The 144,179-nt window shown below is 42.0% G+C and overlaps 4 protein-coding genes across 6 annotated transcripts in view; 1 reads left to right on the top strand and 3 right to left on the bottom strand.

Moving 5' to 3' along the window:
- Positions 1-27,970: 27,970 nt before the first annotated feature.
- LOC128530464 (NLR family CARD domain-containing protein 3-like) lies at positions 27,971-72,177 on the bottom strand. The gene is made up of 7 exons (XM_053504428.1): positions 72,062-72,177; positions 71,596-71,650; positions 71,212-71,410; positions 50,011-51,784; positions 38,559-38,732; positions 28,907-29,080; positions 27,971-28,070 (listed from the first exon to the last, which is right to left on the bottom strand). Exons 1-7 carry the CDS (start codon positions 72,175-72,177, stop codon positions 27,971-27,973), a joined length of 2,592 nt encoding a protein of 863 aa, XP_053360403.1.
- Positions 72,178-76,801: 4,624 nt separating this feature from the next.
- LOC128530635 (uncharacterized) lies at positions 76,802-86,542 on the bottom strand. Its single transcript, XM_053504682.1, has 4 exons — positions 86,058-86,542; positions 83,977-84,075; positions 82,628-83,693; positions 76,802-76,902 (listed from the first exon to the last, which is right to left on the bottom strand). Exons 1-4 carry the CDS (start codon positions 86,436-86,438, stop codon positions 76,802-76,804), a joined length of 1,647 nt encoding a protein of 548 aa, XP_053360657.1. The 5' UTR covers positions 86,439-86,542.
- A 10-nt stretch (positions 86,543-86,552) lies between these two features.
- On the top strand, positions 86,553-92,167 carry LOC128529913 (uncharacterized). Its single transcript, XM_053503521.1, has 10 exons — positions 86,553-86,766; positions 87,210-87,297; positions 88,257-88,375; positions 88,485-88,904; positions 88,994-89,210; positions 89,386-89,541; positions 90,246-90,460; positions 90,551-90,704; positions 90,786-90,895; positions 91,412-92,167. The coding sequence occupies exons 2-10, from the start codon at positions 87,258-87,260 to the stop codon at positions 91,721-91,723; spliced, it is 1,743 nt and encodes a 580-aa protein (XP_053359496.1). The 5' UTR covers positions 86,553-86,766; positions 87,210-87,257; the 3' UTR covers positions 91,724-92,167.
- Positions 92,168-120,129: 27,962 nt separating this feature from the next.
- Positions 120,130-144,179, bottom strand: part of c7a (complement component 7a) — a 40,097-nt gene continuing 16,047 nt past the window's right edge. Inside the window, exons 2-19 of one of the 3 annotated variants that reach the window (XM_053503905.1) lie at positions 140,311-140,350; positions 140,166-140,203; positions 139,562-139,649; positions 139,248-139,389; positions 138,914-139,049; positions 131,023-131,161; positions 130,790-130,933; positions 130,306-130,549; positions 129,671-129,787; positions 128,775-128,941; positions 128,415-128,643; positions 128,159-128,330; positions 127,504-127,591; positions 127,072-127,204; positions 126,775-126,963; positions 125,997-126,087; positions 120,977-121,161; positions 120,130-120,783 (exon numbers count right to left, since the gene is read on the bottom strand). In XM_053503905.1, the coding sequence (XP_053359880.1) occupies positions 120,599-120,783; positions 120,977-121,161; positions 125,997-126,087; positions 126,775-126,963; positions 127,072-127,204; positions 127,504-127,591; positions 128,159-128,330; positions 128,415-128,643; positions 128,775-128,941; positions 129,671-129,787; positions 130,306-130,549; positions 130,790-130,933; positions 131,023-131,161; positions 138,914-139,049; positions 139,248-139,389; positions 139,562-139,649; positions 140,166-140,203; positions 140,311-140,319 (2,496 nt within the window). In that variant the 5' untranslated portion in view covers positions 140,320-140,350 and the 3' untranslated portion in view covers positions 120,130-120,598. Of the gene's footprint in view, positions 120,784-120,976; positions 121,162-125,996; positions 126,088-126,774; positions 126,964-127,071; positions 127,205-127,503; positions 127,592-128,158; positions 128,331-128,414; positions 128,644-128,774; positions 128,942-129,670; positions 129,788-130,305; positions 130,550-130,789; positions 130,934-131,022; positions 131,162-138,913; positions 139,050-139,247; positions 139,390-139,561; positions 139,650-140,165; positions 140,204-140,310; positions 140,371-144,179 lie in introns of those variants that run through there. The other 2 variants (XM_053503904.1, XM_053503906.1) reach the window with 2 other exon arrangements.

The raw sequence follows: 144,179 nt of genomic DNA, 5'->3' as shown, positions 1-144,179 counted from the left end.
TTAAGTGTGAGGCAGCTCGGGCATGCAAGACCAAGCACCTACAAAGAGGTACGGGCCAAGGAGGCCTGTTACGAAGGAGGCGAGAGGGAAAAGGAACCCCAGACTGAGCAGCAACGGTGAAGGAGGGGAACGAACAGTATCTGCATGTTTTGGGCTGAGCACAATGAGGAGCGCTTTCGAGGCCTGCGGGAGCAGGTAAAACAGCTCCAAAATCTGCTCATCCAAGTGCGTGAGAGCCACGCTGCAGGCCCGGATGTTCTCTCTCTCTCTTCTCCGTTCAACGCAGAGGACTACGCGCCGTCGCAGAGCAGCGAGGACAACGCGCGTCCTTCCACTGCCTGTAAGCGACAAGAACGTAGCAGCCTGGAGAGCATTGTTCTTCCTCCGCCACCTGGCTTTGAGGACATCGGCTCCGCAGACTCCAAGAGCCACGAGCATCGCTTTTGCTCTGCCGCCACCGAGCTCCGTTGGCGTCGCGTCAGCTCTGCCACCCCTGCCCGACGTAGAGGACTACGCACCACTGCTGCATGGCGATGAAGACGCGTTTCCTCCACCTCCGCCGCCTCTGTCCGACGTGGAGGACTCCACCTCTCAATCTGCTTGCTCAATCTGCACAGCAAGCGTCGCTTCAAATTTGCCGCCTCCAAGCTGCACAGCAAGCGTCGCTTTAGATCTGCCGCCTCCAAGCTGCACAGCTAGCGGCGTTTCAGCACTGCAGCCACTAAGCTCAGCATACGTCGCATCAGCTCCTCACCCGTCGAGATCCGCGGACATTGCCCCAGCCCTGCCTCCGCCTCCAGGCTTCGAAGAAATCAGCCCAGAGCCGGTTCAGCTCCAGCTGGGCTTTGGGGATTGTGTTATGCAGGCGTTGCGGCCCTGCTCGAGGGAGGGGATCGACTGCCTCTGTGTTGGGAGGCCAGACTGGGACCGCTGGGGTGGGAGTCCGGGACTTCCGGCAACGGTCCGGAGGGGCATTTTTAAGGGGGGGGTACTGTAAGGGTCAACCCCTAGAGGGCGCCAAGTTTGCGGTCACTTGCTAATTTTTTTGTTTTTGTTTGGTGCTTTCTTTTCTACATTCTACAACAATACTGGGGATTTCAAAACTATAAAATAACACGTATGGATTTAGGTAATTGCGTAACAACAGTAAGTTGTTATTTTAAGACACAGAGGTCAGCCTTTCTGTAATAGTTCTTGCAAGAACAGTATTGTCAAGTGCATTTGCAAAATCCGTCAAGCACCATAATGAAACTGGCTCTCATGAAGGCCATCCCAGGAGGGCGAGACCAAAACCTACCTCTGCCGCAGACGAGAAGTTCATTTAGAGTTATCAGCCTGAAAAATGACCAATTAACAGCACCTCAAATTAGAGGCGTTATGAATTTGTTTTGAATTTAATGCAGGCAGCTACAGGAAGCCAGTGCAGGGAAGGGGGAGTGGGGTGGTGTGGGAGAACTTGGGAAGGTTAAAAACGAGACGTGCTGCTGCATTCTGGATCAGTTGCAGAGGACGAATCATGGACAGAGGCAGGCCTGCCAGGAGTGAGTTGCAGTAGTTTTCAGTATTTCAGTGAACCATGAAGTGAATGTAATTTTGTTTAGTTCAATCAACATAACATTCATGATTTTGTATTAATCTATTCAATTAATCTAAAATTAATATTATGTTTGACCAAAGAAAAAAACTTTAATTTTCATTGAGTTTATTTAATAACATTGTTACAATTCAATTCAATTCAATTTTATTTGTATAGCGCTTTTAGCAATTATCATTGCCGCAAAGCAGCTTTACACAATCAAAAGTATTATTTAAGTTTTTTATGAAATGTAAATTTGTATGAATCAAAATGGTCAGTTTGTCCCTGGTGAGCAAGCCGAGGGCGACAGTGGCAAGGAAAAACTCCCTGAGATGGTAATAGGAAGAAACCTTGAGAGGAACCAGACTCAACAGGGAACCCATCCTCATCTGGGTAAAACAGAAAGCAGTAAATGATCTGCATTTTTACAGTGTGTAGGGTGGGAGGCAGTTCAGCTATAATAGCTGATGTTAATTGATGTTAATATGGAGTCCAGGTTGTTATTGAAGACCCAGGTAGTAAGAAGTTCCAGTCCTAAACTATCGAACTGTCAAGTCCCCAGAGAAACAGTTGCCAACACCAGTCAAGGCCAGAACCATTTTCTAGGTAGAGAGAATCATCCCAGAAAGAGTGAAAGGGGGAGACAGGAGGAGAGAGGAAAGAAAAAGAGGGGGGGAAAGAGAAGAAGAGGAGAGATGGCAGTTAGGTATGGTCACAGTCACACAATGAATAATGTGAATATATATTAACTGTAGAGTGCAAGCAGAGACTCCGGCAGGACTAACTATGACAGCATAAGTAAAAGGGAGAGCCAGAAGTAAACACGAACATGAGGGCTTGCTGAGATGTAAAGCAAACAATCACCTTACTGTCAGCAAACCTGAATGATCAATGAGAGTGAGGAAGACAGCATCCAAACATACCAGTTCACCATAATACTCTACGTCCATGAGTCCCCCAGATTTGCTCCTTTACCTATGGCAAATCTATTTATAAAAATGCTTGGCTAAATAAATAGGTTTTTAGCCTGGACTTAAACACTGAGACTGTGTCTAAGTCCCGAACACTATTTGAAAGACTATTCCATAATTTTGGGGCTTTGTAAGAAAAAGCTTTGCCCCCAGCTGTATTTTTCATAATACGCGGTACTGACAAGCAGCCTGCATCCTTTGATCGAAGTAGGCGCGGCTGATCGTAAGACACTAGCAGTTCGCTCAGGTACTGCGGCGCGAGACCATTTAATGCTTTGTATGTCAAGAGTAGTATTTTAAAATCAATGCGAAATTTCACAGGGAGCCAATGCAGTGAAGATAAGATAGGGGTGATGTGCTTATATCTTCTGGTTCTAGTGAGGACTCTCGCTGTTGCATTCTGGACTAGCTAAAGCTTATTTATGCATCTAGCTGAACAACCAGACAGTAGGGCATTACAATAGTCCAACCTAGAGGTGATAAAAGCATGAACTAGTTTTTCTGCATCATTTAGCGACAATAAATTCCTTATCCTGGCAGTATTTCTGAGGTGAAAGAATGCTATCCTGGTGATATTATCTACATGAACTTCAAATAAAAGGCTGGAATCAATAATCACACCAAGGTCTTTCACTGTTGCATTTGATGGAACAGAAAGGCCATCTAAAGTTACGGTGTGATGTAAAATTTTACTCCTAGCTGTATGCGGTCCTATGACTAGAACTTCTGTCTTATCCGGATTTAGCAGAAGGAAGTTAATTAGCATCCAATTTCTTATGTCCTGCACACATTGCTCAATTTTAGTAAGCTGTTTTTTCTCATCAGGTTTTGCTGAGACATATAACTGTGTATCGTCAGCATAACAATGAAAACTAATACCATGCTTACGGATTATGTTGCCCAGAGGAAGCATGTAAACGGAAAAAAGCAGTGGACCTAAAACTGAACCCTGCGGAACGCCAAACTCCACTAGAGAACATGCAGAATAATCACCATTTAAGTCTACATACTGATAACGATGGGTCAGATAGGATCTGAGCCAGGAGAGAGCTGTACCCTTAATTCCTACTACATTTTCTAATCTGTGAAGAAGAATAGCATGATCAATGGTGTCAAAAGCTGCACTGAGGTCGAGTAATACAAGCATAGTTACACAACCCTGATCAGAGGCCAATAGGATGTCATTTACTACTTTAACGAGTGCTGTCTCTGTACTGTGATGAGGCCTAAATCCTGACTGATACAGTTCATGTATGCCATTTCTATGTAGATATAAGCATAGCTGCTCCGCTACTATCTTTTCCAGAATCTTAGAGATAAAGGGGAGGTTTGATATTGGCCTGTAATTGGACAGCTGACAGGGGTCGAGGTCAGGTTTCTTAATTATTGGTTTGATAACTGCTAATTTAAAAGATTTTGGAACATAACCAATGCTAAGGAAAGCATTAATTATTCTTAACAGTGGTTCTGTTATTGCTGGTACTATCTGTTTAAGAAAATGTGTCGGTACAGGATCTAATATACAGGTTGATGAATTTGCAGAAGAGATGAGTGAAATTAGTTCATTCTCTTCAAGGGAAGAGACGCCTGCACCTTGCCGACCAACGTCCGGCAAAAAAAAGGGTTCACCAACACCCGGGAAAAAAAAAGGGGGACAAAATCCAAAAGATCCAAAAATGATCCAAAAATGACGCAATACTCGCAGTGGTGTTGAGTGAAAGGTAATAATTTATTTACAGTGCTTGAGAGGGGTCCCAGTGGAAAACAAAACAAAAAAAAAAAAGCTATATACAAAATAACAAAATAACACCATACAAAAAAAAAGAAAAAATGAAAACAAACAGATAAACGTACACACACTCCAATTGCGAAATATAGCTCACGGCACCACAGTTGCACTTTATAGTTCCCTTTATAGTTCAAACCCTGCCCATCTCAGAACAAACCAGGTGAAATTACCAGAAAAGGGAAGTATGACATGGTAAGTATATACATTTGTTTGTGCAACACACATAACATACATATAGTTAGGCATCCACTTCATGCTCTTTTGGTCTTAGTCATTATAGACTTAAATAACAGAAACAAATAACAGAAAAAAACATTACAAACCAAACACAAACATACATACTTCCTTTTATGACAAACAATGGATGAGTCGGCTTCCGGTTGCTTTGCGGCGGCGCGTAGTGACTCTGACACTATATCGCCAGGCTGCTAGTTGTCGCTCGGGTTAGCCGGCCGATGGTAGAAAGCAACGCGGAAGACCGACTAAAACACTGAACAAACGCTAACAAACACTGACCACCGGCAAATACACAAGATATACAAAACACAAAACAATAGAGAAATCAAATATGTGTCTGTTGGTATGCACAGCAAGGAATACTTTTGGGGAATGGAAATGGAGTGGATATGTTCGTGTGTATGTGAAACCAGTATACAAATGGTGTGCGTGTGCACCCGCATCGCCTCAGCATGGGGAGTACGGAGGAGGAGTGAGGTAAGACGTGATTGTGTGTGTGTGTGTGTGTGTGTGTATGTATGTAAACCGACAGGGACAGGTCATTTTGTGACATCACCTCTCCCCTCTCCAGGCCGCAAACTGACCGGGTACCGAGACAGGTAGTCGGCTATCTTGTTCTGGAGTCCAGGTCGATGTCGAATTTTAAATTGGTATGGCTGCAGGGAAAGATACCATCTGGTGACACGGGAGTTGTGATCCTTCATTGTATGGATCTATGTCAGGGCTCTGTGATCTCTCCAGTAGGAACTTCCTTCCCAGCAGGTAGTACCTGAGGCTCTCCAATGCCCACTTGATCGCCAGGCCTTCCTTCTCCACTGTGGAGTATCGCGTCTCTCTTGGTAACAACTTCCTGCTCAGGAAAGCAATAGGCCTTTCTTCACCTGCCTCTCCCTGGGCCAGGACTGCACCAATCCCCACAGCAGAAGCATCCACCTGCACAACAAACCCCTTAGTGAAATCTGGACTCTTGAAGACTGGACCTGAACACATCTGTTTTTTTAAGATATTAAAGGCTGCTTCACACTCCTCAGTCCAAGTAATAGGGTTCTTCACACTTTTGCCAAGCAGGTTGGTTAGTGGGAAATCAGTAGTGGAGAAGTCCGGAATGAAGCGTCGGTACCATCCTACCAACCCCAGGAAAGACCGGACGTCTTTCTTAGTCCTCGGTCTTGGACTACTTGGGGTCTCATCTCCCCATTTCCCAGGTGGTATCCAAGGTAATTGGTTTCTGATCTAGCCCACTCACATTTAGCCACATTTAAGGTCAGGCCAGCCTTTTGGATCTTGCTCAGGGTTTTTTTAAGGTGCAGAAGATGGTCTTCCCAGGTTGTACTGTATATGACGACATCATCCAGATAGGCGGCTGACCATTCTTCACAGCCCCTGAGGACTTGGTCCATCAGACATTGAAACATTGCGGGTGCCCCATGCAGTCTGAACGGTAGAACCGTGAAATGGAACAGCCCCAACGGGGTACGGAACGCTGTGTAGGGTCTCGACGCCTCCTCCAGGGGTACTTGCCAATAGCCATTGGTTGCCCAATTCTCTCCAGAAGATCGTCGATGTATGGCATAGGGTAAGCATCAAATCTTGACTGGGCATTCAGCTTTTAAAAATCAATGCAGACCCGTAAGGTGTTGCGGCTTTTTTTGGGACGATAACGATCAAGCTACTCCACTCACTCTTGGAGGGTTCAATAATTCCCAACTCCAGCATCATCTCAATCTCTGCCTTTAGGGGTGCCACCAGCCTTTCAGGCACTCTGTATGGCCTCTAACGAGTAGGTGTTGGATCAAGAAGGTGGATTTCATGTTGTACCAGGTTGGTCCGCCCAGGCCTCTGACGAAACAACGGAGGGTACTGATCCAGGAGATAATGCAGCTTAGCTTGCTTGGGCTCTTCCAGATGAAGCAGATCAACCCCTGCTGGCTGTGCTGGTTCTCTCACTGTCTGCTCTGGTTGGTCGTCCTCCTGATCCTCTTCTACTTCTCGGATTAGCAGAGGCGTTTCAGGTTTGTTGGGTGGCTCTTTCCACTCCTTCAGCAGGTTGATGTGGTAAGTCTGTGTTGCCTTGCCTTTGTCAGGGTGATGAATCTCATATGTTACTGGTCCCATCTTGCGAACAACAGAGTAGGGTCCTTGCCACTTCATCAGCAGTTTGTTTGCTGAGGTAGGGAGTAATAACAGTACCTTTTGTCCAGGTTGCAGCTCTCGGGTTCTGGCGTGCTGGTCATACCATTTCTTTTGGGCTTGTTGTGCCTGTCGGAGGTTCTCTTGGGCCATCTCTCTGTAGCGCTCCAGGCGGTCCCTCATCTCCAGGACGTATTGGATAATGCCCTTCTCAGACTTGTCCATCTTCTGAGACGAAGCGGCCTCCCAGCTCTTTCGCAGGAGATCCAGTGGTCCTTGGACCTGCCATCCATACAGGAGCTCAAATGGAGAAAAGCCTGTAGATGCTTGTGGTACCTCCCTGTAGGCAAACAACAAGAATGGTAGCCACTTGTCCCAGTCCCTTCCAGTGTCAGAGACGAATTTGCGGAGCATGTTCTTGAGCGTTTGGTTAAAACGTTCCACCAGTCCATCAGTCTGAGGGTGGTATGGGCTGGTCTTGATCGCGGTGATGCCTAGCTGTCGATCCAGTAGCTTTATCAGCCGTGACGTGAAGTCCCCTGGTCTGTGAGGATTTCCTCTTGTATCCCCACCCTGGAGAACAGCTGGACAAGAGCATTGATGATCTTGGACGTAGTCTTGAAGCGAAGAGGGAAAGCCTCAGGGTACCTTGTCGCATAATTGCTGACGACCAGGATGTATTGGTGCCCTGCACTGCTCTTTTCCAGAGGTCCCACAATGTCCATGGCGATACGCTGAAACGGGAGAGATCACAGGCAGAGGAAGTAAAGGTGCCTTATCCTGTCGGCGCACAGCACTTGTTTTTTGGCATGTGGGGCATGTGGTGCAGTAAGTCTGTACATCAGTGTACATGGAGGGCCAAACAAACCGTGAGCTTATGCGAGCATATGTTTTCTGATGTGCCATATGTCCTGCCCATGGGGTACTGTGTGCTAAGTGTAACACAATGGGATGACAACAAGTGGGGACAACCAAATGGGTGAACTTGGGTGTTTGCATATACAATATATCATTAATAACAACATATTTTTCCCCACACAAGTCAGTTTGTTTATCAACACACACTTTAGCAAACAGAGGTTTTAACGACACATCCGCTTTTTGCAGTTCTGCAATGTTTTCTGGAACCTTCCAGCTATGAACTTCAAGACCCTCAGTTTGGATCTCAGGGGCTGGGGTACCGAGACCTTTTTCTAGTCGTCGTTGACGACGTGTCTTTTTGGGGCCCTTAGTCCCGCCTTGCAACAGACTATGGTGTAAGTCTGGCAAAGGCTGCAGACCTGCCTTAACCTGGGCTCGTGTTACAACCGGACAAGCAACTTCAGCATGGTCAGAAGTAATTACAAAGTCTCTGGTAGAATGCAAATGGTCAGTGAGCACCAGCAAATCTCTTCCCAAAATCATATCAGCAGGTAGATCATCAACAACAGCCACATTCAACAGATAAGTTTAGTCTTGTATACACACATTAACTTCTGTTTGGGGGTACTGCTTTACATTCCCATGAACACATTGTACATTGACCAGCTTAGCAAATGTGACATGTGACATGTGACATCTTTTAAGCAATGTTAATGAGCTACCAGTGTCCAACAGAGCATTCAAACATTGTCCATTTACAATCACTGGAACATATTGTGTATTGTGTGAACTGTTCAACTCAATGTCCTCCTCCCTTGGGACATAACAAAACCCAGTCAATTTTGTTTTACGAACCGGACACACTGTTGCTTTGTGACCTGGTTGTTGGCAATAATAGCAAACAAGTCTTTTTTCTGGAGCTACCTTCTGTGTACGAGCAACATTTAAGTCAACATAAGGGCCATCAGGGCCACTGATAGAACTTTTAAAGTTACCTTTCGTGGGTTGAGTGCGCTGACTACCACGGTGAGCATTGATGTACTGCTGAGCTAGTTTAGCAGCTTCTAGTCCAGTTGTTGGCTCATGTTCCTTCACCCACACTCGGATGAAGGAACATGAGCCATAGGGAAGAACCCGAAGTAGCTGTTCCAGGACTACGATCTCGTCAATCTCCTCCTTGGTGTGCAGCTCAGGCCTCACCCAACGCCAGTACAAGTTCTGCAGCCGATGGTAAGTTTCAGTTGGTGACTCCCCAGCTGGAATGGAGACGGCACGGAACCGCTAATGGTAAGTCTCTGGAGAGATGTTAGACTTTTACAAGAGCGCCTCCTTCAAGTCCGCGTAGACCTCCGCTCGATCCTCGTCCATAGCCAGGTATGCCTCCAGTGTCTGCCCGGTTAACAGTGGAACAAGACGATAACTCCACTCGTCCTCTGGCCACCTCCAGGTCTTAGCCAGACGCTTGAAGCAACGCAAGAAGTTCTCAATGTCCTCCCCCTGTTGGAAGACTGGCAGCTTTGGCTCTGATCTTTGGCTTTTGGCTCTGATCTTTGGCTGCTGGGCGCTATGTCGGTCGGTGTGTCTCTGTCTCTCTGATAAGCTGTTCTCCTGTGCTGAGCTGGTGTTGGGAGCTCCATCCGTGGGCTCTCACCATCAACCGACCCCTCAGCTAATCGAACAGCTTGCAGAATCGACTCTCGTAGATTTTGTAGCTCTAGAAGATAACGCTGCTCTCTCCGCTCTTAAGCGTTTAGGAAGTCACCCATCACAGCATACATCTCACCTCCAGATGACGCTGCTGGAGAGACGGGTCTGTCTTGAGATGACGTGGACTTGGGACGAACAGGCACGAGATCCTCCTCTCTCTCTTTCTCCGTAGAATTGACAGTTTCCCAGGCCACATCCTTCTCAGTCACTGCTTTGGACTGGGAGCGAAGCCCCACTCTAGGCTTCCTGCCTCTCATCACTGTCTTGCGAGTAGCCATCCCACTTCTGACACCAATTGTAAAACGCCTGCACCTTGCCGACCAACGTCCGGCAAAAAAAGGGGTTACCAACACCCGGGAAAAAAAAAGGGGGAAAAAAAGATCCAAAAATGATCCAAAAATTACGGCAATACTCGCAGTGGTGTTGAGTGAAAGGTGATAATTTATTTACAGTGCTTGAGAGGGGTCCCAGTGGAAAACAAAAAAAAAAAAACCAAAGCTATATACAAAATAACAAAATAACATTATACAAAAAAAAAGGAAAAATGGAAACAAACAGATAAACGTACGCACACTCCAATTGCGAAATATAGCTCACGGCACCACAGTTGCATGCTCGCTGGCCAGGTAAACCGACCCTGTACACTGGTTTGGGGCTTCCCTTTATAGTTCAAACCCCGCCCATCTCAGAACAAACCAGGTGAAATTACCAGAAAAGGGAAGTATGACATGGTAAGTATATACATTTGTTTGTGCAACACACATAACATACATATAGTTAGGCATCCACTTCATGCTCTTTTGGTCTTAGTCATTATAGACTTAAATAACAGAAACAAATAACAGAAATAAACATTACAAACCAAACACAAACATACATACTTCCTTTTATGACAAACAATGGTTGAGTCGGCTTCCGGTTGCTTTGCGCCGGCGCGTAGTAACTCTGACACTATATCGCAAAGCTGCTAGGTGTCCCTCGGGTTAGCCGGCCGATGGTAGGAAGCAACGCGGAAGACCGACTAAAACACTGAACAAACGCTAACAAACACTGACCACCGGCAAATACACAAAATATACAAAACACAAAACAATAGACAAATCAAATATGTGTGTGTTGGTATGCACAGCGAGAATTACTTTTGGGGAATGGAAATGGAGTGGATATGTTCATGTGTATGTGAAACCAGTATACAAAATGGGGAGTACGGAGGAGGAGTGAGGTAAGACGTGATTGTGTGCGTGTGTGTGTATGTATGTGCTGTGCAAACCGACAGGGACAGGTCACTTTGTGACAGGGAGTAAAGTATTCTAGGTTCTGATCTGACATGGCTAGATTAACATCTGCATCAATTACATTGTTCGGTTTCAAAGCCTCAATTTTATGCCTAATATTTACAATTTTATTATTAAAAAAGTTTATGAAGTCCTCACTATAGTTGTGGAGATTTCTGCAGTGGTCTTATTTCTGGTTAATTTGGCTACAGCATTAAATAAAAATCTAGGATTATTTTTGTTATTTTCTATAAGAGTGGCGAGATATGTTGATCTAGCTACACTAAGAGCTTTTGTATAGTTTAGGATGCTCTCCTTCCATGCTTTTTGAAATACTAACAATTTAGTTTGACGCCATTTACGTTCTAATTTCCGAGCGGTCTGTTTTAAAGTGCGCGTGTGATCGTTATACCAGGGAGCAAGTTTCTTATCTTTAATAATTTTTCTTTTAACTGGAGCTACATTATCTAAGGTATAGCAAAATGTCGACTCTAAATATTCAATCGCCGGATCGAGTTCTGTGGGGTCAGACGGTGATCTAATCGAAGTTGGAAACTCTCGGAGATTACTAATAAAACTCTGTTTGGTAGTTGATGTGAATGTACGTTTCATACGGTAGTGCGGCGCTGTGCGTACATTATTACTGTGACACACTTGAATTGAGACATGATCTGAGATAACTTCAGATAGTGGAATTGTGAATAAATTTCTTATACTTAATCCGAATAATATTATTAAATCTAAAGTGTGACCTGCTTTATGAGTGGGTCCTACTACACACTGATTTACTCCTACCGAGTCCAGTATGGACATAAATGCTGTTCTCAGAGGGTCTTCTGGATTCTCAAAATGAATATTAAAATCTCCAGCAATTAACACTTTGTCTACAGAAACGACTAAGTTTGAGAGGAAATCTTCAAATTCACTAAGAAATTCAGAGTACGGCCCTGGAGGTCTGTAAATAACAATTAGTGGAATCGACTGAGCTGACTTAATATAGTTAAATACACTTATGTTACTATAAAGAATTTCAAATTAATTAAATTTGTGTTCGTGTTTTTGTACAATAGTCAGATTATCGTTGTGAATAACTGCGACGCCTCCTCCTCTACCAGTTAACCGAGGCTGGTCTATGTAGCTGTATCCAGGAGGACTAGCTTCATTTAGAGCTACATACTCGTCCTGTTTAATCCAGGTTTCTGTTAAACAGAGTATATCAAACTCCTGATCTGTGATAATTTCATTAACTATAACTGCTTTAGATGCAAGAGATCTAATATTTAACAGCCCTAGCTTCAGATCAGAGGTGCCGGCTGCGCATTTAGTATGATCTGAGTTTGTGGTCTTTATGTTAATTAAATTACTAAAACAGACTTTCTGAGTCTTTCTAAATTTGTTTTTAGCTCGGGGAACAGACACAGTCTCAATATGATAAACCCTGAGTGACGACTCTATACAGCTAGCAGACGGTTGGTTTAGCCTTTCTGTCTGCTCCCTGGCCTGGGTTCTGGATTGTGACCGATTAACTAGGCCTCTTCTGAGACTATGAGCTATACTACAAGAAATGAGAGCAGCACCTTCCCAAATGGGATGGACACCGTCCCGTCCTAACAGGCCAGCACCACCTGGACATCCAGCGGTTCAGCGACCATAACCTGCTGTAAGCTATGTTGCCACGTCTCATTGAGATGGGACCAGAGCTAATTACTTCATCGGACATCGCCTTCGCTAATTTAAACACCTCTATAAAGTTATTTTTACTAACCTCTGACTGACGAAGGCGTATATCATTAGCTCCAGCATGTACCACTATCTTAGAGAACCTGTGCTGTCCTAGAGCCCTAAGATTACCTGCTATGTCTGGTGCTCTGCCTCCCAGGATACACCTAACCACTGCCGCTGGCGCCCCTAAAGGCCTGGCTAATTTCACGTGCCTCATTATAGAGTCTCCTATAACCAGAGCTCTTTCAGGTTTCTCAGTGGGTGCATCACTGAGAAGAGCAAACCTGTTGGACACGTGAAGCGCAGAAGAGGTGTGCTCCGGTGGGATAGCCTTAGCGTTAGCTTTGGCTGATCGAGTATGCCGCTGAGTCGTCACCCACTCGCCCTGCTGTGAGGGCTCTAATGCCGGAGTCGGGGACTGGTTATCCCGCCTGTGGCACCCAGACTGTCCGTTATGGGAATAACACTGCTCTCGCACTCTCTAACCCTCTCTAAAGTCTGGATGCGCTCCTTTAACTTAACGCTGATATCTTCTCCGTCAGAGTGCTCACTAACACACACCTATCACAAATAAAATTACCACTAACGACGGAGGAAGAATTTCTAAACATCCTGCACTCCACACACTGAACAAGCTGAATATTAGACATGATATCATACCTGAGTCGGAGTTCAGTACTTTAAATCAAGTTTAGAATTATAACAACCTCCAAATAATTAATCAGCGGACATGGCATTAAAGACGTACCTCTCGCTCAGTAAAGAGTGAAGGCCATCTGTTCTTGAACTCAGCAATAAAAGGTGATTCTTCTACCACCTTGTGCTCTGCTGAGCAAATGTTCTGTCCATCAGTCCCTTAATAACCTGCTCATTGTTTCTATTAGTCACCTCCGATAGTAGTGTAATCCTCAGCGTTTCTTGGTTTCTTCACTTGGTTAGGACTGCCAACGAATCCTTTTCGCTTATGGGAATTGATGTTTAGCTCAGAACAACCTGTGTTTCTCAATTTTGTTCTGTAGTTTGCCATCTTATATTTTAAACTAATTTTCCAGCCGTAGTAGCCACTCACAGAGCCATTTTCTTTTAAGCATGGATGTATCAAAGCAGCAGCTATATCATCAAGATCTGCACCTGAAGGGTATGCCTTGAAATTTATTATTTCTGAGGCTAAAGCATTAAAAATATCAGATTTAAGCTTGGGATTAGGACTCAAAACAGTACCATCAGTTTGATAAGCAATTTGAGCGTTTTGCAGTTCTTTTTCTGCATCAAAACTAAACTGTGGTATTGGGAAAGTATCAGGCCAAGCTTAACTTCTGACAATGATACAGATTCTGGAGTCGATCGTACAGATGACTGTGAGGAAGTAAGTATGTCTGTATCACAGAAAGATACTGAAGAGGTCTCGTTTCATTCTGGCACAGAACAAGAAAAGGTACTTGTAGAAGATGGCAAAAAAAATATTTTTGCGTGTAGCTCTGTCTTGTGAGTCCGAGGTTAAACTGAGGTTGACAAATTCATTAAAATACAGATCTTAATTGGGAAATTTAACCTTTTGTGGTGAGAGGAAGTTTTGCACTTCCCTCCAGAGTTTCGGGTTTTTCACCTGATAATCATTGGTTGTAATTAAGGAGCGTATAAAAGGGCGCTGTGAGAATAGACAGGTGTGGCGCTAATTCACCCCAGGTTGCGTCTCCGGAAGTTCGTTGCCGTGTGCGAGAGGTATGTTTGGTGTGCTGTACTTTGGTTACTTGTACACCTAAGTCATTATTTAACTAATCGCAATTTTCTTTGGGAAGCCGGCAAGTTTTAGGATCTTTATGGGATCCGAGGGAACGGATGAGCAGCTCATTTTAAAGAGCTGCGCGCTTCGTGCTCGTGTACCACGGGAGATGAATGCTACTGTTTAGTGGATTGGCTGCCAGATAGATGTGGTCTGCATCGCGCGGTAGGTGAGAGTTATCTTTGTTGGCACCCGCCACACAGGTATGTGCTGTATCTTTACTTTTATGTTCTTTTACATTTTAGGTAAATTGATCGGCTGGCGAGCATGCTTTTCTCACCTGTCTTTGGCTTTGTCGCTCACAACTTGGCTTGCAGCTTCAGCACTGCTGTTTTGCTTCAGTTGATTGTTTTGGTTTATTTTGTTTTTGTCTTTGTGACAGTTATTTTTGTTTTCTTTTTCTGCTTTGCTTCTTTAACAGCTCTTTGCTTTGCTTGTGCTGCTGCCTTGGGCTGGCTTATTTCTATATTTGTTTTTTGCTGCTTTGCTTGGTGTTGTCTGCCATTGCTTTAATGTAATTCACTGACTCCAAGTTTGGAGGTTGCTTTGCAGCTGTATTTGTCTTTTTGTTTTTTTTTGTTTTTGTAATTAAATTTGTTTTTTTTTTCTTTTAGGAGCTGGGAATGGAGAGAAGGCAGGCTAGCTGCTTATAGAGTGGCGTGCTTGTTTACAAAGTGTGGAGTGGTACTACATTTTCACTAGTGTGAGGTTGGTGCACGTGTGGTTATTTATTGTCGGGAAGGAGTGAAGTCCTGTACCTAGCCTGCCTCTCTATGGTTAAGCTCCCAGCTCCAATTTCTTTTCTTTGCTGGGGATGTTTTAATCTGTTTTAACGGTCATTTTCATATTGCGTGATCTGGAAATTTCCTGTATAAATAAAAACTTGTATTTTTGTATCCATGTCCCTGTGTTCTTATTGAGGGATTCAAACCTGCGTGTCTTAAACTTTCCCAGGTAACCAATCCTGGGTGGCGTAATCGGTAATTCAGTCTTTTAATGTTGGTCTAAAGGAATTTTCTGTTTAAATTTCCCGACATAGAGAAAAGACACCCACCACACCGCCACACTTTCATAATCATTTTCTTCTAAGATTACTAGGAGTTTGGCTATTGTTGCTATTGTGTTAAACTTGTCTGAAAGAGAGAAGTGGGATGAATATTAGTAAAATGTCAACAGACCAATATTTTAAGTAATTACATTCAACAAAATAGAAATAAAAACTATTAAATGAAATTTGAGATTGAGAATTTTGAAACTTCATACAAAGATAAGACTATCACATTGAACCATTGTATGTAATGGTATGTGGGTGGCCACTCACTATTTAAGACCAGTGATATTGGACCTACTCACTTTTACCGTCTCTAATTTAGTGCGTACTGTATGTCTTTCAGTCAAATCCATTCCACTTGCAAACAAATAGTACACAAACGTGTAAATAAAAGGTATGAATTTGAGTAGTGTAGTTTTTTTTTTTTATGTTTCGTCGGCAATGTATTGTTTTGGTCATGAAAATGCTGCAGTGTCAAGTAAACATACTGTGTGTGCACAAAGCGCCGGTGCGATCATTTGAGCTTGCATGAATTCAATTCAATTAAATTTTATTTATATAGCGCTTTTAACAATGGTCATTGTCTCAAAGCAGCTTCACAAAAAATTAAAGAATTTATTTATTTATTTATTTTTAGAAAAGAAAATATTTGGAAGTGTGTATGTGTGAGAAAATGTGTCTAGATAATAATTAGATGAATTAATGATGAATGAAATGTCTCTGATGAGCAAGCCAAGGGTGACGGCGACAGTGGCAAGGAAAAACTCCCTGAGATGGCAATAGGAAGAAACCTTGAGAGGAACCAGACTCAACAGGGAACCCATCCTCATCTGGGTGATAACAGATAGAAATAACATCATGTGTGTTGTGCAGGTGAAAGTTCAATATAACAGAAGTTGTGCAGATTAACATGAAGTCCAGTTCAGCACAGGGAGTCAGTAGGTGCAGAGGGCAGATGGGGTCTGGATCACTGGGAGCACAGGAGCAGGATGTGTAGCTCCAGCCATCATAAAGCAGAATCCAGCTGAACTTCTCTGGATGCCTTAGAAACCTTGCAGGGTTGGCCTTTGTCTACTAAAGCTGGCACAGATGCCTCGGGATGGATAGAAAAATACAGAAAAGAAGAAGAGAATTAGCGTAGTTGCCATTCAGGATAGGTGTACCAGAGTATGAGGTTATGGGATGAGTTACGCGTATGCCGGATTAAAGAGATGCGTCTTGAGTCTACTTTTGAATTGGGAAACCGTGTCTGCTCCCCGAACACTGTCTGGAAGGCTATTCCAAAGTTTTGGAGCCAAATATGAGCCCTGCCCCCTTTTGTAAATTTTTAAATTCTGGGAATTACCAGAAGTCCGGAGTTTTGTGATCTTAAGGAACGTGGTGGATTATAGCGTATCAGAAGACTGGTTAGGTATGTGGGAGCTAAACCATTTAGAGCCTTGTATGTAAGTAGTACTATTTTGTAATTAATTTTAAATTGAACAGGTAGCCAGTGCAGGGATGATAATATAGGTGTTATATGATCATATTTTCTGGATCTAGTGAGAACCCTGGTGGCTGCATTTTGGACTAACTGAAGCTTGTTTATTGAGGATGCAGGACAACCACCTAGTAATGCATTACAATAGTCCAGTCTGGAGGTCATGAATGCAAGAACTAGCTTTTCTGCATCAGATACGGATAAGATGCTCCTAAGTTTGGCAATATTTCTAAGATGGAAAAAGACTGTTTTTGTGATATTGGAAATATAATTTTCAAAAGACAAGTTACTGTCTAATATTATGCCCAGGTCTTTTACTGTTGAGCTGGTAGTAACAATACATCCTTCTAAACGCAGGCTGAATTGTGAAAGCTGTTGTGTGCTGGTTTTTGTGCCGATGACCAAAATCTCTGTCTTATCTGAATTTAGTAAAAAAAAATTATTGGTCATCCAATCTTTACGTCCTGGACACACTCGGTTAATCTAGACAACTTGGGTATTTCATCTGGTTTTGTTGAGATGTATAATTGGGTATCATCAGCATAACAATGGAAACTAATCCCATGCCTTCTAATGATGTTTCCCAAGGGAAGCATGTATATTGAGAACTGCAGAGGTCCTAAAACTGACCCTTGTGGGACCCCATATTTCACTGGCATTACATCAGACGGTACTCCATTTAGATCTACAAAATGGTATCGATCAGACAGGTATGATCTAAACCATTTTAATGCCTGCCCCTGAATACCTATATGATTTTGTAGGCGATTTATGAGAATATTATGATCTATAGTGTCGAATGCAGCACTAAGACTAGTATTGAGATGCAGCCTTGGTCTGAAGCTAAAAACAAGTCGTTCGCAATCTTAACTAGTGCAGTTTCGGTACTATGATGGGGCCTGAAACCTGACTGAAATTCTTCTAGGATAATTGAAGAAAACAGACAGGATCCACCACTCATTACCATGAATTTGTTTGTGGTGGACAGTGTCACAAAAAAAGCAAAAACCCATCATACAGACTACTACATGTCCACAGTTTTTACCCTCTGATTTCGTTAATCTGTTACTTATTTGAGTTAAATATTTGCCGCATTTATTATTTTTATGTACTGTAGGTTATATGATTTTATTTTGCGCTCTGCATTTCACTTTAAAAATGTTTGGTTGCTTCAACCTGAAATTGGGTCAAATATGTTTGCAGACCTTTATTTCTTTATGTATTCTACTGAATATGAAATCTCTTGGTTATTACAGTTTTGTGTTATTTTATTATATTTTGTTAGATTGCCTATCTGCTTTTCTTCCTTCTTCTTTTTTTTCTTCTTCTTCATGTCCTGATTCTAGTTGTGTGAACTTGTTACGATTGTCATGACGGCTGGGCAAAGAGGTGGACACAAATGCAGGTTTAGCACACAAGTCTTTATTCTCGCTAAAGTAGCGTTGAACAGAAATAACAAAAACCAAATAAATACAAAAAACAGGTCCCAGTCCCCAGGCTGGGTCTGCAGGCGGGCGTACGGGTCGGGAATCAAAAGGAAAACAAGTAAACGAAAGACAGTCTTAACAAAAAAGGCTGAGATCCTCTCAGCTTTGACCTTAACTTAGTTCGGAAGAAGAAAAATCGTCCGGCACTGCAGACACAGTTTAGTCCTGGGGAAATAGCAAACAGAGTAACTAGTATCTCACAAACAAACAACATTGAGTAACACGACGGTGAACAGACAGGGAGCTACCGGTTCGACTGGCATAAATAGGGGAACAGATGGGGCAGGTGTGGCTAATTAAGTGACTAAGTGAAACACATACACACACAGACACACCAGAGGGAGACAGAGAGTCGGCTCAGTAATCCGGGGAGCCAGATGTTTTGCCTTGGGACTGGGATGGCACAGGTGTGACAACAATGGATGTTAATATTAGGTCAATTAAACCCCAATCTTTGAGGGTTTTGTTTTTTTTTAAATGTGTCCAAGTGTACTTCATTTTACCAAATGTACTTTAGTAACTGTACTGCAACAACAGCGTCCATGAAGACAAAAAAAAGTTAAAAAGCCTGTAGCAGTGCAGGATATGCATCTGTTTAGAGGAGTGATTCCGCTAGTGGTGTGTGTGTGTGTGTGTGTGTGTGTGTGTGAAAGTCTTCCTACACAGTAGCCCCCTCTGCTCCTTCTTCTTCCCTTGTCTAACACCCGTTATCACTATATTTTAGTTGAGAGTGAGTTGTGAGTCTGCAAAGAGGCACACGCAGATGCAAAGGCAACACTTGCTGATCTGCAAGCTACCCACAAAAAACTAATTGAAACCCTCTCTAGTGTTATAATAGAACTAAGAGAGGTGCAGGCGGCATTAACAGAAGCTTTCTATGTTTGAACTGTGCAGACCCCAACCCCAGATTGTCTTACTAGTGGGGATGCAGAGATCAGGGAAATAATGTATTCTTCGAAAGAATTATTTAAATCTGTATGGAATGTGAATGTGTATGAATCAAATTGGTCAGATTGTCCCTGATGAACAAGCCGAGGGCGACAGTGCTGAGGGAAAAGTCCCTGAGAATAATAGGAAATAGGAATGGGTAATAGAAAGAAACCTTGAGAGGAACCGGACTCAACAGGGTGATAACGGATAACAGAGATGGATCTGCAGTCATACTGTGATAGGCTATATAACAGTTCATTCTTTTTACAAATAAAATTGTCAGTTAGTGAACTTGATCATCTGTCTGAACAACATTGGTTTATGTTTTTTTTTCTTTTAGTTTTTTAAACCCATTGTACAGTAGTTCATCATTAAACAGATTTTTCATGTATGTTGTATAAAGTACTCAGATGTGAAAATCACCATCACTGTAAACATATTATGACTTGTTTATAATTTTAGCTCTTCTTATATAGCTCTTAAGTTAAGCTCTACGTAGAACCTTCCAGAAGAACAACCATCTCGCAGCACTCCACCAGTCAGGCTTGCATGGTAGAGCGGCCAGACGGAAGCCTTCCTCAGTAAAAGGCACATGACACGCACCTGGAGTTTGCCAAAAGGCACCTGAAGGACTCGTAGATCATGAGAAACTTTATTTTTTGAAGCACCTTTGGAACCAATTATAGCCTCAAGTCTTTTTGAGTATGATGTTACAAGATGGTGGTTCTTCTGGAAAGTTCTCCTCTCTTCCTAGAGAAACAATGGAACTCTTTCAGACTAACAGTACTAACAGTTTTAGTTTCTGTTCTCTTTTTCAGATATGTGCCTTGAAATAATCCTGTCTGAAAGGTCCACAGACAATTCCTTGGACTTCATGGCTTGGTGTGTGATCTGACATGCACTGTTAATTGTGGAATCTTATAGAGACAGATGTGTTTGTGTGTCCTTTAATGTCGCTAATGTCCAATCAACTGAATTTACCACTGGTGGACTCTAAAAACATCTAAAGGATGATCAGTAGAAACAGGAAGCACCCAAGCTAAATTTTCAGTGTCATTGCAAAGGGTGTGAATATGTGAGATTCTTTTTTTTTTCTTTTTTTTAAATATTGGAATATTGTTTGTAGAATTTAGAGGAATATAATGAATTAGATCCTGTTTGAAATAAGGCTGTAACAGAAGAATGTGGAAAAAGTGAAGAGCTGTGAATACTTTCCAGATGCTCTCTATGCACCACTGCATGTGCTTCCATCCATTACACAGGTTTATTCATTAAAATAAATAATAGATAAAACATTTAAACAATTATTAATTACAAAACACTATAGATACATATAAATTTATACAATACTGAGATGGTGCCACTCGCTGGTCTGGATCCCAGGAAAAGGTGACATCAGTAGATAGAGGTGAGGAAGTTCACTGATATAAACACGGTTACAATAAAATACAGAATAATGTATGGACAAAATATAATAATTTTATTCCTGTACCAAATCAAAAGATAACTTGTATGAAGATTTTTTTTATTATTCTCTTTTAATTCTCTTTTAGGGTCAATGGCAGTCGTATAAGCATTTCACTACATTTCGTACTGTGTATGACTGTGTATGTGACAAATAAAATTTGAATTTTGAATTTGAATTTGAAGATAAAATATAAACCTAAGGATCTGCTAATCACTGTAATTATATCTGTTCAGTGTTGCTGTTGTTACACTCCCACATCTGAATAGGAACAGTTCCAGGAAAAGAGGCCTGAGGTGAGACTCCTTCAGCCTCGGGGCTCCTGTTAGTCCACCCGACATCCTATGAGTCAATGCTGTAAGAGACAGAACAGGACAAAATGATTTATTTGTGTAAAAACCATGTAGAAATTGAATTTTTGAATTGAAATTAAACCTAAACAATGTCTGAGTCTGAGTCTGAGTGGAGTCAGTGCACATACTACAAAGTGTGGTTTTAATCTGATCTGTCAGCTGAAAGTCACGTGTGTAAAATTATGACCCCTGAAGAGTAGGCAACATACTGTATTAATGGAAGTTTTGCCAGTTAATTAAACTTCCATTTCCTAAGTCTTACTTTCTTAGATTAATAAAAAGTTTTGAGTTTTCTCAGGATGTCTCCTGCCCACTGAATGTGCTACTGCTAAAGTGAAATATCTACAGCGGTGTGAAAAACTTATTCTTTTGCATGTTTGTCACACTTAAATGTTTCTGCTCATCAAAAACCGTTAACTATTAGTCAAAGATAACATAATTGAACACAAAATGCCTGTTTACGTTATTAAGGGAGAAAAAAAACCTCCAAATCTACATGGCCCTGTGTGAAAAAGTGATTGCCCGCCTTGTTAAAAAATAACTTAACTCTCATTGATCACTCAGGTTTGTTGACGGTGAGGTGATTGGTTGCTTTACATCTCTGAAGGCCCTCATATCTGTGTTTCCTTCTGGCTCTTCCTTTTTAGTTATGCTGTCATAGTTATTCCTGCCGGAGTCTCTGCTTGCACTCTACACTAAATATACATTCACTTTTTACATTGTTCGACTGTGACCATACCTAACTGTTATTTCTCCATCTCTTTTGCTCTCTCCTCTTCTGCTCTCTCTCTCTCTCCCTCTCTCCTTTTTCCTCTACCTATCTCTCTGTCGAGCTATACATGTCTCTCCTGAGCTGCCAGTGATCCAGACCCCCTCTGCCCGCTGGACCTCTCTAACTCATCCTGGAGTCCTGCTTCTGGTTGGAGATCTCATCACATGGATGCCCCGTGTGGTCTGCCTGGAATGCGTGTGGTGACTGGGGTTGGTTCCACTTTTCCATAAAGGTGTTCCTGTCCTCGACTGATGCAGACAGCTGTTCTCTGAGGACCTGTGACTTCAGTCGCTCAATGTTTAAGGACTGGAATTTCTCACAGTCTACCTGAGCCTCCAGGAACAAACTGGACTTTAATCTTACACATCTCCTCTTATACTGAACTTCCAGTCTCACATATTATTATGCACATCAATCCCTGCTATCTGTTTTCACCCAGATGAGGATGGGTTCCCTGTTGTGTCTGGTTCCTCTCAAGGTTTCTTCCTATTACCATCTCAGGAAGTTTTTCCTTGCCACTGTCGCCGTCGTCCTAGGCTTGCTCATCAGGGACAATCATATAATTTTGATTCATACACATTCACATTTCATACAAACTTAATTCTTTTGATTGTGTAAAGCTGCTTTGTGATGATGTAAATTCTTAAAAGCATAAAATTGAAAAAATACAAATAAAATTGAATTGAATTGAATTGGTTTATCACACCTGAGTTCAATTTTTGTAGTCACCCCCAGGCCTGATTACTGCCACACCTGTTTCAATCAAGAAATCACTTAAATAGGAGCTACCTGACACAGAGAAGTAGACCAAAAGCACCTCAAAAGCTAGACATCATGCCAAGATCCAAAGAAATGAGAACAAAAGTAATTGAGATCTATCAGTCTGGTAAAGGTTATAAAGCCATTTCTAAAGCTTTGGGACTCCAGCGAACCACAGTGAGAGCCATTATCCACAAATGGCAAAAACATGGAACGGTGGTGAACCTTCCCAGGAGTGGCCAGGTCAGTGTTCACGACTCCACCATAAGAAAGAGACTGGGCAAAAACGGCCTGCATAGCAGATTTCCAAGGCGCAAACCACTTTTAAGCAAAAAGAACATTAAGGCTCATCTCAATTTTGCTAAAAAACATCACAATAATTGGCAAGACTTTTGGGAAAATACCTTGTGGACCGACGAGACAAAAGTTTCTTTTTGGAAGGTGCGTGTCCCGTTACATCTGGCGTAAAAGTAACACAGCATTTCAGAAAAATAACATCATACCAACAGTAAAATATGGTGGTGGTAGTGTGATGGTCTGGGGTTGTTTTGCTGCTTTAGTACCTGGAAGGCTTGCTGTGATAGATGGAACCATGAATTCTACTGTCTACCAAAAAATCCTGAAGGAGAATGTCCGGCCATCTGTTCGTCAACTCAAGCTGAAGAGGGTTCTGCAGCAGGACAATGACCCAAAACACACCAGCAAATCCACCTCTGAATGGCTGAAGAAAAACAAAATGAAGACTTTGGAGTGGCCTAGTCAAAGTCCTGACCTGAATCCTATTGAGATGTTGTGGCATGACCTTAAAAAGGCAGTTCATGCTAGTAAACCCTCAAATAAAGCTGAATTACAACAAGTCTGTGAAGATGAGTGGGCCAAAATTCCTCCAGAGCGCTGTAAAAGACTCGTTGCAAGTTATCGCAAACGCTTGATTGCAGTTATTGCTGCTAAGGGTGGCCCAACCAGTTATTAGGTTCAGGGGGCAATAACTTTTTCACACAGGGCCATGTAGGTTTGGATTTTTTTTCTCCCTAAATAATAAAAAACATCATTTAAAAACTGCATTTTGTGTTTACTTGTGTTATCTTTGACTAATAGTTAAATGTGTTTGATGATCAGAAACATTTTGTGTGACAAACATGCAAAAGAATAAGAAATCAGGAAGGGGGCAAATAGTTTTTCACACCACTGTAGTGCACATCTACGCTTCTGTTCTCCATCAGTGGTTTAGAAGGAGTTACGAATAAAAAAGTGTGACAATGACATGAGATGACAGAAGATCGTGATCGCTGAGTCACCTATACTTCACAGACCATATAAAAAACACGCAAAGTTAACTAAAACAATATATGTTTGCTGCTTAATAATAATTTAGCGACTTATTTTTACGACACCTGACTGGCTTTTATTTTGACAGGCTAACGGTCTGCACATCACTTCACTTTTCTCGTACATGACTATGAGCACCAGTACTTCCATTTGGGTTCATCTGATACCGAGTACAGATACTGGCGCTGTTCCAGAGTATTGCTTTACTAGTTCAATTCAATTCAATTTTATTTGTATAGCGCTTTTAGCAATTGTCATTGTCGCAAAGCAGCTTTACACAATCAAAAAAATTATTTAAGTTTGTATGAAATGTGAATGTGTATGAATCAAAATAGTCAGTTTGTTCCTGGTGAGCAAGCCGAGGGCGACAGTGGCAAGGAAAAACTCCCTGAGATGGTAATTGGAAGAAACCTTGAGAGAAACCAGACTCAACAGGGAACCCATCCTCATCTGGGTGAAACAGAAAGCAGGAAATGATCTGCATTTATACAGTGTGTAGGGTGGGAGGCAGTTCAGCTATAATAGCTGATGTTAATTGATATTAATATGGAGTCCAGGTAGTTATTGAAGACTCAGGTAGACTTGTAGGAAATTCCAGTCCTGAACTATTGAACTGTCAAGTCCTCAGAGAAACAGCTGCCAACACCAGTCGAGGCCAGAACCGTCTTCTAGGTAGAGAGAATCATCCCCAGACACCAGACGCATCCCAGAGAGACACACGGGGCATCCATGTGACAAGATCTTCAGCCAGAAGCGGGGCACCAGGATGGGTCAGACAGGTCCGGAGGGCAGAGGGAGTCTGGATCACTGGCAGCTAATAACGACATGTGCAGCTCGACAGAGAGAGAGAAAGAGTGAAAGGGGGAGACAGGAGGAGAGAGGAAAGAGAAAGAGGGGGAGAAAGAGAAGAAGAGGAGAGATGGCAGTTAGGTATGGTCACAGTCACACAATGTATAATGTGAATGTATATTAACTGTAGAGTGCAAGCAGAGACTCCGGCAGGACTAACTATGACAGCATAACTAAAAGGGAGAAGCCAGAAGGACATGAGGGGGAACTGAGATGTAAAGCAAACAATCACCTCACCGTCAGCAAACCTGAGTGATCAATGAGAGTGAGGAAGACAGCATCTAAACATACCAGTTCACCATAATACTCTACGTCCATGAGTTCCCCAGATCTGCTCCTTTACCTAAGGCTAATCTATTTATAAAAATGTTGATTAAATAAATAGGTTTTTAGCCTGGACCTCGGAGTCCCGAACACTATTTGGAAGACTATTCCATAATTTTGGGGCTTTGTAAGTGTTACGTGTTAGATGTTAATGGGGATGATCTGTAACATTTAAGTGAGATGTTTTGCCACAGGGGCAAACCATGAAGGAGAGTCGTGAGGCAAGTGAATAAAGATAAAAGCAATTTTATTTTAACCAATTTCAAAGATGTAAAACGAAAGAAATTAAAGAGAAAGGAGAAAACTGAGTGACACCAAAACAAAGAAATTATCAAAAGCAAAAGAAATTCTGATAACTAAACCCCAACCCAAATACTCTAACTACCAAACAAAAATGTAGAAAAGAAACCGGGAGCTTCGGCGCATGCGGCGCCCAAACTAAACTACTCTAACTAATAAAACAAAAATAAAAAGATGGTGGTCACTCCTTACCTGCTATTAACAAAGAACTAAATCCTAAGTTACCAGTTTACCTGTCTCCGTTCTCTTGGGTATTTTGGCCAGACTTAAAGAACAATAAAGCTGGATTAATCAAGGCAAAGCAGTGCTTAAGGTTCGTTACAAACGTCATTCAGTAGCAGGTGTTTCATACGTCTCGAGTGTTCGAAGGTTTAAACAAGCTAAAGCAAGATCAGGCTAACTGATAGCCACCGAAGACAGAATACAGACTAAACACGGCAGGCTTAAATTCACCACAAAACCAAAGCGCAGTCAACACAAAATGGACAGCCGCCCGCTGGCCGGAAAGCAGGACGACTGACGGCAAGTCAAGGGAGCCCCGCCTCTTTTATAACGACAGGTCTGGTTTCATTGGAGGATTGGCGAACCCCGGACAACCACTGTGCTGAACCTACAGTATACTTTAGAGAGAGGAGGCAAGAAACAGATACAAGAAAAAACAACAAATACACGAGGGAACGTAACAGTAAGAAAAAGCTCTGCCCCCTGCTGTATTTATCATAATACGCGGTACTGACAAGCAGCCTGCATCCTTTGATCGAAGTAGGCGTGGCGGATCGTAAGACACTAGCAGTTCACTCAGGTACTGCGGCGCGAGACCATTTAATGCTTTATATGTCAAGAGTAGTATTTTAAAATCAATGCAGGGAGCCAATGGAGTGAAGATAAGATAGGGGTGATGTGCTCATATCTTCTGGTTCTAGTGAGGACTCTCGCTGCTGCATTCTGGACTAGCTGAAGCTTATTTATGCATCTAGCTGAACAACCAGACAGTAAGGCATTACAATAGTCCAACCTAGAGGTGATAAAAGCATGAACTAGTTTTTCTGCATCGTTTAGCGACAATATATTCCTTATCTTGGCAATATTTCTGAGGTGAAAGAATGCTATCCTGGTAATATTATTTATATGAGCTTCAAATGAAAGGCTGAACTAGTGTGTGAACACTGAAATTACTCAGCATGTTTATTTCACATTTATTTTACTTAACCTTTTACTTAACTTTGTTCTGATATTATGAGAAGAATAAATAATATTTTATCACAAACAATTGTCTTATTAAAAAGGCCATATACTATTACATATCTGTTATAATTAACAGTAAATAAATATTATAGTGCAGGAAATCGCCTCCTCCCCATTCACAGACTCTTTGGAGTCTTTTAACATCATGGCAACCGCTCATAAACAACAACAGCATTACACATAAACAATACACAACTCCAACAATAACACTGTATAATGTTTAACATTCTATAAACACTTTATATTTAAAGGCCAAAACTCATGATATATTAAAACAATCTACAGGTCTATAAAGAAAGGCTTCAATTTTCCACCGTTATAAATAGTCGAAAGACAAAGATAAACATTTTATAAACTAAAACAGTATTTTGGCAGCACTGTTTCTGTCATGTCACAATCAACAGGAGTTCATGCAGATACGAATATGAGCACATTTTAACTCGGGACACTACTAAGGTTTATCAAACTGTTGTTTGTGTTTATCAAACATTAATGAACTATTTTAATAAAACACGCAACAGAAAAACAGCTGAAAGAGCAAAAGAAATGCTGCTAAGCTCAATTAGCAAAGACAGACTATAACATCAAATGCACTACTAAGCTAGAACACAATACATAACCTTACCATAACTGTCAATAAACTCACAAAGGAGAGAACACAGAAATTAGCTGAAAAAATGAAATATCTAATACACATTTATGCTTTCTAATAATGGTTTGGTCGAATTCCCATGAATGGCTTCAGAGAGGTTGCAGATAGAAGAAAAGTGTGTTCCCCATGTGTCGTCTACACATCAAGGGCAGGTGACAACCAATCTGTCCAAATATTACATGTTCCTCCCTATTACTCAAGTTTCTAAAGATAAAAGAACATAGTAAGTTAGAATTGTTTTTGTCTTACTCCTTCATGTCCACTAAACCTCCACCCCATTAATGTTTTAGTGACTGTGAGCTGTCGTTACTTGAATGATCACTTCCTGGTTCTCCTCAGGGCATGGTGTCCATGTTGGCAGTGTGTGCCGAAGTTTTCTTATGGTTTGTTTATTTTGTTCTTCTTAATTATAATGCTGCTGTATTAACTGACTTACTGTCGTCTTGTGTTTTTCTCCTTTTCTTATTGTTTGGTTGTAAGACTATATTTAATTGTCTACATACTTTGAATTGTTAATCTTTTTTTTTCTTTCCCCATTGTATGGACAGGAGCTGGGGAGCTGAAGCAGGCAGCAGTAGAAATTACTGGGATTGTTGTGTATCAGACCACCTGTCCCGGAGGATTTTGAAAGTGACCTTTGAGAGGTTACAGTTAATCCTCTAATAATTTCAGTTACAGTAGTCACTCCACATACAGTACCTGTAGTATCGCATTTAAATACTGTTCTCTCACTCTTCTCTAAAAGTTACATCATTTATACAATCTGAAACACAATGTATCCAATATCACAAGGGAATAAATCACATGACCTGGGTTTGTAGTAAATCAGGGTCTTACTGGGTCTTAATCCAGAAATTCAACTTCATTAAAACACACATGTAACTTACTGTAGTGTCTCCAGTTTACAGTGTGGTTTATTGTAGTTCAGCTCAGGTTCAGCTCTCTCAGGTGTGATGAGGAGTTTGACCTCAGAGCTGAAGCCAAAGCAGCACAACCTTCATCTGTAATCCTACAACCACGCAACCTTCAGAGAGAAAAACATCTCACAGTTACAGTGTACATCACAACTCTGTGTGTGTGTGTGTGTGTGTGTGTGTGTTACAACCTGCTGGGGGGGCAGGTTGTTTTTGTTGTGTATATATGTATTGTCTCATGTGTGCAGGTCAGTCCCTTCCTGATTCCAGTCCAGGACTTGCAACTCTCCTCCTCGGCTCGTGTGATTGTCTCCGCCCCGATGACATCATCATTGGCCGACAGTATTTAACCACCCCAGAAGCCAGTGCTGGGGTGGCTTTTGACTGCTCAGCATATTCTTTGTCTGTTGTATTTGCTATTTCTGGTGGTTGATGTGTGGATTTTTGGTTCATTTATTTGGTCTATGGGTTTAGTCAGTCTGTAAAACTTAGTATCTTTTGTATGTAAGTAAATGTCTAGTCTCTGTGTAAAGTGTTAGTGTTTTCATGTATATATTTCTTCTTTTTTTCACCGGTTGTAGGGGTGTGGCTGCCATTTTTTTGTTGGGTGTGGGAGGGTTTTTTTTCTTAACTGTTTATGGATAGGGAGTTAGGTTAGCAAATTGTGTTTTATTTCTGTTTTCTTTTGTAGGGAAGTTAGAGCTTTCCTTAATTAGTTCTTCTGTTTGTTGTTTTGGCCTTGGTCCACCCTGAAGTTCACACCGGTTATTTTGTATAGTACCTTTTTCAATATATAATTTTCAATCCATTACCTGTGTTTCGTTTTTGAATTGAAACAGTACCACACTCCTTCTTTAGCTTACCATTATTCATTCACCTTTAATATCGCTGTGCGGCCCAACCCTAGACTGGGTCGTAACAGTGTGTGTGCGGTGTGTGTGTGTACCTCAGTATCTCCAGTGTACAGTGTGGATTCTCCAGTCCAGCAGAGAGCAGCTTCCCTCCTGAATCTTGCAGGTTATTGTGACTCAGGTCCAGTTCTCTCAGTCTGCTGGAGTTTGAGCTGAGAACTGAGGACAGAACTCTACAGCTTACATCTGTCAGGTTACACTCACGCAGTCTGGAAGAGAAATGATAAAATATCAGAACACTGATCTTTCTCTCTGACACACACTAAACTTTACCACATAACAGAAACGTGTGTGTGTGTGTGTGTGTGTGCGCGCGCGTGTGTGTGTGTGTTTTGTAATCAGAGGTGAAAAGTAATGAATTGCATTTACTTGCATTACTGTAATTGAGTAGATTTTTTGTGTACATCTACTTTTTAAAGTAGTTTTTAAAATCTGTAATTTTACATATTCGCTACTGAGTAAAAAATGAATGAATTAAAATGAAAAATAATACAAATAATACAACGGGGGAGGAAAAAAATGCACCCTGGAAACCACTGCATTGATTGCTTGATGGAGAACAAACGAGCTAAATTCACAAGAACGATGGAGACGGACTAAACAGATGCCAGTGATGCAGACACAGCTGAAAGTGAAATGCCAACAAATTCTTATGCCTTACCCCTGGTCATATTTAAGCGACCACTTTGATTTCGAGCACAACAAAGGGAACAGATTTATTATGCAATGGTGTTCCATTCCCCATCCCACCCCCGCTGTTAAAAAAAAAGTAACTCAGTACCTTTTACTTTTTAATGAGCTACTTTTTACTTTTACTTGAGTAGATTTTTATAAGGGTAACTTTACTTGTACTTCAGTAAAAGTTCACTAAAGTAACATTACTTTTACTTGAGTAAAACATTTTATTACTCTTTTTACTTCTGGTTGTAATGATTTTGATTATTTATCCTTATTGTGCCTTGAAAAAAAACAGACAACTGAGTCAGACTTGGAGAAAACGCTGCTGTCTTTTGTTTATTCACTGGAGACTCTATAGTTCACTGTTAGTTAACAGGCTTAACATTTGTCGGGTTCTTGAGGAGTCTTATAAGGGCAATGTAGCTTATTACTAAAAGCGCCGAGCAGCGGTCATTTGACCGCTATGGAAAAAAAAAATACTGCACACTCGATCAAATTCCAGTACCCTCCTTTCATGACTTTTCCTAGATCTGTGAGCTTAATCACCTGCATGCTTGCATTTTTAAAATCGCACCGGTAAAAGCCAGTATAAAGCTATTTTGCTCTTATTTACGTGAAATTCCTGACAGCTGCCCGGCGATCATGCTGTTTCCTGCCTTTTCCAACCTTCAATTCTTATTTTTCTCAGCAGATGGCGCAAGGGATGGCGCATACTATCTATGCTTCATTCAGTGCGTATATCTAACTATCTCAGGTTTCATTCCATATACTGTATGCAGTTTATATATATCCGTGAAATATCGACAATTCACCATTCATTCCCGCGTTGATAATCAGCGATATTTTATAAGGAGATTTAGGGATTTAGCTCTAATTATTTTTATAACATTTTAAGAAATTTCATTAGTTCGTTTATTCTATTTGAAGCTTCTGAACTTCTCATATGTATTTTTAGTGTGACAGTGCTTTAGATGGAGCAGGAGCAGCAATTTAGTTCTGAACTCGCTTCCGTGAAATTATCGCTAAAACAATGTAATGACCCCTCCTGAGGATATAAAGCTTTATTATTGTGTTTGAATAAATCAGATATACCACAGCAGACAATAAACTATGCTATGTCAAACACCACGATTATGCCTTGTTTCGTTCAGTGTTGCTAGGTAACGGACCACGCTCCTAATCGGCGGGAACGCGGTGCACTTGGCCACGGTGTATTATAAACCTGTGGAATGTTTCACAGTTTATGCTCACATAAGATTCATGTAATAAAAGTGAGGAAAATGTGGAAGTGATGTGTGGCCACTTAATGAGAACTAATCCAAGGATTTCGGTAACTACACTGAGTTTAACATCTGCATAGTGACACTAAACAGCTAAACAACTTCACTTTTCTGTTTACCTCTGAGAAAAAAAGCTGTAAGTCACACACACCTCCACACACAAACAGGGCTGAAGCCACTAACCCAAACACGAAGGGTGAACAGCAACCCCTCCCGCAAGGCATGATGGTCGCCAGCCGAAGCCCCGCCTACGCCACACTGCCCCCACCCGAGCTGTGACCGTCCCCGATCGTCCCCGACCGTCCCCGATCACCATGACGTCCCCGATCACAAAGACTCAGTCTTTGAGGCGTGAAGGCTATCAGCGCTGGCGTATGAATGCCTGAGTCCTTTTGCGGAGGAGGGAGGAGCGCAAACATTGTCCTGAGGCGGCCTCCTCGATGTTTTGCCAGCAAGCGGCTGATAGGGAGCGAGACGGTCTCTGTGAAGCACAACCACTCGCGCCCGCCCCGCCAACCGCACCCGGTAGACGACATCAGAGAGCTGGGCAAATCACCGTACAGGGTCCCACCCAGTGGGACGTAAGCTTGGGCGAGAGCCCCCTTTTCCTTACGGGGAAATACACCCATACCCGCTCTCCAGCAGCAAAGTCTCGGCCCCGGCTGTGAGTGTCATAGACCCGTTGCTGCTTAAACCCGGCGTCCGCCTAGTGTTTACGCGCCAACTCATGGACCCGGAACAGTTTGTCCTTCAGGGAACAAAATTAATCCAGCCCAGGCTTCATGGGTAAATCCGGTTTTGGAGGTGGCCCGAACACCAGGTACACGGGGGGTGCGGAGCTTACGTCCGAACATTAAAGCAGCTGGCGTTAGCTGCGATCACTCCTGTACTGCTGTGCGGTATGCCCAGAGCACGAAGGGCAAATGTTCGTCCCAGTCCCGTTGCCGATCGCTGCTAAGCACGGCGAGTTGTGTGGTGAGAGTCCGATTAAACCATTCCACGAGGCCGTCACTTTGAGGATGAAGGGGCGTGGTGCGGGTCTTTTTCACCCCGAGGTGCTCGCACACTGCTGCAAACACCTCCACCTCAAAATTTTGCCCCTGATCGCTGTGCAGCTGCTCCGGGGTGCCGAGTCGGCTGAACACCTTATCCACCAGCACTCGAGCTGTGGTAGAAGCGCTCTGATCAGGAACAGCAAATGCCTCCGGCCATTTCGTGAAGTAATCTACGATTACCAGCACATAACGGTTACCGCGATCGGAAACAGGAAACGGGCAGAGAATGTCCATGCCCATACGCTATATAGGTGCACCCACCCCAAAGTCCTGCAGAGCGCTGGTCGGGGCCCTTCTTTGCCGGGCAGAGGTCGCATTGGTGGACAAAGAATTCACTGTCCGTATGACAGCTCGGCCAGTAGAACCGAGCACACAACCGCCGCAGCGTTTTAGTCACCCCAAAGTGTCCAGAACCGGCATGTCCATGCACCATCCCTAGCACACATGCCCGCAAAGTCCTCGGTACTAGCAGCTGAAAACATTCGCCAGCGCCGCACGGCTGTTTCCAGTGGCGGTAGAGTAACCCTTTCCGCAACGCTAGGCGGGTAAACTGCGAGTAGAGCTTTTACCTCTAGCCCTAAATGAGCGACCGCGGTATAATCCGGTCACAGGGCCGCTTTAACCCAACCTAGTACCTGCTGCAGAACCGGGTCATTCTCCTGCTCGGCAACGAGCTGATCACTGTCCAGCTGTGGCACAGGCGAAGCGACTGTGGACGCTGCCCTAGACGAGGCAGTAACTCGGCTGCATGCCAGCCTGGTCGGCTGATCACCCCCGGCGGGTCCGAAGGATTGAGCGGGGGGGATGTTGCGGATCGGTGGTTTTGGAGGTTGAGCTACGGCACAACCGCACATGTGCTCTTCAATCTGCTCGCAGTACCGACAACGCTCTTTTCTGTACGGCCGGCGGGATAAAGCGTTTGCGTTAGCGTGTAGTTTCCCGGCTCGGTGCTGAATGGTGAAGCTGCCCCTCGGGCTCTTTAAAACTGAGCAGCCAAACTAGCGAAGCGTGATCAGTCTGCAGCAAGAAGGGTTTTAAAGATGCGACGGCTGCTAACAGCTCACGCCGCGTGACGCAATAATTCCTCTCACCCAGACAACGCGCAGCTGAAATAAGTAACAACACGCTCTTGGTTACCGGAAACTTGAGACAGTACAGCCCCCAGTCCTACATCGCTCGCATCGATGGCACTTTTTGGGATTGAGCTGCAAATTTGCCCGCCGGATAGCCAAAAATACCTCCCGTAGGTTAGCTAGCACGACCTCAAACTCCTTGCCGTGCACCAGTAAATCGTCCAGGTAGACGACTCAACAGTTGCGAGGAATATCTGCCACCACTTTCTCCATCAACCGTTCAAACCTAGATGGAGCGTTACATAGGCCAAAAGGCATGCGCCGAAATTGCCATAGCCCTTGCCTGATCGAGAACACGGTTTTAGGTCGTGCTTCTGGGGCGAGCTCTACTTGCCAGTACCCGCTACGCAGATCCAGTGAGCTAAACCAAGCCCGCAACATGTTCCAGCGCATCATCTATCCGCGGCAACAGATAAGAGTCCTACCCAGTTACCTCGTTCGACCGCCGGTAAACGACACAAAACCGCCAAGAATAATTTTTATGCACGAGCACAACCGGTGAAGACCACGGTCCAGACGCCGGCTCAATGATGCCCGAGTTGGCCATCTCACGCAGCTTCTGTTCGGCGACAGCCCGTTTAGATGCAAACGAACAGGGGCTGCGTTTCCCGAATCGATCGTGGGCTGCACCAAATTGGTATGGGTGCATTCGCGCTCGAAAATATCCACGAACTCGTGAAGGAACGACCTCAAAGTATCGGCCTGTATTGGATTCAACCCCGCGCTGCTACGCTGCAGAAGATCGCCCATTATACTCGCTCGGTCTGGTACCGAATGTTCCGTCCCCTGGGTGTGCCGCAGTGGTTTAGGTACTAGCAACCTGGCTACCCCAAAATTACCACGCAGAGTCCCGTCAGTTAGATTCAGCACCGCACCCCACTTTTTAATGTCCAACCCCAAAATGCACTCATCCTCAATGTCTCCCACAAAGAATTCATGTGAATGAACACACTCACCTACTTTTACTCGCACCGCGCAACAAGCCCGTATCTTCATGTAGGCCGGTGCCGCTTACCGGATGTGCTTGCAGAGCCGCGGCGGTTGGAGTCCCCGAAGAACCGCATGACGAGCTAGCTCTTCCGGCTTGTCGTGCTCGAATTCCGGGTAGCCCGCGAATCGCTAGCTCCTTGCACGCTGCCTCGCACGCTGGTGTAAAAACCTTCTTACGGTCGCCCGCGCTGAACAGGAAGTGGAGCAACTCCCGCAGCTTTGCCCAGTCCTTCCGCTTATCGGCCCGGAGATCTTCCAGCGCCTGGAGCGCGTCACCCTCCAGCGAGAGAGTGGCTAGCTCTACTTGGGCGAGGAATGCGTGGGGTTCAATGGCGCCGTTGTAGGAAGAAAGGCGTAGCTGCAGATCGCTTCCCTGGCAGACAGAGCTGTAGCTTGCTCCGGCGCTTGCGCAGCGTCGACGTAGGGCTCTGCCCCGAGATCCAGTGCCAGGACTTTTTGTAGGTCGCTCGTGGTGCGCTTCAACTCAGGGGCCAGGGGTAGCTCAGTGGTTAAGGCATTGGACTATGGTTCGGAAAATCCCAGGTTCAAACCCCACAACCACCAAGTTGCCACTGTTGGGCCCTTGAGCAAGGCCCTTAACACTAGAACTACCAGGTTTTTCTGACCCCTCCAGCCCTACCAGAGGTAGGCCAAATGGCCCCTTGGTTTTAAACTAACAACTTAATTACTGACAATTGACTCCCATTCATTTGTTAAAGGGTGGCCGATTGGAATGTGTCACTCCCCTTCCCCCCACAAATGGAAGGGCAGAGTAAGAAAAGCTTTGAAGGACACTGGGAAACCATATTTAAATCGAAGAGGAGAACAAAAACCAGGGAAAAATCCACCTAAAGAGTTGAGTGGAAGAAGCGTATGTGTGATGTGATCTCTCTCTCTCTGAACACGCTAAGGAGCACTAAACGCCACAAAAACAGTTAACCTATCAAAATAAACCACATACCATATATAATAATTTAAATGTACATAATTAAGGTCAAAAACACACACATATATATATATATATATATATATATATATATATATATATATATATATGTAAATATCAGGATTACATCATAATTCTTTCTCATTGATTTGACTATTTTGCAAGTTGTCTGAGACGTACACACAAACTAATTAGACTTTTTTTTTATAAAAAGAAAGCCTTTCAGGTAACAAATTAAGTATAAAATAAAGTAAAGAGCAGAATGAGCAAAGATAAAAATCTTTGTCAATTTATCTTTGTTATTCGAATAGATACACATTACAAATAAACATAATATGAATATAAAACAAAGTTTTTATTTTTCGGGAAGATTAGGTGTATTCAGCAGTATTCAATTAACAAACATGAAAGGTGAAACACTATATGCTTACACACTTCATCCATCATTTCATTCTATTTTATCTTAAATATGTGTGAAGAATAAAGTGAACTTTATAGTTACTTACACTATGTGTATCTGTTATGAATAAAACACATGAGCAAATTAGATTTGAATGGGTTGTTATTGTTGCTTCCATAGACATCTTTGTGTATTTTACAAGCTCAACATGTGTTGTTTTACCAGTACATATGTTTAAATGTCTGAAACCTAAAATATGCCTTATGTGGTTAACCCCCTAGGGCCTGAGGTGATTTTGGGGCCCTTGAGATGTTTGGACATGTAATGTGTCACTCTCCTTCCCCCCAAGAAGTGTACTCTAAAGCACCTCACACATGGCTGTGATTTGGATGACTGTGGGCAGGGCTGTTTACTGATGACAAGCTAAACTTGGGAATAAAAGGGATAGTTTACTACATGCATTCACAATCTTCAAGAACTTATCGGTACGAACAAGCTGCAAAGATGCCAAGACATTACACTGCTGCTGAGGCTTTGGCTCTGCTGCAAAACAATGGGTGGCCCATTGTAATGTGTCACTCCCCTTCCACCCAAGAAGTGTACTCTAAAGTACCTCACACGTGGCTGTGGTTTGGATGACTGTGGGCAGGGCTGTTTACTGATGACAAGCTAAACTTGGGAATAAAAGGGATAGTTTACTACATGCATTCACAATCTTCAAGAACTTATCGGTACGAACAAGCTGCAAAGATGCCAAGACATTACACTGCTGCTGAGGCTTTGGCTCTGCTGCAAAACATGGACTCTTGTGACTTGGATGGTGGGGAAGTATCCATTCACTTGCAAGAGAGTTCGGACTCTGACATGTCTTCAGGTAATGAGATATGTTCCAGGTTAGAAAGTAGAACTCCTCTTAAGAAGAAAAGTCGGCTGGAGACACAGACCACACAGAAGAATTCCAGCTATGAGACGGCAAAAGATGGCACAGTGTGGGTTGAGGAAGAAGTAGGGAGGCCGCTCCCTCACGGCCAACTAGAAACATATACATGTGATGGAGAGCCAACAGGAGAAGTCAGAAGAACCATCAAAAATCGCTTGCAGAGCTTCTTGTTTTTGGTTAGTTGGGACATCCTTCACACTATAAGAAAATGTACAGTTGAGTATGGCCGCAGGATGGAAGCAGATTGGGACATGTCTGTCCATGAACTGATGGCGTTCATCTCCATCCTTCTCTGGAGGGGGGTGATCAGAATTCCGTCGCTGGCTGATGCATGGTCGGCAACATTGGGGATCTCGCACGTCAAGAGCACGATGGCCCGAAACCGCTTCCAGGACATCATGAGACACCTACGCTTCGATGACAAGGACACACGCACTCAACGCGTAGCAACGGACAAGTTCGCGGCAATCTTAAACGTTTGGCAGATGTTTGTTACTAACTGCATCAAGTCTTACAACCCGGGCCAGCACATCACTGTCGACGAGCAACTTTTTCCAACCAAGTCTCGCTGTCCTTTCCAGCAGTACATTGCCACAAAACCTGACAAGTTTGGAATCAAGTTTTGGGTTGCATGTGACTTGAAGTCAAAATACATGTGCAACGCTATCCCTTATCTTATATCTATATCTTATCTTATAGCCAGATATGTGCCAACAGACAATTGAACTGCTAAAATACTGGTCACTCACACACACACACACACACATACACAAACACCAGATGTTGCACACTTATATAAATATATATTTTTCTATTAGTGGTAGTAGTTTTTATGCTGGGAGAAGGCTACGTGGAGATAAATGAGTGGAATTTACATACCATTTGTCTTCAGTATGCCTCTTCTATGCTTTTCTTTTTATTCTATTTTATTGTGTTTTCTTATTGTGTCAATTTGTTGGGCAGTCATGCCGTACCGTGTATGTATGTGAATGTGACAAATAAAATTTGAATTTGAATTTATGTTGTATGTTTTTTGTTTAAGAAAATAAACGCTTTGAACTTTGGAATCTTTGAATAAATTTTTTCTACACCAATTGTACCCATGGTATGGCCCCTTACATATTGCTCCTAGATGACTGTGATCCCTGATTGTAAAGTCAATAGCACCTTGTACGTCGCTCTGTAAGTAATTGCCACATTTACAGAACAAAGGCAACTGTTCACACGTGATTAAGGATATTAGGTAAAAACAACCGGGCCAAGTGGCCCCTCTCTGGTAGAGCTAGGGGGATAGGGCCAAATGGCCCCTCTCTCGTAGTTCTAGTGTTAACCCTCAACTGCTCAGATGTATAATGAGATAAAAAAAAAAATGTAAGTCGCTCTGGATAAGAGCGTCTGCCAAATGCCTAAATGTAAATGTAATGTAACTCATTACTCTCCATCCCACTTCTGACACCAATGTAGCATTTTACCACCGGAAAGGACGTTGGAGAGACGAGTGAGCTTAATTGCTGCCCAATGCAATGGCTGGGACTTTATTCTGCACACAGCATGTATAGCACGAGCAGCACACTCACACGAGAACCTACATCCAATTCAGCCTAAGCATAAACCAGCGCACATTCAACACGTCACATACACCTCCACACACGAACAGGGCCGAAACCACTGACCCAAACACCCTTCCCCAACAGGGTGAACACACAGCAACCCCTCCCGCAAGGCATGATGGTCGCCAGCCGAAGCCCCGCCTATGCCACAATATTTATAATTTTTATAACAAGAAGATAAAAGTTTGGTCTGTGCAGTTAGTGCCCTTGTAGAGAATCAATAAGTATTGGATAAAAGATTTCCTTAATGAAATATGAATCAGACAGGCTCTGACGGACAAGTAGCCAACAATTAACACCTCCCAACCCCCTCTTAAAAGAGTGCCATAGTCGATTGTTAGTTTTAATGATTTGACTAAAACTAATTACACCGTCAGTCTATTGTTATATAGCGGCACTCAGGTGTAAAAACCAGCTAACACACAAACACAAATGCTGCCACTGTGAGACATGGCGGTAAAACCAAAATACAGCTTGAGTACCATCTGTATCACTAAAATAGCTATTACACTAACAAGGTGTATTAGCGTTGGGGGAGGGGGGGCTTTGGGGGCGGGGTGTGGATGGAGGGAAGGAGGCAACAACCTGATAGGGCGATCTTTACAGTGCGTGTATATGTATGTGTGTGTGTGTGTGTGTGTGTGTGTGTGTGTACCGCAGTATCTCCAGTGTACAGTGTGGATTCTGTAGTCCAGCAGAGAGCAGCTTCACTCCTGCATCCTGCAGGTTATTGTGACTCAGGTTCAGTTCTCTCAGCCTGGAGGAGTTTGAGCTGAGAACTGAGGACAGAACTCTACAGCTTTCATCTGTCAGGTTACACAAACACAGACTGAAAGAGAAATGAACACACACGCAGACACACATGTAATCATTACTGCATGACCCCATTACACACATCTACCCTGTAGAGGAACCAGCTGCTATGGCCTTTCAGTCATCCTCTGGATACGGATCAACATTTTACTGCTAATCATTTACAGATGTTTATGTTGTTGTCTCATGTTCACACACACACACACACACACACACTGTTAATAAAGTTGCCTGGTTTACTTTCCATCAGGTTTATGTCACGAGCCAGCCACCTCCTGCTAACACCTCACAATCCTAACTCCACCCCAGAGTTTTCAGCACGCCCAGCGTTCATCACAGCACACCTGAATCTGATTACGGATCACCCCTAGGCTTTAAAAGCAAGCTGAGCGCCCCTGTTGGTGCCGCAGTATCTCGCTCGTGTGCCTTACGTCTTTGTGAATATTATTGATTCCTTGGATTTTGTCTCGTTGCCGACCCAGCTCCCCTTTGGACTCCTCTTTCGTCTCGTCCCTTCTGCTTACCTTGCCTGATTCTCGGACTGATTCCCGTGTATGACCCTGCCTGTATTAGTTTCCTGACTTCAGTCTCGCCCTTTGGATTTGTTTTGTTCACGCGGCTGGATCTACTGGTTATCGACTCTTACCTGGTTAAAGACGCCGATTGTGTTCTTCGGTCCACGGCCAGTGACGCACCCCGCCGCGGCGCAAGAAGACTTCCGCTTCTTTGGAGGACCTCCCTCGACGCGCGCCGTGCTCATACTTCTCACGGACGTAAGTCGGAAACCCCTGCACCTCTATCCTCGACCGCAACGCGAACCCACGTCAGGAATCCGCATAGCGCTTGGCCGCTCTCTGCGCTACATCCGAGGATAATTTGTGCGCTCCCACTTCCGGGTTCACGGAGGATCCCCTGACGTCGTTGCCCGGACTCCCGCTACGTCACAAGGTATTCCCCAAAGCACCCTGTGCACGCCTTGACTGACTCTCTCACACACACACACACACACACGCGCCGCCCCCTGCTGCGCGTTTACTCTCTCACACACACACATACTCGTGCCGCCCCCTGCTGCGCGCTGACTCTCACAAACACACACACACACTCACACACACACACACACACTCCCCCTGTGGCTGTAACTTAACCCTTTAATCCCCTAATTAATTCCCTTGAGAGTATCTGTGTCTGCTATTGGGTCTTTTTCCTCTCCTGCCTTTTCCCCCTCCGTGACAGTATACTGCGGCCATGGCAGACCCAGCAGACACTTCTTCCCCCAGGGCGGGCCTCCGCACCAGACTCCAGTCCAGGACGAGTAACCAAACCGAGGCTAGGCTTCGCCAGACCGTCGCCCAACAGGGTGCTCTTATTAATTCTCAGCAGCAAAGCCTCCAACAGATGTCACAAAGTCTGTCACAGTTGTCAGCCCAGTTTCAGCAGGTCTGTTCGGTTCTCCCAGCTACACTCGCACCCCTGGCTCAGCATGACCGCCCAGCACGGCACGAACCTCGCCTACCGAACCCTCAACCCTACGGCGGAGACCCTGGCACCTGCCGCTCATTTTTATCACAATGCTCTCTGCTACTTGAACTCCAACCCTCGGCTTTTCCTACGGAGCGCTCTAAGGTGGCATACATAATCACCCTGCTTACGGAGAGAGCCCGGGAGTGGGAAACGGCCGTCTGGGACGCTAACGACCCTTGCTGCGCCACCTTCAGCGCCTTCACAGAGGAGATGAAGAGAGTGTTCGACCGCTCCCATGTGGGAAGGGAGGCCGCTAGGCAGCTCTTGGAGCTCCGTCAGGGTCCCCGATCTGCTTATGACTACGCCATTGAGTTCCGAACCCTGGCAGCCGCCGCTCAGTGGGACACTCAGGCGCTTTACGATACCTTCCTGAATGGGCTCTCTGAACCAGTTAAGGACCAGCTGGTCTCTCAGCAACTTCCTGGAGACCTAAATGGGTTAATGGACCTAGCAGGGCGAGTGGACTCACGCCTCCGACGTAGGCACCGCACTTTTAGCCAGACCGGGCAACGGGTTGGAACTTCTTCCTCACTGACCATGCCAGTTGCCGCCCCTGCTGAGCCCATGCAGATCGGACGAACCCGGATCTCACCAGAGGAACGGCAAAGCCGGATGCAGGCTGGAGCATGCCTCTACTGTGGTCAGGTTGGGCACTTGCGTCTGCAATGCCCGGTAAAAGCCAGGACCCCCAGTGAACCTAGGCACACTGGAGGGGCGCACCCAAGAGCAGCTGCCTAGAGGCCGTCCAGTCCTTCCCGTTACGCTCTTCCTGGGCAATCAGCCCCACGTAGCCCATGCCCTCGTCGACTCCGGTTCCGACCAGAATATGATCAGCGCCACAAGGGTCAAGGAACTATGCATTCCTACTCTTCCCCTGAACATCCCATTGTGCGTCCACGCTCTTGATGGAACGCCACTCCCTCCTATTACCCGACGCACCACTCCGGTAACCCTAAGGACCTCTGGGAATCACTCGGAAGAGATTTCCTTTCTCGTTATGGACAGAGCTCAGTGCCAGTTGGTGCTTGGTCGTCCGTGGCTTGTTCGTCACAACCCGCGCGTGGACTGGAGGAACAATACCATACTCGAATGGAGCCCTCTCTGCCTGGCCTCTTGCCTGAAATCTGCTCTTTGCCCCACCGTAACATCAGGACCCCCTGAGGATTTTCCCGACCTTTCCGTGCTCCCTCATGACTACATCGACCTCAAGGCTGTGTTCAGTAAATCCCGGGCCGTCTCTCTTCCACCTCATCGTCCGTACGACTGCGCAATTGACCTCCTGCCTGGCACTACCCCGCCTCGGGGCTGTCTCTTCTCACTTTCACATACTGAAAGGAGGGCCATGGACCAATACATCTCTGAGTCATTAGCCGCCGGCATCATTAGACCATCTTCATCACCCGCTGGGGCGGGGTTTTTCTTTGTGGCCAAAAAAGATGGTACCCTCCGTCCTTGCATAGACTACAGGGGGCTGAATGACATCACCGTAAAGAATCGGTACCCCCTGCCACCGATGTCCACAGCCTTCGACCTCCTGCAGGGGGCCCAATTCTTCACGAAATTGGATCTTCGCAGCGCCTATCACCTGGTCAGGATAAGAGAAGGGGATGAGTGGAAGACCACCTTTAACACCCCGTCGGGTCATTACGACTATCTGGTCATGCCGTTTGGGTTAGCCAACGCCCCGGCCGTGTTCCAAGCTCTAGTCAATGACGTCCTCAGGGATTTTATAAACGTCTTTGTCTTTGTATATCTAGACGACATCCTCATCTTCTCGCGTTCCCTGGAGGAACACAAGATACATGTCTGTCAGGTTCTCCAGAGGCTGCTTGAGAATCAGCTGTTCGTCAAGGTCGAAAAATGCAAGTTCCATAGTAGCACAGTCTCCTTCCTGGGCTTGATTGTTGCCCCGTCTAGGATACAAATGGACCCTGCCAAGCTGAAGGCAGTCACGGGCTGGCCTGCCCCAACAACACGCAAGGAACTTCAGCGCTTCCTGGGGTTCGCTAATTTTTATAGGCGGTTCATCCACAATTATAGCTCAGTAGCCGCTCCACTCATCTCGCTAACTTCAGCCAAGACCCCATTCATCTGGTCGGAGGAAGCGGCTAGGTCCTTTCAGGATCTGAAGAGGCGATTCACTTCGGCTCCTGTTCTACTTCAACCGGACCCACGCCTTCAGTTTGTGGTTGAAGTGGATGCCTCCGACTCGGGTGTTGGAGCAGCCCTGTCTCAGAGGTCGCCCAAGGATAATAAACTGCATCTGTGCTGCTTTCTCTCCCACCGACTTTCTCCGACCGAGAGAAACTACAGTATTGGCGACCGGGAGCTGCTGGCAGTGAAACTCGCTCTGGAAGAATGGAGGCACTGGCTAGAGGGCAGTGAAGTCCCATTCCTGGTTTGGACGGATCATAGGAATTTGGAATATCTCCGTACCGCCAAACGCCTAAACTCTCGTCAAGCAAGGTGGTCCTTGTTTTTTTCACGTTTTAACTTCTCCCTATCCTACCGTCCGGGATCTAAGAACACGAAGCCGGATGCCCTCTCTCGCCAGTTCTCTCCTGCCAACGTTAAGGCACCTGAAGCCACCGTCCTGCCCCCTCATTGCCTCGTGGGAGCGGTGCTACTGGAGGTTGAATCGCGGGTCAAGAACGCGCTTTATCAACAGCCGGGCCCCTCACAGACACCAGAAGGCAAACTCTTCGTTCCAGAGGCAGAACGGTCCCACGTCCTGGAGTGGGGACATAGCTCGAGACTGGCCTGCCACCCCGGCGCGGCACGCACGCTGGCCCTGGTTCAGCAACGATTTTGGTGGCCCACCATGAGAGAGGACACTCGTCAATTCGTTAACGCCTGCGACTCTTGCGCCAGAAGCAAGACCAGCAATAAACCCCCCGCTGGCTTCCTTAGACCCCTTCCGATTCCTCGCAGGCCCTGGTCCCATATCGCCCTCGATTTCGTCACGGGACTCCCTGACTCGGAGGGTAACACCTGCGTGCTCACGGTGGTGGATCGCTTTTCCAAGGCAGCCCATTTCATCCCACTATCTGGACTCCCTACAGCCAAGGAGACAGACGAGCTCCTAATCATGCACGTTTTCCGGCTTCATGGACTCCCCACAGACATCACGTCGGATCGGGGCTCCCAGTTCACCGCCCGGTTTTGGTCTGCTTTCTGCAAATTAATTGGCGCTACCCCCAGTCTATCTTCGGGCTATCACCCACAGACCAACGGCCAGGTGGAGCGAGCTAACCAGGATCTCGAAACAGCCATTCGGTGCATGGTCACAAAGGAACCCCATTCCTGGAGCCGGATGTTACCATGGATCGAGTACGCCCACAACTCCCTACCCACATCAGCCACGGGTCTCTCCCCCTTTCAGTGCTGCCTCGGTTATCAGCCTCCTCTGTTCCCGTCCCAGGAGGTGGAGGTCCCTTCAGCCCAAGCCTTTATTCGTCGGTGTCGGAGAACGTGGCTAAAGGCGAGATCTAGGATTCGCCGGACCGTTTCAGCCTTCAAACAACAGGCCGACCGGCGCCGCTCCAGGGCACCGTTATACCGCGTGGGTCAAAGAGTGATGCTGTCATCCCACTACATTCCACTTAAGACGACCTCACGCAAACTGTCTCCCCGATTCATCGGCCCATTCACCATCACCAGAATCATCAACCCCTGCACCGTCAGACTTCATCTGCCTTCCACCATGCGTCGGATAAACCCTTCCTTTCATGTATCCCAGATAAAACCCCTGGCCTCATGCCCACTGAATCCACCCACCCGCCCGGCTCCTCCTCCCCGTCTTATCGATGGTAGCGAGGCCTTTACTGTGAGCAAGCTTATGAAGGCCAGACGACGAGGCAGAGGCCTCCAGTACCTGGTAGATTGGGAGGGGTATGGCCCTGAGGAGAGGAGCTGGATTCCTTCCAGATTCATCTTGGATCAGTCCCTTATTGATGACTTCCACCGCCAACACCCCAACGCACCGGCCATTCCGCCAGGTGGCATCCGTAGGAGGGGGGGTACTGTCACAAGCCAGCCACCTCCTGCTAACACCTCACAATCCTAACTCCACCCCGGAGTTTTCAGCACGCCCAGCGTTCATCACAGCACACCTGGATCTGATTACGGATCACCCCTAGGCTTTAAAAGCAAGCTGAGCGCACCTGTTGGTGCCGCAGTATCTCGCTCGCGTGCCTTACGTCTTTGTGAATATTATTGATTCCTTGGATTTTGTCTCGTTGCTGACCCAGCTTCCCTTTGGACTCCTCTTTCGTCTCGTCCCTTCTGCTTACCTTGCCTGATTCTCGGACTGATTCCCGTGTATGACCCTGCCTGTATTAGTTTCCTGACTTCAGTCTCGCCCTTTGGATTTGTTTTGTTCACGCGGCTGGATATACTGGTTATCGACTCTTACCTGGTTAAAGACGCCGATTGTGTTCTTCGGTCCACGGCCAGTGACGCACCCCGCCGCGGCGCAAGAAGACTTCCGCTTCTTCGGAGGACCTCCCTCGACGCGCGCCGTGCTCATACTTCTCACGGACGTAAGTCGGAAACCCCTGCACCTCTATCCTCGACCGCAACGCGAAACCACGTCAGAAATCCGCATAGCGCTTGGCCGCTCTCTGCGCTACATCCGAGGATAATTTGTGCGCTCCCACTTCCGGGTTCACGGAGGATCCCCTGACGTCGTTGCCCGGACTCCCGCTACGTCACAAGGTATTCCCCAAAGCACCCTGTGCACGCCTTGTCTGACTCTCTCACACACACACACACACACACGCCGCCCCCTGCTGCGCGTTTACTCTCTCACACACACACATACTCGTGCCGCCCCCTGCTGCGCGCTGACTCTCACACACACACACACACACACACACACACACACTCCCCCTGTGGCTGTAACTTAACCCTTTAATCCCCTAATAAATTCCCTTGAGAGTATCTGTGTCTGCTATTGGGTCTTTTTCCTCTCCTGCCTTTTCCCCCTCCGTGACAGTTTAATAATGAGCTGTTAACCAGACTGGACTATCTGCTCTCTCCATCACCTGATACTCATTTATTTATTCCTTAATCTGAACAGCAAACACTTAAGGACTGTACAGTAAAATTATTGAATTAAATGTGAACAGTATTGATGAGATCATTAAATATTAATGTTGATGATCAGTTAATTTCCTATGTATTTCGAGTGATCAATCATTAAAAATTTCTAAAAGCCAGCAGCTGCATGTTTAGTTTGTGTTTTGCGCTCCAGAGCCGCTGCTGTTAGCAGAAACACTCGTCACTCCTGAGTAAAGCACATGTGTGTAATGAATAACTGCTCAGGCTCACAACAGGGTCAGTGGTTAATTATGCATAAGTTTATGGCTTAATATAATTTTAACTGATAGGTTACATAAATATTTACCCCCTGTGTTGTACCAGGCTGTACACATGTTTATTTCTCTTGTAAAGTTGGACATTTTAACATGAAGCTCTAAGGGATTTGCTTACTTAGTCCTAGACCAAGTGATCATTTGAGGAATTGCACATTTTGTACTTCCGGGTTGTCCTGATTTTTATAACTACAGATCACCTCTTGTCGTACTCGGTTGCTCCGTCACACTGCACTGTCAGTTCAGGTATTGTACACGGCCCCACCTCAGGTATCGGTCAAAGAAAATCAGTTTAATCATAAACAAAACAGTGTATTATTATTTGAGATGGAAATCACCAGGCGGGAATAAAAAATGTGTACAGTATGAGGGCTGCTAAAGCTTAGAATCAAGCCACAAAATAACAGAAATAAATAAATTAAAAGACGAACAAAGTGGAGAAAGTACATTATTGATACAAAAGAAAGAAAGAGGAGGATAAAGAGATATTAAATATAAAGCTGAATTGTGCTTCATGTTTGTTAGTCTTTGAGTGTCTTAAGAATATTAAAATTGCTACATGATTAAAGTCAATGCAAATATTATAATGTGACTGTAAATATTGACATTTCCCTCTTTGGATAATACTGTCACTGCCCTCACACACTCTTTAATGCTCTCTGTAAATGTGTGTTAATTTCATTTTGAAAAAAGTGTCGGCATTAATGTAAAGCTGTTTATAACTGAATGACTCGTCAGAAACAGAATTGAGCTCAGTGAGTCTTAAGCAGTAGTGCTTTTTGTCTGTTTCTTCTGTCCACTCGCCTACACACACTAAACTATCATGCTGATTGGATCTGCTGAGTGACATGTATAGCCACGCCCATTCTAAGGGAAAAAGCTTTAGATTACTAATATATTAATTTTTCTCATTTATTTGAAGAGCATCAGGGTCAAGATACAACTGTCACTGGGTACAGGTTTATATTGTCTCTTTACACTTGATTATTTTATTGTAAAGGATGATTAAATGCTTTAGTATGTATACAGACAGGGCGGGGTCTCGTTCAGAAATGATACTGATACCCTGACTTTGATACTAAGTCCTCAACAATACTTTTTTCAATACCAGTTTAATAAAAGTACAGTTAACCCTGGGATTGTGAGTATAATTGGTTCTGGAAACGATCTTGTAATCCAAAGCACGTGAATATTAAAGCGAATTTCTCCATAAGAAATAATGGAAACCCAAAAATGTAAACATATAAAAATGACTAATACAAAATATAAAGTAAAAATAAAACAGATTAACCTGCACTTTACCTTTGAAAAGAATCCTGACAGAGCAGTGTTTCCATTAGTGTGTGTGTGTGTGTGTGTGTGTGCGATGCTGAAGTCCACTCCCTGGTTATATTTGTGCATAGACATGCACAGCTCACTACACACACTCATGCCACCATCTTGATTCAAACCAAAAATGTTTATTAAAAACTAAGAAAATCCCATAACTTTTCCAAAACTTTCTGATACACTTTATTTCCCAGAACTTCTAAACACCAGGGCCCGTATTCACAAAGCTTCTTGAGCTTAAAAGTTGCTCCTAGTTAGGAAATTCTAAGAAAATTCTTAGAATTATGACATTTGCTTAGAATTTCCCCTGAATTTAGGGCTAAATCTTCGTAAAGATAAAAATGATTCACGAAACATCTTAGCCCTATAAACAGCTCCTAAGGTAAAAATTGTTAAGAGTAGAGAGGAGGACTTTTAAGAGGCTTAAAAGTTTCTATAGCAGAGGACAAAATGGCAGAAAGAAGAAATATTCTCCAAACATAAAGATAAAAATAAACACTGCTCTTCTGTCCAATTTGATTTTCTTGTCCTTTTACTTCCTCACATATTTTTTTGATTGTTGGCTACAAACCATCCAATTTAGTTAAATATAGTATCTACTGTGTGAAAATTGGTTGCTTCAAAAGAAGACACATTTTTTATATCTAGCTGTTTAATTATCTTTAAGATATTTAGCCTATAACAGACACTTTGCATAAAGTAGCCTGTAGTCATGATTATACAGTTTCTTCATATACAAACTTTTAATTTCAAGTCATTTCAAGACCTTTGCAGAGGTCAGAGGTTATTTTTTATCAACCAATCACAGTCCTTGAATTGCTGCAACATCCCTAGTAACAGGGTCGACCACACGTCCTCACTAAGATAAAGGTTTTTGTACTTTCCTTACTCAGAGTTGCTCTGTGAAGTTTCCTAATTCACATTTAGTCTAGGACTGTCACGAGCCAGCATCCTCCTGCAAGCATCCCGCAATCCTAACTCCACCCCGGAGTTTTCAGCACGCCCCGCGTTCATCACGGCACACCTGGATCTGATTACAGATCACCCCTAGGCTTTAAAAGCAAGCTGAGCGCACCTGTTGGTGCCGCAGTGTCTCGCTCGTGTGCCTTACGTCTTTGTGTATATTATTGATTCCTTGGATTTTGTCTCGTTGCCGACCCAGCTCCCCTTCGGATTCCTCTTTCGTCTCGTCCCTTCTGCTTACCTTGCCTGATTCTCGGACTGATTCTCGTGTATGACCCTGCCTGTATTAGTATCCTGACTTCAGACTCGTCCTTTGGATTTGTTTGGTCACGCGGCTGGATCTTCTGGTTATCGACTCTTGCCTGGTTAAAGACGCCGATTGTGTTCTTCGATCCACGGCCAGTGACGCACCCCGCCGCGGCGCAAGGAGACTTCCGCCTCTTTGGAGGACCTCTCTCAATGCGCGCCGTGCTCATACTTCTCACGGACGTGAGTCGGAAATCCCTGCCCCTCTATCCTCAATCGCAAAGCGGACTCGCGTCAGGAATCCGCATAGCGCTTCGCCGCGCTCCACGCTACATTCGAGGATAATTTGTGCGCTCCCACTTCCGGGTTCACGGAGGATCCCCTGACGTCGTTGCCCGGACTCCCAGCTACGTCACAAGGTATTCCCCAAAGCACCCTGTGCATGCCTTGACTGACTCTCTCACACACACACACACTTCCCCTGTGGCTGTAATTTAACCCTTTAACCCCCTAATAAATTCCCTTGAGAGTATCTGTGTCTGCTATTGGGTCCTTTTCTCTCCTGCCTTTTTCCCCCTCCATGACAAGGACTCCCAGGCAGGACTTTTAAAGCTAAGATAGGAGCTCTCTAAGTGAATTCTAAGAAGTTTTGTGAATACGGGCCCAGATGTTATTTTTTATCAACCAATCATTGTCCTTGAATTGCTGTATCATCCCTAGCAACGGGGTCAACCATACCTCCTTACCAAGATAAAGGGTTTTGTACTTTTCTTAATCAGAGTTGCTCTAAGAAGTTTTCTAAATCACTTTTTGTTACGTGGTGCAGTATGGGGAGCCGCACCACGAGATGTTATAATGATTTTAAGAGCCCTGACGCAGGGCTTTAGAGGGGATCAAAATAGGAGGCTGTGAGAGTGCTTATGACAGGCACAGAAGCCCTTCCTGTTTGGAGATGGCGTGGGATTATTAATTAAGGGAACTTAAAATGAAACAATTAACACAAAATAAACAGAGCTCCGCCGTCTCTTCCTCTCTCTCTCTCTCGCCGGCGTCTTGAGCAGGCAGAGGCTGGGGCTTCGCCTCTGTCTTTTACTTTCAGCGCGCTTGTTTTTTCTTTTCTTTTCTTTTCTTTTCTGTGTCTTTGGCCCTGATACCTTACCGGTGCTACCTAATATTTGCACGAAGTGCGGCGGTATCAGGACTCTTATATAGACGTGCTGCCAGGTGCGGCTCGTTCAGGCTGATTGCCTGACGGCGGTGTTGTCTGGCAACTGTGTGTATAAATGGCTAAGCCTTTGCAGTTTAAGCGTGGCTCTGCCCATTGTGTCAGCCGCATCATTACACTTTTAGTCTAGAACTCCCAGTTAGGACTTTTTGGGCTGAGATAGGAGCTAGCTCTCTGAGAGAATTCTTAGAAGTGTTGTGTATACAGCCCTGATTTCTAATTTTCTCCAGGATTTTCATGACCATATAAACCCTGCCATTGACACATTATCTGTTTTTGAATCTGAAATGGGAGTTACGTTGTGTGTGCCAGAAATCTGTAACAATGCCAGAGAACCTAATTTTTTTTTAATGGTAATTGTAAAGTGTGTGTGTTTCTCTCACACACAGAAATCAGAGGACAAGACGCCACATCAGCACATTTACAGGAGCAGCTGTAATACAGGTGGAGTGTTTTACGTACAGATATAACGTATTAGTGTAAAAAGTCAAACAGTTTTCTGTAAAAGTACCAAATGATTGTATGTAAGTTGATAAAAGCATCTATTAACCCACAATAATCCACACAGTGCAGTTCAGTGTTACATTACAATAACAAATCATGCAGTAATACATTTATAATAAAATACTCACACAGCTTTTCTGGACGCTTTGACCACTGGCAGAAGATTCAGAAGACCTTCATCTGATGGGTAATATTTCCACAAATGAAACTCATCCAGCTCCTGATCTGAGGTCAGTAACACAAACACCAGAGCTGACCACTGAGCAGGGGAGAGTCTGACTCCACTGAGACGCCTGTAATCTCTTCTGTTCAGGTAACTTTGTACTTCCTGCACTAGAGACTGATCATTCAGTTCATTCAGACAGTGGAACAGATTGATGGATTTCTCTGGAGATGGATTCACTTTGATCTTCTCTTTGATGTACTCGACTATTTCCTGTTTGCTGTGAGAGCTGCTTCCTGTCTTTGGCATTAAGCCTCGTAAGAGAGTCTGATTGGACTCCAGTGAGAGACCCAGAAGGAAGCGGAGGAACAGGTCCAGGTGTCCATTCTCACTCTGTAAGGCCTTGTCCACTGCACTCCTGTGGAAATCAGACATGTTTGACTTGACGAAAAGATCAGACAGATCAGACGTTTGTTGTTCTGTAACATTTCTGCTGATGAAGGAGAGAAATGTGTATAAAGCAGCCAAAAACTCCTGAACACTCAAATGTACGAAGCTGAAGACCTTCCCGAGGTGAAGCCCAAACCCTTCTCTGAAGATCTGAGTACACACTCCTGAGTACACTGATACTTCTCTGACATCAATGCCACACTCCCTCAGGTCTTCCTCATAAAAGATCAGGTTTCTTTTCTCCAGCTGTTGGAAAGCCAGTTTTCCCAGTGCCATGATATTCGCTCTGGTCTGCTCAGGATCAGGGACACATTTCTGATGGTACTTTTGGTCCTTGTGTTTAATCTGAAAGATCAGGAAGTGTGTGAACATTTGAGTCAGAGTCTTGGGGGTCTCTTCACTCTCTGCTCCACCCAACATTCTCTCTAGAACAGTAGCTGAGATCCAGCAGAAGACTGGGATGTGGCACATGATATAGAGGCTTCTGGAAGATTTTATGTGTGAGGTGATTTTATTGGCCAGACTCTGATCACTGATCCTCTTCCTGAAGTACTCCTCTTTCTGAGGATCACTGAATCCTCGCACCTCTGTTACCTGGTCTACACACTCAGGAGGGATCTGATTAGCTGCTCCTGGTCGAGAGGTGATCCAGAGGACAGCAGAGGGAAGCAGGTTCCCCTTGATGAGGTTTGTCAGCAGCACATCCACTGAGGCTGACTCTGTCACATCACACACTCTCTCATTCTTCTGGAAATTTAAAGGAAGTCGACACTCATCCAGACCATCAAAAATGAACAGCACTTTGTAGGAGTCATAGTTTGTTAATTTTACTTCTCTCATTTCTGAGAAAAAGTGATAAAGAAGTTCCATTAGACTGAGATGTTTCTCCTTCATCAGATTCAGCTCTCTAAAGGGAAATGGAAACATGAAGGTGATGTCCTGATTTGCTTTTCCTTCAGACCAGTCCAGAATAAACTTCTGCACAGAGACTGTTTTTCCAATTCCAGCTACCCCTTTAGTCAGCACACTTCTGATGAACTTGTCTTTAAAGAGATCATTACATTTGATGGGCTTCTCCTGTGTTGCTGGTCTCCTGGACAGTGTCTCAATATGTCTCACCTCATGTTCATTACAGACGTCTCCACTCCAACCCTCTGTAATGTAGAGCTCTGTGTAGATCTCATTCAGAAGAGCTGAGCTTCCATGCTGGGAGATTCCTTCATTAATTCGTAGAAACTTCTCTATCAGGCTGGATTTGAGTTTTGGCTGAGACACAGAAACTGTAGACTCTAATAAACAAAATAATTAACATGTTATTGATAAACACTAAGCAAAATATAAAAATTTAGATTCATTTAGAAACTGCTGTCCTGAATGTTTAATTTGGAGGAAAAAACATACATTGTGGAAAATAAAGGACGGTACATAATTGATTTTAGAACACTAATACAGTTTATACTCATTCAATAAGAAATGTAAAAAGTGTTTGAATGTGTATGTTATAATTTAAACAAATGAACACAAAATTTAAAAAAAAGAAAAATAATTAATCGATGTTTTAATAGATTATTTTAAATGACAGAAAAAAATTATTTGCTGGATTTTTTATTGTTATAATGATGAAATAAAGTAGGAGAACGATGTGTCCATACCTGATGTTCTCGTCCTCCACAACACTTGTTAAGGACTGTTTAAATTCACATACAGAATGTAAATAAAGTTTGAAAGTTTGGGACAGTTACTACAAGACTACTACGAGGTCATATCATCTCTTTATATCTCCAGTGAAATAATAAATATTCTGTTGTCAGAATGTTAACACGACTTTTTGATTCTTGTTACTGAAACAGAAAGTTTTTTTACATTCTAAAAATTGTTAGGTTTACAATTTTTTTAATGTAAATGTACTTTATTAAGGTCTAATTATATGCAATGAGAAAAAATGAATAAAACCATCATGGCTTCTCTATAGTTAGAACATCCTGAGGCTCCTCATCCTCCACAACACTATTCTTACACAACACAACACTTAAGGCCAGGTGCGGTAATGAGAACATCTGTTTCAGAATGAGAATTTAAACATATTGTGTACTTTAAATATCTCTTATAAATTTAATATTAAAATGTAGCAACTGTTGATATTTTGTTTTATGATTTGTTTCACAAAAACGCTTTAGCGAAGGCCAGATGGACTAAGCAATTATACAGAAATCCAGAACTGCTGGAGGAGAACAGAAGGAAAAAAAATCAAAACACACCCTACAGTGTTAGATTCCTCATCTCTCTCCACCTGTCTCTACCTCCTGCATCCTCAACACTTGCATCACCCACCAGCTTCATGTCCTCATTTATTACAAATGGTATTCAACCAGAATAATGGTTTTGCTGCCACGGTGACGGCATTAGGGGCATGCGTTTGCTGGTTTTACTGCTAAGTGGTGCTCTAACGACAGACTATAAACTATGTTAATTCTCTCAAGAATTAATGAGTTGCAGCTCACGTGGTTAGAGATGCATTCTAGTAAAACATTGAATGAATTCATAATCACTACGTAAGTATTATTAAGTATTATTATATTATATTATATTAAGTATTAAGTATATATATAAGTATTATTATAATTAAATATTATATAATAATAATTATTATTATTATTATTATTATTATTATGCGAGATAATTAGCATTTTATCCGTGTGATGTCAATTCACTAGGTCACATTATTTGAATAAACCCAAACTGCATATGAAAGCAATCAGCAAATTATGGGTAGTGTATACCAGTGATTAAATATAAACAATACAATGCATGTACTGACATGTTTACAGCGTACAAGTGACTCTGCCGAGGTTCATCATTCTAAATATGTCCACGATAACAAGGGAAACACATCCTGATGGCTAGAGTTCGTCAGAGGATTAAAAAACGCTAACAATTTCCTTTTTGGCCTTTACTGCGTTCTGTAGAAGCTCCGCGCATATAGCCAGAAGTGGTCCGCGCATATAGCCAATTTATTATAGCCAAACAAAGCTACCTTCGGTATCATTTCGCGAACTGGCGCGTTCACGTTGTTGTCACGTTGGACGCTGTCGAATCAAAAGAATCTACGGTACTTTGATTGGATGTCGTGCCGAATGCGCGCATGCGCTCTGTCACACACACGCGCACAGACACATAAACAGAGATAGAGCGGTCCGTGTTAACATACTTTTTATCTTTGGGCTTTTTATGGGAAGTAGCAAGTCTTTACAAGTCAATAGGCGCAAGTCCGAAGGAAAGTCCGAGTTATTTATGTTAAATCCAAGTCGAGTTGCAAGTCTTTTTATATTTTGTCAAGTCGAGTCTAAAGTCATCAAATTCATGACTCGAGTCTGACTCGAGTCCAAGTCACATGACTCGAGTCCACACCTCTGCTCTGTAGGATACTTTGTTTAATATGTGGTTGTTTTTTATTACAGATAAAAGTAGAAGTCTGACTACTTAAGTTATTGAAAAAAGATTTGGTTAAAAAGATTGGAAGACACTGAAATAGGTACAGGAATTTTGGAAACAGGTTCATTTTAATTGTGTTTATTCTTCTGTGTTTATTTTGTTTTGGAAAGTAGAACCTGATAATTCGCCTTGTACAGATCTGCATGGTTGTGTGTTACTCAAACTCCTAGATATTTTTCTGGGACTAATCTTAAAGGGGGTTGAATCAGGAAACTGTGCTTTATTGTTTTTATTGTTTTTAATTGGCATCATTTCACTTTTTTGTAGATTAACCTTGTAGCCAGATATTTCACCAAAGTCTTTCAGTAAATCCACAAGTTTTGGTAGGCTACTGTATGGCGAGGATCGGACATGAAAAGCAGCATGTCGTCAGCATACAGGGAGACTTTGTGTTCCACCCCTCCACAAGAGATACCTTTAATATTGGCATTTTCCCTTAATGCGATAGCCAATGGTTCAATAGCCACAGCAAAGACAAGAGGTCACAAAGGGCACCCCTGTCTAGTACCACGCTGAAGCTCAAAGAAATGGGATAAGTTATTTGTCTGAACGGCAGCCAATGGGGATGAGTATAGCACTTTTATCCATGATATAAATTTAGGGCCGAAACCAAATTTACCAAGAGTGTAAAAAAGAAAATCCCAATTCACTCAATTAATTGCTTTTTCTGCGTCGAGGGAAATAATTGTTTCGAAAGTGTCAGATAGAGATGGGTTATAGATAACATTCAACAGGCGCCTAATATTAAAAAAAGAATATCTGTTTTTTATAAAGCTCGTTTGATCAGGTGAAATAACACAATGCATAACTTTCTCCAGACGGTTGGCCAAAACTTTTGCTAAGATTTTCGTATGTGTATTCAACAGTGAAATTGGACGATATGAACTACAGTCAGGAGGATTCTTTTCTTTCTTTAAAATTAAGGAGATAACTGCTTGCCGCATAGTTGGAGTTAATGAACCAGAAGGAAAGCTTTCTCGGAAAACTGACGCCAACAGAGGAGAGAGCTGATTGGAAAAGGCTTTAAAAAATTCTGCAGGATATCCGTCTGGTCCAGGTGATTTACCAGATTGCATACTTTTGATTGCTAGGGCTATATATGTATCAGATATAGACTCATCTAATTGTAATGCTGTACGGTATCTGCACTAATACCTAAATTTTGAAAAAAAAGCCTCTAATGTCGAGGTGTCAACAGCTGAAGGAGCAGTATATAGTGATTTATAATAGTGTAGGAAACAGCTATTGACTGTTTAATTATCAGTACACTTGATACCATGATTATTTTTAATTTGGGGTATAGCTTGTTTATCCGATCGGTGCCGCGACAGATTGGCTAACAGTCTACCCTTTTTTTTTCCCGTGCTCATAAAATGAGAAGCATGATTTTAAAAACAGATATTCTGCTTGTTTTTGTCGAAATTAAATTATATTCTGCTTGTAATAATAAGCGTTGTTTAAGTATGGTTGGTGTAGGTGACACTACATATTGAATTCGATTCCTTTATCTTGTCTGCTAATTTTGTAAATTGTTCCCTGGTCTCCTTATTTTATTTTGCACAAAACGAAATAATCTGCCCCCTTAAATATGCCTTTAAGGATTCTCAAACTGTGGAAAAGATCATACCTGGAGTTTGATTGACATTTAAAAAAAAACTCTATCTCTGGACTCATAAAGCGCACAAACCTCTCATCTGACAGAAGTGAGCAGTTAAATCTCCAAGGACGATAGTTAGGCCCTGCACTGGGGATATGGATTAACAGCGTCAGTGGAGAGTGGTCTGATATCACTATGGCTTTATAATCCGAATCTGTTACAAGAGGCAGAAGCCTTTTATCTACAAGAAAATAATCTATGTGTGAAATAGTATAATGTACTGGAGAATAAAATGAGTATTTTCTTGTAGTAGGATTTCGGAAATACCAAACATCTGCCAATCCATAAGCCTCCAGGAAACTTTGTATCACTTTTGCTAATTTGGATTTGGGCGTTTTTTTTAGGGGAACTGCGATTTAACACAATGGAAAGAACGCAATTTATATCACCTTTTATGATAAGGTGGTGGGTTGTCATATTTGGGATCCGAGACAGAAAGTTAGCAAAAAAAACCGTCATCATCCCAATTGGGTGCATACACATTGGGTAGAATAAGTGGGAACCCGTATACTTGCCCAACAATAATATAGCGGCCAGCAGTATCTGCATTTACAGTAGTTGCTACAAATGGTAAGTTTTCATTAATCAGAATATCAGCAGTTAATAGCTTAGTAGCAGTAAAAAGTTAATAGCAATAGTGAAGTTCCAAATTTACAAAAAAATAGAAAAAGCCAGGAAAAAAAAGAAAAAAAGAGAAAAAAGAGAGAGGGAAAGAGATTTAAAAAAAGTCCTTCTGTCTGGCCTAAACCCTAACCCAACCCTAACCATTAAAACCAGGTGATTAACCCAACCCACACCAACAAATCCACACACTGTGCTTATCTGGATCCTACTGAGCCAAAATCAGGCTTTCACTGAACCATCTTTTATATATATATATATATATATATATATATATATATATATATATATATATATATATATACACTCAACAAAAATATAAACGCAACACCTTTGTTTGTGCTCCAATTTTTCATGAGATGGACTTAAAGATCTAAAATTCATTCCAGATACACAATATTACCATTTCTTTCAAACATTATTCACAAATCAGTCTAAATGTGTGATTGTGAGCACTTCTGCTTTGCTAAGATAATCCATCCCACCTCACAGGTGTGCCACATCAAGATGCTGATCTGACATCATGAGTAGTGCACAGGTGTACCTTATACTGCCCACAATAAAAGGCCACCCTGGAATGTGCAGTTTTTTGCTTTATTGGGGGTCTGGGGACTCAGAACCGGTCAGTATCTGGTGTGACCACCATTTGCCTCATGCAGTGCAACAGATCTTCTTCGCATAGAGTTTATTAGATTGTCAATTGTGGCCTGTGGAATGTTGGTCCACTCCTTTTCAATGGCTGTGCGAAGTTGTTGGATATTAGTGGGAACTGGTACACGCTGTTGTATACGCCGGTCAAGCACATACCAAACGTGCTCAACGGGTGACATGTCCGGTGAGTATGCTGGCCATGCAAGAACTGGGACATTTTCAGCTTCCAAGAACTGTGTACAGATCCTTGCAACATGGGGCCGTGCATTATCTTGCTGAAACATGAGGTGAAGTTCATGGATCTATGGCACAACAATGGGCCTCAGGATCTCATATATGCACGGTATCTCTGTGCATTCAAAATGCCATCAATAAAATGTACCTGTGTTCTTCGTCCATAACAGATGCCTGCCCATGCCATAACCCCACCACCACCATGTGCCACTCGAACAACAACATTGACATCAGCAAAGCGCTCACCCACACGACGCCACACACGCTGTCTGCCATCTGCCCTGAACAATGTAAACCGAGATTCATCTGTAAAGAGAACACCTCTCCAACGTGCCAAACGCCATCGAATGTGAGCATTTGCCCACTCAAGTCTGTTACGAGCTGGAGTCAGGTCAAGACCCCGATGAGGACGACGAGCATGCAGATGAGCTTCCCTAAGACAGTTTCTGACAGTTTGTGCAGAAATTGTATGGTTATGCAAACCAATTGTTTCAGCAGCTGTCTGAGTGACTGGTCTCAGACAATCTTGGAGGTGAACCTGCTGGATGTGGAGGTCCTGGGCTGGTGTGGTTACACGTGGTCTGCGGTTGTGAGGCCGGTTGGATGTACTGCCATATTCTCTGAAACGCCTTTGGAGACGGCTTATGGTGGAGAAATAAACATTCAATGCACGAGCAACAGATCTGGTTGACATTGTCAGGATGAACTAACCTAGGCGACCAGATAACTTAGCTTTAGCGATTAGCCCAATGTAGCGTGGATGGTGAACCCAAACGCGGAAGAAAGCGAGTAGGTAGGATAACCACGCGTTTTAGTCTAAGGACTCTCACAAAAGGGGAGCAAGGGAAAAACACAAGCGAAAAACAGACATTCCTGCTGTCAGCATGCCAATTGCACGCTCCCTCAATGCTTGTGGCATCTGTGGCATTTTGCTGTGAGACAAAACTGCACATTCCAGGCCTTTTATTGTGGGCAGTATAAGGTACACCTGTGCGCTACTCATGATGTCAGATCAGCATCTTGATGTGGCACACCTGTGAGGTGGGATGGATTATCTCAGCAAAGCAGAAGTGCTCACTATCTGTTAGGTTTTAAATAAATGATGAAGTGTGTCCGAGCTAAGTTTTAAGCTAAGAGAAGAAGAGTTTTAGCTTGTTGTGTCCGCCGCACCTTGATACACTTACCGGTCCGGGCCCGATCGACCGGGAGAGACAAACACACACATACACACACACGCAGGCATGACGTCTGAAGATCTCTGTTTATTTTCAGCAAAGAGAGCACATTTAAACCGTGCTAGGTCCCGAACATCAAAAGAACCAGTCATTAACATGTCAGTCATAGAGGGACCCGGAGACAGGTGAGAGGAGATGCATTTGCATTCTCCTGATTAAACAAAAGGATTCTAGCACACAGGAGCCATTTGGATGTATCCTTGTCTGGATACAGGATATAGAAGGTGTTACCACAGAAGGCATGAGAAAGCACAGTTGGGGGTCTGATCTCAGAGCACAGGAATCTTCTTATTAGATTACATTGTCTTACTACATTATAAAACCTTACAGTGCCCCCTTAAATTCTAACAGAATTTACTACAGTTTATGGCATAGAAGAGATTTACAAAATCAAATTATAAAAATTTAACTAATCAAAACCCTGTGCCTGTGTAAAAATGAGAAGATATGCCCCCTTTTGTGGTGTCTTCATGACGCCTGTGGTTCTATTAAGCTACAGGAACTGATAATGAACTTCCTCTCTGTGAGTGTAATATTTACCTCTAGAGACAGTGGCCTGAACTTCAAACCTCCGTTTAAGAATTCAGCAGGCCATCTCCAGCCCTTCTGGTCTTTTATCAATAGACTCCATTCAAAACCAGTTCCCCAGACCATGAAGCCAAACATCTCTCTCCACAATTGACTAGGAGAGAGTAAAAGACTTCAAGTCTGACTAATCTACCTGTACATCAGATATAACATGTGAAGGTGCCAATCATAACTTCATACATCAGATATAACATGTCAAGGTGTCAATCATAACTTCATACAGTCTATAATGTTTGTACAATTCTGCCATGTGTGTTTTCAGACTAATACAGTAGTGATCACTATACAGTATGTGTATGGGTTAAGGTGAGGAAAAATCAGTGTCCAAAACATCCAAGTCATCTTTCAAGCTGATCTCTTTTTCGACCCAGATACTTTACGTATAGTAGAGAGTCAGTTGGAGCCCAGAAGAGAGGTTACTAGCACTTCATTATGGGCCCGTGCCTTCAAGCCTTCACTACAGAAGACACGTATCAGCATATGAATAAGTAAAATCTCAGATTACATTTACATTTGGGCATTTGGCAGACGCTCTTATCCAGAGCGACTTACTTTTTTTTTTTTTTTTACTAATTACATCTGAGCAGTTGAGCGTTAAGGGCCTTGCTCAAGGGCCCAACAGTGGCAACTTGGTGGTTGTGGGGCTTGAACCTGGGATCTTCCGAACCGTAGTCCAATGCCTTAACCACTGAACTACCCCTGGCCCGATTAGATTAGAGTTACATATGGATGATTTAGCGATATCTTTGATGAATTGTGTCAGAATTCCTCCTTGTCTGAAGTTGCTATGAGAAAGCCTTTGGTTAGATAAAACAACATTCATAAATTTCATTGGACACAGTAAAGTCAACCATCAGCTGATCCAATGGAATTTCTGTATCTAAAATAAAACAGAAGGTTGTTTAATGGCATCACACATTGTCACAATTTGTTATGCGGCCTGATTTCTTCCAGTGTACTTTTGTTCTGTTGAGGAAATTAGGATTAAATTTTGCTGCTGCTGTTTTTCTGTAAAAGCAATATAGTTATGGGTAACAGTCATGAGTACAGTCATATACAACATGAAAGACATGAATCTTTGTCACATACAATCTGTCCTAATGTTTGTCATGTTAGGTGTGTTAGTTTGAATATTAGTTGAAGTCAGTCAGTCAGTTCTTTGTCTGTGTCAGGAGTGCACATCGCTCGGTCACGAGCTCCCAAGCCGAGGCTTGTGCTGAATTTGGAGCAACGGAGCTCAACGCTGCATAATTTGGTTTTCAACTTGTGCCAATAGTTGGTTATTTCTCAATCATGAATTAATCTATTTACTTACTTATTTTTGTTACTGCAGTCGTTACATTGTGTGCACACATGTAATAATTTCATAAGCATGCTTTGATTGTTGGTAAATTGTAGTGTATCAAAGTTAGGCAGACACCTCAAGATGATCGGGTTTAATTACGGACACGTTAAGCTCGTTTCATTGAATTATTTCAGAATATATCCCTTTTAAAATTTATTTATTCATTTTTCTTACAGGTAGTGTGACGTTCGAACAAAGTGTATAAGTATATACTGTAATTTATAAGGGTATTATCAAAAATGTGCAATATCTCCGCGTTCCTGATAACACTACCAGGAATATGGATTCTATTTCAAATCTCACGTGCCTCTACACCTTTGAGGATGATTCACACATTTATCAAATACCAATATAGTGAATTAATAAGGCATTCGGCCAATCTACCCTGTTTCTGAGAACACTCTCAGAAAAATGAACCTCAGGTGCGCCGGGCTGAGTCCACACGCCTCTACGTCAGGGAGACAATAAAACTTATGCACCTCCCACGTGTATAACTGCAACTCCACGCCGCTCCCTGTTCCAAAGAACACTCTAAGGAATATGGCTACTATAACCAATTAATTTATTCATTTTCTAGCCACGCGCCTCTACACCAGGGCCAGCTTATACACCAAGTGCACGCTACAAATGCCTCAATTGCCTCAATAAATTACAAATATTGTAATGCATAAATTACGTAAACAACAGAAGTTAGCGAACGTATCACTTTTAAAACACCTCCGAAGGAGCGCGTCTCCTCTAATAGTACGTGGTTTTGATTACGTAGTTACTCTGCGACGACAGCACTGTGTTTATTTTTAGCTTATTGCTAACAACACTGGTTCAGTTTTAGTTAAAAAAAACCTTAGTTTTATCTATTATTTTAATTAACCATAATCGCTACTTTTATAATCAATAAATCAACATGAGTAATGTCACACACAACGCGAGACAAAAACTAATTAAAAAACGCATAAAGTTTATTTTTTTAAATACATTTTTTTCCTCCAAAAATATACCTTAAAGATACGGCAATTTACTATTAGACTAGCCCCCTTAAATTACTGAAGGGAATTTAAATTAATTCGACTTTTCTATGAAAGAAAACGGAAACTAATAAATGCAGCTTCTTTAATTTCAGGTATAGCAGGTAAACAAAAATATTTATCTATCAGTATTAATGTATTATTATTATTATTATTATTATTAATGTAATTATTAGTTTTCATGGTTTTTTATTAATTAATAATAATTATTATTATTATAAAAAAAAAAATTTAATTGAGGAGCAGAATCTATTGAACCCAAAAACTAATTAAAATGTTCTGTGGCTACACTTCGTGTGATGGAGAACTTGTTTTAAAACTGTTGAAATGTGCACAAAAATGTTCTAAATCTTCTTTCTGCCTGTACTCCATCTCTAACAGTTACTTCTGAATAAAGTCCTTATTCCTTCTATGCACATGTCCACGGCATCTTAATCTGGCCTCTCTAACTTTCTTTCCAAATTGCCCTACTTGCACTGTTCCTCCAATATACACATTCCAAATCCTGTCCATTCTTGTCATATATATATATATATATATATATATATATATATATATATATAACATCTCAAGGGCCCATATATATATATATATATATATATATATATATATATATATATATATATATATATGTGTGTGTGTGTGTGTGTGTGTGTGTGTGTGTAAATATCAGGATTACATCATGATTCTTTCTCATTGATTTTACTATTTTGCAAGTTGTCTGAGACGTACACACAAACTAATTAGATTTTATTTTATATAAAAAGAAAGCCTTTCAGGTAACAAAGTATAAAATAAAGCAAAGAGCAGAATGAGCAAATATAAAAATCTGTGTCAATTTATCTTTGTTATTCGAATAGATACACATTACAAATAAACATAATATAAATATAAAACAAAGTTTTTATTTTTCGGGAAGATTAGGTGTATTCAGCAGTATTGAATTAACAAACATGAAAGGTGAAACACTATATGCTTACACACTTCATCCATCATTTCATTCTATTTTATCTTAAATATGTGTGAAGAATAGAGTGAACTTTATAGTTACTTACACTATGTGTATCTGTTATGAATAAAACACATGAGCAAATTAGATTTGAATGGGTTGTTATTGTTGCTTCCATAGACATCTTTGTGTTTTTTACAAGCTCAACATGTGTTGTTTTACCAGTACATATGTGTGTTTAAATGTCTGAAACCTAAAATATGCCTTATGTGGTTAACCCTCTGGGGCCCGAGGTGATTTTGGGGCCCTTGAGATGTTTGGACATGTAATGTGTCACTCTCCTTCCCCCCAAGAAGTGTACTCTAAAGCACCTCACACATGGCTGTGGTTTGGATGACTGTGGGCAGGGCTGTTTACTGATGACAAGCTAAACTTGGGAATAAAAGGGATAGTTTACTACATGCATTCACAATCTTCAAGAACTTATCGGTACGAACAAGCTGCAAAGATACCAAGACTTTACACTGCTGCTGAGGCTTTGGCTCTGCTGCAAAACAATGGGTGGCCCATTGTAATGTGTCACTCCCCTTCCCCCCAAGAAGTGTACTCTAAAGTACCTCACACATGAAAGTACCTCACACATGGCTGTCAACACCTACGCTTCGATGACAAGGAGACACGCACTCAACGGGTGGCAACGGACAAGTTCGCAGCAATTTCAAATGTTTGGCAGATGTTTGTTATTAACTGCATCAAGTCTTACAACCCGGGCCAGCACATCACTGTCGGCGAGCAACTTTTTTCAACCAAGTCTCGCTGTCCTTTCCAGCAGTACATTGCCACAAAACCTGACAAGTTTGGAATCAAGTTTTGGGTTGCATGTGACTTGAAGTCAAAATACATGTGCAACGCTATCCCTTATCTTGGCAAGGACCTCAGTCGTTCCTCTGGGGAGAGACTGTCCGAGAATGTGGTCATGAAGCTGATTGAGCCTTTCATGGACAAGGGAACTGTTACCACTGACAATTACTTCACTTCATTGTCACTTGCTGGACGACTGCTCAGCCGGAAAACTACCCTTGTTGGCACCATTCTTATCTTACTTATCAGATGTTTTTAACAACTGGCACTACACTCACAGTTTATGCGCCCAAGCATAAACATAGCATCATAGCATTATGAACCAGAAGGTTCGACAGTACACCGTACGGGCAGGAACACGGCGATGGCCAGTCGCTGTGTTTTACAACTTGATTGACATGGCAGCAATGAATGCTCATGTGCTGTATCAGGCATGCACTGGAGTGAAGGAGAGAAGGGTGGATTTCCTGGCGCAGCTTGCAACTGAGCTTGCTAAGCAGTTTATGCAAGCACGGATGGTGGACAAGGAGCAGCTGCTTTGGCAACAACCTGCCACACCACACCCAGGGAAAAGGGCCAAGTTTCAGGTGACCTTCCAGTGCAAGAAAAATAATGCAACCTTACGCTGTCTAGCCTGCTACAAGTACACATGTGGAAAATGCAAAAAGGAAACTGAGTGGCAGTGCCAGATATGTGCCAACAGATCACACCAATAAACTGCTAAAATACTGGTCACTCACACACACACATACACAAACACCAGATGTTGCACACTTATGTAAATATATATATATATATATTTCTATAAGTGGTAGTAGTTTTTATGCTGGGAGAAGGCTACATGGAGATAAATGAGTGAAATTTACATACCATTTGTCTTCAGTATGCCTCTTCTATGCTTTTCTTTTTATTCTATTTTATTGTGTTTTCTTATTGTGTAAATTTTTTGGGCAGTCGTGCAGTACATTTCACTTCATGCCGTACCGTGTATGTATGTGAATGTGACAAATAGAATTTGAATTTATGTTGTATGTTTTTTGTTTAAGAAAATAAACGCTTTGAACTTTGGAATCTTTGAATACATTTTTTCTACACCAATTGTACCCTTGGTATGGCCCCTTACATATTGCTCCTAGATGACTGTGATCCCTGATTGTAAAGTCAATAGCACCTTGTACGTCGCTCTGTAAGTAATTGCCACATTTACAGAACAAAGGCAACTGTTCACACGTGATTAAGGATATTAGGTAAAAACAACCGGGCCAAATGGCCCCTCTCTGGTAGAGCTAGGGGGATAGGGCCAAATGGCCCCTCTCTGGTATTTCTAGCGTTAACAGACAGATGTTGCTTCAGCACGGACATTGCATGGCGACAAAGCCATACAAGCACACTTACTGTTAGTAATACAACACTCCAATTAAAAAATACTACAATATATCCAAATGTTGCATTTAGTGCCTGATGGATTTTTTTTTTTTATGGAATAATGCCAAAGCTAACCACAAGCAAGCCAACAGTTATCATGAATATCTTAATGAAGAGCCACATGAAAAACAAATGAACATCTGAATGTAAATTTGCCCATTTCGGCATTCTGACCACGTTACAGCGCATACAGTTAAAGCACGCGGACTGCGGGTTAGAGCCTGCGTCTAGTAACCCATAGCAACCGTGGACGCGGCTTGATGACGTAGTAAGTTAGCCACAGAAGCGTTGTAATGTTTCTATTTCACTAAGTGCAGAGCTGTTGTAAATGACAGTAGTTTGCACGCTTGTCATAAATACTTCCACAATAATTAATCAGTCATACCCATTTCAGTTGTTGTTGACCAGATGAATTAACAAGTTATTAAAAGCGCGACTCAAAACGCGGAACGAATTTAGTTATAAAAAAATGAACAACGGTTCTATAAAACACGGCGGTACTGATACCACAACTAAGCTTTTTTTGTTAAAAACACCGCGGATAATTCTTTAAACATAATGTGACGAAAGTTATATAAAACTTGCTCCGGAAAACAAAACCTTTTAGACAAGCCGATTAAAATTATTTACGGTAAACAAAACTTATTTAGAAAACATAATGTATTTAAAATTTATTTTACCAAATCTCACGAGTACAAATTCTTCCCTGACCTAGAAAAAAATCAGAAAGAGCAAAATAAACACTTACTTTTTTCCTCTGGGAGGGAAGACCGGACTGAGCCCCCAAATTGTTAGGTTTTAAATGAAGATGTAGTGTGTCCAAGCTAAGTTTTAAGCTAAGAGAAGAAGAGTTTTAGCTTGTTGTGTCCGCCGCACCTTGATACACTTACCGGTCCGGGCCCGATCGACCGGGAGAGACAAACACACACACACGCAGGCATGATGTCTGAAGATCTCTGTTAATTCTCAGCAAAGAGAGCACATTTAAACGGTGCTATGTCCCGAACATCAAAAGAACCAGTCATTAACATGTCAGTCATAGAGGGACCCGGAGACAGACAGGTGAGAGGAGATGCATTTGCATTCTCCTGATTAAACAAAAGGATTCTAGCAGACAGGAGCCATTCGGATGTATCCTCGTCTGGATACGGGATATAGAAGGTGTTACCACAGAAGGCATGAGGAAGCACAGTGGGGGGTCTGTTCTCAGAGCACAGGAATCTTCTTATTAGATTACATTGTCTTACTACATTATAAAACCTTACACTATCACACATTTAGACTGATTTGTGAACAATGTTTGAGAGAAATGGTAATATTGTGTATCTGGAATGAATTTTAGATCTTTAAGTCCATCTCATGAAAAATCGGAGCAGAAACAAAGGTGTTGCGTTTATATTTTTGTTGAGTGTATTTTTCACGTCTGTAAGGCAAGTATATACGGAGTTTAGGTTCATTTTCTGACACGCTCAAGTTCACCGAAAACAATACAGAACAGCGCTCCCTGTTTACTTTAATTATTTTACAAAATCATATTTTTTTTTCATTGTGACATCTAAAAATAGATGCAGGATTATTTATTATATATATATAGTCTAAATAAAACTGCTTTTCTAAATGTGGGCTATTGTTGTTTATCTCCACCTCAAATTCAAATTTTAATTGTCACATACACAGTCATACACAGTATGATATGCAGTGAAATGCTTATACGACCTCCAGTGACTTTAAAAGAAAATAAAACTATATATAGGGAATAAATATTAATAAAAAGAAATACGAAAGAAAATTTAACTAGTAAAATAAACTGTACAAGTAAGGGTGTACGAAAATATTACAAAATATAGAAATAAAGTGTCAATGGCTGTGCAAATAGGCATAAAAAGTGGCTTAAGAAAGTGTCATGTGCAGATATATAAATATGTATTGCATAAATGTGTCCATGATTGTCCAGTCATTGTCAATGTTTAAAAAAAGATATTACTCCTGTGTGGTGGTGTGATTGAGAGACCTTACCGCCTGCGGGAAGAAGCTCCTCCTCAGTCTCTCTGTGTTGGCCTTCAGGGAGCGGAATTGCTTCCCAGACCGCAACAAAGAGAACAGTCCATTGTTGGGATGGCTGAGGTCCTTCACGATCTTCCTTGCCTTGGTCCAGCACCGCTTGCTGTAGATCGAGGGCAGGTCAGGGAGCTCTGTGCGGATGATGCGCTCAGCTGATTGCACCACCCTCTGTAGAGCTCGTCTGTCCGCATGGTGCTGTTTCCACACCAGGTCGTGATGTTTCCCGTCAGGATGCTCTCTATGGTACAGGAGTAGAAATTCCTGAGCACCTTAGAGGGCAGTCTGAAGTCTCTCAAGCGTCTGAAGTGGTAGAGGTAGGTAGCCGGGCCTTTTTCACCACGGTGTTGATGTGACAGGACCATGACAGGTCCTGCGTGATGTAACCACCGAGGTATTGGAAGCTTTCCACTCTCTCCACTGGGCTCCTGTTGATGATGAGGGTCTGGTCGTTCCTCTCCTGCTTTGTACTAAAGTCCACTATCAGCTCCTTTGTCTTGCTGATGTTCAGGAGGAGATTGTTCCTCTGGCACCTGTTCTCCAGCTTTCAAATCTCCTCCAGGTAGGCCGTCTCGTCGTTGTTTCTGATCAGGCCGACCACGACAGTGTTGTCAGCAAACTTGATGATGGCGGTGGAGTTGGTAGTGGCCACGCAGTCGTGGGTGTACAAAGAGTACAGCAGGGGTCTCAGAACACAACCCTGGGGGGCTCCAGTGCTGAGAGTGAGTGAGGCTGAGACATGGCCGCCCATCCTTACTGCCTGTGGTCAGCCAGTCAGAAAATTGGAGATTCACTGACACATTGATGAGTCCCAGGTGCTCCAGCTTGGTGGTGAGTGTGGAAGGAATTATGGTATTAAATGCAGAGCTGTAGTCGATGAAGAGCATTTTAACATAATTCCCTTTCCTAGTGTCCAGATGATTGAGTGATGTGTGGAGGAGATGTGAGATTGTATCATCTGTTAAACAGTTCTGGCGGTATGCAAACTGTAGTGGATAGAGTGCGTCCGGTAGTGAAGAAATGATGAAGTCTCTGACCAGGCGTTCAAAGCACTTCATTACTACTGAGGTAAGGGGCTACAGGGCGATTCATTGAGAGAAGCAGGATGAGGTTTCTTCGGGACAGGAACAATGATGGACTCTTTGAAGCATGTGGGGATCACTGACTAAGATAAAGAGATGTTGAATATCTCAGTAAACACAGGTGCTAGCTGGTCGGTGCAGGCTCTGAGAATACGACCTGAGATGCCGTCTGGTCCTGCTGCTTTCCTGGTGTTCACTCTCTTGAAGGCTCTTCTCACATCATGCTTGGTGATGATGAACGCATTTCCGGTGCCTGCAGTGTCTTCCTGTCGAAGCGAGCATAGAAGGTGTTCAGCTCGTCTGCCAGAGACACATCCGCGTTCGTCATACCAGTTGTTGGTGCTTTATAGTCCATAATTGTCCTTAATCCCTGCCACAGGCTCCTAGAGTCACTCTGTTGGAGTTGTGACTCTAGTTTTCTCCCGTAGCGCTGCTTCTCCTCTTTCACCGCCTTCTGGACGTTGTATGACGCAGGCTTGTATGGTTTCATGTCCTCCGACGCAAGTCCTGTGATGTAGTCGAATGGTTTTATCCATCCACGGCTTCTGGTTTGGAAACGTTCTAATAGTCTTTTTCTTCACGGTATCATCCGCTAGTTTCCCAATAAATCCCACAACCGCTTTTGTTGACGTCACCATTAGAGCTGTTTCTGAACATGTCCCAGTCTGCGACATCGAGTGCGTCCTGTAACGCAGCCACTGAGTGGTCCGTCCAGCGCGCGACCTCCCTCTGAACCGGAACTTCCTGTTTCAGCCTTTGTTTGTATTTTCACATGAGGAAGATGCCGGCGTGGTCGGGTTTACCAAACGGAGGGCGAGATTGTGCCTTATAGCCATTCTTGACTGTTGTATAACAATGATCTAGTGTCCTTTCACCCCTGGTGGGGCAGGTCCTCTTTAATTTCTTACGTAGTCTAATCAGCACTTAACCGCACACATAAAGTTTTCCCGAGCGCTGATTTTGCACTTAACGCTGACTTTGTTGTACTAAATAATATTTATGCCATATAATCAGGAACTCTAAATTCCTAATTGTTCTGGGTTGTTGTTCTTTTAGTGTTACTGTGTGTGCTTTACAATGGCAGGCAACATTCAAATGCAAACTATTCACCCTCCCCAGGTGTGAATCAGCTGTTCTCACCTTTACATTCAGAGAAACTGAAATGCACCCCTCCCCACTTTAAGACCTGTATTCTGAAGACTTTCAGTAATTCAGGCCTCTTTTTAAATTTGTGCAAATTTTATCTTCTGGATTCTAGACTCCAAAATTGATGTTTTATTGGAATAAAAGAAATGGGGATTTTCCTTATCATCACATAAATTGTATTGGTTGTAATCACTCTATACACATCATTTTTAATTGGTATTTTTGTAAAATATTGAAAGTTAATATTTTATAAAAAAAAAATGAAAAAAGAAAGATTTCGTTTGTATTTTCCATCTCTAAAAGAGCATAAAAATCACCAGTTGTGTATAGACTGATTAAAAACAATACAAGGCATGTTATGATAAGTAAAACTTTCCATCTCTTCCATTCCAACGATTTAAAAATAGTAATAATGTAAATTTTAGAATCCGCAGAAGCTCAGTGGTCCGAACACAACCTTTCATGAGCCCGCTTTCCTCTAAATACGCTGTGTTCACGGGGTGGGGCTAAGAAACATGCATCATGCAGGGGTTTATTTATTTTGCCCCCTTTTTTTGGGGTAAAGTGACTGAAGTGCCTAACTTTTTTCAGGAGATCTTTTGTTTCACTGAATAATCCACTATTAACACGTCTCAACACACACAGACACACACCAAAACACAAAGAAAGCAGACCAAATGTCAGCACGTCCCACCCCCAAACAGCGCAGCAATGAGCATTTAGTTACATCTAAACTAAGTCATTTACATAAGTCACTGATCAATAGCTCATGACACATACATTTAAACAATTTATTCATACAGATGTACCTGTACTACATGAAAAGTTACAGGCTTGTTACTGACTGATTTACTCTGATAAAGAGCCGTATAAGAACAGTGGCAGCTGGTTCACTTAAAAATAAATGCTGGATAATTTTTTATAGTCTAAATAAAATTGTTTTTATAAATGTGGGCTATTGTTATCTACTTCAAATATTTGTTAATTTAGTTCAAATGAGTTTTGGGCTCGGGGCGTTGAGCGTCGTGATTCTGCTCTTTAATTTGCTATGTAGTCTAATCAGTACACTGGCAGCAGTAGACTAATGATTATAAGTGCATCAGGAAAAACAGCAAGGACAATGACCTTTTTAATAATTTATTAATAAATTAGTGATTTTTTTGGTTTTGGCTGTAGTGATGCCATGAAGGTGATCATGTCATCTTGTCGTCTCCGCACCAGTGAACGCACCTATAATTCACTTTTCATACGAATTACATATTCTAATAATTTGTTTTTCTTTAGTTTATATAAAAGCAGATATTTCTCTTTTTATAAGTATATATTTTTCACGTCTGTGAGGTGAGTATACACAGAGTTTCGGCTCATTTTCTGACGCGCTCAAGTTCACCTAAACCGATACAGAACCCTGTTTACTTTCTTTATTTAACAAAATCATAAAGTTTTTTTGTCATTATGAGTGCACCTAAATAAAAGTAGAGTCATATAAAGGCTATGTAGCCTATATAGTTTTACTATATAGTTTTTGCACATTAATCTGACAATGTTGAAATTTTTTATTTTATGGTCATTTAGTTTCATTTATTCCAGGTAATAAATCTACTACAGATTTAAAGAACACAAAATATAAGGTGATACAAGACCCTACACGTGTAGCTTTTCAAATTACACATAAAATCTAAGGGCTCAGTGTGTTAACGTTTACGTTGCTTAAATTCGATCCTAGAAATATTTAATTTAATTTAAATTATAAATTTGTAATGTTACTACTGTGATTATGAATTTGTTTAATTACAATGGTTTACTTGATTTTATCTGCAACTACGTGCGGCTCTAGACAAGCTGCAGGTCATTAATCCTGAAGAGAACGACCTGATGCCTAAGGCGTCAGTCTATAGTTATATAGCGCCACTCAGTGGTAAAAGCCAGCAAACGCACAAACCCAAATGCTGTTGCTGTGCGCCGCGACGGTAAAAGTAACATACCGCTTGTCCACCTACTATACTTACTAATTAGCGAATGCTTTAGTCAAGGGCTCTGAAACAATGGCAGTATGAATGACAATGGAATATCACAGAACGTGCGAGTTGACACCCATGCACCAATCACTAACCATTAAAATGTTGTGTTGAGTGTTGTGGTAATGAGATTTTTTTAGGACTTTTTAAAAAGGTGTTAAATGGTAAGTAAAATTTTAAAATTAATGTTCACAAATACTCAAATACTCCAGACTTTGAAAAAAAAAGTTAAAAAAGGGTAATTAAAAAAAAAATTTCATGCTTAAAATTTTGGAAACCAAGATTTCATGAGAATCACCCACGTATAAGTCGTGACTCAGAGCTCTTACTGTTCTGCAGTGTGTTAGCGAGATCTGAGAGGTTCATGTTCTTCAGGACGTGCAGTGTGATCTTCAGCGCTCCCTCTCTGACACTGTGCAGATCCTCCTCATCCTCCTTCTCAGTGCATGCTGGGTAATCTGGACTCAGGAGCTTCCTAAACCTCTTCAGCTCGTTCTTTATCAGGGTGATGACTTTGTGTTCCAGCTCCTGGTTAGAAACACACAAGAACATCTCTAGATATTATAATCTTACACAGTGAGAGAGACCTTTATTTTATATAGAGAAGAAAAGTCTCTTTCTGTTACCACAGTTACACTGAAATTCTATCTGATTACCCTTAATGCTGCAGCACAGAGATACAACTTTACACACACACACACACACACACACACCTTGAATATGGAGTCCAGCTGATTTCTTTTTATGTTTGTTTTCTTCTTTTGTTGTCTGTGAACAAATAAAATACATGATATAGACAATTTCTATAAAAAAGCTTCACAACACACACACACACACACACACACACACACACCAGAAAACACGCACCGATAAATATACCGATAAACACACACTACACTGATGTGAGGACTTCCTCACTGACACTACCATATGAGTGAATTAAACAGTTGTATAGTGGTGAATGTGGTGTGTAACAATAGTAACAGCTGTAACAGTAGTTGTGTAGTTGTGAGTCTCCAGCTCAGGGACTGCAGGCTGAACTGAAGTCTTAAAGCAGTTTTTCCTCACTGCCAGTCTGAGAGCTGCAGCACTGCACACTTTAGTGTTTTATTGCTTCAACATGTAATAAAGCTGTGAGTTTGATCAGGTGGAACACTGCTGTAACACACCTGTACTGACCTCACATTAGCAGAACTGTCTCTGTCTCTGAAGAGTAATGGAAGATCCATTGACGCATCACTTTTCATGGACACACAGCTGGGTTCTGCTGAGTCTGATCTTTTTCCCTCCATCATTCTACAACACAGATATTATTAGAGATTACAGAGGAACCCTGGATTACAAGCATAATTCGTTCCACGGCCCAAAAAAATAAATACATAAAAATAATTAACAAATATAAAATAAAAATAAAACTAATTATATTTTTGCACCATTAAAATACTTATAGGCCACTAGTTATCATATCTTCTTCTCCATATAACATGTTTATGCTCAGTACTACACATACTGTATATGGTTCTTTAATGTATTTGCATTGTACTAAAATGCATTCTTTTTCAATTGCCATATACAGTACAGAATCCCAAATCACTATGGCCAAATATCACTAAATGCAACAAAAAAACAACACCACATTTTTCTTTTTGTTTATGAGGTGTTAGTGCAGTATATAGACCCGTGGCACAGCCTAAGCTTTTATCCTTAATGCTTTTCCCCCTCACGTTACTTTTACTTTTATACTTTAAGTATTTTTGAAACCAGTACTTTTACACTTTTACTAGAGTAAAAAGCTTGAGTTGATACTTCAACTTCTAAAGAAGTCTTTTTAAAACCCTAGTATCTATACTTCTACTCAAGTAATGAATGTGAATACCTTTGACACCGCAAATCGCGTTACTCGCAATTCCAGGTTCCAGTGTAATTTAAAGGAATGTTGATTGACACATCTCCAGTAATCTCCAGATCAATACAGAACACATGTTCACTCTTAGTAAATCATTACTATATTGGGGAACAAATCATCCTCTGTTCATCCAACCTTCAGTAAATTTCCCTAAACGTGTTGTGTATGTAGATTAAATTCAGAGAGATGATATATTCCAGCTGGAGGTTTAGATATTCACCGTGTGTTTACTGCTGAAACATTTATTTACACCGTCACACACACACACACTGGAGGTTTAGATAATCACTGACACACACACTGGAGCTGCTGAGTTTCACTTTCACTTTACCGTCTGACTGTGTTGGGGAAGGGCACACACACACACACACATAAACTCTATATTACTGAAGTATACAGTGAAGACAGTAATAATACAGTAACTTTACTCCAATAATCAGTGAGTTTATGACAAAAACACTTGGCGGTTCTACACAGCTACCGTTCCTTAGCACAAGCTTATCACATGTCATGGCTAATGATAAACAGATAAATAACTGCGTCACTAACAGAGTAACTAACTACAGCTTGTAAATATTAGTGATGATCAGTAAGGCACTAAAGGCACTTTAATGGTGTAAGGAACTAAACCCCTCACCGTTAATCTTCTTAATAAGGAATGTTCTGCTCTAAATGTTAATGTTCTGATATAAAACTCACCTGAACACAGGAGGAGCGCACGCTCACACACAGGTAAAGTGTTCGGACCAGGAAGTGCGCAGGAATAAAACCGAAAAGTCCTGTCAGAGCTGGGCTTGTTTACGTGCTGATGTTATCTTAAACCCTGGATAACTTTGAGAAAGAGTTTAGTTTAGTTTATATATTTGGAGGACTCAAAATTAAATCCACAAAGAATACTCCACTCAGTCCCTAATGTGGTGTGTGTGTGTGTGTGTGTGTGTGTGTGTGTATGCGATGGAATGTTTAAACACAATAAAGACACTATAAACACTATAAAGCACCCAACCAGTCAACCGAATACATTATTAGCGACAGTACTACTGAACCATATCCCTCCATTATACACTTTTACCAAATAAATCTTTCTCTAGTGTATGTTTATTTAGGACTTTAAAGTGAAACACTCACAGGACCAGCCACAGAAACACACAGACACAAGCTCCTCTAAGAGATAAGTGCAGAAGGAGTTGTGGTCCAGTGGTCCTACAGTCACAATACAATCCAGTGTTTGTGACAACATACTGCTATAGACACGTCCCTTTCACATAGTCTCTAAGGCTGAGACCACATTGGAATTCAACTGACTACGCTGATGAATTCAGGGACTGTGTTACTTCAATTCAATTCAATTCACAGTATATAATTAGTTTTTTGTGTAATATACTATTTGTCTAGACAAATAAAAATTTTTTTGCTAACTTGCTGAAATATTATTAATGTAAATATTGATAAATGACTTTTTAATAGAATAGACAGCTTGGGATGATGGGAGCGCTCATCTGAACTGAGGTTCATTATAAATAGCCATGTTTTCTGTTGTTCTGGGTTTGGCATCTGTTCAAGTATGTTGTTGTGGATTTTCTAGGTTTGTGCGTCATGCCGTTCTGTTTAGTTTAACTCCTAATCATGTTTCACTCCGTGTTATGTTTAGCTCATTGTTTAGTTTAGCTTCTTGTTATATTGTTGTTCTGTTCTGTTTTGATATTATATTTGTTTCCTAAGTTTCTGTCTTGTCAGTTGTGCTAATGCTAATTAGGCTTTTTCATAGTTTGATCCCTTTTGTTCTATAGTAAAAGCTTGTTTGTTCATGTTCTGTTTCTTTATTAAAAGACTTTGAGTATTTACCTCTGCATATATGCCTCACCTCAAGCCCACGCACAGCACCCGTGACACATAAAGGATCTGAATCCTTATGTAAATTAAAATTTTCAGTCTTTCTTATTTTAACAAATTAACAAAACACTACAAACTACTTTGTCATTGTAGAGTATTGTGAGTAAAATGATGAGGAAAAAAGCATTTGATTTACTTTTAAATGTGAAAGATAAAGTGTTCACCATGTCGCAATGGGATGGGGCCAGAGATTATTACAGCATTTAAATGCCTCTACCAAGTTACTTACCTCATACCTACTAACCTCTAACTAACAAAGGTTTATGTTGTTAGCTTCAGTTTGTATAACTTGTATATCTTTGAAAACCTGTTCTTAGCCAGTATGCTCCCTAGTGCTGCTGGTGTCCCTGAAAGCTTAGCTAATTTCATATGTCTCAGTATAGAGTCTCCTGTTGCCAGAGCTCATTTACGCTTCTTAGCAGGTGCTTCAGTGAGGAGAGCAAATCTGACAGGTAAAATGCCAAAAGAGGAGCTCCCCTGGGTGAGCTTAAGCTGTGCTAGTATGCTACCAACTCGGTACCCACTCACCATACTGTGAGTGTTGTAATGCTGAAGTTGGGAGATTGCTATCTCCATCTAAGGCTTCCAGACTTCCCCCAAAATTAACACTACTCTCATACTCACTAATCCTCTGAATAATCCAGATGTGCATCTGGAATACTTAATCTCTTCTGTTAAAGTTATATTCCCAGCTAAATTTAAATAAACTGCCATTAACTAGTCTCATTTGGCCAAAGGTTCAGGGTTTTGTAAGGGTCCACCACCAGAGGTCGCTGTTTTTTATTTGTAGTTTTTGTTGGCTGACTCAGTTTCCCAGCAGGCACCTTGGTCAGGTGATGTGAGTGCACACCTAAGCCGAGGTAGCCATTAACCCATCTATAAATAGCTGTTTAGACTGGGAAACTGGGTCGAGCATTTTTGGTATCATCACTGTCATTTGTGTGGGCATTTTGTTTTGGTTTGTTTTTGTTCTTTGTTTAGGTTATATTTTGATTTAAGTTGTGTTGACTTCGGCTCTCTTATTGGCAATGTTTTTGTGTATGTTCTGTGTTAGTGAAGCTGATTCAGTCCTGTCCTAAATGTATGTAAGTACTGTGGTTGTTGTCCTCCTGTGTTCTTGTGTGTTTAGCTAGAGTCAGGTAAGTAGCTAGGTGTGTGTTTGGCTATGTTGAGTTAACTAACATGCTTCTAGTCATAGCCCCTTTGTGTCTCTAGCTATTCTGTGCTTCCTGTCTCCCTAGTGTCCCAGTGAGCTTGGCCTTTGAATGTCTCCTAGCCTAGCCACTGGGTATCACTTGTCTCTGTGTTTCTGTGCCCCAATTCCCTAGTGTGTGTTGAGCTATTAGGTAAGTGTAGCTTAGTGCATGTTGGGGCTGAAGACATGTTTAGCTAGGTGTATGTGTAGCTGACTGCCATGGTTAAGAGCAATCTTAACCATGTTTAGCTAAAAGCCATGCCTAGCTGACTGCCATGTCTTTAGCCCTAGTCCCGTCTCTCTCCTGTCTCTAGTCTCTACGTGTCTCCCCTAGTCTCTACGTGTCTTTCCTCTCTCTAGTGTCTCTCTTTAGTGTCTCCCTCTAGTGTCCAGTTTCAGCTCCATGCATGGTTTGTGTGTTCTGTTATATGTTTGTCCTCCTTCTGCCTGTATCTTGCCGCAGGACGTGTTACTTGTCCCTCTGCCTGTGGCTCGCCGCAGGACGTGTTACTTGTCCCTCTGCCTGTGGCTCGCCGCAGGACGTGTTACTTGTCCCTCTGCCTGTGGCTCGCCGCAGGACGTGTTACTTGTCCCTCTGCCTGTGGCTCGCCGCAGGACGTGTTACTTGTCCCTCTGCCTGTGGCTCGCCGCAGGACGTGTTACTTGTCCCTCTGCCTGTGGCTCGCCGCAGGACGTGTTACTTGTCCCTCTGCCTGTGGCTCGCCGCAGGACGTGTTACTTGTCCCTCTGCCTGTGGCTCGCCGCAGGACGTGTTACTTGTCCCTCTGCCTGTGGCTCGCCGCAGGACGTGTTACTTGTCCCTCTGCCTGTGGCTCGCCGCAGGACGTGTTACTTGTCCCTCTGCCTGTGGCTCGCCGCAGGACGTGTTACTTGTCCCTCTGCCTGTGGCTCGCCGCAGGACGTGTTACTTGTCCCTCTGCCTGTGGCTCGCCGCAGGACGTGTTACTTGTCCCTCTGCCTGTGGCTCGCCGCAGGACGTGTGTTTTTCATCCTCCAGTCTGTGTCCTGCCAGAGAGTCCTTGTTAGCACAGAGATAAGTATTGTTTGAGATTGTTTGTTCCTTTGTCTTTATTTATACTTTGTGTTTAATGTTCATTAAAGACTCTTTTTTGATTACACACCCCTCTGCCTCTGTGCCTGCTCTCACTGTCCACGGCGATCAACACCTGCCCTTACACCCCATTCATGACTGCTTCAAAGGGAAATCCTCAGAAAGAGAACTCTGAATGAGGGTAGGAAGGATAGAGCCCTCTTACACTCAGCATTTTCCTAATGCAAAGCTAACATCAGTGGAACTGGCACCACCTTTTCAGTCAATATGCATTTTGCTTATCAAACCTTAGGCAAATAATTCCCAGGAGTAGATGAATTATTGTCCAAGGTGTAGCCTGCCCTAAACCCAAAGTCTCCTGGGATAGGCTTTAGGCCTTTGCGCCCAGAAACTTCTCATTGCATTTTGTGTTTCTTTGTGATTTGGACTACATCTCCCAGAATGCAGGTAACTGGAGCGCTTACCTGAACCGAGGCAACTAATTAAGTTGGTTATAAATAGGGATGCACCGAAATTTCGGCCGCCGAAATTAAGAAACATAAGAAAGCGCCGAAAATAAAAGCCGAAATTGTCGCCACGCCTCTCCCATCCTCCCGTCTCGTTCGCGCTGTCATTACGCATCAAACACGGAGTATGTCGGCGGTTTGGAAGCACTTCAAAGTTTCAGATGAGGACAGCAAAGTTGCAATATGCAACATTTGCTCTGCAAAAGTTTCAAGAGGGGGTTCAACAGCAAAGACATTTTTGACTACAGGTTTAATACACCACCTTAAGTCAAGACACGCAATTGAATTTGAGGAATACCATCAAACAACGTTGGTTAAAACTAAGCCAACTAGCACATCAACACAGCAGCTAGCATTTTTTTTGCACAATTTTGTTACAAAGAAATTTTATTTAGTTTTGTTATTGTTAAACAGCCTTATTACTGTTATTTATTATCAATAAAAGTTTGATTGCTTAATTAATTTGTAGTTTTTTTAATACAAACAAAAAAAATATTTTAAACATGTTTTTAATGAAGTCATTTTCGGTTTCGGTATCAGGTTTCGGCCAAGTGCATCCAAAAAATTTCGGTTTCGTTTTCGGCCCAGAATTTTCATTTCGGTGCATCCCTAGTTATAAATAGTCCTGTGTTTAGTTTGCCCCTTGTCGTGCATCTGTTGTGTTAAAGTGCTGTTTTGTTACATTGCTGTTAGGTCATCTCCTGGTTTGTGTTTCTCATGTTTTGTTTAACCCCAGTCATGTTTAGCTCCTGGTCATGTTTAGATCTGGTTATGTTTGGCTCTTGTTATGTTTAGCTTCTGTTTGATGAAGTACCTGTTTAGTTTTGTATACACGGTTGTTATCTCCTGTTTTGTTTAGCTCCTGTTCAGTTAGGTCCTGCTGTATCAAGTTCTTGTTTGATGAAGATTATGGTTAAGTTATTATGAATCCTTTGTGTTTTTTCAGTGTTATGTTGATTTCCTAGTTTAATTTTTTCATGCTCCTTAGTGCTATAGTGTGAGTGTTTATTTATGTTCCGTCTTCTTCATTAAAGACTCTTTCAAAGTATTCACCTCTGCTATTATGCCTCGTCTTCAACGCACAGCACCCATGACGCCGGCATCCTTGCTGTGATAAGGGGTCAAACCGTGCTTTTGTCAAACCATGGATACCGCAGACACACTTGTCACCAGCGCAGACATCACTTCCTCCGTGCGTCACCATGGTAACACAAGCACCTCAAATACCTGTCGCTGCTGCTGTGAAAATTTCACACTACGGACATTAAATATTAAATATTTATTGAAACAAAAACATACCGTTAAAACATGTATAACTTGTAAATAAACTATTTATTAATAATAATAACTAGAGAGGTACATTTCCTAAAGAAAATGGGAGTGGCAAACTTCTGTTGGTGGCGGAGGGGGAGTTGTAATAAGTGGGGCTATTACGCAGACTCCTCTGGGACAGACAAAGAGAACGGCAAACAGGAATTAAGCTCTCAAACAAATGCTTCCCAACAGAGAACCGTAGGTGCGATTATCCAGACTACGTCTTATTGAATTCTCATGCCCGTATGGTGTATTATACTGGTGTGGCGACAGTGTAAAGACACCCTGCAACACCCTCAGATGGCAAATTTCTGCTGAAAATTCAGCAGTTTTGAGCGGCAAACAGGAATTTTATCATATTAAATTTAATTTTACATATTAAATTCCCATTGCTTTAGAATGTATTATAAAAATGTAGTGACGGTGTAAAGACACCCTCCGATTATAAATTTGGGCTAAAAATTTAGAGCAGTTTTAGAATGGGCATCTATGGGGAAACGAGAGGGATGAGGCCGCGCTCCAATGGCATTTGTGAGCAAACCGTAAATCTGATTTCAATGAGGAATAGACTGGGTGAAAGAAGACAACGATAGCTACGTTTTGATGTAAAAATACATGTAGGGCAAAAGGTTTGGGCAGCAAACCTTTTTTTTTTTTGGCAAATTATTGCAAATTATTCTCCACACTCTGTTTTTTATGGCAGTTGACAGTGGCACGAACATTTAATGAAAAATCTAAATTTTCATAAAACTTAAACTGCTCTTGTAAACCATAAAAGATAACAAGACATGGTCCTAATCCATAAAAGTCCAAAGTCTTGTGACCCATTTAAAGTTTGAATGATGTTTCTACGACAAACGATGGCCGAGCGGTAGGGCCTTCAAATGGCCTGGGTTGTGACCCTTTTTCGGGCCATTTCCCATTGAAATGAATGGTGAAAAATGGGATAGTTTTTTGGGAATTTTGGGGAGACCATGCAACAAATCCCTACCAAAAGTCAAAGCAAACTATTACCAAATATTCTGCACGATTTGACATCTCACTCATGGGTCTTCGATGAACGGTGCGGGACTAGTTATTCGCCAAAATCCCTATTATAAGTCAATAGGGCAACTTTGGGGAGCTCTCTTGCCCTGGGGCTAAAACCTATACCCTTGTGCATGATATCTTCTGACACAGGCTGCAAACATCTTTAAATGTGTTAAATTTTATGTTTCTAAAAAAATCCCTCTGCGCTACAATCCGTCAAGGTTGGCCTCAATGTTAAATCAATGGGATTTTTCGGGGTCAATGGGATTTTTCTGGGATTTTTCGGGGCGGTTAATTACCCACCTACCCCTTAGAAAAGTCATAGCACACCATTCCCGATCGGGCCGCGCGAAACAATGTAACATATGTGTGGATTTTCTCAAGACTGCGGGACGAGAAACGCTGCAAAATTTTAGGTGGAAAAAGGAAAATAAAAACTAGAGAGCGAAAATTCCTGAAGAAATTTTAAAGTGTGTCTATGCGCATGTCGGGTCACTTCTAATCAGTGTTAGCATAATGCTAGCGACATGCTAATCGGCTAAAGGTCATGCTAGCAACATGCTAATCACACTAGCATTATGCTAGGAACATTCTACATATGTTTTTAGCGAAATGCTACTACAGTTAGCATAATGCTAGCGATGTGCTGATATAATTATCAGGAGGCTGGCAACATACTAATTTTGCTAGCATAATGCCAGCAACATGCTAATCATGTTAGCATCATGCTAACAGCATGCTAGGGGGCGTGGCTTAAGAGCATCATGATCAATCCGAAAGACTGACTGGTTGCCTGACTTAAATGAGCCCTCCCCCCTGTCTCTACTCCAGTGGGATCCATAGTTGGTCTCAATGTTAAGTCTATGGGAGGTTAGGGGGCAATTAACCACCGACCCCTTAGAAAAGTCACAGCACCCCATTCCCGAATAAGGCGCATGGTTTGACACCTCACTCATGGGACTCGGTCAAAGTTGGTCTCAATGTTAAGTCTGTGGGTGGTTAATTATCACATAATTATTACATAATTACATACACACTTAAGTTTGCAAGATAACAATAGTGATGCTTTGCAAGCACCACTAATAATAATTGATTAAAGATGTACAGAGATTTATTATCTCTAGATTATATATATATATATATATATATATATATATATATATATATATATATCGTGGTGTAAAAAACTATTTGCCCCCTTCCTAATTTCTTATTCTTTTGCATGTTTGTCACACTTAAATGTTTCTGCTCATCAAAAACCGTTAACTACACTGCAAATGATCTGGCACTTGCCATGATTTAAAATCTGACTTTCAGACATGATAGATAATTTGCCTTGTTTTAAAAATTACTTACTTGCTCTTAATACTTGATTTTATATCATAATCTTAAACTGAGCATGAGTATATCATTTTGTCTCTATTAGTCCAGAATCCTAAATTGGATAGAATAGCTCTTAAAATAAGCTAAATTAGTTATTTCACCAGACGTCTTACAAAATAAAACTTTTTTTAAGATTCTGTGTCAAACTCAGTTTGCTTGATTTAAGAACTGCACATAAGGCATCTGTTGAAAACATTTTATTCAACAGATTTCAAATTTGTCCACACAATATGAAAGATAAAACATTTGTGAACCACAACTCATATCATTTGACAGTTGTTAAATGTAGCATGCCAGCATTATTGTGGCACAACAGAAACAGAATATTTGTTTATGGAAAATTTGATGGCTAATGTTTGTCACCAGAGCTGATGTAAGCTAGATTAGGGTGCATCCCTAATATGATTTCTCTGGGCAATAATATCACAAAGACTGTATTTTATGGGCACAAACACACTTTCCTTGAAACTAATAGAAAAGTATGAAGTATAATCAATGAGCTCATGTACTAATTCTGTAGCTTGGGCAAGAATGGGCACAGCTACTTCATATGCCAAAAAGTCTTGATTTAAATGTAAAGTTTCATAGCGCTGGAACTCAAAAGCAATGAAAGAGGAATTTATCAAAAAGATATCCTTTATCAGTCCAAACACTGGGAAAGTGCCATCCACATCTATAATAATCAAGGACTTCCCACTAATGTACTTATTGCCATTAAGAACATACCATTTCACTGACACAATGGATTGCGTGAACTCTATTCCCAAAAATTCTTTGACTTTTTTCTTAACATATTCAGTATTTGTAACAGCTGATACAGGCCCTGATTCAGTTTCATTTGCAAAAATTGGATGTTCAGTAGCTATTTCATTCTGACACCATTCAAGTAACTGATTGTGGTTTGCTAGTGATTTACAAACATTCTTAAAATTTAACTTGGAAGCCCACTGCTTAAAATAGCGGTGCTTTGCCTCAAAGCGAATGCACATACTCCTTATTAAAGGACCAAGGGATATAATTTGACTAGGAAGATGTAACATATAATGTTGCTTGGGTATTACATTGGCTTCAGGGAAAAGTTGTTTGAACTGATGCAGATGTTGTTCAACCATACGTCGGAGTTTCAATACAGTTTCAAAAGAAATAATGGGAGCAAGAACTATCTGAACTATCTCAATTAACTTAAGAATAAATTTAACATACTCATTGTCCACTGCATTTAAAAGAAATGGTAGTATTTTTAAAAGAATTAACATCTGCCCACAAGACTGTTTTAATTTGTTGTCGTTAGCTGCTAGGGTGGCGACACTAATAGGACATGGTTTATCCCGTATTTCGAGAGGTGAGTAAGGAAAATTTTGAATGGCTGAATTAAACTCATCTAATTCTATCTGTCCTAATAAAATAAGGTGTTTTAATACAAACTTAACTTCCATTGGTGCAACACCTTCAAAAATAACATGCATTATGTCCTGTGGAGTTTGTTTGATCAGGTCAAATGCAGGAAAATCAACTAGTCTGCTTCTTCTATTAATTCCATAAGTAGTTTTGAGTGCTGCTTTCAAATATTCTGTGCTTGCTTTATCTATTTCAAGACACTGCCTAATGTGTTTTGCCAAAGTTTTTTCCACAAAACTCCCCTCCTCAAAAATACATTGCATATCTTCAAATGTGCATTCACAGTGTCTACATTTGCTATGAGCAAAACCAACTCCTACTTTAAAGCCAGCAACCTCATGTTGGGCAAGTGTGTCTCCACATACAGCTATCACAGCACCAAACAACTCAGTTTCACCAGCTGATGTTTCAATCCTTACACCATTGTAAAGCAATGTTAAATCTTGAAGAATTCTTTTCAGTACAACATCAACACCCCACTGAGAAATGTCATTTGCTTTAGCAATAGCAAGAAGTCGTACTGCAGCCAACTTTGATCTAAATTTAGGATCAATATTACCCAAAGTATAATAAAACATGACCAATTTATTTGCAGAAGCATGGGACCCTAAGGGGTTACAAATTTCAATTTCATCCGTGTACAGTATTATTTGCAATGCATTAGGCCTTTGAGAAAATAATGGGTGAGATGTAAAGAGGGACCCATCAGTAAAATTGTAAAAGTATCCCTCTCTGTTTCTCTGTGGTGCAGTATTCAACATGGTGAAGATTCTCACATTAGTCAATAATTGCTTTAGACTTTCAATTAGAGGTACATAGTAAAAACTTTTATTCCTTATGGACATGACCCTTGAAAGACCTTGCTTTACCCAGCAAATCTTCTGGGATACTACTACTTCCTCTGGGTTGACTACTTCCCGAGTGGCCGTATGTTGTCCATATGCAATGGTGGAGAAAGGATCCACGAACGTATCAAATGTAGCCAAAACATCATCTTGAAAGTGAGTGGTGAGGTCAGGATGCTCTTCAAACACCTTTCTCATTCTCTCCTTCACCGTATCCAGAAGAACAACTTGATATTGTTGCACTCCTGAGATTATATGGTTGACCATTCTCTGTAAAAATAGTTAAAACTAAAGTAAATTCTTCTACAATGAACAAGATATCTGTGTCTGTAGTGTGGGGCCAGGGGTAGCTCAGTGGTTAAGGCCTTGGACTACGGTTCGGAAGATCCCAGGTTCAAACCCCACAACCACAAAGTTGCCACTGTTGGGCCCTTGAGCAAGGCCCTTAACCCTCAACTGCTCAGATGTGTAATGAGATAAAATGTAAGTCGCTCTGGACAAGAGCGTCTGCCAAATGTAAATGTAGTGTATTTTCCAATTAAAACAAATATACCTGTGACAAGTGGCACTGTTCCTTGACACTGATGGCAAAAGCCGCCGCAGATCTGGCAATATCAGGTCTGGTTGTGGATGTTACAGCAACAGCTTCTTCCTTTAGCGCATAATAAAAAAAATTATATTCCTATTGGCAATTATACCTATTTGGACTTACTTTTATTGACTCACAAAATTAAAAACGTTCTGCCTCCGAGTGGCGCAGTGGTAAAACGCTCGGCTTATCATCCGGAGATCACTGGTTCGATCCCCGGGTGATGCTGTAACCTCTCACAGCCGGAGGCCTAGCTGATTGGCCAAGCTCTCTCAGGGGGGAGGGATAAAAGGTACTTAGTGCTCTCGAGGCGGCTCACAGTGCCTAATACCCCTATCTCACCTACAGTATGCGGCTTGACTTACGGTGGGAGGCGATGTTAGGCACCGTGAGCTGCCGCGATTGTCCGAGACGTTCCTTTAACGTTCCGCGTTTAATTAAACATGCTTAATTTTTCACACGAAAAGATGGAAACGTAATCACAGCGCAAAAACTCGCTCTGAATCATGATAAACCCTACTTACGGCCACAGTGCGAGACCGCGCAGGTGAGATAGGGGTATAACACCGCATCTCACAGCGAGTCAAACCGCATAGGTGATATAGGGGTATACAGCATTATAATCACTCAGAAAAATGAAAAGATGCGGGGTTTGAAACTCCTATGTTTATTTTCTCATTTAACTAAATCAAATTTCATCATAAAATAAAACGTGTCAAAAGAAAAGTCCATCCAGTCATGAATGATGGTTAATGATCAATGAAACATATTTTAAACAAAAAGCAGTGAGCAGCTGGACATCAGGACGTAGAGCGTAAGTACGACGCGATGGCCTGGCAAGTGCAGGTCTGAGCAGGTCAAGAAGCTCCATAATCTGTTGCTTTGAAAGGCGAAACTTTTTTTTAAATATCCACCTCAGGCAAAATATGAAAAGGGCTGAAGTTTTCCCTAAAGGAAAAATAGACATGAACCACACGGCTCCGCGCACGGTGTCGTCTTCAGTTTAGCACAACAACACGCTGTATCGCTGCCAAATAGTTTGCCACCTGTTCAATATTAAAAGTGATTGGCAATTTTAATGCATTAGTCACATTATGAAATAGGCTAATTAAAAGTCACTCTACTAGTTCTGATATTAAATAAAATAAAATTCATAAACAGGTCTAAAGTATATTCAACCATTAATATGACTTTGATAACGTGCCATAATGTGCTTCCATACACCGCTGATTTATAAAGACTGCTGCTCACTAGCGTCTTAAGCTGAAACTACGCTAAGAGTGAGTTAAGGTTGGTCCAGACCAACCTTACGATCGTGTGACTTAGCTAAGAGATACTTAGCGTAAGAACGTTTCGGGAAATGCGTCATAACGTTAAGAGAGAGGTTAAGGTACAACTTAAGAACTACTTAGTGATAAGAAGCTTTCGAGAAACCGGGCCCTGTTTAGTATTTAAAAAGACAAAAATAGTTTTTGCAAGACAAATTAAATTCAAGTTTAAGCATAAACCTAACTCCAAGCACCTGGCAAAAACGATATGTTTTCACTAAGTAAATAAGCAAGTTACTTAAGCTGGTGTGATTAGGGTTGGCCAATATGAACAAAAATCCATATCCTGGTATATTTTTATTTAATGATAAAAGGTATATATTTCTGTATTTTCTTGTACAAAATGCTTCAGGTTCAATTTAAAGTGAAAGGCATATCTGGTTGACGACATTACAGGCGGTCATCTGAATTTATAACTGAGACTGAAAAATTTATAAGTTTTTCATGTTTTCAAACAATGACTGAGGTAAAATTAATCTATTTATTTTATCTATGATGTAAACTAAAAAAAATAAAGTGCCTGCTACAGGAACAACAGTAAACGAATTGGCTGGGGTCGCACACACAGTGGGAGAGGGGAACAGGTGCAGGTGTGTGTGAGAGACAGAAGTAGCTTAATGTAAAAGTCTGAGCAGTAGAAAACACAGTAGAATAAGTAAAAGTCATACAACCTCAAATAAAATTAAAATTGTTTTATTTAATTAGTTTAACACTTACGGTGACAGGACTGCCAGTAAGCTGAGGCTGCTGCGTTTCAGGCAAAGATGCACCAGTCAATATTTCCACAGTGCTGGTTGTTGCAGGAGTGCTACAGTTGGCAAAGACCGAAACACCAAAAACTTCCGAGCCTAAAGAGCGTGATGTAGATGTCGTCCTCCATCCTCTTGATGGGCATCCATTTGTCAAATACAGAGGGTGCGTCCGTTTAATGTGGCGAAAGAACGAGTTAAAAACTCTGAAATCCTGTTCACATCCATCTATTCCACAATAAACCCAAAAATCCTGACTTCGACCATGAACTGCATTTATGTGGCTAAGGAGGACCTTCAGAGTTAAAGCAACAAAGACGAAACATATCATACATCTCCAAACCGCCATTGTGAATCGCCTTCTTCTTCTTCTTCTTGTCGTCTACATTGCGTGACCGTGAGGGATCATGGGAAAGGTAGGTGAGTGTTTTTTAAATACTATATTTATATTAAGTTATTCTAATTTAAAATGAGGCTATTTAATTAGTTTTTAGGCAATCACTTTTTATTTTATTATAGCTTTTTCAAAACAAGAATATATTTTTAATATATATTTTCTGCGTCTGCGCAGTGTCATTTATGTCGACCTTGATGACCTCATTTGCCGGCGACAAGAAAAAGTTATTTCCTGCTCTGGTACCGAAGAGATTTTATGAGAACATAGCAAACAGTTGAAGGTTAGTAACTTTAAGTTTATTTATAATTTACGTTTTTGAAAACAACTATTTTAGGACCACGATACTATTAAGAAAGTTGCATTTTGTGATGGCTAGCTAACGTGCTACCTTGTTATACCCCTATCTCACCTATGCGGTTTGACTCACGGTGAGATGCGATGTTGGGCACCGTGAGCTGCCGCGGTTTCCCGCCGACGTTCCGCGAAGTTCTGCATGGTCCGCAAGCTTCCGATAGGGCCGCCAAAAATGTTTAATTTTTCATGCGGAAAGATTGAAACGTACTCGCAGCGCCAAAAACTCGCGGTGAATCTATTTACTGTACTTATGGCCACTGCGCGGAGGTGAGGTGAGGTGAGATGAGATAGGGGTATTAGCAACTAGCATGGTCAACTGGCAGGTCAACGCTTGCTAGCTTACTCCAGCTCCGTTTTTTTTTTTACCAGGTACTGTGTGTCCAGGCTTGGGAAGCGAGCCAGAACAATAATCTTGGCATGGATACGTTTGACAACACCATATTGTCGGTATTGCAGGGTAAGTCACGTTTTTTAGTTTTGTAAGAAGATTGCCTAAGCATCTATTTCTGAAACTTCGAATGCGGGATTGTATATATACTGAAGTGTTCGTTAGAGTATAATCAGTCTGCGTCCCAGCCTTTTTTTTTTTTTTTTTTTTTTTTTTACAAAATATACCTGGAACCTTGTTGTGGACAGAGTAGTCCACAGTATTAAAGTATTACTTACATACTTACTTACATTTACTTGTGTCGCTGCACTTTTGGATTATATTTAATAAGTTGACTCTAAATCAGGTAATTTTCAGATTTAATTTCCAACAATGTTTTAATTAGTCTTTTATTCATTTAATTTTTAACACAAAGTATTCTGTAATTATTACTTACTATGGAAACATATAGTCAGAAATTGGTTTTGTTATTTACAACCTATAATCAGTGCAGCAACAAAAACTAAGCTGTCATATAAAATGTAGTGAATTAGAATGACCAAATTGGCCTCAACAATGTAGTTGAGTATAGTAGAAGAAAATGTAAATAAAGTGTCTAAATCTGTACTTAAGCACATCAATTGAGCAAATGGGTTAAGTTGCATTATATTACTGACTTGATGTGGTTGAATTAAAAAATATGAACAATATGCAAGAGTTTTTAGGAATGGTGTAGTGTATTATATGATTTATCATGATTCTTTCATCAATCCATGACCTCTCAACTTTCAAAATAGTCATTGGTTGCAGGCCTAACACTTTCTTTGAATTCCAGCTGACTTTGTTTTTATTTATTTTTTTATTTTAATGCAGATAATGACTACTATGATCTGGATAACTGAGAACTTTCAGACATTTAAGAGAAATAAAAAAAAAACAGACTAACATGTATTTGTGCTTTGAACATATAGCCAAATAAATGGTAACTCTTCGAGAGTTAAAAAAAAAAAACCTAATTTTAAATTACCAATCTATTTACCAATCTACAGCTGCCAATATTGATGAGGAAGCTTTGAAAAGCTTTAGCCGGGATGACCTGAAGGATCTTTTTCCTGGCCCTGAAAATTTTCTCAAAAGAAAGAAGCTTTGGGATTTCATCAGTCAAAAGGTAAATACACAATATACAACAAATGCAATGATTACTGTACAAATTGTCTGACATTATTATTTCTCCTAATCTGTATTTTATTTGTTTTTATCCACTGCAACTGTTATAGTGTGAAAGTGTTACTGATCAAGATGCCAACACTTGTCATCGAAGTGGGAGAAAAGCCTTTCCTAGTGATGTGCCACAATGTCAGCCTCAAACCTCCACTCCCATTTCCTACACTGCTGATAAAATGATGAAAATGCCAGACCCACCAGAGTATGTGGTGTACACAGATTCAGAGCTGGATATGGTGCGCAGTCAGTACTTTGCATTGCTCCGCAATGGAAAGGAAAAGGACTGTAAGATGTCAAAGGAGCTCTGTTGCAGACTTATAAGGAACACCGTTACCAGCATGGTTGCAATCCTCCGAGCTAGTCCCATGGGGAAAGAAGTAAATTACCCCTCCAAACTTGAAATGAGAGCAATGTCACAGAAGATTGTTGAGTATTACCCTATGTTACGTGATGCTGATGCATACATGCCATACGTAAGTCATCCTTTTCACATTTAAAAAACCAAAACTGAGTGAGACAACAATAAGATAAAATTATTTTTTAAATAAATGGTGTATCACAGCTGACCATCTACACCAAACTGTACAAGCGACTGCAAAACATGAGGTCTCCAAGGAAGAGGCAGGGTTCCATGCCACAACGAGGCAAAGCCAAGAAGACTCTTTTCAGCTCAGATGACACAGACATTGGGACAGACGGTGACCTAAGCGGTGAAACAAGTGATGGTACCATAATTCTTGAGAGCAATGATGACATCAGTGAGGACAATTCGAGTGCAGGTGTGTGCTGAAAATGTGCTGTTGTTGTACTAATTTTTAGACATCTAAAAACAAAAAGAGACCACAGTTGCCTTTAAATTTGGAAACATTGCAAGTTAGGCACAATATTGGATATTTGTCTGTACTTTCTAGTTATTTTCCTATTCTTAATTTAATTTTCAATTATTTTCCCCAGAGAAATCACCCCTATTGCAGTTACCCCCCAGTGTGTCAACAAAGCCAAGCAGTACCACCCTGGCTTCACTGACATCATCCAAGTCAGCTCGATGCTCCACACCCAGGACTGTTACAGCTCCACCTCCTCCAACTGCACCCCCAGAGGATGTTGTTGGTAAGTCTGCCATCACCCTTAGCTGCTTCTCAAAATGCTACAGTATCTGTATCTCCTTTTACAGATCAGTTCCACCATATATCTACAATAATAACCCCCTTACCTTGTTTTATATAAAGCCCTCATACCATCTTGTCAGCTGGCCATCAGTAACAGTATTACACTTGATGACCACACAATAGTAAAATATTTAAACATCTTGTAGTAGCTATAATTCATTGCAGATTGCGACTTTTAAATCCTGTGTCATGCTAGTTGCATCCATCATGCCTCATGAGTATTGTAGATCAAATTACCTAAAAGATTTTTATCCATTAGGTCACAGCCATCGTGAGTAGATGTTAGCTATAAACAGACAATACAACAAATTCAGACATTTTATTTTCCCCATAATTTTACAGGTGGGTATCTTAAACCTGCCTTTGTAAAGTAATAACTAAATTATTTTCAATAAAGACTTAACATAGAGCATTCAGGACCATGACATAACAAGAAGTACACACAGAAAAGAGTCAGTTCAGTACAGCCTTGTTGAACATGCATTTAACCTAAGCACTAATGATAATAATTATCAATTATAAAAACAGTAATTTGAAGAATTTCATTGTCTTTAAGACTTAGATTTTTTTGTCAGTCTAGTAATACCATGCCTTATTATATTTATATTGACAGTTACAATTACTTTCTGCTTTTTCCCATATGAGATCATGACAGTCTGAAGATGCAGGCAAGGCACTACAAAACCTTGAGCAACATGTACAAGAAGTCCAATGCAAAACCCAACCAAAGCGATGTTGCTCAGATTTTGGACCTTGAATTTGAGGCCAGGCGAGCTTTCATTAATTCAGATGTTACAAGGGAAGAAGACCGACCCACAAAAGTCTTTGAGGCATACCCATGCTTCAAAGACATTCAAAATGTAAGTTTAACTACCTTAACTTGAATACCTTTTTTTCCTAGGATAGGTTTAGTTAATGGTTGACTAACTGAGCTAAATTTTTTATCTTAGGTTATGGGTGAACTGTGTCGCATTGTTGGTGGCTCCAACCGCAAATTTATAGAGGAAATGAAGGGTAGATGGGCAGAGTTTTGTTCTAAGGTGCAGTTCTATGGTGTGTGGAAGAAAATCTTGAAACCTCCTCTTCCCTTGGATGTGCATGGAGGTAAATTGCCTTTCCATGCATTAAATCCATACATCAAGCATGTTCAACCTATTTCATTAAGTGCCATTTATCTGTCCATAGTGGAATTCACTATTGCCCTCTTCGATGCTCTTCCATCACTTTTTCCTTCCCCAACTACACCACCAAAGCGGCTGGGAAATGCCAGTGAGGCTCTCCTTCATATCCTTAAGGTGAGAGCGGTTGTTAATACTTTAACAGCCACTAACATTTATTCCATTTACTTTTATTTTTGTGCATATTCATACATAAGAGGAGCAGCTTAAAAGTTTAGTTCAGCAGAGATTTCATTCAAGATTCTTTTGTCATTACAGAACAAAATTACATTGCAATCAGGACACAAGTAGAGATTTTTTTTTTTTTTTAAGTAACACCTTCAGCAAACATTTCTTTAACGTCTCTCTAACAGAGATAAAAGAAGGTTGTTAAATAAATAAAAATAAATATGATTTATAAAGTCTTTGCAAACTATAAAATAACGATACATTTCATGCTCACAGTTCAGAAATTTTAAACAAATTTCACTGTTATTTTAATAATTGTATTTCATTCTGTTCCAATAGTAAGTCAGAGCATTGTAAACTGATAGTGCAATTCAGTTGTTAGTTGCTTAAGCAGTATGGTTGCACAGTGCTGCTTCCTTTTTTTAAATCCTTCAACATTTTATCCTTTTTTTTGTTCTATTCTAGCCCGGTGAAGATGCTATGTTATACCTGCAGAAGCGGCCCCTCTCCTCCCCGGTGCTGCTTTTTGATGGAACATCCACCATTGTTGCTGTGGGAAACGTACCAGTGAGCACTCTTCCATTGGAGGAATTTTGGGAAGGAATGTTGGTGTTAATGGCATATTACTACACTTTGCACTTAACATACCCAAAATGTGTTGCAACGCTCCTCTCTGTCATACAAACTGAGGTTATCTGTGATACCATCCATAATCAAGATGCCACTAGCACATATAAAAGAGCAATAGCTGAATGGAAGTCCTTCTTTGGAAAATAGGTGAATGTGCAGCGTTTTATCAGGTCAGATGGGGTTGTTTGTTTTATAGTACCTCTGTGTAGCTTTTCTTCATGACTTGGCTAGCAATGTTCTGTGTTTATTTGCTAGAAGAGCTCTTAAACAGCACTTCACCTGAAGCATGTTAAGGTTTAACTAAGCACTTTTGTTGATTGTGCTGTTATTATTGCAATGTGTGATTGCCATGTAATTTGCATTTGGGCCTTTAGTAGTATTTTGTAGTAGCTTAATTTTGTAGTATTGTCAACAATATATCGTTTAGTGAGCTTAATAAATGTTGACTATTATCGTACTGCTGTCCAGGTTGTGATTTCTGTAGAATACAGTATATTCTAAGAATAAGAACTGGTTTAAAGTTTTTTGGGCTTAGTCTTAATATGGATTTTGGTTTATTTCAAGATGAATCAACTTGTTTCAAAATGTAACTTTATATATTGCACTAATACTGAGTAATTTTACTTAAAATATTGTCTTGTTCTAATGCATTACTTTATGAACATTAAAAAAACACTTACATTTAGTATATTTCACTTAGTATTTGGATGTATTAAGCTTGATTGCAAGTATTTTTATCTAAAAATCAGCATTTTTCAGCTTATTTTTGCCTCTTTTAAATACTCAATTAAGATGACTTATTTCTTGATTTAAAAATCTTATTTCAAGATTTCTTATCAAGTAAAATTTACTTGCTGCATGGACAGATAATTTTACTAGTTTTAGGTAAATTTTTTATCAAATGTAGTAACTGTTTCTTATTTTTAGACTAGCAATTTTTGCAGTGTATTAGTCAAAGATAACATAATTGAACACAAAATGCAGTTTTTAAATGAAGGTTTACGTTATTAAGGGAGAAAAAAAACTCCAAATCTACATGGCCCTGTGTGAAAAAGTGATTGCCCCCCTTGTTAAAAAATAATTTTACTGTGGTTTATCACACCTGAGTTCAATTTCTGTAGTCACCCCCAGGCCTGATTACTGCCACACCTGTTTCAATCAAGAAATCACTTAAATAGGAGCTACCTGACACAGAGAAGTAGACCAAAAGCACCTCAAAAGCTAGACATCATGCCAAGATCCAAAGAAATTCAGAAACAAATGAGAACAAAAGTTTTTGAGATTTATCAGTCTGGTAAAGGTTATAAAGCCATTTCTAAAGCTTTGGGACTCCAGCGAACCACAGTGAGAGCCATTATCCACAAATGGCAAAAACATGGAACAGTAGTGAACCTTTCCAGGAGTGGCCGGCTGACCAAAATTACCCCAAGAGCGCAGAGACAACTCATCCGAGAGGCCACAAAAGACCCCAGGACAACATCTAAAGAACTGCAGGCCTCACTCGCAAACCACTTTTAAGCAAAGAGAACTTTAAGGCTCGTCTCAATTTTGCAAAAAAAAAATCTTAATGATTGCCAAGACTTTTGGGAAAATACCTTGTGGAACGACGAGACAAAAGTTGAACTTTTTGGAAGGTGCGTGTCCCGTTACATCTGGCATAAAAGTAACACAGCATTTCAGAAAAAGAACATCATACCAACAGTAAAATATAGTGGTGGTAGTGTGATGGTCTGGGGTTGTTTTGCTACTTCAGGACCTGGAAGGCTTGCTGTGATACATGGAAACATGAATTCTACTGTCTACCAAAAAATCCTGAAGGAGAATGTCCGGCCATCTGTTCGTCAACTCAAGTTGAAGCGATCTTGGGTTCTGCAGCAGGACAATGACCCAAAACACACCAGCAAATCCACCTCTGAATGACTGAAGAAAAACAAAATGAAGACTTTGGAGTGGCCTAGTCAAAGTCCTGGCCTAAATCCTATTGAGATGTTGTGGCATGACCTTAAAAAGGCGGTTCATGCTAGAAAACCCTCAAATAAAGCTGAATTACAACAATTCTGCAAAGATGAGTAGGCCAAAATTCCTCCAGAGCGCTGTAAAAGACTTGTTGCAAGTTATCGCAAACGCTTGATTTCAGTTATTGCTGCTAAGGGTGGCCCAACCAGTTATTAGGTTCAGGGGGCAATTACTTTTTCACACAGGGCCATGTAGGTTTGGATTTTTTTTCTCCCTAAATAATAATAACCATTATTTAAAAACTGCATTTTGTGTTTACTTGTGTTATCTTTGACTAATAGTTAAATGTGTTTGATGATCAAAAACATTTTGTGTGACAAACATGCAAAAGAATAAGAAATCAGGAAGGGGGCAAATAGTTTTTCACACCACTGTATATATATATAATCCATATCAGGGGGCGATCTCTATACTTTACTGCTTCGATTAAGTGCTATGCGTGCGCCTCGCATTTCTTGAGAAGCTTTGAGCTGCCGCGCATTCCTGGGGCTTAAACTCGTGCATCCGGCAGAGCTGTGAGAGACGGATTTAAAAACTCCTTTTTTTTGCATTCTCATCAAATCGGTAAATTCCTCTGTCCGCTCTCAAGCGTGCCCTGGCGCTTCTTGTGAATGGGCAAGGATAAACATCCTCTCTTGCTTCCGCGGAGATGGTAATAGCCTCTAAGCACTTTAATAAATAAATAAATAAATAACATAGACGGCAGGTTCTGTCGGGAGCCTCAATGACGCTCTCTCCCCTTTTCTTAGCAATCTCCATATGAGTTAACCCTTTCATGGAGTAAGCTGTATTTATCCCGTGGGTTTTTGCCATCAACTTATTTATTTATTTATTTATTTAAATATAGTTGAGGTGGAAGCGCTGGGTTAAATGATGACACCCAGATAGAAGAGACGCTTCCAGGCTATCTCTCTCTCCTGGGACATCATATTTCCTGAAAAGCTATTACTTCCTTTCAAGCTGTGTAGACTTTTTATCTTCCCTAGAGGGAAAAGCTTTTCAGGCAGCAGATCAGGTTGGTGCTCCATTGCACAGCATGGCGGTTTTGCACGCTTACCAGGCTGACCTGGTGAGAGACTTGAGTACTGGCGGGGCTCTTTAAGGTAGGGCGTATTGGAATCACGCCCGGCCACAGACTTGTCTCTTCGTGCAACAAAGCAAACGGCTCGTGCTATCGGCCATTTTATGGCTGCGATGGTTTCCGCGGAGAGGCACTTGTGGTTGAATCTCGGGGGCATCAAGGAGAAGGATCGTACATTCCTCCTTGATGCCCCCATCTCGCCTCCCGGCCTACTTGGCGATGCCATTAACTTGGACGCCACTAGGTTCATGAGGCGAAGTTATATAACAAGCCTTCGGAAAAATCCTTCCCCGCCGTGCTCAAGAGTCGGGTCTGTCGGCCACCCAGTCTCGACCGGGTCTGACTGTTGCAAGGCATGAAACACACAAGGAGAGTGTTTTTGAGCCGGGCACCCCTTCGTAAGATTGGGGTGCGTCCCGCAATCCGCCTCAAAAGAGGTCAGACTGGCATATTGTCTTCTTCACAAAGAAGCCCTGAGGTTCATGTGCCCAGGACCGTGGGGAGTGGCCCTCCAATGGGAAGACGCACGCAGAATTCCTTTCAAAGAATGAAGTGTTCTCCCTGGCACCCCCAGGAGATCGGTGTTCTTGCTCCGCCACGACTGGTGTTTCGGGCAACACCAGTCTTCAATAAAATGTTAGTTCTTCGTTTTTTTTCCTGCCATGTTTCAGGATGCCGAACATCTAACATACCCCTATTTAACCAAGCCGCCGAGACTTTGCCCCCTTTCTGAGAAACTTGCAGCGTGGAAGCTACTGCCAAGTATATCTCCTTGGGTACTAAGCACTGTAGAGAGAAACTACAGGATTCAGTTCTCACATCACCCTCCGCGTTTCAATGGCGTGGTCTCCACTTCCGTGAAACCGGAAAGTGCCCATCTGCTGACGGAAGTTGCTGGGAAATGGGGCCATGTAACATGTTCCCCTACCAGACAGAGAGTCAGGCCACTACATTCTGTATTTCTTGGTTCCCAAGAGGAACGGCAAGCTGCCTCCAATTTTTTGATTTTGCTGGCTTTACCGCTATCTAAAAATAAATCAATAGAAATATTGCCACAACACAGGAGGTTCCTGAGGTTCGCTTTCGGGGGCGAAGCTTACCAGTATCGGGTCCTTCCATTAGGTCTACATTTACATTTACATTTAGGCATTTGGCAGACGCTCTTATCCAGAGCGACTTACAAAAAGTGCTTTAATGTTTACATAATTGGATACATACTTACACTGGGTTAACTAGGTTAATAACTAAGTGCCATTAGTCCAACACAACTAAGAAGAGTTTTTTTTTTTTTTTTTGGGGGGGGGAGTCCAAGTACGGGAGAAACAGATGCGTCTTGAGTTGTCGTTTAAAGATAGTCAAAGTCTCTGATGTACGGACATCTAGAGGAAGTTCATTTCAACACCTAGGGGCCAGAACAGAAAAGAGCCTGGATGAATGCCGCCCTTGATCCCTGAGAGATGGTGGGATGAGGCGAGCAGTGCTGGAGGATCGGAGGGAACGTGGTGCAGTGCGTGGTGTAATTAGCGCAGAGAGGTAAGTGGGTGCTGGGCCATTTTTAGCTTTGTAGGCAAGCATCAGTGTTTTGAATTTGATGCGGGCAGCTACAGGAAGCCAGTGCAGGGAGCGGAGGAGTGGGGTGGTGTGGGAGAACTTGGGGAGGTTAAAAACGAGACGTGCTGCTGCATTCTGGATCAGTTGCAGAGGACGATTTGTGGACAGAGGCAGGCCTGCCAGGAGTGAGTTGCAGTAGTCCAGTCTTGAAATAACAAGGGACTGAACAAGCACCTGAGTAGCCTGTGAAGAAAGAAATGGGCGAATTCTTCTGATATTGTAAAGAAGAAATCGACAAGAGCGAGTAAGGTTAGCGATGTGTGGGGAAAATGACAAATGATTGTCCACGATTGCCCCAAGATTGCGGGCAGTGGCTGAAGGAGTGATTTGGTTGTTGTCCATGGATATCACAAGGTCTTGACCTGGAGATGAGTCACAAGGGATAAACAACAGTTCGGTTTTACTGAGATTGAGCTTCAGCTGATGAGCAGCCATCCAAAATGAGATGTCTGCCAGACATGCTGAGATCCGGGTGGAAACCTGAGTGTCAGAGGGAGGAAAGGAGAGAACAAGTTGGGTGTCGTCTGCATAACAGTGGTATGAGAATCCATGCGATGATATGACCTTACCAAGAGACCGGGTATAAAGGGAGAACAGAAGAGGACCAAGTACTGAGCCCTGCGGGACACCAGTAGAGAGTCTACATGGGGCAGATGTAGATCCCCTCCATGTTACCTCATATGACCTATCTTTTAGGTAAGAAGCAAACCATTGCCACGCTGTTCCACAAATTCCAAGGCTTGTAAGAATAGATAATAGAATCTTGTGGTTCACCGTGTCAAATGCAGCTGACAGGTCCAGGAGGATGAGGACAGATGAAAGTTTAGCAGATCTAGCAGCATGGAGCTTCTCAGTGACTGACAGAAGGGCAGTCTCTGTGGAATGTGCCACTTTGAATCCAGATTGGTTTGGGTCATTAAGGTTGTTCTGCGAGAGATAAAGAGACATTTGATTATAAACGGCTCTTTCAAGAATTTTGGAAATAAAAGAGAGCAGTGATACCGGGCGATAGTTGTTAACTTCTGATGGGTCCAGGCAGGGTTTCTTGAGGATGGGAATAACCCTCGCCTTCTTAAAAGCGGCAGGAACATGACCAGATGATATGGATTGGTTGATGATGGCTGTGGTGAAGGGAAGGAGGTCCCGTGAGATGGCCTGGAGCATTGTGGAAGGAATTGGGTCTAATGAACAGGTGGTGGGGTTAGATGACGAGATGATCTGTTGAATCTCATCAGATGACAGGTTGGAAAATTCTGCTAAAGGAGGGAAGGAAAGGACCTGAGGTTCTGCCGTAGGAGCTTGGTTAAGAGCGAAGGACTGGCGGACTGGTCTAGCTCTCTCATCCGCACATACACAAAATACATGGATGTAGTTCTGGCTCTTACGACTCCAGAGCATCCGTATTTGAATTACATGACTGGCTGGCCCAGTCTCAGTAGCTAGCGTTTCGACATCAGCATGTCGTCCTAGCTAATCTTTGTTTCTTAGGATTGAGATCCAACGCCATGAAAGCATGCTCTTTCCTGTTCAGAGGACAACATATTTGGGTGTCACATGGGATTCGAGCGTAAGCAGGCACAGCTGTCTCCCGCTCGTGTCAAATCCATTCTCAACACACTCAAGGAAATCAAGCTAGACCAGAAAGTGACCATCACTTTCAGAGATCTTAGCTCTCATGGCAGCTGTATCCACGGTGACACCTTTGGGCCTTCAACACATGAGAACATTTCAGTTGTGGCTAATTCAATTTAATTCAATTCAATTTTACTTGTATAGCGCTTTTAGCAATTTTCATTGCCGCAAAGCAGCTTTACACAGTCAAAAGAATTATTTAAGTTTGTATGAAATGTGAATTTGTATGAATCACAATGGTCAGTTTGTTCCTGGTGAGCAAGCCGAGGGCGACAGTGGCAAGGAAAAACTCCCTGAGATGGTAATAGGAAGAAACCTTGAGAGGAACCAGACTCAACAGGGAACCCATTATTTGGGTGAAACAGAAAGCAGTAAATGATCTGCATTTATACAGTGTGTTAGGTGGCAGGCAGTTCAGCTATAATAGATGATGTTAATTGATGTTAATATGGAGTCCAGGTAGTTATTGAAGACCCAAGTAGACTTGTAGGAAGTTCCAGTCCAGAACTATCGAACTGTCAAGTCCCCAGAGAAACAGTTGCCAACACCAGTCAAGGCCAGAACCATCTTCTAGGTAGAGAAGACTTTAATAATAAATTATTATAAGTTATTAAAGTTATTAAATAACTTTAATAACTTTGCACACCTACCTTCACAACTACACTACATGTTTACGTTTACATCCTGGACCAGTGCACAAAGACACTTTAATACCCTCTGCACAAAGACACTTTGTTCTATGCATATTTGCACACCCAGTACAGTATATTTCAATTTGTACAGTATATTTCTATTTTTTATGTACATCATATTTCTATTTTTATTTTTAGTTCTATTTTTCCTAGCACATTTCTATTTTTATTTTTAGTTCTATTTTTCCTAGTCTAATTAAATTTTTTTATTTAATTTCTATCGTATTTCTTTTATTCATATTTATTTCTTATTTGTAAACTTTAATTCTCTTTTAGGGTCAATGGCAGTCGTATAAGCATTTCACTACATTTCGTACTGTGTATGACTGTGTATGTGACAAATGAATTGAATTTGAATTTGAGAGAATCATTCCCAGACACCAGACGTATCCCAGAGAGACACATGGGGCATCCATGTGATGAGATCTTCAGCCAGAAGTGGGGCACCAGGATGGGTCAGACAGGTCCGAAGGGCAGAGGGAGTCTGGATCACTGGCAGCTTTAGCAAGTTGTGTAGCTCGACAGAGAGAGAGAGCGTGAAAGGGGGAGACAGGAGGAGAGAGGGGGGAGAAAGAGGAAAAGAGGAGAGATAGCAGTTAGGTATGATCACAGTCACACAATGTATAATGTGAATGTATATTAACTGTAGAGTGCAAGCAGAGACTCCAGCAGGACTAACTATGACAGCATAACTAAAAGGGAGAGCGAGAAGGAAACACAAACATGAGGGTTCCTGACATGTAAAGCAAACAATCACCTCACCGTCAGCAAACCTGAGTGATCAATGAGAGTGAGGAAGACAGCATCCAAACATACCAGTTCACCATAATACTCTACGTCCATGAGTCCCCCAGATCTGCTCCTTTACCTAAGGCAAATCTATTTATAAAAATGCTTGGCTAAATAAATAGGTACTGGCAAGCAGCCTGCATCCTTTGATCGAAGTAGGCCTGGCGGTTCATAAGACACTAGCAGTTCGCTCAGGTACTGTGGCGCGAGACCATTTAATGCTTTATATGTCAAGAGTAGTATTTTAAAATCAATGCGAAATTTCACAGGGAGCCAATGCAGTGAAGATAAGATAGGGGTGATGTGCTCATATCTTCTGGTTCTAGTGAGGACTCTCGCTGCTGCATTCTGGACTAGCTGAAGCTTATTTATGCATCTAGCTGAACAACCAGACAGTAAGGCATTACAATAGTCCAACCTAGACGTGATAAAAGCATGAACTAGTTTTTCTGCATCGTTTAGCGACAATAAATTTCTTATCCTGGCAATATTTCTGAGGTGAAAGAATGCTATCCTGGTAGTATTATCTACATGAGCTTCAAATGAAAGGCTGGAATCAATAATCACACCAAGGTCTTTCACTGTTGCACTTGATGGAACAGAAAGGCCATCTAAAGTTCTGGTGTGATCTAAAATTTTACTCCTAGCTGTATGCGGTCCTATGACTAGAACTTCTGTCTTATCCGGATTAAGCAGAAGGAAGTTAATTAGCAATCAATTTCTTATATCCTGCACACATTGCTTAATTTTAGTAAGCTGTTTTTTCTCATCAGGTTTTGCTGAGACATATAACTGTGTATCGTCAGCATAACAATGAAAACTAATACCATGCTTACGGATTATGTTGCCCAGAGGAAGCATGTAAAGGGAAAAAAAGCAGTGGACCTAAAACCGAACCCTGCGGAACGCCAAACTCCACTAGAGAACATGCAAAATAATCACCATTTAAGTCTACGTACTAATAACGATGGGTCAGATCGGATCTGAGCCAGGAGAGGGCTGTACCCTTAATCCCTACTACATTTTCTAATCTGTGATGAAGAATAGCTTGATCAATGGTGTCAAAAGCTGCACTGAGCTCGAGTAATACAAGCATAGTTACACAACCCTGATCAGAGGCCAATAAGATGTCATTTACTACCTTAACGAGTGCTGTCTCTGTACTGTGATGAGGCCTAAATCCTGACTGATACAGTTCATGTATGCCATTTCTATGTAGATATGAGCATAGCTGCTCCGCTACTATCTTTTCCAGAATCTTAGAGATAAAGGGGAGGTTTGATATTGGCCTGTAATTGGACAGCTGACAGGGGTCGAGGTCAGGTTCCTTAATTATTGGTTTGATAACTGCTAATTTAAAAGCTTTTGGAACATTTACTCAGAACCAATGCTGAGTGAAATTAATTATTCTCAACAGGGGTTGTTATTGCTGGTACTATCTGTTTAAGAAAATGTGTCGGTACAGGATCTAATATACAGGTTGATGAATTTGCAGAAGAGATGAGTGAAATTAGTTCATTCTCTTCAAGCGGAGTAAAGTATTCTAGGTTCTGATCTGACATGTGTCATGACGTCCATAGGGAGGAGACGAACGCAGGTGCAGGTTTTAGGAAGAACAGAGGTTTATTTTTTAAGAACAATGAACACAAAAGCACAAACTAAAACAGAACCAAACAAAATGAAACCTGAACGGCTCAGCAACCGTGTTCCCAGGCTGGGTCTGCAGGGGGCTGTGTAAAGCGCACTTGAGAATGCGTGTACTCCCTTTTTTCACGGGAGAGAAACCACTAAGCGGAATCACTTTCCAAAAACATACGTATAACCTTAATGCAAGTCCTTTTTCCACCGTCACCTCCTGCAGACGCCACTCAGTCCTGGGAGAGAGAGAAAACACACAAAGGGGTGAGAAACAAACTGAACGTGCACATCAGTGACCAGACGAGGTGGTATGGGTTCGGCTGGGTTAAATAGAGTGACAAAGGAGGTAGACACAGGTGATATTTGTTTAGTGTTTGATTAAATCAATGGGGGAACAATACCGACACAGACACACTAGGGGGAGACAAAAGCCACGGCTCAGTAATCCGGTGAGCCCGATCTTACTCCCCAGGACTGAGGTGGCCCAGATGTGACAACATGGCTAGATTAACATCTATTATTAAAAAAGTTCATGAAGTCCTCACTATTGCATGATGTTGTGGAGATTTCTGCAGTGGTCTTATTTCTGGTTAATTTGGCTACAGCATTAAATAAGAATCTAGGATTATTTTTGTTATTTTCTATAAGAGTGGAGAGATACGTTGATCTAGCTACACTAAGAGCATTTCTATAGTTCAGGATGCTCTCCTTCCTGCTATTTGAAATACTAGTAATTTAGTTTGACGCCATTTACGTTCTAATTTCCGAGTGGTCTGTTTTAAAGTGCGCGTGTGATCGTTATACCAGGGAGCAAGTTTCTTATCTCTAATAATTTTTCTTTTAACTGGAGCTACATTATCTAAGGTATAGCGAAATGTCGATTCTAAATATTCAGTCGCCTGATCGAGTTCTGTGGGGTCAGACGGTGATCTAATCGAAGTTGGGAACTCAGAGATTACTGATAAAACTCTGTTTGGTAGTTGATGTGAATGTACGTTTCATACGGTAGCGCGGCGCTGTGTGTACATTATTATTGTGACACACTTGAATTGAGACAAGATAGTGATCTGAGATAACTTCAGATAGTGGAATTGTGAATAAATTTCTTATACTCAATCCGAATAATATTATTAAGTGTGACCTGCTTTATGAGTGGGTCCTACTACACACTGATTTACTCCTACCAAGTCCAGTATGAACATAAATGCTGATCTCAGAGGGTCTTCTGGATTTTCAAAATGAATATTAAAATCTCCAGCAATTAATGCCTTGTCTACAGAAACGACCAGGTTTGAGAGGAAATCTGCAAATTCACTAAGAAATTCAGAGTACGGCCCTGGAGGTCTGTAAATGACAATTAGCAGAATCGACTGAGCTGACTTAATATAGTTAAATACACTTATGTTACTATAAAGAATTTCAAATGAATTAAATTTGTGTCCGTGTTTTTGTACAATAGTCAGATTATCATTGTGAATAACTGCGACGCCTCCTCCTCTACCAGTTAACCGAGGCTGGTGTATGTAGCTGTATCAGGGAGGACTGGCTTCATTTAGAGCTACATACTCGTCCTGTTTAATCCAGGATTCTGTTAAACAGAGTATATCAAACTCCCGATCCGTGATAATTTCATTAACTATAACTGCTTTAGATGCGAGAGATCTAATATTTAACAGTCCTAGCTTCAGATCAGAGGTGCCGGCTGCGCATTCAGTATGATCTGAGTTTGTGGTATCTATGTTAATTAAATTACTAAAAAAGACTTTCTGAGTATTTCTAAATTAGTTTTTAGCTCGGGGAACAGACACAGTCTCAATATGATGAACCCTGAGTGACGACTCTATGCAGCAAGCAGACAGTTGGTTTAGCCTGTCTGTCTGCTCCCTGGCCTGGGCTCTGGATTGTCACCGATTAACTAGGCCTCTTCTGAGACTATGAGCTATACTGCAAGAAATTAGATCAGCACCTTCCCGAGTGGGATGGACACCGTCCCGCCCTAACAGGCCAGTTTTGCCCTTAAAGGTCTTCCAATTATCTATAAAGCCCACGTTGTTTTCGGAGCACCACCTGGACATCCAGCGGTTCAGCGACCATAACCTGCTGTAAGTTATGTCGGCACGTCTCATTGGGATGAGACCAGAGCATATTACATCATCGGACATCGCCTTCGCTAATTTAAACACCTCTATAAAGTTATTCTTACTAACCTCTGACTGACAAAGGCGTATGTCGTTAGCTCCAGCATGTACCACTATCTTGGAGAACCTGAGCTGTCCTAGAGTCCTAAGATTACCTGCTATGTCCGGTGCTCTGGCTCCCGGGATACACCTAACCACTGCCGCTGGCGCCCCTAAAGGTCTAGCTAATTTCACATGTCTCATTATAGAGTCTCCTATAACCAGAGCTCTTTCAGGTTTCTCAGTGGGTGCATCACTGAGGAGAGTAAACCTGTTGGACACGTGAAGCGCAGAAGAGGTGTGCTCCAGTGGGCTAGCCTTAGCGTTAGCTTTGGCTGTACGAGTATGCCGCAGAGTCGTCACCCACTCGCCCCGCTGTGAGGGCTCTAATGCCGGAGTCGGGGGCTGGTTATCTCCGCCTGCGGCACCCAGACTGTCCGCTATGGGAATAACACTGCTCTCACACTTTCTAACCCTCTCTAAAGTCTGGATGTGCTCCTCTAACACTGATATCTTCTCCGTCAGAGTGCTCACTAACACACACCTATCACAAATAAAATTACCACTAACGACGGAGGAAGAATGTCTAAACATCCTGCACTCTACACACTGAACGAGCTGAATATTAGACATGATATCGTACCTGAGTCGGAGTTTAGTTGTTTGGAGCTGAATTCCGTTTGTTGTTTTTAGACGAAGAAACTCGCGCGTTCTCCAAAAAGCACAGAAAAAGGCGAAGCCAAATAGTATGAAGATGTAAAAACTAGTTGCTATTAATATTATTATTGTATAAATAAAAAAGTTATATAATTTAAACGCTAATACAAATGCAAAACTTTCGCGCAAACGATACAAAAAACCTAGGGAATGGGTAAGAACCAGGGGATTTCACTCTAGGGCCAATCCCTAATAAGGGCTACGCGCCAGGTGCATCGTACCCTTCCCATGAGGTTCAGACCCCGGTTTCTGACTCTGGGTCCCACTCTATGTTCATCTTGTCGTTGCAGATGCTAACGACACACTTAGATGACCGTCCAGCCCAAGGGAGCTGGAGAGGCCATCTTCTTGCGCGGCACATCAATTGCCTCAAAATGTTGGCTCTATTTCTGGCCCTAAAGCACTTCCTCCAGTATTTAAGACTACCATGTCCTAGTGCGGGTGGACAACACTATGGCAGTCTCATATATTAATCACCAGGGCGGACTGTGCTCGCGCCGCTAAATAGCTAGCGCACCAGGTTCCTGTCCCTCAGGGCGATTTACATTCTGGGAAAATTTCATGTAGCGGAGGTGGACCTCTTTGCCTCACAAGATCAGCAAATGTCCCCTTTATTACTCTCTGACTCTTCCAGCCCCTGGGTCTGGACGCCTTGGCGGTCCCTGAACAGGACCAAGTCAAGCTGGTCTTCCAGCCAGCGTAATTAAGACTATTCTTAGTGCTAGGGCTGCCTCCCCTAGAAGAGCTTATGCCCTCAAATGGAATGTATTTGAAAGTTGGTGCATGACGAAGCAGGTAGATTGTTTCAGTGCTGGAGTTCTTGCAGGAAAATTTGTCCTCGGGCATGTGCCCCCTTGTTGAACCACTAGAGTCAGCGCCTCAGGTTTCTGACCCTCAAAATGGTTTTTCTAAATGGCCGTTACCTCTATAAGAGGATCGGAGATCTGTCAGTCTCCTCATTCTGCCTAGACTTTGACCCTGGGCTAGTCAGGGCCATTTTGCATCCTCACTAACGATCTTCCGAAAGTTCCATTCCCAACATGCACCCTATTGTTTTTGAAGCCTTCTGTCCTTCGCCTTTACAGCTTCAGAGCAGGAGAGACTTCACTTACTCTGTCCAGTACGTGTTCTTTAGATTTACGTTCACCGCATCAGCCAGTGGCGTAAGTCAGAGCAGCTTTTACATGTTTTGGGGCCGCAAGCTGCATGAGAGATGTTATCTTCGCCTCTAGGAATCAGGGCTCATTCAACCAGGGAAATCGCCTCATCTATTGCACTAGCAAGAGGTATTCCCTTGCAGCAAGTGTGTGACGCGGAGGGTTGGTCCTCTCTGCACACATTTTTTACATTTATAGTCTGGATGCTCATGCTACTCCGGGCTCACGGGTCCTCGAGTCAGCTACCCAGACATAGTTCTGAGACCTTCTCAGCCTTGTGCGCACACGCTACACAACCTTGGAGTCCAGACACGTGCAGTGCGGGGACGTTGGCACTCTCGTTCCTATAGCGATTTCACGCAGCATTGAGTGTAGGCTTTGAAAGGGAACGTCTCGGGTTACCTTGCTGTAATCCTGTTTCCTAAAAAAGGCGGGAACGAGATCCTGCGTCCCAATGCCACACTGCCTACATGACCGGACGTCCGTTCAGACAAATCAATCTGAGGAATGTTTCCGGTTCACTCCTATTTATAACCTGCAGGTGCGTCTTATCAGATGACGTCACCCGACCGAGGTTATAAAAGCCAAAAATTTGGCGTGTTTAATATACACATGCTTCACAACCGGCAACATGAAAATATCATGTTTCCCATAGCGTTATCACGCAGCATCTCGTTCCCGCATTTTTAGGGAACAGGGTTACAGCAAAGTAACCCAAGACATTTTCCCTGACGCATTCATAATCATTAGTCTACTTCTGCCAGTGTGCTGTTTCTTAACCCCAACCCCGATAAAACGGCGTATTCAATTCAATTTTATTTGTATAGCGCTTTAACAATTGACATTGTCCCAAAGCAGCTTTACACAATCAAAAGAATTATTTAAGTTTGTTTGGAATTTGAATGTGTATAAATCAAAATGGTCAGATAGTCCCTGATGAGCAAGCCGAGGGCGACAGTGGCAAAACTCTTAGATGGTAATAGGAAGAAATCTTGAGAGGAACCAGACTCAACAGGGAACCCATCCTCATCTGGGTAAAACAAAGAGCAGGAATTGATCTGTATTCATACTGTGTGTTAGTTGGCAGGCAGTTCAGCATAACAGTTGATGTTAATTGATGTTAATATGGAGTCCAGTTAGTTATTGAAAACTCAGGTAGACTTGTATGAACTATTGAACTGTCAAGTCCTCAGAGAAACAGCTGCCAACACCAGCGACATCCATGCGATGAGGTCTCCAACCAGTTCACCATAATACTCTACGTCCATGAGTCCCCCAGATCTGCTCCTTTACCTATGGCAAATCTATTTATAAAAATGTTTGGCTAAATACATAGGTTTTTAGCCTGGACTTAAACACTGAGACTGTGTCTGAGTCCCGAATACTATTTGGAAGACTATTCCATAATTTTGGGGCTTTGTAAGAAAAAGCTCTGCCCCCAGCTGTATTTTTCATAATACGCGGTACTGACAAGCAGCCTGCATCCTTTGATCGAAGTAGGCGTGGCGGTTCGTAAGACACTAGCAGTTCGCTCAGGTACTGCGGCGCGAGACCATTTAATGCTTTATATGTCAAGAGTAGTATTTTAAAATCAATGCGAAATTTCACAGGGAGCCAATGCAGTGAAGATAAAATAGGGGTGATGTGCTCATATCTTCTGGTTCTAGTGAGGACTCTCGCTGCTGCATTCTGGACTAGCTGAAGCTTATTTATGCATCTAGCTGAACAACCAGACAGTAAGGCATTACAATAGTCCAACCTAGAGGTGATAAAAGCATGAACTAGTTTTTCTGCATCGTTTAGTGACAATATATTTCTTATCCTGGCAATATTTCTGAGGTGAAAGACTGCTATCCTGGTAATACAATAACATAAAACAAAGTTTCACCGAACATATATTGGGTCATATTTGTAAAATAAAGGAAAGAATAATAAGACAAACAACAAGCTTAAAACTACAATATTTTCAATGTCCAGTAGCACCAGTCTCACAGAGACCCAGGGGGCTTATAAACAGTTTGACAGCAAAATTAGACATTTTTCTCAGTATTGTGATTTTTTATTTATTTATGTATTTCAAAGGATGCAAGACAATACTGCCAAAATGTATCATTTACATGATGTTAGAAAATATTCTTTGCATTGTCTCTTATTGAGTCACCAGGGTGCTAAAAAGAATTCATCATTTAAAGTTATTTATATATCAGTGTAGTTAGTATGATTTTGAAAGTGCTATAACTCCACCTGGCACAGTTTAATCCCAGTGGAACAATCTGACTACATGTGCAGTGCCATAAAAAAAAGTATTTGACCCTTTCTGATTTTTTTTTTTTTTTGCATATTTGTCTTGTATGGAATTTCACCTAAACACTTTATAAGAAAAGGACAGACTGGCCTATTTTGTGAGTTATCATGAACATTTTGCATTTCTAAGGTATCATCTTGATGCATTGTAAGACATACCACTCATCAGTGATGATGAACCAGTGCCTGCTGATGATGACCAACACGTCTCCCCTGATCTACCAGAGCCAAGTAAAAAGAATGGCAATCAAACAGAATAAAATTAGTAGCAGCACTAACTTGTGCTAGTTATTATGATGGTGGTCAATATTAATTCAAAGTAATGTTTCTCAGCATTATTTCGTATTAATATTGACTACCATAATAATTAAAATAAGTAACTAGTTTACTAGCGTGAGCTACTGCTGCTACTGATTTTATTTCAGCTTACCTGTTCAGTTTTATTGCCATTTCTTTTAAAATATTGTCTTTATAGATTTATATGTTGTTTGTCTTGATGTTCTTTTCTTCGTTTCTTTGTTTTACTAATATGACCCAATATATGTTTAGTGATACTTTAAATAATAGCATTGATTTCTGTATTGTGTTATATTTTTATGCTACTAACTGGTGTTAAAAATGTATCTCTACATTAATGAGCCAATGTATTATGGTGTGGGCTGCTGTGGGCCAGGAAGTCCAGGGACACTTTTTGGTCCCAGTCCGCCCCTGAATGACGAATGGAAAAAGCGCAGTCAAAGCCCGGGGATTCTCTCAGTGACAGCCAATAAAAGCATTTCTGCGGCTTTCCACGTGGTGTGGCGTTGCTTAAATAATAGTATAAAATCATCCAGACCCTGGTTTGAATCCCGCTCTGGGTGAAAATGTAATAAATGTGAATCCTTTGTTTTACACTTTTTGCTTATGATTATCATTAAATTAAGGCAACTGTATATATCGTGGCAGGGGGGCATTTTAGCGCATAACATTAGCACTGAGAATCAAACCCAGGCCTTCAGCATGGCAGGCGAATCATCTAACACTGAGCCACCAGTGCCCATGTATACTCAAAACGCATCAAAACAATAAAACAATAAGGCTAACATGTCATACATCTTTGTAGTCCTTTTGCATTACAATAATAATAATAAATTCAAAGAACTACTACTAATAATAATTATATATATATATATATATACACACACACAGTGGTGTGAAAAACTATTTGCCTCCTTCCTGATTTCAATAAGAAATTATTCTTTTGCATGTTTGTCACACAAAATGTTTCTGATCATCAAACACATTTAACTATTAATCAAAGATAACACAAGTAAACAGAAAATGCAGTTTTTAAATGATGGTTTTTATTATTTAGGGAGAAAAAAAATCCAAACCTACATGGCCCTGTGTAAAAGGAAATGGCCCCTGAACCTAATAACTGGTTGGGCCACCCTTAGCAGCAATAACTGCAATCAAGCATTTGCGATAACTTGCAACGAGTCTTTTACAGCGCTCTGGAGGAATTTTGGCCCAATCATCTTTGCAGAATTGTTGTAATTCAGCTTTATTTGAGGGTTTTTTAGCATGAACCGCCTTTTTAAGGTCATGCCACAACATCTCAATAGGATTCAGGTCAGGACTTTGACTAGGCCACTCCAAAGTCTTCATTTTGTTTTTCTTCAGCCATTCAGAGGTGGATTTGCTGGTGTGTTTTGGGTCATTGTCCTGCTGCAGCACCCAAGATCGCTTTAGCTTGAGTTGACGAACAGATGGCCAGACATTCTCCTTCAGGATTTTTTGGTAGACAGTAGAATTCATGGTTCCATCTATCACAGCCAGCCTTCCAGGTCCTTAAAGCAGCAAAACAACCCCAGACCATCACACTACCACCACCATATTTTACTGTTGGTATGATGTTCTTTTTCTGAAATGCTGTGTTACTTTTACGCCAGATGTAATGGGACACGCACCTTCCAAAAAGTTCAACTTTTGTCTCGTCGTTCCACAAGGTATTTTCCCAAAAGTCTTGGCAATCATAGAGATGTTTTTTAGCAAAATTGAGATGAGCCTTAATGTTCTTTTTGCTTAAAAGTGGTTTGCGCCTTGGAAATCTGCCATGCAGGCCGTTTTTGCCCAGTCTCTTTCTTATGGTGGAGTCGTGAACACTGACCTTAATTGAGGCAAGTGAGGCCTGCAGTGCTTTAAATGTTGTCCCGGGGTCTTTTGTGGCCTCTTGGATGAGTTGTCTCTGCGCTCTTGGGGTAATTTTGGTCGGCCGGCCACTCCTGGGAAGGTTTACCACTGTTCCACTGACACAGATTCATTGGCTTAGATGAAGCTGAAAAAGGCTTGCATTCGCAAGGCTCCCAGTCATATTCTTTAAAAGGTACATGAACCAAGCTCAGAATGTTACCCTTACATCTTGGTATAGCATGATTTATTCAAATATTCCGTTCCTCCAAAATAGGCCTGATCATCCAGTGCAGGTTTGACCTTTGACCCTGTTCTACAGGCTTTTTTCTTGAGTCTGTATTTAAAATGGACTGTTGTACAAAAGCTCATTGTAATAGGATTATTACATGACAGATTCTGCTCTTTACGAAAAGTCTGCTTTACGATGATATACAGATCTGGCCTTTAAAAACGCACGTTTTCGGAAAAGGGATCCCACGACTTGCCGCGAGTGCGCGCGGCAAGCTGTGAAAATGCCCGTTAATACCTGTAGGGGGCAGTCGTGTTTCAGTCTAAAGTACTGTGTGTCTACTGAAGCCGAAAAATGTTATGTCTCTTAGGCGCCCATTGACAGCAAGCGACAGAGCTCATAAACGTGTCAAGCTCAAACTGTTATGTATTTATTCATCATTTTCATTCAGAATTATTATTATTATTAGTAGTAGTTCTCCGAATTTATTATTATTATTATTGTAATGCACCCGCGCGATTGCAAAAGGACTACAAAGATGTATGACGTTAGCCTATAACAGTATTTATGCGCTTTAAACGCAGACGGGTGCTGGTGGCTCAGTGGTAGGTGATTCGCCCGCCATGCGGGAGACCCGGGTTCGATTCCCATCCAGTGCTCAATATGCTGGTGCCATTTGCTAAAATGCCATAGATATAGCCACTACATTATCAACTTATGCTTCAGTACTAAATGCATGTTTGAAACACATTAGCACTCACCTCACAGTTGCTATAATTTAATGATTATCATAAGCAAAAAGTGTAAAACAAAGGATTCACATTTATTACATTTTCACCCAGAGCGGGATTCGAACCAGGGTCTGGACGATTTTATAGGATATACGGATATTATACGGATATTATTTAAGCAACGCCACACCACGTGGAAAATCGGCAAAAATGCTTCAATTTCATTGGCTGTCACTGAGTTTCAGCTATTCACGACTGGCCCCCGCGGAACACAGAATCCCCGGGCTTTGACTGCGCTTTCTCCATTCGTTATTACAGGGGCGGACTGGGACCAAAAAGTGTCCCTGGACTTCCTGGCCCACAGCAGCCCACACCATAATACATTGGCTCATTAATGTAGAGATACATTTTTAACACCAGTTACTAGTATAAAAATATAACACAATACAGAAATCAATGCTATTTAAACATGTTATTTGAAGTATCACTGAACATATATTGGGTCAAAGAAACAAACAAAAAAAAGAACATCAAGACGAACAACATATAAATCTATAAAGACAATATTTTTTATTTTATTCTTTAATTATTATGGTAGTCAATATTAACACGAAATAATGCTGAGAAACATTATTTCAATTAATATCGACCACCATCATAATAACTAGCACAAGTTAGTGCTGCTACTAATTTTATTCTGTTTGATTGCCATTCTTTTTACTTGGCTCTGGTAGATCAGGGGAGACGTGTTGGTCATCATCAGCATGTATTATGATGTGGGATGTGGTGCGCTGCTGGGTCCAGCCTCACTGTCCCTGACCTGTTATAGGCAGAATCTGTTCATTTGAAGCATTTCACAGCATTTAATTAATAAAATTAATTTGCTCAGAAAATTCGCTGCATCGAGAAAGGATCAATATCTAAAAATTGCCCACGTGTGTGGACAAAGAATACAAAAGTGTATAATCTTTAATAAAGTTAATCTATTACAATGTTGTTTTCAATGCTGAAGCAAACATGATCTAGTTTTAGTCTATTCATTGAATACAACGCGACAGCGCGCTCCGAGGTGAAGCGCACCCACAGTTACTGTAATCCCCCATCTCACCTTTACTACAGGTGTGAAGTCATCAAACCGGTTTCGCTGCTGGGGGAATTCACAGAATTGGGGGTTTTAAAACAAATTAACAAGACCGAGCAGAGTTCAGACTTCAGTTTGGTTGGTTAGAAGTGGCGCTGACGTGGGGCGGGAGGGAGTCTCGCCCGCGGAGCAATTCAGTGTAGAACCGCCACTGCCTATTTTCCACCACATCACGTACTTCCCTGATCTCCATCTCCGCGCTTTGCTTTTATAATGTGGAGCAAGCCCGAGATCATATTAACGTAGCATTCATCATTCAAAGTTATTCATATCAGTGTATAGTAAGTGTGATTTGAAAAGTGCTATAACTCCACCTGCTACAGTTTCAGCCCAGTGGAACAATCTGACTACGCGTGAAGTGCCATGAAAAAGTATTTGCCCCTTCCTATTTTTTTTCCTTGCATATTTGTCACACTTGTATAGGTGGAATTTTACCTAAACACTTTAGGTGAGAACGTATAGGTTAATATGTATAGGTGAGAACAGCTGATTCACACTTGGGGAGAGTGAATAATTTGCATTTGAATGTTGTCAGGCATTGTAAGCACACGCAGTGACACTAAAAGAACAATAGGATTAATAGGAATAGGAGGCACTAAAGAGAAGGATTTAAATTTAGACTATAAAAAAATTAATCTGCATTTATTTTTAGGCGTGCCAGCTGCCACTTTTTAGTCTTATAATGCCCACATGACATGCTGGTACAGAGCTGGACATAGCTCATCCATGCCAATGATCCCGGGTTTTCACCCTGCGCTATAAAATACGAGTACGACGGCCATCCGCGGACAGCAGCTCCTGCCTCCGTCCGCTCGCGCTTGCTCTTCTTTGAAGTCTCTGGGGCGCGTTCCAATTGCCCCGCTTGCATGCCGCACTTCCGCGTTGTGTGCGCGCGTCTCTCGCATATCTGAAGGAGAGGTCGCCTAACTAGTGAGCGAGGAGCGATATTGATTTGGGCGCACGCCGTGACAGGCTGAAAAAAAACTATTGTCCTTAACAGATGAGGACTCTGATTAATGTGCAAAAACTATATAATAAAACTATATAAGACTAAATGCCTTTATAAGACTCAACTTTTATTTAAGCGCACTCACAATAACGAAAAAACGTGATTTTATAAATGTTTGAAAGCAAATAAGGTGCGCTGTTCTGTATTGTTTTTGGTGAACTTGAGCGCATCAGAAAATGAACGCAAACGTTTTTTAAATGGTCAGAGTCAGTCTGCTTGCTGTTTTCCCGATGCGTTTATAATCATTAGTCTACTTCTGCCGGTGCGCTCTGGAAAACTCCATGCATGCGGCTGAGCGCTGATTAAAACTATGGATTAAATTAAAGAGGAGAATCACGATGCCGAATTAAAGTCCTGAGCCCAAACCTCATTTAAATTAAATTAACAAATACTATAAGTAAAAAAAAAAAACAATAGCCCACGTTTAGAAACCGTTTATAAATTCTTTCCGACATGAGTTGGCCCGGTGTTATGCGCAGAGCGCCGGGAGATTTCCTGAAGCTCCGAAATCACTGGGGCATTTTTTCTAAATAGATGCTTTAATAACTGATGGAGGTTTTGCGCTGTATATACACGCAGTTTTGAGGGGTTTAAAACGAATTAGTCCGAGCAGACCTACATGAAAGGTGAGAAGTGAGTAACTGCGTGCGCTGTCGCGGTGTATATACTGTACAACACACGTTTATCAACCTTTTGATAAAAACGCTGCCTTTTGTAAAGTGAAAGTACTTTACAAAAGACAAACTGCTTTATTTCAGTCATGAATTCACAATCACATCACATTCCAGCTATTATTTCCAGCCGTGGTTAAATAATGTATGAAATAATTATTAAATGCTGGACACAAACAGCAAATATGATAATTATTATAAAAAGCCCGAAAAAGTTTGTGGTCATAAGATAATATTTACTTAATAATATAATATATATATAGTTCATTCATGTTTTCTGATGATGTCGACACATTTTTTACGTTTTAAATAAGATTCACGAATCAGAACATTTGCATAGTTAAGACTATCAGCCTACTATCAGGAAATTAAATTAATTTCAACACCATGTAAACCGAGACATTGCCATGTCTTTCACTGTTTTGTCCCTGTTAAAACATTACAAAAAATATATAAGAAACTTATTAAGAATTTTAAAGCACGAATTTGGGCATCTCATTTCATCATTATGAAAATAATATGAAGCACATATACACGCATTTATCATGAAAGATCTGTTGTAAAGCAAAATAAAATTCATGTTTGCTTCAGCATTGGGAACAATATTGTTTTAGACTAAGTAATTATACACAATTCTTCGTTGTACAGTACTTGGTCCGGCGTTTAAATAAAGTCCTTCCATGCGCCATCTGGCGGATATTCAGTGAAGCACAACACATTTATTTAAATTCCCGAATGTTGCTTACGGCAAGTCGCGGCGCGCCGCGCGCTAAATTGAGGCATCCCGCGGGAAAACACGCGCAGTCTTAATGACCACATCTGTACAGCATGTTAAAAGACACCCATAGGTGCAGATGCTGAAGAATGATTCATAAAACAGTGGTCGACCTCAATAACTTATATTGGGTTACCTCATATTAACAGCACCTTGGATTAGAGCCATTATGATGCCAATACAGATCATGGGTAGCAGATGCATCTCAACAGTAACTGTTTGAAGGAGATATACATATTTTGGACACCTGCGGCATAGCTTTACAATGTAGAAATAATCAGAAATGACCATGGAGATAGGAAGTGATCCCAAACTTGAGTGTAGCGCATACTTTTCTACCACACATCAGTAATAACAAAAACTCAGTTGTGTCAATATGTGTCATGATCTGGCTGCTTGTGTCGGCATGTGCGTGGCATAAATGCAGAGGCCTAGATGAGTAGTTCAAGATAGTCTCTTTATTGTTATATTAAAGTACAACTTTCTAGAGTACTATAAATAAACTGTAATATAATCACTCTTCCGAAAACAACCATAATATTCACAACTAATGCTACACGCAGGGCTCAACTTAAACTGATCTTTATACTCAATCTAACTCATTAGTCGCCTCGGCTCAGGTGAGAGTTCCCAACACCTGACCGAGGTCATCCTGGGATATGTAGTTCCTTAAGCTAACTAAAACACAACCAAAATACAAAACAAGTCTGGGCGTTTGTCGCCCTCTAGGGGATAACACTTACAATATTAACTTTTATTCAACAAAAGACCTTATAGGTCTCATAAAACAAAGCACAAAACATTCCTGCCAAATTACCATTTATGCCCCCCCTTCTTCTGCATTCTGTTCTTTTAAAAACCTCCTACAGTCTGCTGCTGGTCCTTCTTCATCCTCTGTTCTCTTTTTCTTCAAAACCTTATAATTGACAATATGTTTGACCTCTTTGGTAAAACATATTTTATTTTGTGTCTGTACAGTATGTGTGTGGGTACAGTGTGCGTGTAAAGCAAAAGAAAGTCCTATTAGAGACTTTAAAAATCCATTATCTCTCTCTGCTCAAGGCTCAGCCTGCTCTGTGTGTCTGTGTGCGCACGTCATTGGACACCGTGCCACACACACACACACACAGGCCTCTCCTACCTTCGCCTTCACAGATACACACACACACTCTCTGCTCTACACAGGAACACTGCTCTGTCGCGATTCTTTTCAAAGGTAAAGTGCAGGTTAATTAGTTTACAGCAGTGATTCCGTTAGTGTGTCCCTCAATTGAGTGTCGAGAAATTGATTGTTTATTTTTTCGAGAAAACGTCTCGGGTTACTTTGCTGTAACCCTGTTCCCTGAAAAGGCGGGAACGAGATGCTGCGTGAAAAATGCAATGGGAACATCTTTTCGAGTTGCCGGTTGTGAAGCATGTGTGTATCAAACACGACAAATTTTGGCTTATATAACCTTGGTCGGGTGACGTCATCTGATGAGACGCACCTGCAGGTTATAAATAGGAGTGAACCAGAAACATTCCTCAGATCAATTTTGTCTGAAAGGACATCCAGTCACGCAGGCAGTGCGGCATTGGAGCGCAGCATCTCGTTCCCGCCTTTTCAGGGAACAGGATTACAGCAAAGTAACCCTAGACGTTCCCTTTCACAGGCTCCACTCGATGCTGCGTTAAAACGCTATGGGAACAAGAACACCAACGCCGGCGCACTGCAGGTGTCTGGACCCAAAGGTTATGTAGCATGTGTGCACAAGGCCGAGGAGGTCTCAGAGCTATATTTGGGAGGCCGACTCGAGAACCCGAGCGCCCGAAGAGGCATGAACATCCAGACTATAAAATCTAACAAATGTGTGCAGAGAGGACCAACCCGCCGCGTCACACACTGGCTGCAGGGGAATACCTCTTGCTAGCACAATGGATGAGGCGATCCCCCTGGTTGAGTGAGCCCTGACTCCTAGAGGCGAAGTAACCCCACGCGCTTTATAGGAGAGGGCAATAGCATCTCTCACACAGTGTGACAAGGTCTGTGTAGTGGCGGCAACCCCCCGGTTGCAGCCCCCATAGCATATAAAAAAGCTGCTCCGATTTCCGCCACTGGCTGGTGTGGTGGACGTAGATCTGAAGAGCAAGTACTGGACACAGTAGGTGAAGTTTCTTCTGCTCCGAAGCTGTAAAAGGCGGAGGACAGAAGGCTTTAAGAACAACAGGGTGCATGGTTGAGAATGGAACTTTCGGAAGATGCGAATGCGAGGGTGAAGATGCAGAATGGCTTTGTCCAGCCCAGGGACAAAGTCTAGGCAGGATGGGGAGACTGACAAGGCGTGCAGATCTCCAATCCTCTTCAAAGAGGTAATGGCCGTGAGAAAAACCATTTTAAGGGTCAGAAACCTGAGAGGCGCTGACTCTAGTGGTTCGAATGGGGTGTCAATTAGACCTTCAAGCATGAAAGATAAATCCCACGAAGGGACCGTGGCTCTAGTGGGTGGCCTCAACCGTTCAGCTCCACAAATGAAACGGGCAACTAACGGGTGTTTTCCCACAGTAACCCCATTAAACAGAACATGGCAAGCTGAGATAGCAGCTACGTACATCCTGAGAGTACTAGGGCATAAGCTCGAGGACAGCTTTTCCTGCAGGAACTTTAGCACTGAAACAATTCGTCTACCTGCCTCGTCATGCACCAATTTTCAAATATATTCAATTTGAGAGCATACGCTATTCGAATGGAGGGGGCCCTAGCATTTAGAATAGTGTCAATTATGCTGGCTGGAAGACCAACTTGACTTAGTTGGTCCCGTTCAGGGGGCAAACGTGAAGGTTCCAAAGCTCGGGCCGGGGATGAAATATTTTCCCCTGCGCCTAAGACAGAAGGTCCCTCCTCACTGGAATCACCCATGGTGAGCCGTCAAGGAGAGATATTAGATCCAAGAACCACACTCGGCCAACAGGGCGCTATCAGTAAGAGGCGCAAACGATGTTGGGAGGCAAAGAGGTCCACCTCTGCTGCAAAGAATCTTTTCCAGATCTGACTGACTACTTCGGGGTGGAGCCTCCATTCCCCGTGTGTCACAGCTTGCCTGGACAGTAAGTTTGCTTTCACATTCATATGCCCAGGAATGTAAATCGCCCTGAGGGACAGGAACTTGTCCTGTGCCCAAAGCAGAACCTGGTGCACTAGCTTGTTCAAGTGGCGCGAGCGCAGTCCGCCCTGGCGATTTATGTAGGAGACTACCTATGTGCTGTCCACCCGCACTAGAACATGGTAGCCTCTCAACTGCTGGAGGAAGTGCTGTAGGGCCAAAAATAGAGCCATCATTTCGAGGCAATTGATGTGCCATGCGAGAAGATGGTCTCTCCAGCTGCCTTGGGCTGGACGGCCATCCCAGACCGCACCCCAGCCGGTAAGGGAAGCATCTCTCGTTAGCGTTTTGCGACGACAAGACGGACCTAAAGTGGGACCTAAAGTCAGAAACCGGGGTCTGAACCACATAGAAAGGGTACGAAGTCCTTTCGCGTAACCCTTATTTGCCTTCGGGGATTGGCTCTTGCATGAAATCCCCTGGCTTTTAGCCACAACTGAAAAGCTCTCATGTGCAAAAGGCCCAAAGTTATCACTGTGGACGCAGCTGCCATGAGGCCTAAACACTTTTGAAAGTGATGTAAAGTCACTTTCTTGTCTAGCCTGATTTCTTTCAGGGTGTTAAGAATGGATTTGATGCGAGCGGGAGACAGTTGTGCCCGCATAATGATCGAGTTCCATTTGACAACCAAGTATGTTGTCCTCTGAGCTGGAAAGAGAACGCTTTTTGTAGCGTTGAGTCTAAATCCTAGCAAATGGAGATGAGCTAGGACGACATCCCGATGTCGAAGCGCTAGCTCCTGAAACTGGGCCAGGATCAGCCAGTTGTCTATGTAATTTAGAATACGGATGCCCTGGAGTCGCAAGGGAGCCAGGACTGCATCAATACATTTTGTGTATGTGCGGGGTGATAGAGCTAGACCAAATGGGAGGACCCGATACTGGTAAGCTTTGCCCCTGAAAGCGAACTTCAGGAACTTCCTGTGTTGTGGCAAAATTTCTATGTGAAAGTATGCGTCCTTCAGATCAATTGTCACAAACCAATCCTTTGGTTTGATCTGTGAGACAATAATTTTGACAGTCAACATTTTAAATCTGTACTTTTTGAGATAGTGGTTTAACCCGCGAAGATCTAGGATTGCACGCAGCCTACCGTTTTTCATGGAGACCAAGAAATAACGACTGTAGTAGCCTGACTTTATGTCTGGAGGGGGAACCTGTTCTATGGCCTCTTTCTCCTGGAGTTCGAGCTTCAGCAGATGCGCCCTTTTCACTGTGCCACTTAAATCCTTCAGCAGATCAGCCTGGTACGCCTGCAAGACCGCCATGGTGTGCAGAGAAGCGCCGGCCTGACCCACTGCTTGGAACGCCTTTCCCATAAGGGTAGAAGAAGTTCTACGCGGCTTAAAGGGGAGTGTTGGCTTTTTTAGTGAGGATGATGTCCCTGGAGAGAGATAGCCCACGAGCGTCTTTTCTATGCCTCGTGCCTTTGCATCAACGATATTCGCATAAAACGAAGTCGATGGTACAAAGATACAGGCTGAATATTGCTTACTCCAAGAACGAGTTAATTCGTTGTGAAGGTCGCCAAAAAAGGGGCGAGAGCGGCGTTGTGGATCCATCTCCTGGCCACCCGACAGGAATTTGTCATCCAGTTTTAAACGTTTGGGATGGGCTTGCTCATGTGGCCAGTCAATGTGCAGGCGCTCAACTGCACGCGTTATGACTTCAAGCAGCTCCTCATACTCTCCATCTTCCTTAGAGGAGTATTCTGAGGTAGCTATTTCCATTTTCATGGAAGCAAAAGAACGAGTCTCTTCTACACACTCCCGAGAAGCACCAGAGTGCGCTTGTGAAGTGGAAGGAAAGACTTTGCGATCGGAGGAGAGGGCGAGAGAAAAAAGGGGGGACCCCGTCTCGCGCACCTCGGACAGGTCGACTTGCAACCCCCAGGTTTGCAGCGCGGCTCTTGGTTCCCTAAAGAACGCAAGCCGCGCGCGAAGCACTTTCATGGGAAGAAGATCACAGTGTTCACAGTCTTCTTGGAGCCCTTGGAGAGCGCGCTTTTTACCCAAACATTCAAAACAGAAAGTGTGGAGATCGCCCTCCGAAAGACAGTTTTCACAAGGAGGGGGGCATCTCACTCTAAACTCCGCCATTATATCGGTGAGTTAAACACTTTCTTTGCTTTTTAATTGCTGTTTTAGTTTGTTACAACACACGCGCACAATGCGGTCATGAAGACAAAAGATCTAAAGAATGTTTCCGGTTCACTCCTATTTATAACCTGCAGGTGCATCTCATCAGATGATGTCACCCGACCGAGGTTATATAAGCCAAAATTTGTCGTGTTTGATACACACATGCTTCACAACCGGCAACACGAAAAGATGTTCTCATAGCGTTTTCACGCAGCATCGAGTGTAGCCTTTGAAAGGGAACAGTGTTTTTCTATTGTGTGTGCACGTGCTTGTAAAAAAAGTGGAGGAAGGGTGTGTAAGATGAGAAGGGGGAGAGGGGAGCTTAATTTAGAGTCACACACAAACACACACAGTCTTATACTTTTTTTTAAAGGTAAAGTGCAGGTTAATTTGTTTGACCTGTGGAACGAATAATTTGAGTTTCCATTATTTCCATATTTCCATTATTTATTTTATAAAATTCAATTTGGTTTAGAAGTGTTTTGGAATATGAACCGCTTCTGGAACGAATTATGTCCGTAATCCAAGGTTCCACTGTACAAATAAATTAATATATATTAAGTTTTTAAATTGTTAAATGGAAGCATAACTCTCTGACGTGTTTTGCGGTTTTATGAAAAAAAAAAAATGGTACATGAACCCATTGGATGGTGTGTAGAACATCAGGATTTTGCCAAGTTAAACAAAGGCAATAGTTGGTATGGACTGTAAAGGCAGTTGACCTGGAAAGAGTCAAGTGTTATTTAATCCAAAAATGTTACAGAGCATTCGTAATAAAAAGTAACAACAATATTGATACTCCATTATTATCACCATATTTTATTTACCTTTTTCATAAATTTAGACCTTCTTTATGAAGGTCTAAATTTGTTGGTTTTGGAAAAAAACCAAGAGAAGAGAAGTCACTATTGAAATGAACTCGCTACAGTATATAAAACACTAGTCTGTATACATTCACTATGCATTAGACACAGTATTAAAGGCTCAGGTTTTCATTCCCTATAAATGAAGTCATTCATTAAGGTGATAAGTAGAGATGATGATTTCTTTCTTTATCTGTAGTGTGCAGTAAATACATTAAAACAAACAAAAAACAGTTCAACATTTAAATACACTTTTAGTTTTTCAGTGATTAGTTATATGTGAAACAGAGATGAAGATGTGGTTCATTAAAGAAGGCTTTAATGAATATTGATGAGTTTACACCTCACAGGCTTGCAGTTTAATAATTTGAGGAGTTTCTCCTTTGCAACGTCGCACCCCAACCTCGCACTCCGTTACCGTGGACACCTCAGAGTCTTTAGTAACACGTACACATATGTTGATCCAGCGAGATGATGCAACACACTCGTCCAAAGTTTTGCAGTGACACATGTTTGTTTGTTCTGTTGATCAGAGTGAAAAAGTTAATCAACTTTGACTGACTAATTTTCTGATGTCTTCACTAGAGAAACATAATTAAATTCTCCCACTTTTTTATGAAGGAGGAGGAAATACTTTGTAGAGCAGAATGGTGCTTTATTTAAAAAGTTTGAAATTTAACTGCTAAATTTAGACAAAACATTCAACCAATTTTACCATCACACGTAGTCCAGAGAGAGCACTGAGGACACACTGCAGGGTCAGACCCTGGCCACTGGCAGGCGCTGTGTTCAGCTACTGTAAGCTGGTGACCCAAACACTGCAGAGCTCGAGCTTTACACACACTCTGTCTGCTGAACAGACTTCGCACTTTATTGTTTACACACACCTCAAGGGATGGCCTGATGAGACAGAGACATAAGACACAATGTACAGTATAGAAATATAAATACATATATGCATGCAGGATGTTATTTCAATGCTGAGATGAAAAATAATGATAAGATAAATAACAACATAACAAGAGTAATCATTTATGCTTAGATTATTAGCAGTATTCTGGTTAGGTCTCTTGTTAAGTGCAACTCGTACCATTTATGCCATTACACATACTGCAGGGTTAACTAGTCAGTGACTAAACCAAATCACCTTAGTGAGTGAAAAGTCCAGCCATTGAGCAGGGTGGCTATACAAGACAACAGCCATGTGAACATTCGCCATGAAGAGCATTCAGGGCATCCCTGCAATAGAGTACAGCATGGCCATTCACTGCATGAGAACTTTCTAACCCTTGAAACAGCCCTGTTTAGAAAAGCACTGCTCACCCTGTGAGTACAAAAGGCCTGCAATAGATGGGCTAAACAAAGCATGTCACAGTAACCAGACCAGTCTGCTATGCCTGGTGGATGGCTGACTCTAGAGGAATGAATAACAAGAAGAGGAACCACATACATCCCATGGTATAGATGTCTCTAATATAGAGATTTCACCTCAAAGTGATGATATCACAGATCATCACCTCCCTATATATACTCTACCCGTAGAACAGATTAGCTGTGTCTCCCCACGTTATCGATTTGTTAGAAATATGAATCCGACTACTAAAGACAGATTCACAAGTAATCTGCTGGATCTGTCCCAATTACTTATTAGACCCCTAAATGCAGACGATCTAGATGAAGTGACTAGCAGCATGGGCACTATTTTTACCAGTACATTAGACACTGTTGTTCCCATCAGATTAAAAAAAGTCAGAGATAAAACACTTGCTCCTTGGTACAATAGTCATACTCGCGCCCTAAAGAGAGCAACCCGTAACCTTGAGCGAAAATGGAGGAAAACTAAATTAGAAGTTTTTCGAATTGCGTTTAAAGACAGTATGTGCAGCTATAGACAGGCTCCAAAAACTGCTAGGACCGAGCATCTTAGCCAACTGATAGCAAGAAACCAAAACAATCCCAAGTTCTTATTTAGTACAGTGGCTCGCCTAACAAAACCTAAGATGCCTGCAGAGAGTACTCCACAACATTTTAGTATTCCCAACCAGATTTTTAAAAGAAGTGATGCATACAGTTGGAGAGCCACTTCTAAACATTATTAATTCCTCATTATATCTAGGTCACGTCCCTAAACCTTTCAAGTTGGCAGTTATTAAGCCGCTTCTTAAAAAATCTAAACTGCACTAGTTAAGATTGCAAACGACTTGTTTTTATCTTCAGACCAAGGCTGCATCTCAATACTAGTCTTACTTGATCTTAGTGCTGCATTCGACACTATAGATCATAATATTCTTATAGATCGCTTATAAAATCACATAGGTATTCAGGGACAGGCATTAAAATGGTTTAGATCATACCTGTCTGATCGATACCATTTTGTAGATCTAAATGGAGAACTGTCTGGTGTAATGCCAGTGAAATATGGGGTCCCACAAGGGTCAGTTTTAGGACCTCTCCTGTTCTCAATTTACATGCTTCCCTTGGGTAACATCATTAGAAGACATGGGATTAGTTTCCATTGTTATGCTGATGATACCCAATTATATATCTCAACAAAACCAGATGAAATACCTAAGTTGTCTAGACTAACCGAGTGTGTCCAGGACATAAAAGATTGGATGACCAATAACTTTTTATTACTGAACTCAGACAAGACAGAGATATTACTCATCGGCCCAAAAACCAGCACACAACAGCTTTCACAATTCAGCCTGCGTTTAGAAGGATATACTGTTACTACTAGCTCAACAGTAAAAGACCTGGGCGTGATATTAGACAGTAACTTGTCTTTTGAAAATCATATTTCCAATATCACAAAAACAGCCTTTTTCCATCTTAGAAATATTGCCAAACTTAGGAGTATCCTATCCGTATCTGATGCAGAAAAGCTAGTTCATGCATTCATGACCTCCAGACTGGACTATTGTAATGCATTACTAGTTCTCCTGCATCCTCAATAAACAAGCTACAGTTAGTCCAAAATGCAGCCGCCAGGGTTCTCACCAGATCCAGAAAATATGATCATATAACCCCAATATTATCATCCCTGCACTGGCTACCTGTTCAGTTTAGAATTAATTACAAAATAGTACTACTTACATACAAGGCTTTAAATGGTTTAGCTCCCACATACCTAACCAGTCTTCTGATACGCTATAATCCACCACGTCCCTTAAGATCACAAAACTCCGGACTTCTGGTAATTCCCAGGATTTCAAAATCTACAAAAGGGGGCAGGGCTTTTCCATATTTAGCTCCAAAACTTTGGAATAGCCTTCCAGACAGTGTTCGGGGCTCAGACACAGTTTCCCAGTTTAAAAGTAGACTCAAGACGCATCTCTTTAATCTGGCATACGCGTAACTCATCCCATAACTTCATACTTCAGTACACCTATCCTGAATGTTAACTACGCTAATTCTCTCCATCTGTTCTGGACTTTTCTACCCATCCTGAGGCATCCAGAGAAGGACCAGCTCCGGGCTGGATTCTGCTTTATGATGGTTGGAGCTACACATCCTGCTCCTGTGCTCCCAGTGATCCAGACCCCATCTGCCCTCTGCACCTACTGACTCCCTGTGCTGAACTGGACTTCATGTTAATTTAAAGAATATCTGTTATATTGTACTTTTAGCTTCATAACACACATGATGTTATATCATCTCTATGTTATCACCCAGATGAGGATGGGTTCCCTGTTGAGTCTGGTTCCTCTCAAGGTTTCTTCCTATTGCCATCTCAGGGAGTTTTTCCTTGCCACTGTCGCCGTCACCCTTGGCTTCTCATCAGAGACATTTCATTCATTCATCTCGTTATTATCTAGACATTAGACTTTAATCATTTGAAAAGCTTCTACAAATTGATAAAAGATCCAAATGCTCCTGTGGTGCAAGAGCAACACAACCATTCTTGCTGAAAAGGAGCAGCACTTTAAATCATGGCACTTGCAGGAGTTGATGAATAGGTCCAAAACCATCAATGAGAACACCCTGAGTAGAGTGTGTGCTCTTCCAATTCCAGAAGAGATAAATAACTCCCTACACAAGCTCATGTTGATAAAATTCTCAGAAACTTAAAATCCAGCAAATTGCTCAGGCCTGGTTGTTGAGATTTACAAACACTTTGGTGACTTACGATTATATTTATGGAATTTGACAGATGCTTTTATCCAGAGTGACTTTTGATAGTGCTGAGAAGTCTGTATTAGTATACGTATGTTGATAGTGATTTAATGGGATACTGACTAGGAGAACCACGAGTATAAAACCTCTGTTGAAGAGGTTGTCTCTGCTCAGTGAGACTCAGCCAGGACTCTGAGACTTTAGCTGTTCAGCCACTTAGATGAGGTTCATGCTACCATCTAGATGCCAGGAACAGAAAAGAGCCTTGATCCATGCCCTCCTTGTACCCTGAAAGGTAGAGGGACCAGTCAAGCAATGCTACTGGCCAGTGGCGGCTGGCCCATAGGGGGCGCTGGGGCACCGCCCTCCCTGATAAGAGGGGCTTAAAATGTAAAATATATTTTTACAAATTAAGTTTTTAAATTCGGTTTACCCACCAGTATGTGCCTACATGCGATATGAATAACATATACAACATTTCCCACCTAGTGACATTCATTCACCAGTGAATTTACACAGACAGACTTGTATCGTTCCTGTCATGGGGCGCTGAGAAAAAGCGCCCCTGAGTGCAGCCAAATAGCCCGCCATGTACTGTTGCTAGGGTAAATTAATAAAAATGCGGCCAATCAGTTTCTCAGAATTTTATGGTCTTGGGGCGCTGGAAATTCTGCCCCAAGCAGCAGAAAATACCGCGAGATTTAAGTTTTTTTTTTTCTTTTGAGGCGCGGTCAATCAGAGAGAGGCGCGGTCAATCAGAGAGAGGCGCGGTCAATCAGAGTAATGATGGCGAACATAACGAGCAGTTTCCACCAAATTCGGTGAGATCCTTATTAATATACCCGTTTTAGACTGTTGTGTTAAATTGCATTTTTAAAACTGTTTTTCTTTGTGTGAACCACTTTGAGATGCAACTTTGCTTGAAAGGTGATCCAGCTGATCATACCCTTTGATGTTGATTATTGTATTTGATACTCTCTTAAGCATGCATGGCGTATTATACCATGGAAATTTGTTCATTTACTTTATCTGTGAAACTGGTGATTTTGAGGAGGAGATTAAATCATTACTCTTAATTGTAATCATCGTCTGACTGTTGATTTTAATTCTTATATTGGACTAAGCAAAGAAATATTTTGTCACATCAGCCCCACCAGGAAAAATTTTCACCAGCCGCCACTGCTACTGGCATCAGACTTACTAACATCCTGTTTCCACCAGCTGTTCTTAAAGCTGTGTGCAGCTGCAGAACTACAGCAATACTTTAATGATTCACTAAATGTGACTATAGGCACTAATGAGACAGGAGAGATCGAAGTAACTATTGTAATTACACACAGCGTAAGGTGCGCCAAAAGCGGTGCACACCTAACAAGGGGACGGGCCCGGAACTCACCTGGGCTGGATGTGGATCAACACTATCACCACCCAGCGTCTGAGTTAAGAGTAAAAGATCAGGTAGTTTTTCTCTAAGCTCTAACTTACGCATGTCCGGTTCTCTTAGTCTTGGGTGTGCCAGACCCGTTACAAGAGTTTAAAGTGTAAGTAAGTGTGTGTGTGTGTGTGTGTGTGTGTGTGTGTTTGTGTGTGTGTGTGTGTGTGTGTGTGTGATATCATACTCGCACTGATAGGGAACTTTACAAACACATTTGTTTTCTGCCTTGTTCTCCCACGGCTCACACTGCAATCGAGTTGGAGGTTCAGTCACTACTGGAAAAAGTAAACAAGCACACACACACACACACACACACACACACACACACACACACACACACATAAATCAAACTCATTATCCACAGGTTACAAGGTGGTACGAGGTACCATAAATTACGAGGTGATATCAAGAGTGTCTGACCCCTGGGGACAAATTCTCGATACACAATGTCACAACAGTCACAGAAGACAATGAGCACTTGGTCAAGCTGTGGACCTTTTACGGTCATGGAAATGATACATGTTTGCACTGTTTAAATGTTTTACTGCAGAGACTCATCACTGTACTGTTACTGTACACTGTACAATTAAGCCATGTTTGATTTCTGCTTACTTTTGGCTAAAATAAACTCCACCTTTCTTACTTGCAGTTGCGTCCACTTGATGATGTTCCTGACAGATCCTCGTTTATGGTTGTATAGTTCTCTTGTGTCTTTAGTTTAAAGTAGTTCTGTGTGTTCATGGTTAAATCTGCAGCAGGCTTGTTTACTTTGTGGATTCGCAGTGTTTCATCCCGTGTTAAACCCGATTCATTGATTTGTGATTCTGATGTTTGCTCTCCTGGTTGTAACTTTAAACTCACACACTAGTGTTTAAACAGGATTGGGTCGGTTCAGTTTTATTTTATTTATATAGTGCTTTTATACAGTTTTAAATCCAGAACCCTGGTGTTTTATTTGTTACCGGTAGCACATTTGGTGTTTTTGGGTTCAGGTGACCAGGACAGTCCTGCGTTACACAGAATCTCCTCCGGGCCGATTCTCTCTCTCCCGTCTGCACACTTCAGCATCACAGACTCTCCGATCTTATAACTCGTTTTCCACAGACTGGGACTCACACCGAGGGAGAGGGCAGGAGGATCACATGTCGTACCTGACAGGAAAAAAATAATAACAGTAACTCTGTGTTTTTACATTTTCATTCCTCAAACGAGAATTTATTTTTATTTTTAAGCAGAATTTGGTGTGACTGAAGCAGTACGTTTGCACTCCATTGTGGATTTCCTCCAGGTTTCATCCTCTGTACATTCAGCGATGGGATCTCCAACCAGGTGATAACCATCAATGCACGAATACTCGATTCTATTCCCAATGATATAAAAGTCCCTGGGGTCCTGCAGTGTGAAAAAGAAAAAGACAATTAACAAAAACACTAAACATCTGCAGTGCTGTGTGATGAATTCATCTAATGTTTATTTACACCTGACAATCAGAGACAACAGAGTTTTCTGCAATTTTTCTTAAACTTAAAGTCATAACCCATCATTCTAAAAGATTTTTTTTTTAAGGTAAATAGTGCTTCTAACAAGTTCTAAAAAACAAATATACAGAGACATTGCATGTAATTCTAAGTGATGATTAATAATCAAAGTCATTTCTTCTGGTGGTGATGGTGAAGGTGACGGTCTCTCACCAGTACAAAGCCGTTGTGTAGAGCAGGAGGATTTTTGCAGCTCTTTTTTTTCTCCAGACTCTGATCGAAGCAGTGAGGCTGAATCGTCCTGAAAATTAACTACGGCTCATTCGTTCGTCATAATGAGGACCTGAGTTTAAGCAAATCTTTAACGAAACTATAAACTTATTGAATATTTTGTTTACATGCCATTTGCTTGTTTATATTGTGTCGTTTAAATTTTTACTTATAAAAATGCTTTTGATGATTATCAGTGGAACGTTTAATATGATTAGCCAATAAATAAGAAAATATTATATGACACATTACATGCATTAGTCACACTGTTTCTATTATTTAGACATTTCCTGTGCCTTAAAATAAGCTGATCAGTCACACTTCAGAAAGTGTCATGTGCTGGAAATAAATGTAGTCTGTAAAAATAATCTGGTGTTTTGTGATATGAGAGTGCAATAAACAAAACAAAACAAAACAAAACATTATTAATAACCTGTTTTTTTATCAAATAAAGTTTTCTTTTTGCTGCTTGCTAGAAATTAATGCCAACAGCAGAATGATCTGGGACTGGAACAGACACGTTTATACCTGCAGTGATGAATGTAAAGAGCACAATAATGTAAATAAAGATGTAGGAGTGTGACGGTGTGATGATCACCGGAGGTATTCCAGCTCCTGCTCCTCCTCACAGATGCTCGGTTCCTCTCCGTTCCCCACACACTGTTTCCCGTTCCGTGGTTCAGGACGTGTGCAGGATCGAGTCCGACTGCGACGACCTGCGGAACAGGAGCTCCACTCGGACCAGCAGGACCAACCTCCATCGATCACACCTACACACACACACACACACACATCTGGTTTAATACCAATCCTTACTCTGTTTGTGTGTGTGTGTGTGTGTGTGTGTGTCATACCTGCTTGTTCATTCACCGGTGCTCCAGACTCACACGCAGATCCCTCCGTTCCCAGTTTACACACACACGCACACACTCCGTCCTTCAGCACAACAAGGCCGTTATTCTTGCAGGGGCTGCAGTGACACGAGTCTCTCTCCCGCAGGTACGCTTCTGTCGCTCGCTTCAGGTAGAGCTTCTTCACTTCAGAACACGACACCTCCTTCACCAACCCATACACCGGCTGGGTCTGATTAAAACATCATCATCATCATCATCATCATAGACGAAGAAGGCAGTGGAGGATCTTCAGCATTAGTTATATAGTCTATCACAGAATTCTACACTGTATTACAGTAACACACATTTATATTTTATAACCTTGAAGTTGATGAGAACAGGAAAGTTCTTCACAGACCCGGCCCACTTAGAGAACGCGTTTAAGTTCTCTGCTGCTCTATTAACGTCCAGTGTGTTGAGTACGGCGATGTATCCCGTGTCTCCTCCCATGGTGTTCACACGCTTCAGGTTCTTTAGGCTGTCGCTCTCTGGTTTAAATGACACGAGTCGGATCATTTTATCAAAAACATTCACATTATTAAATAAAACTTATTTTCACAATGCAGCCATTCTGTGAGTTTATTTTAATATAAGATTAATAATGTAAAGTCCCATGAGGTATTTATTATGTGACTGGTGTTTAAATTTAAAAGCTTATTTTAATTGTGTTATAAATATGATTTACAACATAAAATGTAAAATGTGACACTAGTGGAAATTTTAAGATTTTTATTATTAATATGTAACAATATTATTAATGTTAATATTCATTAGCATGATTTAATAGTAGTAAAGTAGAGTAGGAGCTATTATCGATTTAGTAACTTAAAAGAACTTAATAATATTATCTTTAATTAGTAGTTTAAAATTGACCAGTTTAATAGATTTGTGTGGAGGAGCTGGGTTAAATCTTAAACATTAATATTTATGATTATTTAATTTTGGAGAATTAAGCTTAATTAGTTTAACTGAAACTTAAGCAATTTAAAAATACATATAAAATTAATCAAAATTTGTATATAAACTCTAAATTAAATAATATTTATTTTTATTTCAATATTTTCAATATAATTTTTTAATTGCCCATGTTATAAATATTAAATGCATATTTCTACCTTAAACAAATCACTTTGAAAATGTAAATTGACCCTTTACACGCAACAGAACATATTCTCTAATTAATTCATTCATTCATTCATTAAAAGTCAGTTTCTTACGGAATCCATTTTTTACTTCATCAAAGTAAGACTTGCACTTTTCTGTCGTCCAGGTGATAAAGAAGAAGACGGTGTGTGTCTCCTTAACACACTCGTGAAAATCCCACACCTCGTGTTCTGTAACACACACAGAGAGGAATACAGTTTACTCAACAGAAATATTGTTCAATAAAAACAAGGGGTTCAGGATCTAGGGCTTAGGGGTAGTGAGTGAGGGTGATGTTGAAGGATTGAGCTTAGGGAAGTATTATTCTATACTTGTAGTATTACAGGTGTAGTAGTTTCAGTGGAGAGATAAGAGTCTAGGGTATCTGATTAGGGTGCAGGGATTAGTGTGTAGGGATTAGTGTGTAGGGATTAGGGTGTATAAATCATGGTACATGAATTAGGGTATAAGCATTAGGGTGTAAGGAGCAAATATTGTTTAAAAAAAACAAAGGTTTAGGGTTTAGGGGTAGTGAATGAGGTTGACTGGGGGATTGTAGAGATTTTGTGACGTGGTGACGTGGTGACGTGGTGACGTGGTGTTTTGCAGTGTGCAGCCCAGGGGACTGCAGAGGGATGATGCCTGTTTCATTATTTTATCTAATGATGTGTGTAATGATGTCTGTGTTTAATTTCACTCAGGTCCTCACTTTTGCTCTCAATAAAGTCTCGGCTGAAGTAGAGCAGGGCTCTGAACCGTCCTCCTAACGTCCCCTCGGACACGTAGTGTGTCCCGAAGCGCTCCAGCAGCTGGCGGTAGGCGGCGTAGTCGTACACTACGGGGAGTGAGGATAGAGCTCGCCAGAACTCCTCTGAGATGGGGAGGTACTGCGGCGGCTGGTTCTGGACCTGAGCCACTTCTACATCACTGCTGACCTCCACCAGCTGCTTCGACTAGATCCAGCAGATCATTCAGAGTGTTCACACAGAACAAACATCACTTTATTCCAGTGTTTATAGTTATATAAACTCATCCTTTTAGTCTGAGACAAATATAAATGCAGTGTTTTAAATGTAATGTAACTGTTATCACACACACACACACACACACACACACACACACACACACACTATTGCAAGTTTCATTACTAAATAAATATCTGATAATCCAGTGTGTGTAAGGTAACAATCTACCTGTATCTTCTTCAGCTCTTCGTTAGAGGTGTAGTCTCTGTGTCCACTCGTCGTCCCCGTCGTCCTCTCGCGGTTCTCGATTTTTTGTACCCAGTGCCACACGCTTTCATAGAACTCACTCGAGAAATCACTTTTAGCTGTGACCTTTAAGATGATCCAAAATATCATAAAGTCTAAAATGCTATATCTACATTCAATTAGGTGTGTGTGTGTGTGTGTGTGTGTGTGTGTACCTGGAAGGAGTAACCCAGAGTGCTCTGTGGAAGTCTGTAATAATTCTGATGATCTCCACTGAAGATTTTCCTGCACTGCCCTCCAAACACCTGAGTGTTTATTACACTTTCTCTGAACTCCTTCTTCACCGCATCATACCTGAGAGAGAAAGATCCACATCAGTGTGTGTGTGTGTGTGTGTGTGTGTGTGTTCTGTGCTGGTTTATTTAAACTCCATCACTAGGGGGAGCAGTTCATCTATCTTTTACAAAATGCAGCGTTAACAACAGATGTTCTCACAAGAGATATCACAGATGATCAGTTGATGAGCGACCAGCTTAAGTAATGTCTGTAGGTTAATAAAAATAAAATCTATTATTATTTGCAATTTTATAATGTGTTTGTATTCTTTAAATACGGCCAGCTAACTAGCTACTGTATGTAGCGCGGTTACCCTGTTGCATGCATTGCCAACTGCTTACTGCTGTTAGAAACATTGTAACAAGTTGTACTTATTGTTTACTCACATGTGAATCATTTCTATTTGTAATAGTTTACTAAGTTCTGATGCACTTTTCATTTTGGATAGTGAGCTCAATAAAGAAAACTGTTTAAAACACAAATAAGAAGCAAGTTACGCCATCTCTTGATCTGCTCTGCAGTTAGTGCAGAATAGTAAAAGATGTCACCGCTACAACTTAAACAGATAAATTCAGTTTGCACTTCAACACAAGTAGCATAGGGAAATGTCCTCTGTTGAAAAGGGGATATAGAGGTGAGATCCACCACTTCATGTTCAACAAGCAAGTCATTCAATAGATCAACAGCAGGCTTGGAAGCTTTAGAGGTCCACGCACAACCTGAAGCAGCAAAGGTGAAAGCCATATACACACAAAGGGAAATAGACGTCAAAGTAAAAAGGCTCAACTTGAGGCTACTTTAGAGACATCACAGCAAGAAAAGGAAGCTGAAGGTGCAATGGCAGAAGATTTCAGAACATGTGACTAGAAGGAATTGTGGCCTCCTCATCAGCTCACTAGAAAGAACTAAAGAATTATGTTAAGAAGCAGATGTCATATGTACAGTACAGTCTGGAAGATACTCCACCAGCTATTGAAAGTCACTTGCTGTTTCAGGATAGCCAGACCCAGCCCCAGCCCCAGCCCCAGCCCCAGCCCCAGCCCCAGACCCAGCCCCAGACCCAGACCCAGCCCCAGACCCAGCCCCAGACCCAGCCCCAGACCCAGACCCAGACCCAGCCCCAGACCCAGCCCCAGCCCCAGACCCAGACCCAGCCCCAGCCCCAGACCCAGCCCCAGCCCCAGACCCAGCCCCAGACCCAGACCCAGCCCCAGACCCAGCCCCAGCCCCAGACCCAGCCCCAGACCCAGCCCCAGCCCCAGCCCCAGACCCAGCCCCAGCCCCAGACCCAGACCCAGCCCCAGACCCAGACCCAGCCCCAGACCCAGACCCTGCCACACTCTACAAAATACACATGTGGTACAATAACAAAATGATACAACTTCTGTGAAATATGCGCTAGTGTAATGCAAACAATATCTCATATCTTATTCTACACACTGCAGAGTTCATATACTCCTCACTCTCAGATAGGTAAAGGTGCGCATTCACTAATTACATCTGGGCTGACAAACTTTGTTGATAAATCAGAACACTACTGAACACACTAGAACCTGCACCTGGGAATTCCAAGATGGCGCCGGTGAGGTCGGCTGCCGTCACGACTGCTCCGACCAGATTTTCTTTGTTTTTGTTATTTAAGCTAGTTTTTACCGTTTTAAAACCAGTCAAATTACCACCATGGAGTACATTAGTTATGATAGAGACACTCTTGTTTCTATTGGTATACAATGTACTCACAATTCGACGTTTTTAACTCCGGATCCGAGCTGGCCGAGTGAGATCCTGAGGGACAACAAAGGACGCGACGCGAAGCGGCGGCCCCGAGGGAAACGAGCCGGCGTCAGGAACAGGCTGAGAGCCCGTGCACACCGCACACCTCTGCCTAGCATCCTGCTCGCCAACGTCCAGTCACTGGAGAACAAGCTCGATGACCTCAGGGCCAGGATAAAGTTCCAGAGAGACATTCGGGACTGCAATCTCCTCTGCTTCACCGAGACATGGCTGAACCCAGCGGTGCCAGACCACGCCATCCAGCCGGCCGAGTTCTTCTCGGTTCACCGCATGGACAGGACGCGGGACTCGGGGAAGTCAAGGGGAGGCGGCGTGTGTTTAATGGTGAACAGCAGCTGGTGCAACAGCGCAAGCGTTGTTCCTCTCACACGCTCCTGCACACCAAGTCTGGAACTACTGTCCATCATGTGTCGTCCTTTTTACCTTCCTCGGGAGTTTATATCGGTCATAATCAGTGCCGCTTATATTCCACCACAAGCGGACACGGACACTGCCTTATGCGAGCTGCATGAGGCACTCACACAGCAACAAACACAACACCGGGACGCTGCGCTTATTGTGGCGGGGGACTTTAACAGTGCCAACCTCAAACGTGCAGCGCCAAACTTTTATCAGCACATCACCTGCCCCACCAGGGGCGAAAGGACACTGGATCATTGCTACACCACAGTCAAGGACGGTTACAAGGCACAATCTCGCCCTCCGTTTGGCAAATCCGACCACGCCGCCATCTTCCTCATGCCAAAATACAAACAAAGGCTGAAACAGGAAGTTCCGGTTCAGAGGGAGGTCGCGCGCTGGACGGACCAATCGGTGGCCGCGTTACAGGACGCACTCGATGACGCAGACTGGGACATGTTCAGAAACAGCTCCGATGGTGACGTCAGCGTGTTTACGGAAGCGGTTGTGGGATTCATCGGGAAACTAGCGGACGATACCGTGGAGAAAAAGACTATTAAAACGTTTCCCAACCAGAAGCCGTGGGTGGATAAAACCATCCGCGACGCTCTGAAATCTCGCACCGCTGCCTACAACACGGGACTCGCGTCGGGGGACATGGAACCATACAAGGCTGCGTCATACAGAGTCCGGAAGGCGGTGAAAGAGGCGAAGCAGCGCTACGGGAGAAAACTAGAGTCACAGCTCCAACAGAGTGACTCTAGGAGCCTGTGGCAGGGATTAAGGACAATAACGGATTATAAAGCACCAACATCCGGTATGATAAACGCAGACGTGTCTCTGGCAGATGAGCTGAACACTTTTTATGCTCGCTTCGAGGCTGCAGCTAAAGACGCTAGCGATGCTAATGCTAGCGATGCTAATGCTAGCGGCGCTAATGGCTGCAGACAGGAAGTCATTGCCAGCACCGGAAGCGCGTTCATCATCACCGAGCATGACGTGAGGAGAGCCTTCAAGAGAGTGAACACCAGGAAAGCAGCAGGACCAGACGGCATCTCAGGCCGCATTCTCAGAGCCTGCGCAGACCAGCTAGCACCTGTGTTCACTGAGATATTCAACATCTCTTTATCTCAGTCGGTGATCCCCACATGCTTCAAAGAGTCCATTATTGTTCCAGTCCCAAAGAAACCTCATCCTGCTTCCCTCAATGATTATCGCCCTGTAGCCCTCACTTCAGTAGTGATGAAGTGCTTTGAACGCCTGGTCAGAGACTTCATCATTTCTTCACTACCAGACACACTGGACCCACTACAGTTTGCATACCGTCCAAACCGTTCCACGGACGATGCAATCTCACATCTCCTCCACACATCTCTCACTCACCTGGACACTCGGAGGGGGAATTATGTGAAAATGCTCTTCATCGACTACAGCTCTGCATTTAATACCATAATTCCCTCCACACTCACCACCAAGCTGGAGCACCTGGGACTCAGCTCATCCATGTGTCAGTGGATCTCCAATTTTCTGACTGGCAGACCACAGGCAGTAAGGATGGGCGGCCATGTCTCAGCCTCCATCACTCTCAGTACTGGAGCCCCCCAGGGTTGTGTTCTGAGCCCCCTGCTGTACTCTCTTTACACCTCTGACTGCGTGGCCACTACCAACTCCACCACCGTCATCAAGTTTGCTGACGACACTGTCGTGGTGGGCCTGATCACCAACAACGATGAGACAGCCTACCTGGAGGAGGTTGGAAATCTGGAGAACTGGTGCCAGAGAAACAATCTCCTCCTGAACGTCAGCAAGACAAAGGAGCTGATAGTGGACTTCAGTACAAAGCAGGAGAGGAACTACCAGACCCCCGTCATCAACAGGAGCCCAGTGGAGAGAGTGGACAGCTTCAGATACCTCGGTGTTCACATCACGCAGGACCTGACATGGTCCTGTCACATCAACACCGTGGTAAAAAAGGCCCGGCAGCGTCTGTACCACCTCAGACGCTTGAGAGACTTTAGACTGCCCTCCAAGGTGCTCAGGAATTTCTACTCCTGCACCATAGAGAGCATCCTGACGGGAAACATCACGACCTGGTTCGGGAACAGCACCATGCAGGACAGACGAGCTCTACAGAGGGTGGTGCGATCAGCTGAGCGCATCATCCGCATCGAGCTCCCTGACCTGCACTCAATCTACAGCAAGCGGTGCTGGACCAAGGCCAGGAAGGTCGTGAAGGACCTCAGCCATCCCAACAATGGACTGTTTACTCTGTTGCGGTCTGGGAAGCGATTCCGCTCCCTGAGGGCCAACACAGAGAGACTGAGGAGGAGCTTCTTCCCGCAGGCGATAAGGTCTCTCAACCACACCACTAGGCATAACTAACACAATATTTTCACAATTCTCAAAATCAACCAATCAATCTTTATACATCAATGGACAATATGGACAACTCCACGCACATCACATCTACACTACATGTTCACGTTTACATTCTGGACCATTACACAAAGTCACTTTAATAACTATTGCACAGAGTCACTTTTTCTATGCATACTTGCACAAAATTATAGTTCTATGCATACAATATATTTCTATTTTCATGTTCTATTTTTTTCTAGTTAAATTTTTATTTAAATTTAAATTTTTTATCATATTTCGTCTATTGATATTTATTACTTATAAGTTTTAATTCTCTTTTTAAGGTCACTGGCGGTCGTGTAAGCATTTCACTACATTTCGTACTGTGTATAACTGTGTATGTGACAAATAAAATTTGAATTTGAATTTGAATTTGAATCTGCACCTCCCCTTTATTCCTTCCTACCTCCTCAGAACCCTTTCCTTTTTCTTTTTTCAAAAAAATGTACCTTTCCTCAACAGTACACCTCCATCTCTCTCAACCACTCTCACAAAAAAGAGATGCATGTATTTGGCAATGTGTCAATAAATGCCATTAAAGCTGTGGCTTACCTCAGAACCATTGACTTATATGTCAAGGCAGATTTTGGCTTTATATTTGGTAAGGCAAAGCTTGTACCTTGCCCTAACATCACGACTCTGTGCTACTGTTTTAGACAATCATTAGTTTTTTTAATAATAAAATTGTAAATATTCATTTGAAGCTCATGTAGATAATATTACCAGGATAGCATTCGTTCATAACATAAGAAATATATTGTCGCTAAATGATGCAGAAAAACTAGTTCATGCTTTTATCACCTCTAGGTTGGACTATTGTAACGCCTTACTGTCTGGTTGTTCAGCTAGATGCATAAATAAGCTTCAGCTAGTCCAGAATGCAGCAGCGAGAGTCCTCACTAGAACCAGAAGATATGAGCACATCACCCCTATCTTATCTTCACTCCATTGGCTCCCTGTGAAATTTCACATTGATTTTAAAATACTACTCTTGACATATAAAGCATTAAATGGTCTCGCGCCGCAGTACCTGAGTGAACTGCTAGTGTCTTACGATCCGCCACGCCTACTTCGATCAAAGGATGCAGGCTGCTTGTCAGTACCGCGTGTTATGAAAAATACAGCTGGGGGCAGAGCTTTTTCTTACAAAGCCCCAAAGTTATGGAATAGTCTTCCAAATAGTGTTCGGGACTCAGACACAGTCTCAGTGTTTAAGTCCAGGCTAAAAACCTATTTATTTAGCCAAGCATTTTTATAAATAGATTAGCCTTAGGTAAAGGAGCAGATCTGGGGGACTCATGGACGTAGAGTATTATGGTGAACTGGTATGTTTGGATGCTGTCTTCCTCACTCTCATTGATCACTCAGGTTTGCTGACGGTGAGGTGATTGGTTGCTTTACATCTCAGTTTCCCCTCATGTTTGTGTTTCCTTCTGGCTCCTCCCTTTTAGTTATGATGTCATAGTTAGTCCTGCCGGAGTCTCTGCTTGCACTCTACAGTTAATATACATTCACATTATACATTGTGTGACTGTGACCATACCTAACTGCCATCTCTCCTCTTCTTCTCTTCCCCCCCTCTTTCTCTTTCCTCTCTCCTCCTGTCTCCCCCTTTCACTCTTTCTCTCTCTCTGTCGAGCTACACATGTCGTTCCTGAGCTGCCAGTGATCCAGACTCCCTCTGCCCTCCGGACCTGTCTGACCCATCCTGGTGCCCCGCTTCTGGCTGAAGATCTCGTCACATGGATGCCCCGTGTGTCTCTCTGGGATGCGTCTGGTGTCTGGGAATGATTCTCTCTACCTAGAAAATGGTTCTGGCCTTGACTGGTGTTGGCAACTGTTTCTCTGGGGACTTGACAGTTCGATAGTTCAGGACTGGAACTTCTTACAAGTCTACCTGGGTCTTCAATAACTACCTGGACTCCATATTAACATCAATTAACATCAGCTATTATAGCTGAACTGCCTCCCACCCTACACACTGTATAAATGCAGATCATTTACTGCTTTCTGTTTCACCCAGATGAGGATGGGTTTCCTGTTGAGTCTGGTTCCTCTCAAGGTTTCTTCCTATTACCATCTCAGGGAGTTTTTCCTTGCCACTGTCGCCCTCGGCTTGTTCACCAGGGACAAACTGACCATTTTGATTCATACAAATTCACATTTCATACAAACTTAAATAATTCTTTTGATTGTGTAAAGCTGCTTTGCGGCAATGAAAATTGCTAAAAGCGCTATACAAATAAAATTGAATTGAATTGAATTAGTAAGATTGACATCAAGTTTAATTCTCTGCCTCTCTATTAAGACAGTAAAGTAGTTCTAGGTTACATTCACAACAAATATAGGTATAAAGATTTTATGTGCATAACTGGGTACAGCAAATGAGAAAGTCAAGCACCCCAGAACAGTGGAGGTAATGCTCCCACCGCCAACAACTCAGCTGACCAAGCCACAAGGTCCATCTCAGTCAGTAGTCTTGTATGCAGTTCATGGCTGACCGGACTGCAGTTTATGTTAAAACCCACAAAACCAGTGGCAGCACATTAACCATTCGACTTGGCTGACCCTGGATCTGACGTTGTGATCCACTCTCAGGATTAAAAAAAAAAAAGTATTTTTAAACAGGGATTATTCCCAGAATGCCTTAAAAGATTTTCTTCCTGGTAACCGCTTGTGCGTGCAATTGGAAGGCTTATACACGTTGCCTATTCCGTTAAGCAAGCCACCAGCTACAGAGGATGGCACATTGTACTGGACCCGGCTCAAACTAATACTTAAACTAAGCAAAAAGAGTTAACATGTACGTAGCATGTGCAGCACAACACATTTAAACAGGATATAGAATGTCTTTAAAACATTGTACAACCTTACAACCTCGTTGAAAGTACAACCTTTCTTTTGCCTGCTGCCGAGACTCTCCTTATATTCCCCGCAGATAACCGTTAGTGTCATATGCTTCCTGATGTTAAGTGGTTTGCACACAGATACCAGGCAAGGAGTGTTTTGTGTTGGACTAAATTTATTCAAACTCGTCAGCAAGTGTAATCAGCTCAATAAAGAAAACTGTTTAAAACACACAAGTGAAAGGCAAGTTAAGCTGTCTGCCAAACTGTGTGTGTGTGTGTGTGTGTGTGTGTGTGTGCGTGTGCGTTTTACCCGCGTCCAGAGGCTTCTATCTTTGGTGGAGGTATCTGTAGGTTACACACATGCTGACTCTCACATCTCCATTCGTCTGATCCATCCTGACAGTCTTGATCACCATTACACACCAAACTCTGACTGACACATTGCCCTGAGTGTGCACACACACACACACATTTATGTAGTTCTCATTATTATTATTATTACTTTTATTATTATTATTATTATTATTATTATTATTATTACAGTAAAATCTTGGATTGCGAGTTTTGATATACAAGCACGCTTCCAAATTGAATCGAATTGTGCTCGCAATCCAAGGTTCCACTGTACTTTTATTATTATTTACCAGATTGACAGCGGAAGCGACTTCCACATCCCTCCTCTAGGGGACAACCTTGAGTTGTTTCACAGTTTTGTGTGCGCAGTGAGGGCCCTGAACATGAATACCCACCGAACTGGGGATAAACTGCGACAGAGCGGATCTGAGTCTGAAACACACAAAACTGATTTTTAAAAAAAGAAATAAAGTTTCTTGAATTTATTGATTCTTTTTCTTTGACTTTAAATAATCAGAATTACTGCAGACCATTTCTTCATCTGGTTAGAAAATTATATTCAAACAGCACACTGTAAGTAAAGTAAAGGGCTCTATAGTGCCACCTGTGTTTTTGTGCAGGGGTTGCAGGGGGACCAGAGGGACCATGAAGCCCAAACGCAGTTTATCGGTGCATCTGATCTGACTGAAAACCTTAAACAAATATACAAACTAATAAACAATTTGTTTTCTTACTTAACAACATTATTTAATTTTAATTTATTATGATTTTTTTATTAAATATTAATATTTTACCCAAGGAAATATTAGGATTAACTTGGGAAACACAAAAAAAAATTCTTTGTAAATAAATAAATATTTGAGGTATCAGAAAAAGAAACCCAGACTGTATGAAGATGCAAATTAGAGCACTTCCCCATGTTGCCCCGCCCTATGTTTTAAGAATATGCTATTAACTCCACTGCGACTTATTCAGGCGTGTGAGAGTTTAAAAGTTCAGCTCCAGGAGTGTTTTATCTAAATACACACACAGGGATCCTGTTTTCAGACTGGTATTTATACTGTTATATGATTTCTTTCATGGTTCTGTGTTGAATTCAGTAACACACTCTCAACACACACCATACATCTGGTTAAACATTAACACCTGATAAGCTGCTCTCAGCCAATCAGAGTTAGAGGTTAGAGAAAGAAGGGTGCTGTACTTACAGTCGCAGGATGAACAGAAACAACACACAGCTGCAAAACTGAGAAAAACTCACACTTTAGAGAAAAAGTGAAACTGAGAGTAGATTAAAACATCTGCACACATCTGTGCTAAAAATGCAGTTATAACTACAAAGCTGCTACCTACTGTGTTCATGGTGCTGCAGAAATCCGTCTGTTTGTCTGTGCGTGTGCGTGCGTGTGTGTGTGTCTGTGCGTGTGGTGGCATGTGCGTGTATGTTCATGAGCGGGAAGAGGTTCCTCCTCCACAGAAGAACATTCCTCAGGCTGGGAGTTGGGGGTAATTTATTATTTCCAGACAGTTCTTGAGAATTAGAGAATCTGAATCTGAGTCACTCTGTCACATTTCCTCCTTTCTTGTTTTATGAAGAACCCAGGAGTTTGTTAGGTATGTACTGTAGGTTTGCATGTAATTCACCAGGCAAAGCTAACTTCTTCTATAACTCCATGGATGCACCAGAGCTCAACAAGTGTCCCTCACAAGTGTCATAAAAAGGGAACTAAATTCCAATTTAAATGGGATATTTTAGTCTATATTATTTTATTAAATTAACAAAAAACTCCAAACTATTTTGTCATTATTAAGGATTGTGTGTAGAATGATGATGAATGATTGATGAAGATGAAGATGAAGATAATGATGAAGATAAGTGTGACAATTAACAAAATGTGGACAACATGAAAGGGTCTGAAAACGTCCATCGGCTCTGCAGTTTACCACAGGAGACTCCAGCATGTTGGGAGCAGGGAGTGGCAAACTGTGCCTGGGATGGTTGAGCAGCTTCGGTTTAGCCTGCGAGACACTCAGGTGGCAGTAAGCCTTGGCCTGGACACAGAGAAGGGTCTTGATGGACTCAGGAGCTCCTGGTTTGGCTGAAGAGTGTTTCCCCTGGGGCAAATGATCTTTCACTCGCAGGTTTCTACACAGGCATGACAGTTCTTGAGATGTTTGGGTAATGACGGGTTGGAAGCACATTTACATGAAACTTACATTTAGGCAGTTGGCACATTTTTTTAATTTTTATTATTATGCTAGATGAGTCTAATAACTTTTTGATAACTTCCCCAGGACTCTGCTTTCATGCTTTTTACCAGTTCCAAAGAAGAGCAACCTTTAAGATCTTAAAGATTAAAGACCTTTGGTGCTGAGGTGCTGACGTGTCACATCATGAAGATCCTCAGGCCTCAAGTCAATCACAGACTCTGAATCTCCTTCAATTCACCTTCAGGGAGAAGATCCCATTTATGATGCCATCCCCTGCCTGCTTTTTTAGACCCACTCCCACATCAATCATAGTCAGCAGAGATCATTATCAGCAGCACTGGCACCCGGGCACAGGCACTCAGGAATAGGTATTCTTCCAGTTCACTCTCTTTACCTCTGAACTCACATACCAGCATGTATCAGTAGTATCATGTATAGTATTATTACTGTTTCCCCAGAAATCCATTGCAGAATCCACCCCACGTTATCGATTTGTTAGAAATATGAATCCGACTACTAAAGACAGATTCACAAGTAATCTGCTGGATCTGTCCCAATTACTTATTAGACCCCTAAATGCAGACGATCTAGATGAAGTGACTAGCAGCATTGCCACTATTTTTACCAGTACATTAGACACTGTTGCTCCCATCAGATTAAAAAAAGTCAGAGATAAAACACTTGCTCCTTGGTACAATAGTCATACTATAACCAATAACTTTCTTTTACTAAACTCAGATAAGACAGAGATATTACTCATCGGCCCAAAAACCAGCACACAACAGCTTTTACAATTCAGCCTGCGTTTAGAAGGATGTACTGTTACTACCAGCTCGACAGTAAAAGACCTGGGCGTGATATTAGACAGTAACTTGTCTTTTGAAAATCATATTTCCAATATCACAAAAACAGCCTTTTTCCATCTTAGAAATATCGCCAAACTTAGGAGTATCCTATCCGTATCTGATGCAGAAAAGCTAGTTCATGCATTCATGACCTCCAGACTGGACTATTGTAATGCATTACTAGGTGGTTGTCCTGCATCCTCAATAAACAAGCTACAGTTAGTCCAAAATGCAGCCGCCAGGGTTCTCACCAGATCCAGAAAATATGATCATATAACCCCAATATTATCATCCCTGCACTGGCTACCTGTTCAGTTTAGAATTAATTACAAAATAGTATTACTTACATACAAGGCTTTAAATGGTTTAGCTCCCACATACCTAACCAGTCTTCTGATACGCTATAATCCACCACGTCCCTTAGAATCACAAAACTCTGGACTTCTGGTAATTCCCAGAATTTTAAAATCTACAAAAGGGTGTAGGGCTTTTTCATATTTAGCTCCAACGCTTTGGAATAGCCTTCCAGACAGTGTTCGGGGCTCAGACACAGTTTCCCAGTTTAAAAGTAGACTCAAGACGCATCTCTTTAATCTGGCATACGCGTAACTCATCCCATAACTTCATACTTCAGTACATCTATCCTGAATGGCAACTACGCTAATTCTCTCCATCTGTTCTGTACTTTTCTACCCATCCCGAGGCATCTGGAGATTGTACCAGCTTCAGTAGATAAAGGCCAACCCTGTGAGGATCCTGAGGCATCCAGAGAAGGACCAGCTCCAGCTGGATTCTGCTTTATAATGGTTGGAGCTACACATGCTGCTCCTGTGCTCCCAGTGATCCAGACCCCATCTGCCCTCTGCACCTACTGACTCCCTGTGCTGAACTGGACTTCATGTTAATTTAAAGAATTTCTGTTATATTGAACTTTCACCTGCACAACACACATGATGTTATATCATCTCTATCTGTTATCACCCAGATGAGGATGGGTTCCCTGTTGAGTCTGGTTCCTCTCAAGGTTTCTCCCTATTACCATCTCAGGGAGTTTTTCCTTGCCACTGTCGCCGTCACCCTTGGCTTGTTCATCAGAGACATTTCATTCATTCATCTCATTATTATCTAAACACATTTTTCTCACACATACACAATTTATTATTATTATTATTATTTTTAATTAATTTCTTTCATTTTTCTGAAGCTGCTTTGAGACAATGACCATTGTTAAAAGCGCTATATAAATAAAATTGATTTGAATTGAATTTAATTGAATTACATGCCTGATCCACCCCTGGCATGCATTTACTGATATGTCTAGGCAGGCTTCTTCCATGGCCTGGAGGAGGTGAACACAGACATAAGGTTCTCTGTCGTACACTTTCCACCGCTATGCCGAAAATTACTTCTCCATCGGGTTTAGAAAGAGAGAGTATGCAGGCAGAAAGATGTTACCAATAACCTTGAGTTATTGGTAAACCAGTCATGAACCAGAGCAGCGTGATGGAAGCTACGTAGTGAGGCTGCTCTGACTGTGCTGGTTCCCTGTAGTCCAGCTGGAACATATACTGAACAAAAATATAAACGCAACACTTCTTTTTTATAAGATAAACTCAAAGATCTGAAACATTTTCTACATACACAAAATAACCATATCTTTCAAATATTGTTTAAAAATCTGTCAAAATCTGTGATAGTGAGCACTTCTCCTTTGCCGAGATGATCCATCCCACCTCACAGGTGTGCCATATCAAGATGCTGATTAGACAGCATGATTATTGCACAGGTGTGCCTTAGACTGGCCACCTGTAAAAGGCCACTTTGAAAGGTTCAGTTGAATCACACAGCACAATGCCACAGATGTCACAAGTTTTGAGGGAGCGTGCAATTGGCATGCTGACAGCAGGAATGTCCACCAGAGCTGTTGCTCGTGAATTGAATGTTCATTTCTCTACCATAAGCCGTCTCCAAAGGTGTTTCAGAGGATTTGGCAGTACATCTAACCAGCCTCACCACCGCAAACGACGTGTAACTACACCAGCCCAGGTCTTCCACATTCAGCATGTTCACCTCCATGATCGTCTGAGACCAGCCACTCGGACAGCTGCTGAAACAATCCGAGTGCATAACCAAAGAATTTCTGCACAAACTGTCAAACTGATTTGT

Source organism: Clarias gariepinus, chromosome 9 (genome assembly GCF_024256425.1).
Source record: "Clarias gariepinus isolate MV-2021 ecotype Netherlands chromosome 9, CGAR_prim_01v2, whole genome shotgun sequence".
Lineage (NCBI taxonomy): Eukaryota > Metazoa > Chordata > Actinopteri > Siluriformes > Clariidae > Clarias > Clarias gariepinus.
This window is presented reverse-complemented; position numbering and strand designations above follow the sequence as displayed.

What these genes read in the sequence shown, in the direction of transcription:
- LOC128530464 (XM_053504428.1), bottom strand. Translation starts at nt 72,177, where the DNA reads ATGATGGAGGGAAAAAGATCAGACTCAGCAGAACCCAGCTGTGTGTCC. An exon ending in AGCTGGACTCCATATTCAAG is followed by an intron (nt 71,411 to 71,595) that starts GTGTGTGTGTGT and finishes GTTTCTAACCAG; the next exon opens with GAGCTGGAACACAAAGTCAT. An exon ending in CGCTAACACACTGCAGAACA is followed by an intron (nt 51,785 to 71,211) that starts GTAAGAGCTCTG and finishes TTTGTTTATTAG; the next exon opens with AGTCTACAGTTTCTGTGTCT.
- LOC128530635 (XM_053504682.1), bottom strand. Translation starts at nt 86,438, where the DNA reads ATGGCGGTTTGGAGATGTATGATATGTTTCGTCTTTGTTGCTTTAACT. An exon ending in TTACTGGCAGTCCTGTCACC is followed by an intron (nt 84,076 to 86,057) that starts GTAAGTGTTAAA and finishes TATGCGCTAAAG; the next exon opens with GAAGAAGCTGTTGCTGTAAC. An exon ending in AATGCATGTTATTTTTGAAG is followed by an intron (nt 76,903 to 82,627) that starts GTGTTGCACCAA and finishes ACTCTCTGGCAG; the next exon opens with GACACAGACTGGAGGATGAA.
- LOC128529913 (XM_053503521.1), top strand. Translation starts at nt 87,258, where the DNA reads ATGGATACGTTTGACAACACCATATTGTCGGTATTGCAGG. An exon ending in GGGATTTCATCAGTCAAAAG is followed by an intron (nt 88,376 to 88,484) that starts GTAAATACACAA and finishes CAACTGTTATAG; the next exon opens with TGTGAAAGTGTTACTGATCA. An exon ending in CTCTCCTTCATATCCTTAAG is followed by an intron (nt 90,896 to 91,411) that starts GTGAGAGCGGTT and finishes GTTCTATTCTAG; the next exon opens with CCCGGTGAAGATGCTATGTT.